At 44.7% G+C, this 118062-nt stretch overlaps 11 protein-coding genes and 1 pseudogene across 32 annotated transcripts; 6 read left to right on the top strand and 6 right to left on the bottom strand.

Moving 5' to 3' along the window:
• Positions 1 to 12955: 12955 nt before the first annotated feature.
• On the bottom strand, positions 12956 to 14327 carry LOC104584880. The gene is made up of 2 exons (XM_010240663.1): positions 13108 to 14327; positions 12956 to 13010 (listed from the first exon to the last, which is right to left on the bottom strand). Exons 1-2 carry the CDS (start codon positions 14325 to 14327, stop codon positions 12956 to 12958), a joined length of 1275 nt encoding a protein of 424 aa, XP_010238965.1.
• Positions 14328 to 20910: 6583 nt separating this feature from the next.
• LOC100824329 (DNA-directed RNA polymerase 1B, mitochondrial) lies at positions 20911 to 37729 on the bottom strand. Its single transcript, XM_003577113.4, has 19 exons — positions 36923 to 37729; positions 35730 to 35945; positions 35521 to 35654; positions 35371 to 35437; positions 35222 to 35280; positions 34812 to 34929; positions 34471 to 34584; positions 34235 to 34366; positions 33719 to 34135; positions 29329 to 29379; positions 29145 to 29215; positions 27380 to 27464; positions 25369 to 25521; positions 25200 to 25274; positions 24094 to 24183; positions 23655 to 23702; positions 22192 to 22306; positions 21979 to 22082; positions 20911 to 21585 (listed from the first exon to the last, which is right to left on the bottom strand). The coding sequence occupies exons 1-19, from the start codon at positions 37640 to 37642 to the stop codon at positions 21475 to 21477; spliced, it is 2880 nt and encodes a 959-aa protein (XP_003577161.2). The 5' UTR covers positions 37643 to 37729; the 3' UTR covers positions 20911 to 21474.
• A 7181-nt stretch (positions 37730 to 44910) lies between these two features.
• Positions 44911 to 59974, top strand: LOC100841571. 4 transcript variants are annotated; one of them, XM_003577092.4, is made up of 18 exons: positions 44912 to 45086; positions 46015 to 48926; positions 49176 to 49266; positions 49367 to 50927; positions 51126 to 51205; positions 52266 to 52350; positions 52437 to 52528; positions 52608 to 52676; positions 52776 to 52812; positions 52893 to 52975; positions 54000 to 54443; positions 54582 to 54618; positions 54700 to 54757; positions 54843 to 54982; positions 56268 to 56333; positions 56419 to 56533; positions 58698 to 58736; positions 59355 to 59974. In XM_003577092.4, the coding sequence occupies exons 2-18, from the start codon at positions 46133 to 46135 to the stop codon at positions 59486 to 59488; spliced, it is 5925 nt and encodes a 1974-aa protein (XP_003577140.1). In that variant the 5' UTR covers positions 44912 to 45086; positions 46015 to 46132; the 3' UTR covers positions 59489 to 59974. The 4 variants fall into 4 exon arrangements, 3 of the variants coding, with proteins under 3 accessions (XP_003577140.1, XP_024310980.1, XP_014758215.1); XM_014902729.2 differs by lacking the exon at positions 44912 to 45086 and adding an exon at positions 45142 to 45326; XM_024455212.1 differs by lacking the exon at positions 54000 to 54443.
• Positions 59975 to 60491: 517 nt separating this feature from the next.
• On the bottom strand, positions 60492 to 63620 carry LOC100843705 (probable L-type lectin-domain containing receptor kinase S.7). The gene is made up of 2 exons (XM_003577096.4): positions 61495 to 63620; positions 60492 to 60812 (listed from the first exon to the last, which is right to left on the bottom strand). The coding sequence occupies exon 1, from the start codon at positions 63469 to 63471 to the stop codon at positions 61495 to 61497; it is 1977 nt and encodes a 658-aa protein (XP_003577144.1). The 5' UTR covers positions 63472 to 63620; the 3' UTR covers positions 60492 to 60812.
• A 1738-nt stretch (positions 63621 to 65358) lies between these two features.
• LOC112268625 lies at positions 65359 to 66851 on the top strand (annotated as a pseudogene).
• A 2156-nt stretch (positions 66852 to 69007) lies between these two features.
• Positions 69008 to 72966, top strand: LOC100846143 (ribosome quality control complex subunit 2). Of its 2 annotated transcripts, none has more exons than XM_003577102.4 (6): positions 69008 to 69355; positions 69785 to 69838; positions 71192 to 71436; positions 71599 to 71727; positions 71841 to 71900; positions 72590 to 72966. In XM_003577102.4, the coding sequence occupies exons 1-6, from the start codon at positions 69151 to 69153 to the stop codon at positions 72734 to 72736; spliced, it is 840 nt and encodes a 279-aa protein (XP_003577150.1). In that variant the 5' UTR covers positions 69008 to 69150; the 3' UTR covers positions 72737 to 72966. The 2 variants fall into 2 exon arrangements, with proteins under 2 accessions (XP_003577150.1, XP_010237340.1); XM_010239038.3 differs by having other exon boundaries at positions 69013 to 69355; positions 71204 to 71436.
• Positions 72967 to 75026: 2060 nt separating this feature from the next.
• On the top strand, positions 75027 to 79071 carry LOC100839441 (indole-3-glycerol phosphate synthase). Its single transcript, XM_003577085.4, has 9 exons — positions 75027 to 75293; positions 75390 to 75614; positions 75711 to 75887; positions 76014 to 76088; positions 76192 to 76401; positions 78195 to 78273; positions 78403 to 78482; positions 78568 to 78636; positions 78740 to 79071. Exons 1-9 carry the CDS (start codon positions 75042 to 75044, stop codon positions 78821 to 78823), a joined length of 1251 nt encoding a protein of 416 aa, XP_003577133.2. The 5' UTR covers positions 75027 to 75041; the 3' UTR covers positions 78824 to 79071.
• Positions 79072 to 84062: 4991 nt separating this feature from the next.
• Positions 84063 to 84683, bottom strand: LOC104584879 (60 kDa jasmonate-induced protein). The gene has a single exon (XM_010240662.1). The coding sequence runs from the start codon at positions 84681 to 84683 to the stop codon at positions 84063 to 84065; it is 621 nt and encodes a 206-aa protein (XP_010238964.1).
• Positions 84684 to 92612: 7929 nt separating this feature from the next.
• Positions 92613 to 99611, top strand: LOC104584413 (ribosomal protein L11 methyltransferase). Of its 17 annotated transcripts, none has more exons than XR_002960441.1 (10): positions 92613 to 92767; positions 93648 to 93732; positions 93887 to 94018; positions 94450 to 94686; positions 94949 to 95080; positions 95184 to 95458; positions 95542 to 95633; positions 95743 to 98172; positions 98312 to 98431; positions 99093 to 99611. XR_002960441.1 is itself a non-coding variant. In XM_010239037.3 (5 exons), the coding sequence occupies exons 2-5, from the start codon at positions 93931 to 93933 to the stop codon at positions 95031 to 95033; spliced, it is 324 nt and encodes a 107-aa protein (XP_010237339.1). In that variant the 5' UTR covers positions 92633 to 93732; positions 93887 to 93930; the 3' UTR covers positions 95034 to 95145. The 17 variants fall into 17 exon arrangements, 1 of the variants encoding a protein (XP_010237339.1); XR_002960433.1 differs by having other exon boundaries at positions 92614 to 92767; positions 94450 to 94568; XR_732124.3 differs by having other exon boundaries at positions 92630 to 93732; positions 94450 to 94568; positions 95184 to 95225; positions 95399 to 95458.
• Positions 99612 to 99907: 296 nt separating this feature from the next.
• Positions 99908 to 109910, bottom strand: LOC100828025 (long chain acyl-CoA synthetase 8). The gene is made up of 12 exons (XM_010239036.3): positions 109700 to 109910; positions 107129 to 107717; positions 106973 to 107053; positions 106185 to 106451; positions 103346 to 103477; positions 103091 to 103264; positions 102692 to 102921; positions 102190 to 102307; positions 101541 to 101672; positions 101328 to 101462; positions 101046 to 101252; positions 99908 to 100443 (listed from the first exon to the last, which is right to left on the bottom strand). Exons 2-12 carry the CDS (start codon positions 107666 to 107668, stop codon positions 100279 to 100281), a joined length of 2181 nt encoding a protein of 726 aa, XP_010237338.1. The 5' UTR covers positions 107669 to 107717; positions 109700 to 109910; the 3' UTR covers positions 99908 to 100278.
• A 2404-nt stretch (positions 109911 to 112314) lies between these two features.
• On the bottom strand, positions 112315 to 112698 carry LOC104584878. Its single transcript, XM_010240661.1, has one exon. It carries the CDS (start codon positions 112696 to 112698, stop codon positions 112315 to 112317), a length of 384 nt encoding a protein of 127 aa, XP_010238963.1.
• A 444-nt stretch (positions 112699 to 113142) lies between these two features.
• LOC104584412 (PRA1 family protein H) lies at positions 113143 to 117836 on the top strand. 2 transcript variants are annotated; one of them, XM_024463350.1, is made up of 5 exons: positions 113143 to 113728; positions 114712 to 114851; positions 115536 to 115602; positions 116890 to 116961; positions 117211 to 117836. In XM_024463350.1, exons 1-5 carry the CDS (start codon positions 113277 to 113279, stop codon positions 117260 to 117262), a joined length of 783 nt encoding a protein of 260 aa, XP_024319118.1. In that variant the 5' UTR covers positions 113143 to 113276; the 3' UTR covers positions 117263 to 117836. The 2 variants fall into 2 exon arrangements, with proteins under 2 accessions (XP_024319118.1, XP_010237337.1); XM_010239035.3 differs by lacking the exon at positions 115536 to 115602 and having other exon boundaries at positions 113149 to 113728.
• The last annotated feature ends 226 nt before the right edge of the window (positions 117837 to 118062 follow it).

Genomic DNA, 118062 nt, shown 5'->3' with positions numbered 1-118062 from the left:
CGGGAAAGAGCGTCGGCCAAGGAGAGCTCAGACGAGGAGAGCATAGGAGAATAATAGAGGCAGAGGTCGAGTGGGAGGGAGAGAACCAGAGGGGAAATCCAAGAAGAGAGAGCCAGGGAAAGAGGAACATGGAGAGGAAGAAGGTGATCGGCTAGGGGAGAAGTCGAAACAAGCGGGGGAGGTTTTACCCTGAGGGTGCGACGAGCCAGCATGAGCTACTAAAAGCGGGCCATGGTCGCGAGCAGGCGCACATTCTTCGCTGCCAAACCACACGGTGCCACCTCAACTATCTACCTCCATGATGGGTACCAATCACGTGTCCCGCGGTATTCTCTCTCTTTGCTTCTTAATCTTGATTAGCAGATGATCGTGGGTCCCAGCGGTACCCGCTCGTTAGAAGCCCATGCTCCTTCTCTCGTTTTCTCTCTCGTCCTCTCTCAGACCTGAGCGGTCGAGGCCGTGCTCTTCTCCTCCCCGCGGGGCGGCCTCTTCTCCTCCTGTGAGGCTGTCCTGGCCGCCGACCCAGCCCGCGCCGGCTTCAACCTCCCCCGCCGCCCCAGCCCGCGCCGGTCGCTGTCCCGGGCTCCGCCAACGCGCCGGCCGCCGTCCCTGGCTCCGCCGCCGCCCCAACCCGCGCGTGCGTGCCTCGCCGTCTCCCCAGCCGTGCCCATGTGCGCCGCCTCCCAAGCCCCTCCTGTGTCCGCCGCCACGGCCTGGGACGTGGAAGCCCCCGCGCGCCGTGGAGGTGACGGAGAGATTTGTTTTTGATTCCTTTTTTTCTCCTAGTTTGAGGTTTGAGGATTGACCAAGTACTACTTGATTTTTGAAGATCGACATGGACGTTGAATTTGTACTTGATTTGAGGTTTGAGGATCGAATTCGTACTTGTTGGTACCGTGATTTTGTCCCGGTACATGATGTACCTCGCTTCAATTCCTTTTTTCTATGTTAGATTCATGAGGTACCGTGTTTTTTTTTGCGGGGATGAGGTACTGTGTTTTGATGACTGTTCGTACTGTGATTTTGTCTTGGTACATGATGTACTCCTCTTTGATTTTTTTTCCATGTTAGATGATTGGTACCGTGTTTCGATTATTGTTTGTACTATGATTTAGTACACGATGTACTGTTATGAATTGATGTACAAAGTCTTCATATGACGAAGTACTTAGATTGTTTCTTCTTCTTTTTTCTATCTCCATTGAAAATTGAGGAGGTACTTATCATGTAATGTGATGTAATTTATCGTTGATGAGGTACTTATTAATTGTATGAGTTGAGAACTATCATGTACCTTGATGTATCTGTGATGTATCTTCATGTACTTGTCATATACCTTGATGTATCTGTCATGTGCCTGAGGTACTTCAAAAACTGTTAAAATGCATGTAATATACCATACGATGTACTTGTATCATAAGTTCATGTACATGGGATATTTAAAAACTGATATGGTACAGTTCATATAACCTAATGTACTAAATATGTACTTAAAAATATTTCATGTACCACAATGTACTTAAAAGTGGGGAGAGAGAAAGAAAGAAAGAAATAGAAAGTTGTCAGGTGGTAATACTGTTAATCCTGCACTCTAGTTTAAAGTGTCAGAAATTAACTAAGAGAGAGAAAGGGAAGAAGGCCAAACATGTGGCTACGAAGGGGGGTGCAAATACTTGGGATGGCACAACCACCGAGTCATTCTTCGCTGCTTAATGGTTTCGATTACCATTGAGTTTGATCATGGCTTCAATGAGGTATATTCACGGTTGCTTCGGAGCTTCTTGTCTTGCTATGATGTGGTTAGGCTTGCTCAGCTTACACGGATTTTTTATGATGATTTCTCTAATTAGGAGCGTGAACATATAGTTGATAGCCTTTATCCAATCATTATTCATATGAGGAGAGTTGAAGACTTCAAAGATTACCTAGCTAAAATGATGTTTGAACTTTAAAGGCACATCATGTTTCCTACAATTTACGGTCTTACTAAGTTGGCACTGATTTTCCCGGTAGCAATAGCAACGGTTGAAAGGGCCTTCCCAGCTGTGGAGATCATCGACTGAGTTGCGTAACAAGATGTCTGATGGCTGGCTTAATCATTTGATTGTATGCTACATTGAGCGAGAGGGGCTACCTCGGCAATACCCTGACTCAAAGGTTTTCGACTGAAGGAGAGCATGGGGTGCACCAGCGATCTCGTCGACCAACAAAGACTAGGGGAGTCACAAGGTTTACCCAGGTTCAGGACCCTCGGAAGGTAAAACCCCTACGTCCTGCTTCTGGTGTATTGTATTGATTGAGATTACAGAGAAGCTATAAAGCTATGATGCGTAGATGGATCTGGCGTGTGTGTAGAAGTTCCCCCTTCCCGACTTCCCCTCCTGGCCTTATATACTGGCGGCTAGGTCTCGGGCGTGATAATCGGGAAGGTTACAATCAAATCAGTTTATTCTGGTACAAAAAGATTATGCTCCTTGGCTTGAGCCGCACTTTGAGAGACTCGACCTGCATATACTTGATGGGCCTTTGAGTGGACCCCCTGTTGGGCTGTGTCGGGTATATGAAGGTTGAGGACTTGAAGGGTCATTCCCTCGTCAGTTAGCCCCCGAGTCCCTGTTCGAGGCGCAGGCTCGGGTAGGGACTCAAGAATTCTTTATTTCAGTTACTCGACTATATGTCAAGACACATATAGTCTTCTTGCTTTGACTGTTCATCAGTCAATTGATTCGAATGTTTGTTAGACCCGAATTTAGGGAATTCCTGACCTGTGATTTAGAAATCACAGAGCGTTTCTACGAATTGTACTGATATTGTGTGGGATGGTTGCGTAACGTGCCTGGAATACTCGATCGGTCGAGTCCAGTTAATTGCACTGGGGCAAAAACTCTGTTAGCATACATCAGCACTCGAGTCCCCAGGCTCGAGCCTGGATAACTGGCGGTATTCGAGTCAGACCTGCCGGAGGCTTTACAGACTCGAAATCCAGTACTGTGAGGCGATCAACCAGCGCGTCCGTTGGGATCTTTTCTTCACGCAAGCGCATGGATAATCTGGAATCGCCTGATGATGCTGATTTCCAGGCCCAATGAAAAAAACAATCATGTCTTACCTTCACATTATGAACATGGCTTCGGGTCGCAGTCTGTGTGACCCGGATATTGTTGTCGAGTGCCCTTGAATAGGGTACACCTCGAGTTCCTGTGCCGTCGAGTGACAGCCCCGAGTTTCCTAGAGCTTGATATGACGTCTCTGCTAACATTTTGATTAAAGAAATGGTCTGGGCAGTCGATGGGACGTACCTTATGCTTTATGCACGGACTGAATTGGATGTGGTCAGTTTGATTTGACCATACGACGTGCGCGAGATTTTAGGTGCAATAATAGCTGTCGTGGGTTCCTGAACCGCTGGAAGAAGAAACGGCTCGTTACTGTTAGGGCCACGCGTCATACATGGATGCGAAACGCGTGGCATCATTCTGAATCGTGCGGCGGTGATTCCGCTCCTTCCTGTCGTTAATCGTCTTCTTCCTGTCTCATTTCGTCCCCTTGTCTTCCACACTTCATTGCATCTTCCTTCTGCGCTTTGCTCCTTTGCTCAAACCTAGCCTCCTCTCCACCGCTCTTGCTCCCCAGTTCATCCACCACTGCCGTCGCGTGATTGCCACCATGGGCAGGAAGAAAATCTCCACCGCCGCCGGTGCCAGCGCCGTTGCTGATGGCAAGATGGCATCTCGCGAGAAATCGAAGAAGATGGCTGACGTCGCGCCCGGCGGTGACAGGAAGACCGGGGAGTGGAATCGCTCTGGGATCCTGGCGCGCCACTTCTCTGTGATGTGGAAGCACGTGCTCATTCCTAGCGAGGACTCCGGCAAGGTTCGCGTCCCGAGAAATGAGGTAACTCCCCGTCCCAGGCCTGGGGAGCGAGTTGTTTTCTATGATTTCATTATCGGCGGCCTTTCTCTCCCCGTCCATTTCTTCTTCCACGCGTTGCTGCTGGCGTACGGGCTTCAGATGCACGATCTGACGCCCAATAGCTACCTGCACATTGCGTGTTTCATCTCGCTCTGTGAGTGCTACCTGGGCGTGAAACCCCACTGGGGTTTGTGGAAGAAGCTGTTCATCATCAAGTGGCAGGCAAAGACGACTGGATCTACTAGACCGGCGGCGCCAACATCCAAGTCCGTGGAGATGTCCAATACTTCTCTCTTCATCAGATCAAGTCGGTGCAGCAGTGGAGGAGTCGATGGTTTTACCTCCAAGATGAGCCAGTCGACGGCAAGGACTTCAGCCTGCCCGAGTTCTCCGCCTCTGCTCAAGTGAAGCGATCCCCCCCCCTTCACCAAGGGTTCGATCTCTGTGCTTACTGTGCTAGTCCCTGGATCGACTCACTAGCACACACAGTTTCATGATGAAATATACAGAAACAAAGGTCAAAGTACTTTATTACATCGTATCAACCAGAATTTAATAGTACTTACAACCTCGCATGACCTCTGGGGCCATCATAAAACAAATACTGTTTCAACATCATAAAACAATATTTCAAAATACTGTAGCGGAAAAGGGTAGAACATAAGGGCCACACTACTCCAAGGTGAGAGCATGTTGGAATGTAAGCACATGACCCATGACAAAACGACGAACCTCACTCATCGTCGGATCCACCTGCATTGTTAATTGCAGCCACTACGTGGTCAATACATTTGAATGTATTGGCAAGCTCACTAGAGTTATAAAGGTCCTACCAAGTACATGCATAGTTTGGCTAGGTGGGGTTTGGCTATTTTGCATAAAAGCATCATTATTCAAATCCTATCATTTTTAGACAAATAGTTTTGAATTCTATTGGACACGGGGTAGAAACACCCATGCTCCTATTAACCTAGGCACATTGAGTAGAAACATCAATGCTCCTACCCAGTTCAAACCATTCATTTTATTAGGAAATTTGAATGAGTGAGACTTTCCTTACAGCTTCAATATCTAGTTGCTCATAATCGTCCGTAACCGGGGACACGGCTAAGTACTTAGTTTGACACTCTCGAGAGGTGGTACACTTTACCCACAAGAAATCGACGTGTTAATCCCTTGCTGTCCTCCAGATGGAGTAGCAACGGCATCGATTACAGGAATTTTCAGAACATATTTCCCCAAACCACCTGAGGGACGCGTTCCAACCTACACTGCTACATACCGATGTCACCTCGGATCCAGGTTCATATTTCTTACATCCATCCTGGCAGAGCCCATAATACCATGTGGTTGTACTGGAAGCTACTAAACAGGAAACTAGTCCAGTCTCTGGTTATCCCGGGTGGCATCCCACATTGTGACGTAGGCGCTCCCCGAATCGCACGAGGCGACCATGGACGCTCCCGAATCACACGGAGAGACGACTCAGCGGGCCCCATAGAAATGGACCTAACGTCACGACATTCGAAAGCTCAAAGCAGCCCACCCAGGACGGTTCATTGAATTACTTGTTTTGCCATACACTAGGAAAACTATATTTGTAATTCAATAGTATCACATTGTAATAATACCACCCTCGTATATTATCATAGCATAGCATTTTACTACTACGATGGCAATTGGTGGTGAAGTCATGGCAAAGGTATCCTATGCTAGTAGGATAGATCATAGCTAGCATAGATACAATAATAATCCTGCCAATGCAACTAATAAAATCTAGTGCATAATAAAATAATAGGGTAGATGATCAAAGTGAACTTGCCTTGATAGTAGTTGGAGTTCAAACACTCGTCACAATCGCAAGGTTCGCTCTCCGAGAATACTATACCATCAACAAACATATACACACACATAAACACACAATACAAACATGACAAAAGAATATGTATGCCCTGATGCGATGCAAAACATGTGACATGAGTTTGATTTATTTTATTTGGGTGATCTGCTGATCCAATGCCTTGAGATTTAAACACATGTAATTAGGGTTTTTAAGAAAAAGCAAAAGCTAGGGTTTAAAACCTAAAATGAGGTTTTATTTGCATCTGCAAAACAATTTAATTCATAATATTTATTTCTCTGCCCCATTGGACAGAGGACATTAAAACAAAATTTTGGGCACTGGTTTCATTCAAAAAGGACTTCTAAATAATTAGTTATGATTTAAATGGCATAAAACCCTAATCTGTACTTTGAATGTGATTCAAATATTCAAATTTGAATTTGGACAGTGCCAAAATATTCTACATTTCCTAAGGATTCCAAAAAGGTGTGGATCACTAAATTTGGCCAAACAGATTTAAAGTTGTGATCATTTGAAGTTACAGGGGCCTATCTGCAAAAATGCCTTTAATTAATCCGGGGAAATAAAATTACATTTTTATTTTATAACTCGGGTGCCACGTGGCGCATTCCTATTCGTTGGTACCGGTTCGGTTTAAATGAATTAGGACGATCTAATCTACACCGTTGGAGACGGATGGACGGACGAGATCGATCGGGGGAAGCTCACCGGCGGGTTAGGGTTCCGGCGACGGAAACCGGCGGTGGCGCGGCGCGGGCGGGGCGGCGCGGGGGTGCTCCGGCGTCGGGGCGTGACGGGGAAATGGCGGGCGATGACGGCGCGGCAAGGCGGAGACGGGGCCGCGGTCGGCGTGGGCTCGGGCGGCGCGGGTCGGCGCCTAGGACGGGACGAGCGGGCGGCGCGGTCGGCGGACGGCGGCGCGGGCACGGGCGCGGCGGCGCGGGGACGCTCCGGCGACGTGGGCGCGACGGGGAAGACACGGGGAGGCGCGGCGCGGCCCGGCGGAGACGGGGCGCGGTCGGGGACGGCGGGGTCGGCGCCGAGGACGAAGATGGGCGGCGGCGCGGGCACGGCTCCGGCGAGAAATCGGGGCAACCCGGCGGCGCGATTGGATGGGGAAACAAGGGGGAAAGAGAGAGGAGGTCGCGGGGGTTATAAAGGAGTGATCGGGCATGAAAATGGAAGGCCGGAGGAGGAGATTGCGGCGGCGGGCGCGCGGGGACGGCGACCGGAATTCGCGCGCGTGACCGGCGGCGCTTTCCTTCGGGGAAGACGCAGCTGACAGGTGGACCCCACGTGTCAGCGACTGCAGGCGCGCGCGCGCGGACCGGGCGGTCTGGGCCGGTCGGGCGCGGTCGGACTGGGCCGGTTCGGCCCATTTTGGCCGGGCCGGTCCGGTTTACCCTTTTTTTTTTCTTAGGCCTTTTCTTTTTCTGTTTTTCTCATTTCTTTGATATCTTTTGTGTTTGAACTCCAAATTGGTCCAAATAAATTCCAGAAAATTTGTAAAATCATGTTCTACCATGATACAACTTTTGGAAGTAGTTTCTCTTCAAAATAAAATATATAAAAATACATTTTCCCTATAAATGACTTTAGGGCTATATATCTGTTTGAATAAAATACCTTTTCAACTCCAATTAGTTAACCAAAAATTATGGGATAGCTTATATATGCATTAAACCCTTCTTATACATCAACCCTATTGGTTTGAAAATCCAAAGGTTACAGGGATGTAAACAAAATCTCTTAAAGCCTTTTGTGATTCAAAATTTGAATTCAAACATGCAATTGTGGCATGATGCTCATGGATGCAATGCACATGTAAATGTTTGAAATTTTGGGATGTTACATCAAGTGAGAAAATTGAAGTCTTGGAACCATGAGCTGACAACTGAAGAGGATGCAGAGGCTACTGTTTTGCTGAAGCAAGTGGTCGAGCTTCAATAGACTCCCGAGAAGGAGGTGAGTGGTTTGCAGCTCATCGCTCTTTTCATGAAGAGGCGGATTAGCCGATTCAGGCTTGAGTCCACTCCATGTGGGAGTACTCAGGGCCGTCAGACTCCACTCGAGTCTGTGAGCAGGAGCTGTCGGACGAGGACCTTCTGACCCGAGTAAGGGTGGTCACTCAAAAAGAGATCACCTTGGAAGATCTGGAGTCGCCTCTGCCACCTTACGGACCCGATCGATCGCGTGAAGAGGTGATTTTTACTTGCTCACTCACCATTTACTTACTCTGCAACTTCCAAGTTAGTCTTTACTGAAAAGTGTTGTTGCAGGGCCATCAAGAGCTTGTGAGCCAGCCTCCATTGGACGAAGGGGTGCCAGTCGACGACGACGAACCGGTCGACTGCTCCAACTCCGACGCCCTTTACGAGGATGACGTGGATGAGGACGAAGATGACCATTAATCACGCAAGCATGGTCGGTCGAGTGAGGTGGAGCAGTCGACCGTAGACTCTTATCAGCACGAGGTGCCTGAGGAGACAATTCCGTCAAGTGCCACAGCCGCCTCCGACGAACCGAGGCCCCGGTCGCCGTCTCCGTCGGCTCCCCTGACCAAGAAGGCCAAGGTCAATGCCAAGCCGAAGGGACGTCTTCGCATATTCGATATGTCATCGAGTGGCTCCTCCAGGTACGTTTCGTTTAAAAAACCAGTTCCTTTGTCGGTTGGGAGCTCTTCTTTCCGAGTTAAAGAGTAGCCGAATCCACAGTGATGTTGATGCCGGGGCCAAGAATTCTCGTGCCGTTTCTCCAGCCTGGAGTCCTCAAAAACTGAGTGCTTCTTTGGCTCGGTGCGAGGTGCGAGATTCTTCGCTGGCGAGGAACTCGCCTGCAAGGCTTCCCGAGACGGCTCCGACTCCAACTATTGGGCAACCGTCGACTTCGGCGTCTCAGCTTTGTATTGGGGCTTTTGCTTTGAAAAACCATGTGAGTGTTCTCCCCATGGGAGTGCTGAGTGAAAAATTATTTTGTGCTAATGGCTTTCACTCATGCTTCTGTCAATTGCAGCCTTTCGTTGAAAAGTTTGTGGATCTTGGCGACCGCTACCTGATACTGGAGGAAGAGAACCAGCAGCTACGCCTGGAGCTGAACCAAGCGAAAGAGGCCGCTGCTCACGCCAATGGTATGAGCTTTAACTATATTTAATCCCTGTCCATACTGTCTGCACGGACTTGGTGCCTGTTAACCTTGCTTGTATTTGCAGGCTTGACTGAACAAGCCAACCGACTACGCGACGTGGCGGTTGGTAATAGTCAAGAATGGCGGTCGAAGTACGAGCAACTGGTTGCTCGTTCCGCCAAGGAGTTGGCGGCTGCGCGTGCCGAGGTGGACGCGGCTGTCAAGCAGGCCAAGCTGGAGGCGCAGGAGAGCTTTGCACTCGAGAGGAAGGAGATTGCCTCTCGAGATAAGGAGTTGAAGATGCAACTTTCGGCTGCCGTCGACGCGCTCAACGGTGAATTTAATCATAAATGAAGATATTTCCTTTCCCCTTTGATTTCTTCGACTGATGTGATTTTGGCACAGATTCCCTCGGCTCATTGTCCTCTCTTCGTGGCAAACACAAAGTCACTAAATGGAGTGGCGTGGTGGGCTTCGTTGGGGAGTTGTGCAATCATGCGGGTGACATGCTCGCGAAGGTGAATTCCTTGCCGAGGACATTATTTGCGAGCATGTATCCAGACGTCGAGGCGCAGAGCTCACTCGACGGCTTGCTGAGCTTCTTCGACAGAGAAGATGCGCTCGAAGACTTCACTCGGGCGCAGATGCAGGCGGGTGCTGAGGCTGCCTTCATCCTCTCGCTTGCGCATGGACTCGACCAGGCGCTACTGCAGATGGTCGTTGATGGTGCTCCAATGACTCCGGACGGGCAAGTCGTCGAGTTGAAGCGCTTTGTCAAGCGGGGACGCAAGCTGGCGAAAAAGTTCACCGCCGTCATCGAGCAACTGAACGCGGCGACTGTTCGGACCACGCAAGAGGCTACGGATGAGGTGGGAGCTGGTCCTTCGTCGTGAAGTTCATCCTTGTCTTACTGTAATAGTTCGTAGTAGTGACTCCGCCATGATTTTGTTTAAGATGAACCCGTACTATGGTGCCTGAAATTTCTTCTTTTGATGCAGTATGAATGTCTCTTGGCTGTCTTTTGAAGATATATTTTCTTTTCTGTCTTGTTTGGCGCTGTAGAGCGATGATGATGAAACTCACGAAACACCGCATGTCGAGGCCGTTCCCGCGCAGCCGCAGCCAATGCCTGCTACTGTGGCGACTCCGGCGCCTTCCCCTGCCTCTCTTCTGGACCCGACGATCATGAGGGACCGACTGAAGGGTCTGGAGCAAAAACTTCGGGTGGTCACGAGGGAGGTGGCTGTGCAACGGACGAAGCCAAAGCCGCCACTGACCGCGAGGAATTTCTGATGAGGGAGTTGTCGACGATGTGCGAGAAACTGGCGGATAACTGAATTTCTTTCCTTCGACTATTCTGACAAATTGCCTGTACTGATTTTGATGCTTCAGGCCTTCAACTTGACCCCCAATCGGAGGCTGAGAGGGTGAACTCCCGACTGAGCAGGCTGAACACGTCGAACATATCATCCTTTTGGTATGACAGAGACAGGGGCCGAGCCTTGGCATTGATGCAAGAACGTGTTGACCAGATAGGGGGTTTTGCCGACTCTTGCCGATCGACATTGGAGCATGTATACCAAGCCCTGTTTCCTCTGCGTCGACCACCTGCTGGATTTTGCTCGGAGGTTGATGATCAGGGGCGCTCAGCACGCTTTGGCGTTTTCCCTGGTGAAGCATCCCAGTTTGGATCTTGATCATATCCACGAGCTGCCTATGATACCCGGGGAGACGATTGATATTTGACCCCAGATGGATCGAACTCTGCAACCGGCTCGATGGATCATCTTCCTTCGTGAAGAGGCGGAGCAAGCGCAGCTTGAGGCATACCGGGTCGCAAGTCAAGTCGCACCGTAGGCACCTAGGGGAAAAGATATCGGGTGCGTGATCAGCGCTCTCGATGGGAGTAGCCCCCGAGTGCGTGTCCAACTGCTTGTAGTTGGGGACGGACTCGAAAGAAAAAAAAATCAACTTGTATGTGGCCACTGTAATGGACCTGTTATATAAATCGATGTTCAAATGCTGTGCATCTTGCCCATATTCGCTGCGTGGGTTACCGTCGAGTACGCGGAGAGCATCCCTGATGGCAATAGCCCCCGAGTGCGTGGCCAACTGCGTAGAGTTAGAAAAAGAACTCGAACGGATCTTGAGTTTGGAAGATTTCGTCGGGTGCGCGGACAGCGCTCCCGATGGGAGTAGCCCTCGAGTGCGTGGCTAAATGTGTGGAGTTAGGCACGGACTCGAACAGATCTTGTATTAGTAAAATTTCGTCGGGTGCGCGATCAGCGCTCCCGATGGCAGTAGCCCCCGAGTCCATGGTCGACTATTTATAGTCGGGTTTGGACTCATTGATTGGCATATCCCACGAGATCAGCTGCTTCATTGCTTTCTCTGAGATGAGTCGCTCTGATGAGATCGTGTATCTTCGCGATCGTGTGAGGGACGCTGAATGTCAGCTCTTGGTGCTTCACGGGGAGGTTGCTGTGTGGAAGTCGAAGGCTCGTGCCGCTGCCACCCGAGAAGAATTTCTCTTGGGGGAGCTTGTTTCGATAAGTTCTGATCTGCGCTGTAAGCATTGTCCGTGGCGACTGCACATTCTGTATTGCCTTCCATCTTGAACAAACTGTCTTGTGTTTGCAGAAATTATCCCCGAGTCCCACGAGGAGGCTGAGCGCGTTCGTCATCGCCTGAACACGCTTCAACGGGCAGGGCCGACGGTTCCTTCCTTCTGGTTTGATTCCGATAGGGGGTATGTATTGGCGCTTCTGCAGGATCGAGCTGCCCGAGCCAAGGCTTGCTTGAGCTCGTGCCGCCAGATTATGACTGACATTCACCGAGCGCTGTTCCCGAATATGCCGGTTCTTGACGGTCTTCGGGGTTTGGTTAGTTTGTTCACGGATTCGGCTGTCATCAAGGGTTATATACATGAGCAGCTTGTAACCGGCGCCACCGTTGGCCTGGCTTTTGTTAGGCTTCGATATCCCGGCCTCGATCTGGGGGGACTGCATGTGGTGCCGTTTTTTGAAGATGGCGAGATTAACATGGAGTATTACTATGACGCCGTCGAGTGGGATGCTCGAGAACTGGTCAACCTTGTCGAGATGATATAGACTTCCACTGTGTTGCTGAGTTTTAGCACTTGTTTTTTTTTTGGGAAAACAGCCCCCGAGTCTTTTCTTGTCATTAGGTGTCGAACAGCTTGTGTTTCCTCTTCTTTTGTCGTCTCCTGCAACCAAAACTTTGTTAGTTAAAATATTTTGAATACGTACCTTTATCCACTGATCTCGTTTGCCGATGTTGAATATCTTGTGTCGTGACGAAGTGTGACAGACTTGCGCTTGAGTGCCGGCCATTGATGAGGGTGTCGAGCCGATGGTTTGGAGTCCTCGTCTGGATGAGGGTAATCATGATTTCTACGATGCGTGTTTTCACGGGTGTTTCGCGCAGCCCCCGAGTCCTGATTGACTATCAGGTGAGTGCCACCCGAGTTTTAACTGCGACGCTGGAGTTGTCGCACCCGAGCGATATTATATAGATACATCCCTAGGGTCTTTGAAGAGATGGAGGTGTTTAATGTAGTAATTCAGCTCATGTACGTGGGAAAACTAATCTTTATTCAATGGCGTACTGACGAAAATAATATGACTGAATAGAAACTGAAGACGATAAAAAGATAAACTGAATCTATTTGTAGAAAAAACTAAGCGTAGAAGCGCCGTAGCTGTGCGGCGTTCCACGGCATGCCGAAGTCAATGCTGGTGGCTGGATCATTCAGGATGTAGGCACTGCCTGGGATTACTTTGGATATGATGTAGGGTCCTTCCCAAGGTGATGCCAATTTGTGATGACCTTTCTGTTTCAGCCGAAGGACTAGGTCGCCTTCAACGAATGAACGACGGCGTACTCGACGGTCGTGATAATTGCGGAGACTCTGTTGGTAGACTGCTGACCGAGCAAGGGAGATGTCGCGTGCCTCATCTGCTGCGTCGAGTGCATCTTCCATACCTTATGTGCAATCTGGTCCAACGTATGTTGCGACCCAAGGTGCGTTATACCTTACTTCGGATGGCAGTACTGCTTCTGCTCCATACACCATGAAGAAATGGGTGAACTGCGTTGAAGAGTTGGGTGTAGTCCTCAGGCTGCAGAGTACCGAAAGGAGTTCTTCGACCCATGCGCCAGCTGCTCTCTGCAAGGGTGTCATTAACCTTTCCCGCATGCCTTCGGTGTGTAGACCGTTGGCCTTTTCGACTTGGCCATTTGTCTGCGGGTGCACGACTGCAGCATAGTTGATTCGGATCCCCATCTGCTCGCAGAAGTCTTGAAAGTCGGCTGCTTTGAAGTTGCTTCCATTGTCTGTGATGATACTGTGAGGAACGCCAAAATGGAAAACGATAGACCTGAAGAATTGAATAGCCGTTGCGGATGTGGCACTTCCAATTGGCATGGCTTCGATCCACTTTGAAAATTTGTCAATCGCGACTAGCAGAAAGCGGTGTCCTCCATGACGCGACTTCCTCAGCGGGCCTACCATATCGAGTCCCCATTGCGCAAAAGGCCAAACGATGGGAATTGTCTTGAGTTCGGATGCTGGGGCATGCGGCTTCGTGGCGAACATCTCACATGCCTCGCATTTGTTGACGATAGCCTGGGCATCGAGTAGGGCCGTGGGCCAGTAGAATCCAGCTCTGAAGGCTTTGGCGGTGATTGTCTTGCTTCCGACATAATGCCCGCACGTGCCCTGATGGATATCTAGGAGGATATCATGTCCTTCTTCTGGTGAGATACATCTCTGAAAAATACCGGAGACGTTGTGCTTGTACAACTCGTTGTTGATTACTGTGAAAGCTTTCGATCGCCGCATAATCCTTCTAGCTTCGGTTGTATCCTCTAGCAACTCCTGCCGGAGCATGTATACGAGTAAAGGTTTGATCCATGTTGGTTCAATTGCCAGGACTTCGACTACGCCGGCTGCTGCTTGCTCATTTGCGGGGTTGTCAGGTGAAATTGCTGAATCGGCTGTGGGATCTGAGTTGGGCGACTTTTTGACTGAAATTGTCGCGCTCTTATCTTTAATGCTTCGCTGATGGATGGTCTCCAGAAAAACGCCAGGCGTAACTGCTGCCCGTGTGGAACCCAGGTTGGCCAGATGATTAGCCTCTTCATTACTGGCTCGGCTGACATGCACGAGCTCACAACCATCAAAATTACCCTCCAATGTGTTGTACATATCACGGTAGGCGATCATGGTGTCTGATATTGCGTCACAGGTCTTCATTGTTTGCTTCACAACCAAGTTGGAGTCACCATAGATCATTAGGCGAGTGGCGCCGCACGCTTTTGCCATCCGCATGCCATGCAACAGAGCTTCGTACTCGACTTCATTCTTGGAGGCATTGCGGAAGTGCATCTGAAAAACATCGCGCATCCTGTCTCCTTTTGGTGAGATCAATATTTCTCCTGCCCCCGGCACCTTCTGCTCGTATGGATCCATCAAAATGCATGGTCCAGGCACTCGACAAAGCGGGTGGGCTTGGAGTCTGCATCTCGGTCCACTCGGCGATGAAATCTGGTAGCACCTGCGACTTAATTGCTTTCCAGCGCTCGCATGTGATATTCCTAGGCGAAAGCTCGATTCCCCATTGGGCGACCCGTCCTGTTGCCTCTGGGTTATTGAGAATGTTGGCGAGTGGAGCTTCACTTACTATGACGATCGGGTGTTGCTGAAAATAATGTTCCAGCTTCCGAGCCGTCATGAATACTCCGTATGCCAGCTTCTGATGATGTGGATAACGCTACTTCGTGAGAGACAATACTTCACTCACATAGTATATTGGCCTCTGGACTGGCTGCGCTTTCCCTTCTTCTGCTCTTTCTACTACCAAGGCCGTGCTGACCACTTGATTTGTGGCGGCGAGGTATAGCAAGAGAGGCTCATTCTCGAGTGGGGCTACAAGGACCGGTGGAGTTGATAGCATGGGTTTTAGATCGGCGAATGCACTGCTGGCTTCGAGTGTCCACGTGAATTTGTCCCCCTTCTTGAGTAGCTGGTAGAATGGTAAAGCTTTTTCTCCCAATCTACTAATGAAATGGCTGAGGGCTGCCACTCGTCCTGTAAACTGCTGTACTGCATGGATGTTTGTTGGTTCCTTCATTGTTACTATTGCTCTGATCTTGTCTAAATTGGCTTCGATTCCCCTTGCAGAAAGAAAATAGCAAAGAAGCAAGCCCTGCAGGTACTCCGAAAACGCATTTCGTCGGGTTAAGCTTGATCCGATACTTATCAAGATTCTGGAATGTCTCTCGAATATCCTCTAATAGAGTATCTTCAGTCTTTGTCTTGATAACAATATCGTCGATGTAGACTTGAACATTTCTGCCAAGCTGCGCCCCAAGAAACGCCTGCATGCAGCGTTGATAAGTAGCGCCTGCATTTTTCAGTCCGAAAGGCATAGTTGTGTAGCAGAAAACTCCATAAGGTGTTATGAATGCTGTCTTGTCTTCGTCCTCCTTCTTCAATCGAATCTGATTGTATCCAGAATATGCATCAAGGAATGACAACTGGGCACATCCCGCAATCGAATCGATGATCTGGTCAATTCGAGGCAGTGCAAAATGGTCTTTCGGGCAATGCTTGTTCAACGAGGTGAAGTCGACGCACATGCGCAAAACTTTCGTGTTCTTCTTCGGGACAAGCACGGGGTTCGCCACCCAGGTAGCTTGTTTTATTTCTCGAATAAACTTTGCATCGAGCAAACGATTGACCTCCTCACCAGTGGCCTTCCGCTTTGGTTCGGCATCGGTTGCCTGATGGGTTTGGCATGCTCGTCCACATGCAAAGAGTGCTCGGCGAGTTCCCTGGGAATACCCGGCATATTGGATGGTACCCAAGCAAAAAAATTCCAATTCTCGTGCAGGAACTCGACGAGCGCGCTTTCCTATGCGGGAGGAAGGCTCGAGGACACCAGCACTGTTTTACTGGGATCCGTCGGGTGTACCTGATGCTTCGTCGTGTCGCTCTTCGTGCTGAACTCTATCTGCTGTGGCGCTTTCTTCGTCATGGGAAGTATGTCGTTGTCCGTCGTTGCCTTCAAAGAGGCGAGTTCTGTCTGCATGCCAAATGATTCGGCAAGTTTATGGAATTCTCTATCACAATTGTCCGATCTTGTAAAGCTTCCTCGGACGGTGATTATGCCGTAGGGTCCAGGCATTTTCATCATGAGATATGCATAGTGGGGGATGGCCATAAACCTGGCGAGTGCCGGCCGGCCCAGAAGCACATGGTATTGCGATTTCCAGTCAAGCACTTCAAAATCGATCCGTTCCTTGCGAAAGTTAGCGGGGTTGCCAAAGACGACGTTGAGGCTAACCCGGCCCAATGGCACTGCTGGTTTTCCCAGAACAATTCTGTGCAAAGATGTGTCTGTAGCTTGGAGAGTTGTTAAAGATCTGTTCATCGCCCTTAGTGTATCCGCAAATATGATATTAATGCCACTGCCTCCATCTATGAATACCTTGCTCATCTTATAGCCTCCCACCTGAGCTTCGAGGACTAGTGCTGATTGTCCTGGCCTCGGAATCTGAGGTGGTGATCTGCCCGCGAGAATGAAATGGCGACCTCAGACCAGTCGAGGTATTCTGGGGTGGCAGGTTGTGCGGCTACAGCCAGATGAACTTGCCGAGTGATAACTTTTTGATGTCGGTTGGATGGCCTTCCTTTCTGTATCATACAGATATTTCCTAGAGGCGCTGGATACGCGTCAGCTACGGCTGGTGTTTCTGATGGCCGTGACGCAGGCTTCATGTGTTGCACGGATCCAGCGAAATTTGGTGGCAATGCAGGGGGAGGTGGTGCATTGTGCGCGACCATCACAGCTCGAGTGGCGTGTGGCAGAGCCAAAGGATTGGGATTATTCCTCGTTGATTGCTGACCTGGCCCCCGAGGGTAATCCCTGCTTGCCGTTGAATTCTGAAACTGGCTGTATGTGTCCTGCAACTCGTGAAAACGGCGGCACTCGAATAGTGTGTGGCCGCACCTTATATTTCCATCAACATCCCTGGTACCATGGAAGGGGTAGGGAGATGACAACTGCTGCGTCAACGATAAAGCAGGTTGTCCATCTCGCCGCAACCTCCGAGGCTGCCACTGCTGATTCTTGCTGCTATCCCGGTAGTTGCCACGGTAGTTTCTATCCCGCTACCCTTCATGATTCCCTTCACCTCGTCCACTGCCGTTACGGTCAAACTCTGCCGCTACGAACTCAGGAGCGTTAGGCTCCCGCTGCTTTCGCTTCTTTCGTCGTTCGGTGTTAAGGCTGTGTCCTCTCTCGGCTTCTTCATCATCGGGTAGTGCATTGTGCTCATTTCGAATTGAATCTTCTCCATCTGCCCATTTATTTGCTATCTCCATCAGATCTGCCACTGTTTTTGGCCTGCTCCGTCCCAGTTCTTCCTTAAAAGTGACGCGTTTCAACCCACGTTTGAAGGCGTCGACTGCACTTTCGTCTGATATTTCTTCTGCTGCATTTTTTAGGGATGTCCATCGTGCATGCTCGGAGTTCCTCCAACAAAACTGGCCTTTTATATGTTGCCCGAAATGTGCGGGTGAAAACTTGATAGAGCTCGTCCCACGAGCCGATTTCGCCCTCTGGCAGACTAGCCAGCGATGTGCGAGCGTGCCCCTTGAGCTGCAACCGCAAGCATTGCATGGCTGTGTTCTTCGTTCCTCCCTTCAGTCGTACCATTGTGAGGTAATCTTCTAACCAAGCTCGCGGCTCCTAGGATCCGTCAAACTTGATTGCGCTTGACGAAACTGAAAAATTGTCGGGCATCTTCGAATTGCGAACGCGACGGCTAAAGCAGGCCGCGCCACAAGGTTCATCCTCTTCTTCTGTGATGCAGCCAGCACGGGCTCACCGTTCGCGATCGATTCTCTGCTGAGTAATGATATCATGAGCATCTCCTAGCGCAGGGGTGTTGCGGCGGCGATGAGGCTGTTCTTCTAGTCCTCGTCGTGGAGGAGTCGTGCGATTGTTTTGCCGTGGGGAACCGTCATCCCTATGTCACCGGGGCTCCATCTGGTTCGAGTTGGGGCCCATGAGGGCGTTCCCGATGAGGCCTAAGCCGGCCAAGACCTGCTTGTGAATTGCCGCCTTCGGGTCGTCATCCGGTACCATAGTGGACAGGAGATATGTATTTGCCACGACCACGGCTCCTTGTGGCGTCCGGGGAAGCAACTGTCCCTGGGTATTGACTGTCATCAATTCATCGTCCAGACTGCGTGTCATGCCGATGCGATCTCGCTCGAGAATATTGTTCAACTGAGATTGATAGCGCGGTGCTCTATATCTGGGGGTGCTCCGGGAGCAGGCACTGCGACTCTGCACTGAGAGCTGTCTGCGAGCACTCGAGGCGTCGGCGACCTCTCTCCGTCGCTGCAACTCTGCCTGCTCATCTCGCAGTCGAGCATGCGTAGTGTTTAGCGCATGATGATATGGCATCGTCTCGTTACGCGTGGCGTCTGCTGGTAAAGGGGTAGTGCTGTTAAGAGCGGCCCCGACCCGAACTTCCTCTTCCGGCGTGAGGATGATCGTTGGGCGATCATTGGTCGCGTCTCCTGCGCGCGCCTCGGCAAAGATGGTTCTGCTGGTGCGGTGTCCGTCTCCACTGCTCTCGCCTACTTCCGCCGCGAAGACTTGTGCTACGGTCATGCGAGGGATCGCGATTGCATCATTGGGGTTGATTGCTGCACTCGAACAGGTATTGACACTGAGTGGGATCTTCAGCGAACACCGAGTGATGTGAATCGCACTCGGTGCAAAAAAAATTGGCCAAAATTGGCCTCGTTTCACCCAACGTATGCATCGGGGGTGAAGGATCAGTCGGTGACTCCACCGGAGACTCGCAGATCTGCCTTGAGTGGTGACAGATCTGTGAAGCTGACAATTCCTTCGTGGCTGACTCGGAGGTTAAAGCCTCCGAACGACAGCTCCAGAGGACTGTAGAGGTCACGGAAAGCGGAGCGCAATGCCGGCGGGTGAGCTGAGAAGCTCAAGGACCCGAAGCGGATTAGCTCCTCCGTAGTTGATGCGTTGTGGATCGAGAACAACATGGTCGAGAAGATCGTATATCTGATGCACTTCTTCCCCACAGTCGGCGCCAATGACGAGGGGCTACCTCGGCAATACCCTGACTCAAGGGTTTTCGACTGAAGGAGAGCACGGGGTGCACCAGCGATCTCGTCAACTAACAAAGACTAGGGGAGTCGCAAGGTTTACCCAGGTTCAGGGCCCTCGGAAGGTAAAACCCCTACGTCCTGCTTCTAGTGTATTGTGTTGATCGAGATTACAGAGAAGCTATGATGCGCAGATGGATCTGGCGTGTGTGTAGAAGTTCCCCCTTCCCGACTCCCCCTCCTAGCCTTATATACTGGCGGCTAGGTCTCGAGCGTGATAATCTGAAAGGTTACAATCAAATCAGTTTATTCTGGTACAAAAAGATTACGCTCCTTGGCTTGAGCCGCACTTTGAGGGATTCGACCTGCATATACTTGATGGACCTTCGAGTGGACCCCCTGTTGGGCTGTATCGGGTATATGAAGGTTGAGAACTCGAAGGGTCATTCCCTCGTCAGATATTCAGCAGTCTGGATCTTGGTAAAATTAAAGAAAACCTTCAAAACTAGGTAGAGTTATGCCATTGCCTATATAGACGGCAGTGAAACTTCATCCGGCATGTTCAAAGTTTCACTTTTATTTAAATATGATCTATTTCGACTGTACTAAGTGAGTATGTATTTTACGATCATATACTCCCTCCGTCCAACAAAAGATGTCTCAAGTTTGTCAAAACTTGAATGTATCTAGACATGACTTAGTATATAGATGCATTCAAATTTAGTCAAAGTTGAAACATCCTTTGTTGGACGGAGAGAGTAGAATATTAATGTGATGGACTACTTTGAGTTTTCGCATCAAAATTTGTTTTATGCTCTAGAGTTCGCCCTATCTTAAATTTCTTCCGTCCTCCGTCCCTGGTGCTTATACTCTCGATCATTTTCTTATCTCGTTGTTAGGTTACACAGCTTGGGAAATATTCTGGTAGTGTGTCACCGTGGTAACTTGATAATGCAAGCACTAAAAGTGAGGACTCTTCTGTTTGGGCAGAAAGCTTGCGAAATGCCCTTGCGCTCACCATACACAATGGAAGGATGCCGCTGACAATTCCTTGACTCGTTTGGGAGGCCTATTTGGTTGAATTTGAAATCTGAATTCAACGATCATGTTTGTGTGCCACATGAAATTATAGAATGAGAGACAATTTAAAAAAATTGATGTCTTTTAGATAGAAATTGTGGTGATTTCAGAAATACTGTGCGAACTAAACAAGTTGGTTCCTAAAATCCAAAATGAATTTAAGTCCAAATGATGGGAGCCAAACTAGGTGTAAATATATTTGAAATCTTTACTTGTGTGCTTATGTCGAACAGGTGAGGTGGCACTGGCACATCCGTCCTCCAAACCCCTGACCGTTCGGACGAGTTGAAGAACTCAGACGGACACTCTGCTTGTGCCGACAGATGTGAAATGAAGTGCATAAATGGAAGCAAATACATCACTTGGGACACCTCTTTCCAGGAAAGTTAATGTACTTGTTCCATCCCGCGGTCATTTCACTCTCGTCATCGTTTCACTGCATACCACCAGTCGTAGGTAATCTCTCCGTCCCACGAGTGACTCAAATTTGTCTAAATACTCTCTCGTCCCACAAGTGACTCAAATTTGTCTAAATATGTGGATGTATCTATTCTTAAAAACGTCCAGATACGTGTAACAGGAAGTCACTTAATATGGAACGGAAGGAGTATATAAATGAAAGGAAGGAAGTCAATGACCAACAGTATTGACAAGTGCAAGGAAACACATCATCGAACGTATTCAGGAAACATTAACTTTGTGTAGTACCAGAAACTTGGAACTTCAACGCAATCACAATTCACAAAAGCACAGCCTCTGCAAAGAGAAAATCGATCTATACCAATTTGTTTTTATAGAGATTGTACAGCTACAATGAAAACCGTGTTTACGCCACCAAAACAAGAACAAAATGACAGGTTGTTGAAGAGGCCAAAAAAATTTACATATACAGGCATCAGAGGATGTGACCTTCGAGGAAGGAAAAACGAGGCCGAGGCAAAAGCTAAACTATAGCACAAACACAGCCAAAATAAAATAAAATCATAGAGCGCTTCTTGCTCATGGTTTCCACTTATTTGACTGTTGACTTTCTTCAATCTCCTCCTGGACCAGCTCTGTTCACTGCCAATTTCTAGGCAATAGTAATCCACCTTGCTTACGCCTGATGATGTTGAAGACACATGAAACTCTGCAGCAGAGCAAGAGCAACTTCTGTATACCTCTATCAATCCAGTGGGGTTATCGTCGTCACCTCAATCAGCACAAGGTTCGGCTGCATCATCCGAGTCAGACACTCATGTACTTTGACAGAACTCGGTTTGTGCAAGGTAACAGGTGGGCGGCACAGAGCGAAATAGGACACTGCGCCACTGTAATCATGCTAGTTGAAGAAATATGGGGACTGGAGGACATCATTCAGATCAAAATCTCCCCTTTCTGGCAATGGTGGAAATCTTAATGTAGGGAAAGATGTCTCAAAACTATCCAACAACTGCAACAAAAGCACTTTGTTATGAAACAGCATATGCAGTCTGTTACTAGACTCGGTATTGAACAATTAGACAAATGACACACACAAAGAAAGAAGATAAACATGGCTAAAACATGGAAAATAGCACTTCCACAACACACTTATGATATGTCCAACACATATGACGAGTCAAGTATCTGACCAACAACCCAAGGCCAGCCGAAAAATGGGCCATATATTAATCAAAATAAAAGAGAACATGAAACTAAGGATATTGTAAGAATAGTACAGTAAGAACAACATATCTTGCAATTTTCAGACAAAGATATTCTGGCATAGGAAATAGTGATGGTCTAATATCAATTATATTCCCAAAAATATTCATGTAGAAAAATGGGATGAGGAAATACATACATTTTCTAAAATAGGTGCATCATACAGTTCCACGAACTTTTCCCGAAGTATCTTGTTCATTGTATCAACATCACAAGCATGGGTCCAATATGAATCATGAACCCCTGCATTGATTTTAAATATATACACAAATGTCAATAGTAATGCACTTCTTTCATCACGTGATTCAAGCAAGAGTCCCTCAAACAGAATGGTAAAAAGTAAAATACCAACCTGCAAAATATAGGCCTTGCTTGTTGCAAGCAACAGCAGTCATCATCATATGAGAGCCATCAAGTGAGTGTACAAAGTTTGGAGGGAAAGCTGTCCGCTGCCGCTTTACCATAACCTGGTTGAACGGAACACATGTAAGTATCAAGTACTCAAAAAAGCTATCTAATATATCAAATACTCAAAAAAGCTATCATAACACCGCAACGAAAAGGAAATAAAATGTCAATCCTATGGCTCCAATAATTTGATGCATGAACAAATCAATAGCTGCTTCCTGCCAAATTACCAAACAAGTGGCCGGTGGCAGTAAATCAGAGACAAATGTTCTAAATAGAGCATGTGGTTATTTTACTAAATTGTTGATCCAATGGCTTGATACAAACCAGTGAGCAGAGGCAGTTGATCAGCGACAAATGTGTAAATATAGCGTGCCATTGTTTTTACCAAATATCGCCGGCAGGGATTTCTGGCAAAGTCCCATAGGATATGGCCTAATTAATCTTCAAATCAGAACCCATGATAAACATAGCTGGAAGGTAAAAACTGAATGGTTTTCAATACATCGCAAAACCACAAGTTATCAAATCTAGAAACATACGATTTCTTTCTAATTTTGTGAACTTGATAAAGATATAACACTTCTCCAGGAGCTTCAAAATCAGTTGGAATCATCTCAGATACAACTCATCAGGATTGGTGGCTAGGCACAGGCAAGCTCCAAAGCCCTAGCAGAAGGACCTGTACTAGCTTGTATGATCATCCTAACAATTTGGTACATATGGCATGGCGAAACAGCATGGCTTCCAAGGAGAAAACCACGACCTTCAGACGGTGAGCTCTGGTAACAAAGGAGAGGCAGATACATGGTGGAATGCTCATCACAACCAGCTGATACACCCCCCATGAGAAATCAGTACATTCGGCGAGGCTGATGGCACTGGTTGCCCTAGACCACATAAACTCTTGTATGAATGTTTGTTCAATATTTAATGAAAAGTGCTGCAAATACTGTTTGCAACTTCTCTACAACAAGAATCACATACCCGCTAGGCCAAAGTAACTCCTTAGAGGGTAAATCTGAACAGGGAAACATTTATCAGCAGCGCCATTTGCCCTAATTGACGACATGATCAAAAATGTCAAAAAGAAGTAGAAACCAGTGACAAGATTGCTTTTGAGGAATTGTTGGTCCTAGAACATCATATCCTAACGTCAACCCATCCTAGAATGAGACCATGACGAAAAGAAGAAGAGTTGGACTGAGAGGTTGCCTTCAAGGAACGGGTAGGTCCTAGATCACTCCAACGCACCTAGAACGAGACCATTCCTAAACCAAAGAAGGCTGCTAACTTCGATTGTGCCATTACACAGGAAAATTCGGCCAGCAACAAGCAGTAGCATATAACAATCGGCTACTAGCAATAAGATGCACAGAACACATCCATGCAAAGAGGGGGGCATACCTTATCCGTTTCGCGTTGAAGTGTCAGCACTTGTAATGATGTTTTAATCTACAAGGAAAACATCAAGAATCTCATTTTGTTATTACTTCCTCCTTCTCGGTTTATAAGATGGGATGCATTTCAAGATTCAACTTTGACCATCAATGTGACCAATAAAGTATGGGTCATGTGCCACAAAAATTATACTCCCTCTGATCCATAATAAGTGTCGTTGATTTAGTACAACTTTGTACTAATGGTATAATTTTTATGGCAAATAACTCGTTGATTAACTGATTAATTGACGATCAAAATTAAATCTCAGAATGTGTAGGCACCCTATATACTAGGACAGAGGGAGTACTAGTTGATAAGCAGCATGCACATGTTTATTTCCCTGAAAGGCATGCAGTAAAATAATCAAAAGAAGATGAGGAAACAATTATACTGAAACACCTACAAGATGCCTCCCTAGTTTGCGATATGGTTGAACAACTGGAAGTCCAAGAGGGGTCATCCATCTTACGGGTTCATTTTCACAAGCAATCACCTGTCATGCAAAGCATAGCCACAGTTCAAAAACATGGTTACAAAAAACCAATCTATTTAGAAACAAAAACTAAGACAATGCATGAGGGCTCCACTATCAAGGAAGCATGTTAACTGAAAAGATGGCTGTAGCAGTTTGCCACGACAAACAGCTTAATCATTAGATTTAGAATCTTAAAAGGTAGATTGTTCTCATTCTTCTCATAGTCATAACAGTATTTCAGGTTTAGTTTACTTTGTTTTTCCTAATTTTGCCTCTCTTAGCGCCGTTGTGCACTGATATGGCTTTTGATCAGAAGGTTCTATTTAGATAAAACAGTATAATCTTCCAAGAGTTGGTGAAGACGCCCCTAGCTAACTAAGGGTGTGTTTGGTACTTTGGTTTGTGCCCCATTTTGTCCTACCAATTAAGGCAAGAAATTGGCTTGCCAATTATTTGGCCAAGGATTCCTCAACCCTCACTTTGCTAATTATTTGGCAAGAATGTGCAAGAGAGATGAGGTGATTCATGTTGGCAACCAAAATTTTGCAACAAAGCAAACAAGAACCAATAAATCTTGCTTGCCAATTATTTGGCTTGGCTAGTGTTGGCTCCCAACCAAACACACCCTAAATTCCACAGCACGGAACAGCACAGCACCACGACCATAAACTTGCCCTTTTTAAAAAGGATAGGCACCTCTGCTTGTTAGTACCGAAAGAAAAATGAACATTGTATCTGTATCAGTATCTGCCATGACACAAATGATATCAATGCAAATAAAAAAATCAAAGCCAAAATACTCAACCAATGATTGTTTTTGCAGCATGTCTTAATTGTAATTAAGTAATAAACCACTTCAGCATAAAAACATTCACCCATAAGGCAACAGACAGCTTGAACCAATTGTGATTGCCAAATAAAAATGTCAGTACCTAGAGTATATAATATAAGCAGAAAAAAAAGATATTGAAGTGCATTTTCTTGATGCAAACATTATTTGATATTCAGACAACACACATCATTGTGCATGATACCTTAGCACAATCTCCAAGCCAGTTCATGATACTACGGGCAGCTTCAAACATCTCACCAAGTGCTGTTAGCGTAACCTAACCAGAATTTAACACAAACAGTAATTTCAGTCAATTAGATGAACATGTTAGATAAAGCGACACAAAAGTTTCAATCACTACGGTGTTCCACCTTAGCAGCATAGCATGATGCAGCAAAAAGTTCTGAGTCATCACCAATGACCCCCCTCTCCTTTAATCTTCTCTTTATTTGTTCACGTGCTCCAACATAAGTGACACCATAGACAGATGTCATCACTGTTTGTTTTACCAATTTCCTATCCACCTGCATTTGATAAACAAGCAGGTGAAACCAACAAGACAACACTAATCACATAACGTCAAGTATTCTTTCTGGGCGAGGCAGCAAGGATTCATACCAGCTAGAAATAAGATAATTTTTTCATGTTCGTATCATCTAAAAGCAATACAAATATCCATATATTCATAAAATATACTAAAAATTATGGGCCAACTTGCAATAGTATATGAGCATATTAAAAATGATACAGTATCACCTATACAACCACATGATAGTATATTACAATGTGAAAATTGTATTCCAATTTGCTTTCAATTAGTGAACTTGAAAACATGGTGCCTGGCACCATGGAGACCATGCTAATTATACTATATGTACAACGAAAAAGTTTACAACACCTACTCAAGTTTTGCGCTTCGTCTAGTTTACCCCCTCAACTATGAAACAAGGTGACCAACCAACTCAACTATTGGAAACTAATTAAATGGTCCCAAAAATTGGTTCCACAGGTGGATTTTCACACTGGCAGCGTGACCAGGCAGAAATCTGGGAACCAACACAGCACCGATACTCGTCTGGATTAGCATATCCGATAGACCGATACTGATGTTCGCCTGACGCGCCCGATATGTATTTATGAAATATTGGAAGATATAACAATAAAAATACATCACAATCAGTTCTCATCGTGCCTAGTCCAACAAGAGCCCAATAAGGCTTATCTAACCCTGTCTCTCCCATTCTTCAACCTCTGTCCTGACCCTCTGCCTCAGCAGCACCTAGTCTGGAAGAAGGCAGAAAGAGGTGCAACCTCAAGTGATCTACCCACCAACCTCAAGGCTCCACTGTACCGCTATTATTTTATAAAAATTGTGAAGCGTATCCCTGTATTAGAATTTTTGAAAGATCATGTATCGGTATGTTTGAAAGATCATATATCAATATTTTTGAAAGATCATGTATCCTTGTCCATATTGCCCTGATATGGATACGTGTATCCGTATTAGTCTCTTGCTCTTCCTTGGTCTCTGTCCGAGCTCCAATGCACCAGCAATGGCGTTCTCCTCCTGGCATAAGGAGAAAGCAGCTAACAGCCTTCTGCGCTAGACCCAGCAAGGTAGTGGAGGGAGAAGAAGTGAAAATAATAGTAAAGTATGTAGCTAAAATGCAACGTGGGTCTCAGCAAAGTCACTGCCCTTGTCCATGTCACATGCCACGCTGACAAGACCACCTCCAAAACAGCCCCAAGGGGCTATTTGAACTATTTTTAATAGTTGAGGGGGCTGGTTACCGAGCTTCATACTTGAGGGAGCAAACTAAAAGAGGCAACAAACTTGAGGGGGTGATATAGACCTTTTGCTACGTATAACTAGAAGGTAGAAAGTGGTCTGAAGAATTAAATTCTTAAACTTTGATTATCTTCCTCTTATCTGTCTTATGAAGCCAAATCTTCTATATCTAAACAGGAGCACCTCACTAGATGATTTCTCTCAACATGCAAGTATGCCACCTCATCAAGCCCACCACATTATTTTTCCCATCTCATCAAGTCATGCCACATCATTAATTCAATCATGTTTCAGTCTTTTTTTTCATATATTCATTTACGTTTTTTCATTAATCAATCAATTCAAATCATGCCACATCATTAATTCAATCATGTTTCATTTTTTGGAAAAAGTTTCTCTTTTTATACATTATGTTTTACATAATTCTTAGGTCTTATTGTTATTAATGTAAAACAAAACACTTGGATATTTTCCCATTAGATTTAGTTCATTTAAAATATCTATTTATGCATTTGCTTTAACACGGTTACGCAGCAACGCGTGGGGCATCATCTAGTATAGTAAAAGTCTAAAGACGAGAGAAGAAGCAACACCTGATCAACTAATAGACGAGCACGTGCTGCATCAGGATCTAATGCAGGATCCTTTTGTGCATCTCTCCTCATAATTTCCACCACCCTGGATCACAAGTATGAAAAATGTAACTCCAAATAATTGTCACAATTTGAAGAAGAAACTAACCCAGTTGCATGTCAAGACAAGATTCAAATAGTTAGTTCACTTGTAGACCATGGGACAGTCACAAGGATACTAAGCAGCAATAAGTAAATGAACATCATGGCTTAAATTGTATGATCCTTCAAGATATGACTTCAACAAGCATAGTTCATTAAGTTCAAAGGTTAAAAGGATTGTTCTATTTGTTACACAGTACTCCCTCCGTTCCATAATTTTTGTCTAAATATTACATGTATCTAGACGCTTTTTAGGAATAGATGCATCCATTTTGGGGCAAATTTGAGACAAGAATTATGGGCCGGAGGGAGTAGTACATAAGGACATGAGCTTGTATCAATGAGTCAATCATCTAACCAAGGGCTCATGCTCAAGTCCACAAAAAGTTTCGCAACTGCATATATATCCCGAAACATGGTCATATATCGTCCTTACAAACACCTCATGTCTCAGACATATGCTTTTTGAAGAATAAATACAATAAGTATGACAGCTGCATCCAAGTAAAACCTATATGAAAAATGTATGACATGACAAACAGCCTTGTTTGTAAACACTGAGAATTTAATATATCTTGGCTAAACAAAACTAACACAGCACAGTTACAGCAAGTTGAAGGAAACAGGAAATACCTTTAATTTCTGACATAAAGGTTAGTTATATTCGTATCCAATCTCTTGCCTATCCAAAAAGATTTCAGGGTCGTATTATAAATTAAAAATATATAGTACTCCCTCCATTGCTAAATGTAGTGCATATTTTGACTGTCGATTTTGAATTCACCATAAATTCTCATACTCCCTCCGACCCATATTACTTGTCTCAAATTTGCCCAAATATAGATGTATCTATGTTTAAAAGCGTCGAGATACATGTAATATTTCAACAAGTAATATGGATCGGAGGGAGTACAATATTCTATTGATAGTTATAAAACCACGCTCACAAGAAAGTGCTTTTGAATACGAATCCAATGATATCAAGTTTATACAACATAATACATGTATTGCTCGATTAATTGTTGGTCAAAGCATGGATTTGGACAGTCAAAATATGTTTTTGCAATGGAAGGGGTACTTTTCTTTTTTGACAAAAAGCAAAAGCATTGTACAGAAGGTGTACTTTGAATCCAAGTTTTTTTTATGGTAGTAGGGTTGTTCTTGACTGGTTATTTTTATGGCGAACTCTGAATTCAATTTGGTGCAATTACGGTGCCAAGGACAGAAAACAACTGGTTCCAGAACCCCACAGGCCACACAAAATGGCAGAAATGCTACAGATCAAGCTAATCTGGGATAACTTTGCAGCTAGAAAGTACAACCAGTACATACTTGGTGTCTTCCGGATAAACACAGATTATCTGGAAAATAGAATTAAAGAGTAGGAAGAAAATAACAAATCAAATGAATTTTCTCTATAGGAGTAACTGAAGACATTGGATCCATCAGCATGATAGCTGTGAACTCTCAAACGATGGTATATAAGATCACATAGTACAAATAGACTAATAGGGTATGTCATACAGGGACGTACAGCATACAGACAGGTACATGCTAAAATGGAATGGGAGTCCAACCATCAACAAGGTGCAGTGTGAAGCATAATGACCTCTAGAAAGCGTACCTGGTAGCTATTCCAGAGTAAACATCTGCAGGTTTTTCCCCAGAAACTAAGTTGACAGCAATGGCACCCAGCTGCATGCAATTGGTGAAAGAAATATTACTAACTCCACTAGCCAAAAAACTATCCTCCATGCCAAACAAAACAATCTTTAATAAGCAACATATGAATAAAAATATGAACTGACCTTGTCCCTTCCAAGTGCTGCATAGTGCTGCAGGCCATTACAAGAACCATCCTGGTAAAATTGAATTGTGTCACATGGTAGAGATTTTATTGGATACATAAAAAATATCGAAAGACAAACAGATATTGACAATCACTTGACTATCATATTTCTGCTTCAGGAAATCAACTCAGTAAATATGGAAACCATCATCTTCAGTATAACTGCATAACAACTCCAAACTGCGGACACAGCCCCCACTCGCTCCCAGCAGGGCGACTCCACGGCGAACCTCAACCTAGCCGCAGCCATCCACTCTTCCCTGCTCCCTGCCCCTCGCCGTTGCAACGGATAGTCAAAGGGCAAGCTCGTGAGGCTCATAGGGACAGTGGCACGGTGGTGGCCAGGTGTCCAGATCCAGATTTGTGCCCGAGTAGGTCGCGGCCGGAGCGCACAATGACGCCACGGGAGGCTTCCTGCATGTCTCCGGCATTGGGGCGGTGGCTAGCCTAAGGTACCGGTTGCCGCAGTGGTGGTGGTGGTGGTGCCGGCCGTTGGCAAGGGTGGAGTTCCATGGTGGTGGTGGCGGTGGCGGTCTCCTCACATCTGGTTTGGTGTTGCAGGTTTACAGCAGCTAGGAAACACCGATACTGTGACGTGCTGATCTCATATTTATAAAGCCACAAAGGGCCTGATTACATGCTACACTAAGAGCATTATCAGAAGTGAACTGACGAACAGAAACTAACTTTTTTACGATACGAGGAGCAACTAAGACATTGTTCAAATGAAGACGACGATTAGAAAAATGTGAAGGAAGAGAGGTGTGGCCGGTTGTGGTGACAGTAAGAGAGGAACCGTCGCCCACAATGACATGCCGAAATTTAGGATGGGGACAAGGGAGTTAAGTATACCAGCATCGGCAGACATATGTGCCGTTTCACCCGTATCCATGTACTAATCAGTGGATGTTGACTGAAGGTTCATGGTGTTGAAGTGGTTGACGAGAGTCAACGAGTCCCAAGATGGGGCGGAGGGTGGGCTGGGCGGAGGAGTGCCGTAGCCATGCGCCATGTCAGGGTAGAAAGCAGGCTGGTATGTCAGTGATTGGGACATCGCCATGTAGCCATGCACTTGAGGACGAGGGAAGCCGGGGTGTGGACCGAGGATGCTAGGGGTGTCGCCCCCTTGCATTGGCCACATATGGATGGCGGCGGTCCAAGGGTTGTGAGGTTGTCCTGGACATTGTTGCCGGCAGGCATGGTAGTGCAGTGGCGGCAGTGATAGTGCAGAGGGAAGGAAGGGACAGGAGGAGAGATGCAGAAGGGGATCGATTTCAGTCTGACACCATGTAAGTTTGGGAAAAGATACCACAAACTGTGACCTGCTCATATCTCAAATTTATGCAGCCACAAAGGGCTCGATTATGGCCCGATTACATGCTGCACTAAGAGCACTAATGCCCTGAATATATGCTGTATTTAATGCACTAACTATAGGGGGGGAAACAGCTATGTGCATTCTGCATCTGGTTGCCTAACAACGGGAGACCATCAGGCCCAATGAGCCGCCGTCAAATCTTCCAGAGCCCCAGCGCTCCTTCTAGTGGCAAGCAAGCTCAAGCAAGGTACCTCGCCCTCATTTCTCCCCTCCAGCTCACAATTGCTGGCTCTCCTGCGGACACCCCTGCTTCTTGCCACTTGCTAAGTTGTCGCCATTCTTCACTTGTGGTTGTGTAGGAAGCATGGCTTCTAGTGGCACTAGCATGGAGGAAATTGAGGATCTGATGTATTTTGCAAGTTGCAAAGTCCAGTGTGAGCATTGAGGATTCAATCAGTGAGGCTTCAAAAGGAGACATGGAGGCAACAAATGGGGCACTATTTAAATCTCATCTCACATCTTATAATTATCTTCATCTCTTTTTTACATGGGATTTTTTCTAATTATTCATTATTTATACATACTCGCCATATCCCCGTGTGTCTGTTTTTGGAAAATCCCATACCCTGGGTCCTCGTATCCTTATCCCTGTGTCTGTATCCCTGTATCGGTGCTTCATAGTTCATAGGACAGCAGTTAGGCTCCCAGGAGGAGCTCGGATAGGTGGAGGGGCGCAAGGATCTGGGCAAAAGCTTAAGTCTTCAAGGGCCGTTGAGATGTCGCTGTTGCTGTTTATTGAACGGGGCTCCTATCCTACTTTACGTAGGTGGCTCGTCTCATTATCAAGGTTTAGCTCAGTTGGTCTTTAATCAACCAAGATCTGTATTTTTTTCGGCGTATTTTCCTCATAAACCTTGACGAGATATTATTTTCAGCATAGTTTTTCTCAAAAACCTTGATGAGATATTATTTTCAGCATAGTTTTTCTCAAAAACCTTGACGAGATATTCTTTTCGGCGTAGTTTTCCTCATAAACCTCCGTGCAGCCTTTTCGGCGTAGTTCTCATAATCAACTAGGATATTCATCTATATAAATGTGCAGGAGCTCCATGCAGCCTTGACGATGTTTCATGAAAAAAATGAAAAATATCCTATGTGAGGCTGACAAGTGGTAGTGAGTGACACGTGAACTCTCAGCCGCTTGTGAGTGACACAGAGATGTTATTTCTAGGTTTTATAATGTGGTCCAATGAACACCTATAACTGATGTTAATGTTAACACTGCAAACTACCATGCAAAATGCCATAAGCTACCAGTGTTACTTTCAAATGTCACTAGAATATGCACTCATTTACGGACAATGGGACATCATCCCCATATATGAATGGCGCATACGTAATCAAATGAAAACATCTTTTTATAGGCCATGATAATATGAATGTGCAACAGGGACAAGGATTTTGTGACCCAAAAAAGAATCAAAATAGCATTTGAAAATTCTAAACAATAAAATAAACATAGGTTTACATGTTCCGAACACTATACTTGCTTTTTGGTGAAAAACAATTTCATTTCTGTCCTGTGCCCAAAAAAAGGACAAGCGATGAAGGGCTAATATACTGTGTTCCATTTCTTCAGTTAGATACTTTTTGTACAAACTATGCAAACAGTATTCACACATGAACATGTGTGTCCTTTCAGTTTTTTTTTTGAAATATTAACTCGTGCATCACAATATATTGGCCAATATATTTCAGTGTTCCATTTTATGTTGTAACTTGTAAGTAGAACATTCAAGATTTATACAAGAGAAGTCCAGATATTTTCTCAAGTTGCTAGACCTACTGATTGCAACCTAACCTTGTCGGCTAGGTGTTTGGTTATGTGCTCAAATTGGGAGAGGGTAGTTGAGGTAGAGCCATAGAGAGAGCAATTGGCAGGTGGGATCATGGTAAACAGCAAAAGATAGAAACTGATGTCGTGAGAGAGAGAGGATAATTTCTTTTATCTGTGCTTGCTTTTAAAGATATTAGCGTCGCTCTTTTACAGAGAGAAAGTCCCTACGAAAATCACATAACGAAATCCTAACAGATTAGAACTTCAATTAAATCACCCCTTAACAAAACCGAACTCTTAACAAGTGTATCCATCATGAAATTAATGTGTCCTTCCTGAAGTCATGCGTCTGCAGCTATCCCTTGACATGTTTGGTAGAACTCAAAAACCTTTATATTGCCAAGAAAACAGACACATGAGCAAGAAAATCCTTGCCCTCAAGCAAAACCATGTGATCAGCATTTTTGCACTTAATTTTGTCAGGCCGTGGTTCAGAAAATAGTACAAAATACATAATTATACGATATTTTGAGCATTAGTTATACTCTTTAAGAAAGCATCAAAGTGCAGCCTTGTTTAGGCTACCTATATATGTATCTATATCTATACTACTATTAAAAGCACAAGTCATGGCAGATCCGAAAGATCTCAGCCATCCAACTGGCTAAATCCAACGATATAGAAGATGTTTGAATCACCACCAATGCCACTGGTATACCAGCCACCCTGGCCCATCAATTATGGAAAACCCAATTAGTTACAAATCAATCCCATTAGTTTCATGCCATGACTAATTTGGAAATCATTCGATCAATTACAAAAAACCTCAATTATACAAATCAATCCCAACAACTTAAAATTACTCCGGTCATTTGGACAATTTCTCTCATCAACGTTTTTCCATATATTAGTTGACACGTGCACTAGTCAAGGAAAGAGAAACAAATGCCTAGCTTTGCTTCCTTCCTCTATTGCTAACTTGAGCTAATTTTTCCTTGCCTATAAAATTAAGGTGTACTACCTCCGTTCCATAATTCTTGTCGAAATATTACATGTATCTAGACGCCTTTTAGGAATAGATACATTCATTTTTGGACAAATTTGAGACAAGAATTATGGAACGGAGGGAGTACAAATTATCCAAACAGGCCCATAATTGCTGCAAAATAAATGAGAAGCAGAAAATATCAGTACCTGGTGCACAGGAATATGTGAAATCATTGCTTCTGGAGAGGAGCTTCTTAAAGCTTCAGTAAGATCCATGCATACTGCCAAGCATTGGAATGGATCCTCAGCCCCAAGCCACCATCGCTTGCCTTCAAGAGGTCTGTTAGCCGAGTCAAATATGTCCTCCAGGTGATTCTCGGTAAATGCAATTCGACCATCATATGATAACTTATCGACACCGCCAGCATATAAATTTGCTAGGTGTATCTTCAACCAGCACAAGCCTGAATCACCAAGTGGTCGACCTTCAGAGAACTCCAAAACTCCACGACAAAGATCTGAGCCTAAGTGATTCAGATAAGGGTGCATTGGGTAAGCACGGCCTCTAAAATCAAGGTTGTGTGGATAGTAGAACCCCACTTCATCTTTCATTTTCCGAGCAACCTGTTACCAAATAAGTGTACACTAGATAAGCAGTAGAAGTTGAATGAATAATGTCCAGCTAAATGGTTAACAATAGCAAGACTCCTTATAGTCGCTTACGGCGAGTTTGAGCTCAACATCACATCTCTGAGAATGTCTTTCACTATTTTCCTTCTTGACCGACCTCAAGTTCCACCTCCACTTCTTCAGCTCAGTTTCATCTTCAGTGTCAGGCTTCTCTGGTAGAGCAACCTACAATACATGGAACCATTAAGTTGGCATGTCTAGAATGCTTCGAAACCCGAGATGAAATATAGTCACCAAATCTTCATGAGACAAAGAAAATGGCAACTCACATCAGTACGATCAACCAAGTCAGCAAGTCGGCCACCACTCGACCATATTCTATCAACAATACTAAGAACTTTTTTGTTGATCCTCCACTTGGTGCTCCCAAGAGTATCCAAGGCCTGGAGCCAAAAAGGCATCAAATGATGAAATCACATCGACCAATATGTTCAGCAAAAATGACCAAACACATGTCAACATGCAAGACCATATAACAACAGAATCAGCTGCTGTACAACATCAAGTGTGCTCAAAAGGGGGTCCCCATGCAAGTAATCTTAAGAAGTACTTCAATCATACATATTCATCTGATCTGAAGAGAAAATAGAAACAGGAGGCAGATGAATACCTCAAAAATTAATTGCATTTGTTCCTTTGGAGCCTTTTTTACAGCCTCCCTTTGTTGCCTAGCTCCATGGGTGCGCATCACATAGGATGGCAAAAATAAATGTGCACCCTTGTCATATCTGTATAACTTCCGTTAGTTCCGCAAACATATGATAACTTTGCTACTCATTCAGACATGTCAGTGTTATTACAGTAATACAATAATCTAAGATAACAGTATTCACTATTATGAACCACTCACTGAACATCGCTAAGGGGATTGTTCTAATTGCTGATTACACTCAGCAACAATCTTGTGTACCCAAATACACTTGAAAAACAGAACTATCACGCAATATAACTACATTTAAATATGTATGCCCATATGTATATCCAAAATAATCATGACAAACATGGATAAGCAGTACCAACCCGGTCCAACTGATTGGGGGAATCAACATAGGCATGTAAGGTATGACCATATGCTTTGCCTGTTACAGAATACATTTCCATAAAGCGATCAAGGGATGCGACAATTGGAAATAGTTTTCTGATAAAGAAAATCAATATGGATAACTCACTGTTCTATCCAGGCCTTGTCGAATCAATGGATCACACTTGATCACACCATATCGCCGAGAACTCTTCCTATTAAAGAACAAAGCATAGGTTAGAACACAGCAGCATAGCTTTTGGGACAAGAAGGTGTAAATAAGAGTTAACATGATTACTGTTGTTCTCTTGTCACAGTTCGCATTTCATGTGTGAAAGCAGGTCGAATGTCAGGTGTGCTATCTGCAGACTGGCTAACAGGTGGCTGTATATGGGCTGTTTCAATCAATAGCTCAATCAAACGGCTACCAACCTACAGAAGAGCAAAATATCATATAAAAATATATCATTTGAAGAAGTAAACCATCATATCTAGAAAAATGCATACTTTTGCATGAGCATCTTGACCCCACGGCCTGGTGCTATCTTGCTTCTTCACTATATTCCTTACTTGCCGTATCTTTTGCTTTTTCATAAGATCGGTGACTTTCTTTCTTAGACGCTGCTGTTCTTTGGCAATATCTGAATCCCCTGCTTCTACTACATTATCTACTTCTTTAGTGTTCTTTTTCTTTGTCTTCTCTAGAAATTTGTGGATTCGGACCTGGTCAAGGACAAAAGGGAAAAAAAAACATTGCAATTATTGGTTGGCAAATTATACTTTATCATATGATGTAAATTAATTTCACCTAATGATGCAATGACAGAAAAAAATCACCAGAATTGTTGCAATGACATAAACAAATAATAAGTTGACAACTACTGAATTACTGTGAACACGAAAGATACGTAAGGAATAGAAGCTAAATAAAACATTTCTTTATGGCACAACGTCAAAGATATGTATAAAAATGGTTGGGAATTCATACTTAGAATAGTCCGTTCGAAGGGAATACACCTAACTGTTAGATTATAGATGCTCCAGCAAAATACTAGATATCAGCAAACACAACACCACATTCCCGTTTACAGAGAAAAAATATGACTGTATTCGTCTGTTACAACATGAAGCCCTGAATCACTCCAAGTCTCATGAGAATGCATTTACATCGTCAATCAAGTCGAGTATATTTTCTGACACTTCATTCCACTAGATTTACCTAACCCTCTTTAAAGGGGACCTTATCGTCTGATGACTAGAAAGTACTATTCCAGGTGCTTATCAATTATTGATTAAGAACTTTCATTTGTAACCACAAAAAAATTACTCTAATCCTTTTGGCTCCTGGTGCACCTAAACTAGACTATTTCAATAAATAAGTGTCCATCAGGAGATTCTATCAGATCCCCACTACTTAGTGGTTCAGTATGACATATTTATCCGAAAGATAAATATATTGATAATTTCAATCATGTAATTCTTCTCTAATGAATAATGATGATTAGCATTAAATTAGTTATTAGAAATCTACAAGAAACTATTTCATTGAAAAAGAAATAACCTAAACACGGCGGGCAACCTAGCGGTCACTTGAGATTAACAACCATCACTGCCAATTCCTTCAGGTAACAACCATTTCGGAATGCAACTGAACAACGGGAGACAAACAAGAAGTACTGTGCCACCCACGAGTATTGCACCTCATGCTCAATTGCCTCGCCGATCTGGCATGCAGCCTGGATGACACGGACGCTTCCGTCGCCGCTGCCAGTCATGAGCAGCCCCATGAGCTTGTGCATGGTGATGACAGCCATCATGTCGGCCGGAAGCATGTTAAAATATGGGGCGTGGGAGGCCCGTGCCCCACGTTCGCCCACAAGCTCCTGTTCGGCGATGATCTGGTCTCTAAGTGGCTCGAACCAGCCAAGGAAGAGTGACTTCACATAGGGAAGGTTGGGCGCCAGCTTATGCTCGCACATGTCCGCGAGCAGCTCGCGGTACTCCTTGGCGGCCTGCTCCCATGCCTCGGTCTCGATCCGGACCTGCCGCTGGCGCAGCGCAGCATATTTGGAGGACCCCATACCGTGCGCCGCCGCCTCTGTCGCCTGCCTCCCCCTCCCGCTCCTGCTCCTCCCCTTCCGCTCCTTCCCCGCCACACCTGCAGGTAGGTTTGGCTTGGGGTCCACGGGGACGATCTCCTCGAGCGCGTGGTGCAGGTCGTCGACTTCCTCGGCGGCCGCGGCGGAGGACGAGACCAACCGCGGGGGCTGCAGCCCCCACAAGGAGCGCGGGGGAGGGAGGATGCCGGGGGCAGCAACGGTGACCGGATGGAGGAGGCGGTAGAGCGGAGGAGGAAGCTGCGGAGCGGAGGCGGAGAGAAGGGCGGAGGCGAGGCGGCGGGAGGGTAGGCGGCGCCACATGAGGGCTAGGGAATTCGGGGTGGGGAGAATGGGAGTTGGAGGGGGAGGCGGAGGCGGGGAGATGGCTACCTCGGCGATGGGAGTTGGGGCGGGGAGCATCAACTGGGAAGGACGGGGGGACGGGGGATGTGCCGCCGCCGCCAAAACGCAGCGGGGTCGGGGTTGGGGAGGGGGCACGCCGACCTTCGATTCAGACTTAAACCCTTAGCACCTGCGGGGTGGTTGATCTCGGGGTTTAGGGACCAGATCGTTTTCCCACGTCTCTCTCGCCACAAACTCAACACCTATCAAAAACAAAAACAAGTATTCGCTCCACAGTATTCCCTCCCATCCTAAATCAAAGAGGGAGTAAACAACTCTAGGGGAGGAAATTCGTCGCCGACGCTGGACCCTTTACCTTTCGCTCATGCAGTGGCGGATGGCCTTGCACAAGTCGATGGTGAACTCCTCTTGGCGGCACAACTCATCTTTTGTCGCCGTCTTCTCCGACCTTGTGAGGGCCTCGTTGACCTCCTCTTCGTCGTCCTCGAGGGCGACGATTAGCGAGCGGTGGACGGCCATCTCCACCCTGGCCTGCTCCTTCGTGTACCCACGAGCGTCGTCCTGCGACAGGGTCAACCAGGACGCCTCCTTGGCCCGCTTGATGGCCTGGTCCTCGTCCAGATCGAGTTCTCCTTCATCTTCAGATGAAGTGATGTCCCACGGTGATTCGTCGCCGTCGGGGTGCGGAATCATCTCCGCCGCACTAGAGTTTCCACGGGGAGAGGCAGCTGAGTGGGCGGAGGAGTCTTGGCAGAGCCGGGGTCGCCGGAGATGGTGGCCCCGACGGCGGTGTGGGTTGTGCGGCGGCAGATTTGGGTGGCACGGCAGCGGAGGGGATTCGGTTTTGGATCCGAAAAGCTCCCTCCGAGCCGTAGATATACTTGAGGTTGAGGTGCCTTTTCGGATCCCGAACTTTTTTTCCGAACCGCTTTACGGTAGCTGGTCTGGCCCTTTTTTTGCCCAAATCCGCAAAACTAGTTCGGGCCGGCTCTTTTCGGTAACTGCTATAGTTGCTCTAACAAGTGTCTATGATTTAGTACAAACTAGCAAGGTGCCCGTGCATTGCAGCGGAATTTCTACGGAAAACAAAAATGGGGGTAACAAAATATTTAAGAATGATGCGAAGGGAATGAGGGAATTTGATTCATATGTATTACATAAAAACAAAACTGCTTCTAGAAATTCTTGTTCGATATGAGCATCAAACTTAAATATTTCTGCTTAAAAACCACAGATCATTACCATGGAGTCAAACAGTAAAAAAAGTAGGATATTCCTTTCACAAATTCAGCACTTCCGACCAAAAGAGAATCGAGATCGAATTCCAACCCTTGATTATCAAATGTTTGCATGCCATCTCGAACCAATGTACTAAGCTTCGTCAACTTGTCAATTCGTTCAATACTAGGCATAAAGAGCTCAAAGTATATCATCCTAGCATAGAGCAAAATTATTATAACATCTAACAACAAATGAACAAGTACAAAAGTTAGTAGTTTTTAATAACCTACCAGAGATGGAGAGAGCAAAAGAAACAGCAATGCCCAAAAATTGATTAGTGGTTGTGCACTTCAAGTGTATCCTAAACTATGGATCTTGGCTGTCTTTTAATTGGAGGTACATTCCTCCTCATTTTCTTATTATTCTTTTCCACTCATTTTCTTGGTAACTTAAATTTTCTTCTCTCTGCTTTGAGATGGAACTATTTTGGCAGGCAATTCTTATACAGTCCTTTGAATCCTGCGAAATCGATTTCTGCTAACACCAATTAATTGATATACTATGGTAGAACATGATACAGTATTGTTTGTTCTGAATTAAATCCTCAAACGAGCATGTCAACTCAGGTTATCCACTTTAAACAGATGCTCCCATTTGCTCCCTTCTAAATCCTGATTTTATCTTACACCTGTTCTGCTAAAGAATTCCCTACATATTTCCTCAAACATGTATTCACGAGCTAGATCTCTGTAATTCTGACCATGCTCGCTATCGGTTTTTTATATAAATCTGTTAAGCATCCTTCTTGTTTCTACATGATGGCATCTCATCTTAGAATATACGTTCCTTGTAAACAAGAAAATTTGATAGGCAGAGAGACGAAGAACCATAAAAGTCTAAAACCAATTGACAATTAACTTAAAACTCAAGCTCCTTATCTCACCAATCAAAATTCTATTTTTTTCGGAACCAAACATCAAGCAACACAATAACAATCAAGCATTCAAGCTTCTAAATATCTACTTGAGCTGCCACCAAATATAAGTTTCTACCTCGATTGATTTAGAGATATATGAATCTGATTGTTGGAGGTGAATTGTGGTTCTCCGTTTCTCCCCCTCTTTAATCTGGTGTATAGGGGGCCAACGGGATGGCCCGGTCCCACACAGGACCGGCTCGAGATAAACGGGCCTGGCCTGGGTATGACCCGGTGAAGCCCGGCAACAGAGGGGCCAGGCCAGGCCGGCCCGAAATCTCCTACTCCAAGCCCAGGTGCGGCACCAAGCCTGGCCGGCCCGGGGCCGTTAAGGCCCGGCGGGGCTAGCAAAGCCCCTCAGCCCATATGTGCAAAAAAATAAAAACTTGGATCTGGGCCAAAACTGAGAAGTTGATGGGCAAAAACGTCTAACTGATATGGATCCTCTAATTAATCCTCCTACCTCCTAGATGTCTGGATCTGACGCCTGTAACACCAAATCGCATACTGTACTTCTCTTTCCCATGCATCCATTTCTCCCTGCTGCGACACCTTCTCACCTCCTTCCCCGGCTCCCGCTTCCTTCCTTGTTCAGTGTGTACGGCAGCACCTCGAAGATGGTCTCCTCGAGGACGTGCTTGATGGAGTGCGGATCTAAAGCCATGGGACCGGGGCCCGAGAGGGCCACCGCTGTCACTCCTCTCCTTCGGCCGCCCCGCGAACTCGTTCCCCTCCATACCTATTCATCATGATCCTTCACGAGTTCAGCGTTGGTCTCTTGCAGCACTCTGGCTGAGCCCCACGGCTGCAAGTCCGATTTCCTCCCCATCACCGTCTCAATTGGCGCCAGCGTGCACATTGCAGATCGCCGACGCGACCGTGTGGGGAGGGAACGTGGTTGGAGGTGGAGCGGGAAGAGGGGCACGCCAGATCTCATGGGGATGCTGGAGCAGTTGGTCGAGTGATCTGTGAGGGCCTCGATCAGTTAGACGTTTTGCTAACATGGCATGTTAATTAAAAATGAAAGAGAGTGTTATGATCTCCTACTAGAGATACCACTCTTTCATCTGGACATAGGTAAAAACATAAATTAGTCTGATCAAATTCAAGTATTGCTCATAATTTAATTAATACAAACATTTTAAGATACAACAACTAAGAGACCGTGCATTGTGAAGGTTGTCTCTTATGAATCATCATCACCTAAGATAACGCGTTAAGACACCATGCATTGAGAGTGGCCTAAGTCCACATAACCCTTGAACTATCATAAACCGGCTACTTCACCCTCTCAACTATAAAACCGGGCACTTAATCCCCCCAACTATAAAATACCAGGAAAATTACCCCCTTGGGCCAAATCGAGCTGTTTTCGCCAACAGTTTTGCATACGTGGCACAGGACGGTTAAAAAAAAGGCCAGGCGATGCCACGCTGGATAATCTCCACTTTGGCGCTGTTCTTTCTTTTCCCACTCACCTTTCATTCCCCCACCCGCAACTAGGGTTCATTCTCAACTGGCTAAAATGGAAGGCGACAGCTCATTAAGAGGGTCGACGACGAGGAGGGCACGTCGTGCTTGTGCCACTGAATCGAAGTACTTGATATACAATTGCAAATTCAAAACCGAAACCTTTCAGAGCCAAAATTGAACCATCTCTACCACTGAATAACCACCCCTACCGCAGCTAAATCATTGATATAGCGACCTGGGACCCACATGGAGTGCTTCTCACAAAATCCCATGACACATCATTATCCCGTCCGAGCCAAACGGGTATTTTCAGGCTAAGGTTTTACTTGGTCGGGATTAGATAGGTTAGGGGCCGAAACCTAGGATTAGAAGGTTACAGTTTGATTCAGACAAGTTCTACAAGTTCAGTGTTTAAAATGGACTTTTCTTTTTATAGTAATAGAGATTTAGTACAACTATACTAAATCTAAATTTCGGCCGGAGGGAGTACATTTATTATGAATTAGAGAAACTATTTGGTTTACTTTCGCACGTCTCTCTCACCACAAACCCAACTCTAGGCCTCTAGGGGAGAGCAACACTTATCCAAAAACCAAGTATTCACTCCGATCCATAATAAGTGTTTGAGATTTAGCTCAAAGTTGTACTAAATCTGATACATTTACTATGAACTGGAGAAAGTATTTGATTTACTTGAATACAAAATTTTGGTACTCCCTCCGGACGAATTACTTGTACAAATAATTCGGGCACAGATTTACTAAATCTGTGACAAGTAATTACGGCCGAAGGGAGTACCATTTTCCGTACGCAAATTTGAAAATAACAACACATAACAATTCACTTGTCGAAACGCATAGATAATATCCCTAAAACAAAATTTGCTCCTTGGACAAACGGGCTTCTCGTAGCCGCCGCCTACTCCTTGTCGGAATACCTGCATCTCGGTCTCCCTCTACCACTTGGCCTTCTTGTCTGCGTCCTCCTTGGAGCGGTTAATGGCGATGGCGACCCGGGTGGAGTATCTCTGTTGTTTTTGAGTTTTTGAAAACCCTATATTGAAAAGTTTCTCAGAATCTTTTGAAAACATTCCCAGATCATTTTTTTCTAAGAGTTTTGGTCAATTATATATGCTACTCCCTCCGTCCGTAAATAAGTGACGTCTATACAAATCCACATCACTTATTTCGGGACGGAGGGAGTCACTCCCGAACTCGGCGCGGGCGAGTGAGCGGCGGCGGAGGCCGACGCGAGGGAGCCCGCGACGGAATCGACGAACTATCTCCCGTCGCGGGCGAGAGGACCTTCTTCTCCGAGGCAGGCAAGCGAGAGGCGGCGGAGGCAATCAACGAATGATATTTCTATGATATATTTTGAACCGCTAGTCAGAATGATGCAAATGATACGGCGTTCGAAAGCTATGAACTAGGCTCAACCTTTTCATTTATAAAGGTTTTGCTAATTCTTTACGGTTTAAGAGCAGATTTCAAATTACCATCCGTTGGAATACGACCAAACAAAAAACAATGGACGGTATTTCTACGATATATTTTGAACCACTAGTCGGAATAATGCATATGATATGGCGTTGTAGAACTAGGCACAACGTTTTCGTTTATAAAGTTTTTGCTAATTCCTTACGGTTTAAGATCAGATTCAAATTACCGTCCGCTGTTCGAGGCCATCAGGAAATTAATAGGTTATAAATGAGGAAGATACAAGCGGCGGAGGTTCAGAGACCGCCAGAAAGTTCACAGTATTTAGGGAAGTTCAAAACGTTCACGCCCGTAGACGTCTTTCTTCTCCGGCGCGAGCAAAGATACAAGCGACGGAGATTCAGACACCGCCAGGAAGTTCACAGTCTATAAAAAAAGGAAGTTCACTTGTGTATCTAGGAAAGTTCAGTACATTCACGTCCGGATACCTCCTTCTTCTCCGGAGCGGGCAAATATTACAGTCGACAGAGATTCAGAGACCGTCAGGAAATTCACAGTCTATAAAACAGAAGTTCACTCGCGTATCAATGGAAGTTCAGGACGCTCACGCCCGTAGACCTCCTTCTTCTCTGATGCGGGCAAAAATTACAGGTGGCGGAAGTTCAGAAACCGTCAGGAAGTTCACCGTACATAAAACGGAAGTTCACTCGTGTATCGAGGGAAATTCAGAGCGTTCCTTGCAATCCCAATCCCAACCTCTGTCAGAAAGTTCATAATTTGTAAAAAAGAAGTTCAAACGTGTATCCAGGAAGTTTAGAACGCAAGAAATATGAGTAAAGGAATGACAGTTAAGACATCAATGATTAATCGTACATGGACATCAACACTAGATAGACAAAATAACTAAGAGTGCGGGAAGTTGCATTTCCTGAAGAGCCGGTCTTTGTCGGCCATATCACCGTCGATTGCGCAAAGGCACGTGGGAACGCACATGCACCGCCTCATGCGGGCGTCGCCATCGAAGTACGCGACAATTGACTTGTACGGTCTCCTACGACGTCTTTCTCGGACCCAGTCCAAATGCGTAGCTTGACAACTCATCGCCATCGCTGTCTCTATTGATCCAGAGTTAAATTAGTTGAAAGTTTGCAGATTTATTTTATACACAGACGCAGATACAAATTTTAAAGGCCCAAACAATTGTACATCTAACAAAGATTTAATAATTTGTCTTAGAATTAATCTGAATAGCCAACAATTTGATGCAACAGTTACGGTATCTAACACGAGTTTATCTTTTTCATCTATCATGTATTCTTAAACAATATCACTAATCCCAGTTTAATACGTTGTTCTTGCGTTTTACAAGTTTGTGAACCATGGTTCAAAAAAGCGCTAAACAAGCGGTAAGGGATTGCTGAGAGGAAGAAGCTTAAGCGTTCCGTACAGACTTTGTTTTTGAGAAGCGGCGGGATTCTTGGAGAAAATCAAGGGGAATTGGAGAATTTGAGAGACACTATTGCTCGCACAAGAGAAATTGGCGGGATCATTAGGGAAATCCTAGGGAATTGGAGAAATTGGCGGGATTTTGTTGCTCGCCCAGGGAAAACTGGCAGGATCCTTGGAGGAAAAAGCGAATTGGAAAAATTGGAAGAATCCTTAAAGGGAATCAGGCGGGAGAGAGAAGCCGCCCCTGTGGCAGAGAATTGTGCTAATGAGCCTTGTCGGTGCTTAAGTAGCCGCGTATGGCTTAAGGACCTATTTCGTTGGGCTTAAAACTGTTTTTTTTTTCTTTTGACTTATAAGACACAAATCACTTATTTAGATGTTTTTCTTATTTAGGTGCTTTTGACTTTGACTTCTTGCTTATAACATCATATACAAATATCAAGTCAAATGTCAAAACCAAAGCCGAAATCATCCAATGAGATGCTTTTGTGGCTTAAAAGTCAAAAGTCAAAAACGGTTTTAAACCCAACCAAACAGAACCAAAACAAAACATTTTCGCACCTATAAAAGTTTTTGCGGGCTAAACAAAGGCTGAAGCGATGCTTTTTTGAACACGTTGATGTTGTGAACTAAACTGCAAATATAATTTACTTCCATGTAAGCGAGCTCCTTTGCTACCTGGCACCCCTCGGCCTCGGTAGTTGGCTAACTGTACCCCTCGCTCCCTCTGCCGAGCGACCCAGCCCCCTCGCTGCCCGGATCTTCTTCCTTCTCGGCCGAGCGCCGCCACCCATCCCGCTGCCGAGCGCCCATCGTCTTCTTCCTCGCGCGAGCGCCTCCACCGCAGGTTGATCTCCCCTTCGATTCTCTCGCTCCCGACCGTTTCTCCTCCCATCACCCCACGAACGGATTCCGCCCTTTAGCTCCCCGTTTCATTATCTTCCCCAATCCGTAACTGAGGCAAAAATCAAGGCAGGGCGCCCTACCTTGCCCTACTGGGTCCTCCGCCCGTGCTCTGAAATGTCAAATTCGTTGGAGTGAGAGTTGTGATTCAGGGATTGAAACTTGGATGTTTGTGAGATAGAAGGTTTGTATTGTTTAAGTTCAAAGTTAAATGCTTGCGAATCATTTGTCTAGTTCAATAACGTGTAAGTTAGTTTTTTTTAACCCACAAAAAAAGTTAGTTTTTTTGTTAATTGGGCTTGGGAGTTGTGTTCACAGGGTTAAAAAGTTGAATTTCAGGGGTGGGCAATGGCCAAAACTGCCAGGCAGGGAGCAGTCGGAAAGTGCTGCTGTGACGAGTGCTCGTGAAACAACTTTTTCTCTTGTTTACGTGGATTTGGAAATTGTTGCTTACATGGGTTTAAGGAGACAAGTGATTTAGCCAGCCATTCAGGGGCACATGGGGTCCCATTCTTCTTATTTTTTTGCACGATGGCAGTTTGAGTACACCAATGCTTTTCCACAAAAGGACAAATCAGGCAGTGTGATTTTTAGAGAGTCTAAGTGGAGTACGCACACCACACAAGATGCTGATGAACTTTTCATGTGTACCTTAACAAAAAAAACCCCCCGAAAAAAACGAGTATGATTGTGCTACTCCATACTTCATTTCTGCTTTTTTTTTTGTCTTGATAAGTGTCCAAGGAGTTTCATGTTGGCCACTGAATTGGCTCATTTCCTTTTATATTAGTAGATTTTAGCTAAACATACTGTGTTGGTTATGTATATCTGAAAGTTGCTTCATTTGCTTTGTATGTTTGGGGTTGATGCAGTGTGCCTTGATATTTTGCTGGTGGAGATTGGGAGACCAAATAGGGGGCCCTGCCTGATCCAACATATGGCACGCAGGCTAGTTGTGTCTACCAGGGAGATGAAGTAGACAGAGGAAATATGCAGGATTTTGGACAATGGCTGCCTCAATCACAGAACACGGCCGATCTATATTTCTCAAGTATGGTGTCGTCTCAGTTGGACACTTCGATAGAGACACAGGTTAGAAATAGTGCAGTTGCACTTTTGGAGAAAGAGTCCACTCATTCATTTGACATTAGGGATGGTGCTGGGCATATTGAAGTCATTAGAAATGATGCTGGGGCAATCAAAGAAACTGAAAATGGCGCTGGACTTACTGATGGTATTGACTTGAACAAGACGCCACCACCGAAGACTAAGAGGAAAAAACACAGGCCAAAGGTATTGAAACCGTCGAAGACTCCTAAGTCTGCAACACCAAAGCCTTCCAAGGAAAAAGAGGAAAGACCATCTGGTAAAAGAAAGTATGTCCGTAAGAATACGCCAGCAGGCCAACCTCCCCCTGAACAGGCTGCGAATTCACACTGCAGTGCTAAGCTGAAACCAGCCATGCGATGTTTGAACTTCAATGGGGCAGTTCCCCAGGAGAACCCACATCCTGGATCCCAAGCTCAGGTGGTATCTACTAATCTCAAGGATTATCAACCATCCATATCTTCTACCAGTCAAGGAAATGTTCAAAGCCAGTTGGCATGTCATCTGGGTTATACGCCCACCAGCTCAATATACAGTTCAGCCAATCAGATGGCTGATGTGCATCTATTGCCTGCAGATAATAATAATATGACAGAAGCACTTTACAGTTCAGCCAAGCAGATGGCTAATGCACAGTTATTGCCTGCAGATAATATGCTAAAAGGAGTATCACTTGACCTCAATAGTTCTACAAATCAGATACAGAATGAGTATGCTAATTTTGTTGACAGGCCTACAGAATTTTTCCAGTCTGGAATAATGGAAACATTACGAACAGGTTCTTTGCTAGAGCTCTGTTCTGGCATGCCAGATAAGAACTTACCTGATCTCAACAGATCAATCGGTCTAATGCAGGGCATGTCAACTGATTGCACCGATTACTTTCTTTCATCTTCTCAAGCGTCCGTAAAAGAAACAAAAATGGCCAGACAGATGCTTAATTGTCATAGAGTGCCAGAAAATCCAATTACACATGCTCAGTGTTCTGAAGGGGTTGCAATGAGGGAAAATTCAAACAGTAATGTTTGTTCAAGAGAAGCAGGGGTAAATAATCCAATGTTCTATGGTTACAGATCGACACAAAATCCCATCTCACCTCCTGTGATGGAAAATTTGAATGAGCTTGCTACAATAAATGACTATGTAAAGTTTACTGCCAGTTCTTACAGGCCAACAGGTGGTGCATTTGGGCTTCATGGTCCTCGTGACTCCGCACTGGATAACAGAGGTGAACATAATGCTTCGGGTGGTGCTCATATTTCATTAGGTGTAAAGTTCGACCATCAAAGGAATGGACGGGCATCTGTAGGTGCTTCCCATGCTGCAACCTCTCAGGGGTCATATTTTCCTGCAACTTACAAAAGAATGAGAATGGATAATCAGAGTAACTGTCTGAATGTAGATGTGGCCAATTTTTCCGCCCCATCTGGGTATTTGTCGAATAATCGGAATACAAATGTGGTTTCAGCAATCAACTCTAATGTGTTTACCTTAGCTGATGCTCAAAGATTAATAGCCCGTGAGAAATTACGAGCTTCTCAAGGAATTATCAGGTTTGGAGCTTCAGGAAACGATATGGTTAAAAGGCCGGAAATGGTCCGACAGGACCACAGACCTGCTATGCATGGCACGACATACATGGATTCTGCTGAAGCATCCGGCAGACATTTCAGGTTCGGGACAGAGGAATTTACACAGTTGCCTAGTAATCCAAACAGCCTGCAAAGCCAAAACTATATACCAAGAATTGAAAGCCATCAACTTCAGCCTTTGGAAGGAAACACAGTTAAAGGGTCAGATTTGCCAGCTGAACTGCATAAGCAAAGCACTTCCCTTCAGAAGGATACTCGAAATATTGTGTGCGTTGATCCTTCTGACGAGCTTGGCAGAAGAGTCAACGGGGAAAGATCTAGGTTCTCTGTGCCTCCAACAACCCAGTCAACCAGTAATGATACTGCAAAAAAAAATAGTCCCCAACTTTCTGGAGAAGTAATTAGGCCTCTTATCAGTCCAATGAACCCATCACCATGCACTGATGTTCTCAGCACCGAGAGTTATCAAGTGGAGGTTTGTGGAGAAACCACTGCAGCTAAACCCAGTGAGAAGCGAAAAGTAGGACGCCCCAGGAAAGAGATAAAACCTGGCGTGAAGCCAAAACCTAGGGGTCGTCCAAGGAAGGAAAAGTTGCTTGGTACAGAACTCAAGTCTAGCCATACCGATCCATTACAAATTGGGGATATTTCTTTTGTTTCCGGACCTCATGTGAGAGAGTCTCTTGCTCCCAAAGGGGTTAATACGGAAAGAAGTGGAGAAAGCTTTCTCAGAAACATAGAATCCCTGGCAGATCCTTTGGATCTTATAATTCAAAAGATAAAAGTCTTAGACATAAACAAATCAGATGACACTGGGGCAGTTGAGCTGCATAGTGCTCTTGTCCCATACAAAGGAGAAGTTGGTGCAGTTGTTCCGTATGAGGGAAAAGTGAAAAGAAAACGTGCTCGGGCCAAAGTGAGCCTTGATCCCGTAACTGCTTTAATGTGGAAGTTATTAATGGAGCCAGATATGGTGGATGGTTCTGAAGAGATGGATAAGGATAAAGAGAAATGGCTAGATGAAGAAAGAAAAATATTCCAAGGACGTGTCGACTCATTCATTGCTCGCATGCATCTAGTTCAAGGTATTGCTACTATTTCAAAGCTGTACTCCTGACAGGCCCTTTTATATGCTATTTATATATAGTTAGAAGTCCATGTATAGGATCCTGAAATCTGATATGTTTTCATGTTATAACTTCTGGGTTCATGTTAGAACACACATCTTCAATAATTTACTCTGTTGCGTTGCACTGTGTTCGAAGATGTGGTGTGTGTTTCAGGATTTGCAGAAAGCCACCTTTAATTCTTGGATGACCCCTATCTGTTTGCAGGAGATCGCCGTTTCTCTCCATGGAAAGGATCAGTTGTGGATTCAGTAGTCGGGGTTTTTCTTACTCAGAATGTTTCAGATCATCTTTCCAGGTGAAATAAAGCTGACAGCCTTATTTGAATTAAAAACTGTCTGTGAGTAGCATTCTGTGGTTATTTTGTTTGTTTGACTGTTGTCTTCTACTTTTTTTAGCTCAGCATTTATGGCTCTTGCTGCTAAATTTCCTGCAAAGTCAGAAGTCTCTAAAATACCTTCAGACAGGATGTTTCATACACCGTCAGAAAAGAATGGTGGTTGTTCTGGATTGTTTGGTGATTCTGTCAAATTGCAGGGCAATATCCTTGTTGAAGAGGTAAGTAACACAACAGGCTCCTTAGTTACAACAGAAGAAAAGGAAGGAAGTAACAGTATTGGATTGTTTGGAAATTCTCCTGGAGGTGGAGTAGACTGTGCAGCAGGAGTTTATTATAATTCTTGTGGGATGCTACCAGTTAGACTGCCTGAGAGCAAGCCACCATCTGTTGGGACTGGAAGCTTCGTTGAAGTTGACGATGGGGCACTGGAGGATGTTGTTTCGTCACAAAACTCTACTATTTCATCTCAGAGTTCTCCTGATTATCTGCTTCATGTGACTGATCCTATGTTTCCTAGCAGATTACTAAATTTTACAGTAGAAGATTTTGTTGGCAGAAATATGGCCCATGGCACAAGCAATTCAACCACGTATACAGAACTTCTAAAGATGCAAGAGCTAAAGAGCAAGCCTAATGAAAACAGTGGATTATTGAAATATGGAGCTCAAATACAAGTTACAAACAAGAGGTCAGTGCTCAATGAAGTACGCAATCCCAGCCTCAAGCATCAGCCTCTTCATTCTTCTGTCTCTTATCACCAGAACGGCCAAGCTCATCTCCCAGATATAACATATGCGAATGATTTGGAGCACTCAGTATACCCTGGCATTAATAGAATAGATGATTCCAGTGGCACAGTAGCTCCGGCTAGATTTGATTGTCCTTTGCCTTCTCCTGGAACTGATAGTGAAAATAAAACCAAAATGACCGATTCTTTAACTGCCCTTTTATATTGTATCGATGAGTCTTTAAGTCACAACAAAATTTCTTTCCCTTATGGCACCACGCCAGGAGCTGACTTGAGTTCACCAATGATTGACAAATATTTTCAGCCAGCAAGTGCAGATACAGTGTCATTTACCAGGGAGCAGTCCTATGAAAAGAATCTTTCAAGAAATGGCATTGAAGCTGCACTTGTGGAACAGCATGATACACTGAATTTGCAAGAGGAATGTACTACCAGAGCAAACCAAATTGGAGGTGACAATCATCAGTCAGTATGCAGCCAACAGTATGGCAACGTTGGACTTCCAACAAACAAGGATGAGAGTCGTTATTCTTCAAACTTATGTCAAAACGAGAAAGCAAATTCTGAACCCCTACAGGGAGTTGCTTTAGATTCGATAGAGAAACTGAAAGATATTAGAAAGTCTTTTCCTGAAGTTCCTGCTGATGGATCATCAAAAGCAAAGAAGGCGAGAGTTGGGACTGGTAAAAAGAGAGCATATGATTGGGATATTTTACGAAAAGAAGTGCTTGTCAATCATGGAAATGAAGAAAGAGCTAATAATGCAAAAGACGCACTGGATTGGGAAACAATAAGGCAAATAGACGTGAAGGAAATATCTGACACAATAAGAGAAAGAGGAATGAATAACATGCTGGCAGAGCGGATAAAAGTAAGTACGTTATAGTATAGTTTATTTATTGAGGTATGATATAATGTTGTAAAGTAGTTTATTAGATGAAGTATGATATAACTAAAGATATAACTAAAGGTTATACAAACATGCATTCAGTTCAATCTAGATTTGCCTATTGGTTGGAATTTCCATCGTTTAGTCATGCATACTCATCCTTATCAATTTCTTTTGTAGGCGTTTCTAAACCGATTGGTGACAGACCATGGTAGCATTGATCTTGAATGGTTGCGCTATGTCGATCCAGACAAAGCAAAGTAAGCTAGATAAATGTATATTGAGCTAACATACATAATTTTACTTGTTGGTTCAATAAACTGTTCCTCTCTATTTTCTTATTTGGGCTTCGTTGCTAAATTTTTAGTGGTTCTGATTGAATGAAATTTAGTGTCTGTTATTTATTGCGTGACCATTTTACCACACGTTCATGTTCAATGAGGCTAATTTAACATATTTTTGTTGATGCGCTCTGTGGCTTGCTTTCCATACTGTTTTGTTCCATCAGGTTACTTCCACCCGTTTTTTTTGTTGATTTGACCCTTTTGCTGTTATACAACGAACAAATAAATTTTCTGCATTCTTGTTTCAACTATGGCAGCTGGCTTTAATGATCAATATACCTCCTTGTCGTATCAACTACTCAACACGGTTAGCAGGTTTAGCAAATCAGCCACATAGGAGTGAATGTCGCTGCATTTTATGTGTGAAGTGGCTTCTGTAGGTCAGAAGTAAATTGGTCAGCTCAAGCTGTTGGGGCTGGTTGGTTTATCATGTTCATCATGTCAACTTTTCCAGTTTTCATCTTTCCACTCCACTCGTGAATAGAGCCGCTAGTTGCTACAATTCAGTGATCACTGGTGGGTATATTTAGTTATTACTATGCCTCTATCTCTGTGGTTATGGGCTTTGGTCTATGCCCATGTGTCCTGAGCTTATTTATCGTGGTCACTAGTACACTTAGCATAGTGTTCTGAGTGATTACTGCCAGTCGGTGCCTCATTTAGTAGTGGAGACATGAAGTTATCATGTGAAGGGGTCTTGAGAAGGTGGGAGCTGTCAAAATAAGTTTTGAGCATGTTAGAGGGCTATTTTAAAAGTTATGGACCCATGTGACCTCGGCCTCAGATGAATGTAGCTCATTCAGTTCTCCTATATGACGGTTCACGTGGAAAGCTTGCATGATCGAACTGAAATGCATGTTTGCACTAAGTGCATCCCCATTTTTATATCATGAAACATTGTGGCAATGGGATAAATGCATGTGAAATTTTGTTGTTCAATGGTTGACACTTACATATATTTTTGTGTCTCTTTCAGGGAGTACCTCTTGAGCATCAGAGGTCTTGGACTCAAAAGTGTAGAGTGTGTGCGTCTTTTGACACTCCATCATATGGCTTTCCCTGTACGTTCTTCCTTTCCTATTTTTTTTAAGAAATATTATTCATTTGTCCAATTTAGGAGCTTTATTTATATCAATTGATTATGAAGGTGGACACAAACGTTGGTAGGATATGTGTGAGGCTTGGATGGGTGCCACTTCAACCCCTACCCGAGTCTCTTCAGTTGCATCTGTTGGAGCTGTAAGTGTCCTCAATCCTTATCGTTTGTTTGACTAGTACATATACACAGATGACTTAGTTTGACAATCTACTGGTGAAGGTATCCGATGCTGGAGAACATACAGAAATACCTCTGGCCACGATTATGCAAGCTTGATCAACGAACATTGTAATATTTATAAACCCAGTTCTTTTTATGGCAATTTTGAAACACGTGAGTCGCTTAATCTTTATCTTCTGGTATATAGTGACAATTTGCGATGTGCAGGTACGAGCTTCACTATCAAATGATAACATTTGGAAAGGTAAACATGAGATATAGAGAATTGAATAAAGCAACTTGTAACTGATTCACTGTGTCTTAATGATTTGTTTTCTTTCTTAGGTGTTTTGTACAAAAAGTAAGCCAAATTGCAACGCATGCCCAATGAGAGCTGAGTGCAAGCATTTTGCGAGTGCATTTGCAAGGTAATTTCTCAAGATGTATGTAGAATTAATGTACATTCTACTAATTAACTATGCATCCCACGCTCCGCTATTCAATCCTGTGCTCTAGCAAAAGTTCACTTCACAACCTTAAACTATAAAACCGTTTGAATACTACCGTAACTGTGAAAGTTGCAAAACTTCAGTTTACAACTCTCGGTTTTCTAGGTGGTTTTGGGCTTTTGGCTAACGTGTGCGCAAGCCTATGTGGATAGTTTTACTCGCTACTTAGTAATCTCGCAAATTTTAGAAAAAATAGGAAAGTGATAAAAAAATGAGAATTAGATTTTGTTTCTGGAATTCCAGGGAAACAAACAATTCATTACGAAATAGAAAATATGAAGAAAAAAGTCAGATAACACATGAAAAAAATCAGGCTAAAAAATTGGTAAAGCATATGGTAACACGCACATATTGTTTTCTTATACATGGTTAATTTGGTCTTTTATTGATTATATTATTTTTGCATTTTCTGAATCTCCCTGGTTATCTTGGAAATTTTAAATCTGAGTTTTCTTTTTCCTAATAAATCTAAATTTTCTGAGTTTACAACTTTACATGATTAGTAGGGGAGAAAATATTCTCCACATAGGGGCCACATTAGTAAAAAACATGCGATACATATGTCAGCCAAAGCCATCTGCACAACCAGTTGAGGGATGCAATGTGAAATGTATAGTTCAAGGGTGTATGTCAGAATGTTTTAGTGGTCAGTTTGAAAAGTGAATTCTTGCCGGAATAAAAGATTGAAAGGCAGAGCTGTTTTGCTGTCTATGTGTATATTCCCGTGTGTTAATTGGTAGCTAAAATAGTTCCCTTGTAGATTGTAATCTAACTATCTACTTCTAGATGGCACTGGCTGATAATATTTTCGCTGCAAAGGTTTGGGCTGTGGCAGAAGAATTCATCCCATTCCAATAGATTGGATGGCTACTAGCTCTTTCGGTAGAATAATTAGAGTGCTAATTGATGGCTGTCCGTCAGTAATAAGTTTGTTTTTATACAGTGCTAGGCTTGCTCTTCCTGGACCTGAAGAGAAGAGTTTGGTTACATCAGGAAACCCAATTGTAGCAGAGAGTTGCCAACAGCCATATATAAGTTCTAGGCCTCTAAATCAACTTGATTGGAATGCACATCCCCATGACCATGTTCTGGGTAATCGCCAACCAATCATTGAGGAGCCAGCAAGCCCTGAACCAGAACCAGAGACTGCAGAGTTAAAAGAGGGTGCTATAGAGGATATGTTCTTTGATGATCCTGAAGAAATTCCTACAATTAAGCTTAATTTCGAGGAGTTTGCACAAAATCTGAAGAACTACATGCAAGTAAATAACATTGATATCGAAGATGCTGATATGTCAAGTGCCTTGGTTGCGATAACTCCAGAAGCTGCATCTATCCCAACTCCTAGGCTCAAGAATGTTAGTCGTCTAAGAACAGAGCACCAAGTGTATGTCCCTGTCTTCCACAAAACCAGTACCATTGATAATAGTCCCTTCTTATATTGCTAGTACAAAAGAATTTCACATAGCATCAGTATTTTAAATGTTAATCACTATTTGACCTCTCTATTATCTACATGCTGCAGCTATGAGCTACCAGACTCGCATCCACTTCTGGAAGGAGTAGGTTCATAACTCCTTTTCGAAATTTACCGTTAATCATGAAATAAGATATAATGATGAATATTTCCTTATTTTCTGCAGTTTGACCAAAGAGAGCCTGATGATCCTTGCCCGTACCTACTCTCTATATGGACCCCAGGTAAGGAGCACATAATTGAAGTGTTATGGCTTTCAAACTTCTGTATGGTTGAGGGTTGCTGATGTTCATTTGAATCCTAAAACAGGTGAAACAGCTCAATCAGCTGATGCACCTATGACGTCTTGCAACTCTCATGAGAGTGGTAAACTATGTGACAGCAGTGCATGCTTTAGTTGCAACAGTATACGAGAAGTGCAGGCTCAGAAAGTTAGGGGAACACTTTTGGTACGTTACTATGTAATATTTGCTAACAATAGCAATCGTATTTGATAAGTGCAGGCCCAGGCATCCTGACAGGATCCAGGATTCAAAAAATCAGTGGAACTGGTGTGTGGCCAGTTTTGCTCTATTTCATCGAATTTATATGGTTGTTTAAAGGCCTCTTTGGATTGTAGGATTTTCATAGGAATTTTGAATTATTCAAGTCATTTGGATCATAGGTTTAGAATTGTCAAATTCCTATGGATTGCAGTCATATACCCCAGTTTCATAGGAAACTCAACATGCGCTCAATTCTCTCTGTTTTTTTTCCTTTGAGAAGTCCAATGCATGTTAAGCTTGCTTAGTGAGGCAGAAAATACTGGACAACCAGAGCTAGCCCATTGGAGCCAGGGCCCTTGTTTTGGTGGTGGGGATCGACAAAAGAATACGGGAGGGTCTTCTGCATCGCTCAAGGCTTGCCGTCAAAGGAGAGGCAATTCCGCTCTCCTATATTGGCATTGTTTTTCTTGCTCCTATCCCTCTCACCTAGCAAAGCTAGTTTTCTTATCGTGCTAAGTCTCTCCAGGCAAGGCTAGGAATACTATTGGTTTGGAACCAAACGCTTCCTTACTTTTCTATCCCAAAAGTTCTCCCATCATAATATGTCCATCTTCCCCACTAATGCTCTTGAAGCTATGTTATCTGGCCTTCCTGTAGTCGATAGTTATCCTGATGTGGCAAAAGGTTTATATTGGCTAGAAACTGCGAAATGGTTCCGAAGTGATCTTTAAAATACCTGATAGATGATGAGTGTTCCAATGTAGCCAAAATGGCTCGTGTTACCTTCTTCCTGTCTTAACTAATGGAGTGATGTACTAGTGGGTCTTGAATTGATGTTTGTGCATGGCATGGTGTGATTGATCGGTCTGATCCTTTGGAGTTTGGAGTATGCGAGAAGGTCACTGATGACTGCTTCCTCCAATTGTTACTTTGATTCTTGCATTGTGCCATTTGGGAGTCAAGAAACAGTGGCATTACTTGCACTGTGTTTGGTCGAACCTTAATATTTCATGTTCTGCATAACGTCCATACTGTATTATCAAAATTAATATTGAAGTTTTTTATTTATCTTAGTTGAATATGTGGCAGTAGGGAGGTATGTGGTCATGTATTATTACTCCGTGGAGTAGACTACTCACCATACAGAAAATTTAGTATGTCAATTATTAAACTATCCAGTGACGATATGTACTATTATCTGCAAATTTGTGATGTCTAACCAACTATGTTTGTTGATTAAACTCAACAGATACCATGCCGAACAGCTATGAGAGGAAGTTTTCCACTTAATGGGACGTATTTCCAAGTAAATGAGGTATTGGCTGAAAGTAGATACGATACGTAAATATAAAATCAAATGTTCCTTGTATCAAAATTCACTCCAAATGGTTATACTGCAGGTATTTGCTGATCATGACTCGAGCCGAAACCCAATCGATGTTCCAAGGAGTTGGATATGGAATCTCCCTAGGAGAACAGTTTACTTTGGAACTTCAGTTCCTACAATCTTCAAAGGTATTTCACTAATAAACAAGAACCAAGATTTGAGAATTTGGAGGCACCACAGTGTGCTGCTAACTGCTATCATCTTAAACTATAAAGATGGACAGATAAGGTTTGAGATAGGCAAACTTAAGTCCTGACAAATAAATCCAGTTCATGTCGCTGACTATTATTTTGTTCCCACTGCTAGTTTGATCGTTGGACAACCTTTGGTGATGTATGATACTTCCTCCTTCCCAATTTAAGTGTCGTTTTAGAAAAAAACCCTAATGCCAAGGAACAGTAAACACTAGAAAGCAGGAGTCCGTGGCTGGAATAACTGTCCGGGAAGTGCGTTTTCCTTTCCTCTCCTCCGCACGCATTTCTACTGGCTTCTTCAGCGCGCGTGCAAAGCAGCCACCACTGCCTTAATTAGCTGCATGCCCAACGAATTATTGTACTCCATACTTCATGCATGCAAAGGACCCAGCACTGCATTTCGTTTAATGTTGGGAAACCGATGAGTTTTTCCATCATAAACCCAGGACGACACTTAATTTGGGAAAAAATAAAAAAGCTAAAACGACACTTAAATTGGGAAGGAGGGAGTATGAGATAAGTTTGAAGGGTCTATCTAACGGTAGTTACAATAACTAGTGTCAACTGCGAAGTTATCTCATGGGAATCTAGAATGACGTGACTAGTCTATAATTCGCAAGAAAAATGCACTCATGGTCACTGAATTCGGTTTCGATTCTCAATTAGTCACTGTATTTTGGAAATCGAAAGTTACAGTCCGTAAACTGTACGAAATATCCGACATACGGTCACTGGTACCATATTTTGTACGTACGGGTCCGTAGCCTGTCCCAGCTCAGTTCAAAATTTTGCATTATGCCCCCTGAAAAATAATCCATGAGGACCGGAGCGCATTTTTAAAAAAAAATCAGGGGGCAAAATGCAAAAATCTGAGCTGAGCTGGCACAGGCTACGGACCTATACGTACAAAATACGGTACCCTGACCGTATGTGGGATATGTCGTCAAGTTCATAGACTGTAACTTTTGATTTTCCAAAATACAATGACTAAATTGAGAATCGAAACCAAGTTCAGTGACCGTGAGTGCATTTTCCTCAAGTCGCAAAAGCAATGTCGACTCGAACTGTCGTTTCGACTATTTCCCTGAGTCATACGACTAGTCCTGGACTAGTCCGCATGTTTGAGTTGATCGACTATATAGGTTTAGGTTTTGGGCTTTTGGCTGGATAAGGCACGGTCGGGAAGGGAACCCTCACCATTTCAGTCTCGCTCCCGAACGAGCCGCCTCACCTGAGATGCAGCCGCCACCATCCACTGGCCATCTGCCGCCGGCGGCCAGAAGCATTGCGACTCACCCCCCTCCCCCCCTCTCCCTCTTCCAATGGTTCTACCTCTCCCCTGACCTGGTGCTCTGCTGCTGTGTTCATCGCTTACTCCTCCCCTTGTCTTCCTCTTCCGCCGGCTGTACCAGGGCAGGTAACTTCTCTATGCTCTCCCTCACTCCCTCCCTTCTTTTGGGATTTGATTTCTCCCCTGCTCTCGATCCATGTCCACTTCCAGTGCCTTCAAATTTACTCCCTCCGATCCTAAATTCTTGTCTCAAATTTGCCCAAATATGGATGTATCTACTCTTAAAAGGCGTCTAGATACATGTACTGGGTGATGAACAATGTCATCTGAATGTCAGCTGTTGGTAGCACTTCAGATCGTTCTTTCGACTCCAAAGTGAACGAGCCATCACCACTAACCGGTTTCTTCTTAGTAGTAAGCTTTTTGGCATTCATGATGAATGCAAATGTCGAGATATTAGGCAGAGATGTTAGATGCAAAACCTAAATATTTTGGTCAAAAGAAAGGAGAGAGATGGGCTCTATGAGTTCATGAAATGAATACAAATGGAGTCACTTCGCAATTGTAGATAAAATCTTTAAAACCTTAAGTTTATCTGAAAATTGGCTAACTATGCGAACAGCATGGGAACTGGGAAGGCATTTGGCGTGTTGATGCCGGGGTGTTGAATTTTATGAGCTCTGCATAAATAATTAAGCAATTACCTTTTGCAGATTATCATATACTAGACAAATAGAAAAAAGGCTAGTGCTAATAATTGGATTACCACATATGTGGCTGATTATGCTTTACATGATCCTTTTGCAGGTTTAACAACTGAAGACATACAGCATTGCTTTTGGAGAGGTAATCTTCTTATTGCTTTAGTTACTGTTTGTGATATCCAAAGGCAGAAGCCTTATGTATCTTTCCTATTTTGGTAGTTATTAATATCGCAAACTGGTCATATTTCCATTTGTACTTCAGTGTTGAAGTGGCTGGGTTGCATACTCTGCTGCTGCAAATTGGCTTAAAATATGCTGTCGCATGATACTTGTCATGCATAATAGGGAGGGATGTGATCAAAACTAATTCCTCCATTTAAAAAGGCATGGTCACTTGTTTCTTGATTTTATGCAACAAATATAAATATTTTGAAAGGTTCACACCAAACAGATGAATATTAATGGACAGAGGCTTGAAGTACTCACAAAAGAATATATGTATCTTTGCAAAAAAATGGGAAATATTTGTCGTGGATGATTTTTGTATTGGAGGTAAACAAAATATGTTGGTGTAAATGGCCTTATTTATGCATGATGATAATTGGTGAAACCTTCACTTTTTTTTTATCCATGATAATAATTGAAGGAACCTACTCCCAAAAGTGTCTAATGCTATTGATGTTTTAGTTTTATTTGCACAATGCCAGTAACGCTTTCACTGAGGAAGTAGATGTTTATTATTTCTTCCGAACATGTGCAGGATTTGTGTGCGTGAGAGGTTTTGATAGAATATCTAGAGCACCAAGACCACTGTATGCAAGGCTTCACTTTCCAGCAAGCAAAATTACAAGGAATAAAAAACCTACAGCTTCTGCAGCTAGAGATGATGCATAGGCCTTTGGGGAAATAAAAAGGTACATAGAAGACCCTGCCAGAAGATCACTGACCAAAAGATGGATCGCTGACCAATAAGTTACTGTCAACAATTCAACCATTTTAGCCTTGTACATCCGTGAACATTATAAACGTCAGCCACTCACAAATTTGTGAAAAGATGACGATTATTGAGCAACATGATCCATACTGCAGATCTATGATTGTTTGGTACCACCATCACAGTAGTTCAATACAGCAGATGGGAAGAAAAGGAAGCCTGCTGTCTGGTCGTTCTGATTGTAATTTCATGTGATTCGGATTAACTGTTGTACCTGGGAAGAGTCATCTGTTGAAAGATTGTTATGTTGTTCAGTAATTCATTCATGTGAAGGATGTTAAATTATTCGTCAATTATTTGGTTGTTTCATTGATGAGGCCAACTCCTGTTGCGTGTTGAGACATATATGTACATATGTATTACTATGCTAAAAGTGGTTTTTGAAACATCGTACGCTCATCAATTTTGTTTGAAATAATAACATTTTCCGTTCACGTTGTTACAGCATGAAACAAGGGAACAAAATGCTTATAGTTGGAAATGCCCTTGTTTAAAAACTTGTTGGACATCAGCAAAAAGGACACGATCTGGATACCGAAGGGGTTTCCTTAAAAAATGGTGTACAATGTTTATGTAAAGGTGACTACTAGGAGCAATATTGCAATGTCAAATCCTGCACGGTTGAATCTACTTTAATTTATTTGATTACACCCAAGAGACAGATTGATATTCCCAATGTGTAAAGAGTCGTGAAATTTTTCCTACGAATGGTGAAAAAAAATTACACCCATAGCAAAGTCCTTAGATGTAAGGTTCGAGATTTATCTTAACGGAATAAGCAAACCACAGAAGTTCAGATTGTAGGCCTACCATCAAATGCATCGATTTTATTATACTAACAAACTGTTAAGCAAGATCAAGTACCAGTTGTGAAGTTTCTAAAAAAAAGTTGTGAAGTGATTATTCCAGAGAGAAACTATCAGCGAGTTGTTGTCTCACAAACATTCTGTATCCTGAATGGTGCTACAAACATCAAACATGCTTTCCACAAAAAAAATAGCAGAAAAAAAACATCAAACATGCGATCATTCCACTGAATTCAATGCAATCTTTTGAATTCAACATTTCTAGCATCTACAAGAACTCGACAGGAACTCATTCCTCTGTGAGAACATGACCATATTTCTTTCTGCACTGAGATTTACATATTGATAGTGTCAACATCGACAATCTACCACCAAAACTTCAGAGTTTACCGACATGATTTGTCTTCTCAGCAGCTACCTGTACAGCGAAAGTTCACTATGTTAATTATAGAGGCAGTGATTCTTCCAAAATATGATCGCACGAAAATAATAATTAATCCACTGCTTCACTGAAGTCTGATAATATGAACTTAGGCCACTTCAAATTAGTTACAGTAGAGTGTTTTTTTATATAGTTGTAGAGTGGTTTGTTTAACTTGCACAATATTGGTCTGTTGAATGTGACAGTCTTAGAAATAGTAGTTCAATTTGGCACACTCTTCAGATGGTGCTGGAAGCAAGGCAAAGGCAAAGCGCTAGCTAGTGTGCTTCCGCTATTACTCTGATGAAGCAAGCGGGGTATAAGTGCAAATTAGCATTCACTTCTATCAATAGGTTACAGTTCTGGTGCCAACACATATATGAGATGCTAGCAAAGACTTTCTGTTGCTTCAGAAATAAACTTTCTCAGAAATCATTGATCATAACTAACAAGCTAAACATGCATATTAACATTAATGGTTACTCACGACAGGGGGGCTTGCTGTGATCCTGCTTAACTCATTCTAGCACAATTTTCAATAGATTGAATGGATTATTTGTTGGCATAATTTGGACAACAACATAACTAAGCAACAACTTCACACACTAAAATAATGCACAATGTAAAGGTATATGGATCATATCTGCAAGAGAATATATTGCTACAAAAAACCTCTCACCTAGTTTATGTCGATTTTGAGCTCAAAGAGATCACTTGAAACTGTGCTCTGATTGCATTCAGAGACTATCCCCTCAAAATCAATAGGTGCATTTGAAACAAAAACAAGCAGCGGCTTCTTTCTCGGAACAGGCAGTGGCTCGTTCTTGCCCTCCAGTATACCTAAAACAGTCCTCATGACAGGTCTCTCTTCTGAAAACGGATTCACACAGCTCAAACCTAGAAGAAGCAGCCTCATTATTTGCTCTGTGTCATACTCCCCATTCAGGCTTTTATCAACAGCATCCAAAAGCTTGCCTTTAGAATGCAAATTCCAAACCCAATCGACAAGATTCAACATGTTCATACTATCAGGTGCTTCTCTCTCTATTGGCCGCCTTTGTGTGCAGATCTCCAGCAGCACAACCCCATAGCTATAGACATCGCTCTTTTCTGTTGCTCTCCCCATCTGGAGGTACTCAGGGGCAAGGTAGCCAACAGTCCCTGCTGCCAAGGTTGACCGAGGGCTAGTATTCGGATCCTTCAGCCTTGCAAGCCCAAAGTCCCCCAACTTAGGATTGAAATGTGAATCCAGAAGTATGTTACTGCACTTGATGTCCCTGTGGATCACTTGCTTGTCATGTTCTTCATGCAGGTAAGCAACCGCAGAGGCAATGCCCATGGCCACATTGTAGCGCTGAGCCCAGTTGAGAGTGACATGACGGTGCGCACCTGGACAAGAGTGGAGAGCCATGTCCAGGCTTCCATTTGACATGAACTCGTACACAAGCAGCAGCTCATCCTTCTCAGCGCACCACCCTTGCAGCTGAACCAGATTGGGGTGCATCAGGTCAGCAATTATTGTGAGTTCAGCGGTGAACTCATTGTGGCTGTCCCTGGATTGCTTGGAGCGCTTGACGGCATATGTGACCCCAGAGCGTGGGAACACCGCCCTGTATACAGTACCGAAACCACCACTGCCAACCACTAGAGAAGGATCAAATCCCTTTGTCGCCGAGAAGAGATCTTGGTACAAGAACTGCCTCGGCTGATCAGCTGCCTTTGCTCTAACACCCTTGTTAAACCCTGCAGTACCAAACCTCCAGTTCTTCAGATACATTATCACAAACAGCATGACTGCACCAAGAAACCCAATGGGCAAAGCAATGCCGAGACCCAGTGCGAGCCTTTTGCGGCGCCCATCCTCACGGCCGGCGACACTGCCCAACGCGGCGGGGGCGCTGTGGACATTGTCTGACACGTTGTGCGAGGGTCTTGACGCGGGGTCGACAGCTGGTAGCCCGCTGGTCTGGAAGCTCCAGCTGTGGATGACGAAGCCGCCATCGCTGCTCCTGTTGTTGTCGGACGAACACGAGACCTCGAAGCCGACGAACATGAGCTCCGCGAAGCTAGTGGAAAGGCCCGTGGAGTTGGCTACCAGCAGCGCGGGCGTCGGCGGCCGCAGACTCGCGTGGCTCAGGAACACCTCGAGACGAGAGCGGCGGGCGTCGTAGACGACCCACGAACGGACCTCGTTGCCATTCCGCAGGTCCACCGCTCCGGTGGAGTTCCCGGCGACGTCCTTGCCGGCGGACGAGGCGGACACGCGGTTTCTAGACGCGTCGAAAGCGACCTCGAGCGGGAGAGACCGGTTCGCGCGGCCCTCGGCGGCGGCGACCGGGTCGGGGAGGAGCACGAAGGAGAGACGGGAGGCGGGGCGCGCGGGAGCGGGGGAGGCGAAGAGGAATGAGGTGGCGAAGGAGGCGCTGGGAGGAAACGGGAGGGGCAGCGGGAAGAGGGCGTGGGAGGAGGGCGGCGGGAGGGAGACGGAGGCGGAGCGGAGCGAGGCCCCGCCGAGGAGCGTGAGGTTTCGGAGAGAGAAAGATGGGAAGGCGAAGGCGACGGTGGTGGTCGCCGCGTCGGCTGCGGGCGGTGGCTGGAGGGGCAGGAGGAAGAAGACGACGGCGAGGAGGTGAAAGGCAGGAGGTCTTGGAGCCATGAGATGAGAGAGGGTGGCGGTGGCCGGCGATCAAGCAGAGAAGAAGAGCGGCTCACATAGCCCAAATTAATCCTCCAGCTTGCAAATCGTCCCTGTAGTCCTGTACTGTATGGCTCCTCCGAATTTGAAAAGAAACACTAATTATTCGTCGCAAAGAAAAAGAAAAAACACTAATTAAATACGGCCGATGCAGCGGTGGCCGAAGAGCGGCTCACACACAAGCCCAAATAAGTCCTCGAGTTACCGGTGTTTTTCCAGTGATTCTAGACTTTTATTTCGATACCATCCAAAATCTTGTCAAAACCGTGAGCATCCAACTTTTTCATTGGACCTTCGACCCACTCCCTATACATCATCTCGTTCCTCTGATATGGCCGGAGCCGTCTCAGTATAACCCATCAATGAGGTCGAATCATGGCATGGCCGATGAACGCCACTTCTCTTTAGAACCCTCCTCTGTACCACCACCACCTCCTCGTCGAACCGTCTGTGCGTCAAATCCTCCAAGTCGAATTGAGAGTCAGTGTTGGCCGAGGGGATCCGAGTCAGGAGCTAATGCCGTCGACCACGAACTTCTCAATCAAGGTGGTATATCCCACCTCGGATTTGAGAGCAATGAAGCGGCGATCGACGCGGGTCGGTCGGCATGGAGACCGCTCAACCTTGGCTCGAGATGTACCACTCGTCGGTGACCATAGGCAGAATTTTACCCGGTATTAACCCGGTAAACAGGCACGGTTAACCCGATAAGTAGGCATAGTTCAACTGGTAAGTAGACAAAGTGAATCCAGTATGTAGGCGTGGATAAAATGACAAGTACGCAAAGTTAAACCGACAAGTTCACTTTGCAGGTAGTCGTGGATGGAATAATTTTTTTGGTGAAAGTGTCGCCCCTAGTCCGCTCTCCTTATTTTTTTTGTTGTTTTTGTTGGGCTTAAATTAGTCTCCGATGAGCTTTTCATGTAGGAGTAGTTTTTTTTAGTAAGAATTGTTTTTTTGAAAAAACTCAGACGGTTTTTAGCGATCGGCTCCGGTGAAACATGACGGCTAGACGCGGGACACGCGAGCCACACGGACAGAACACTACGAGCTACAGAAGACAACTAGGCTGGGATGGCAGCACTGCACTGAGCATGGAGGCCTACGTGCTGGACTGGCTGCACTGCACCCACGCGTGCGCCGTACGCTAAGGTCGGTGCGCACGGTGGCCCGGTAGTCTAGTCCATTATTCTTTTCGACAAAGTTGGTCAAAACTAAAAAAGTTTGACTTACGATAAAACCAAAAAATAAATTTATTTATGGACAGAGGAAATACATAGTAAGCGGTATCACGTCGCCAGAATAGGGACGGACCCAATTGGAACGGTATATGGGAGTATTTTTGTTCGATGATTAAGATGAGCAATTTTTGCAAGATACAAGAATTATAAAAAAAGGTACTTGTTTGGTATTTGTCACGTGGCTGTGGATGCAATTTATAAGAGCATCACCAGCAGACTACTCAAATGACCCCCTATAGTTATATTTGGGGGTTTTCAGCAAAAATGCCCCTCCAGCAGAACACCCATCCAACTACCTAAACCTAGCCGGTCCCCAAATCCCCATCGGGAGCCCCCAGGTTCGTCCGCCGGAACGGGAGTCCCTATCGCTGCTGCGCCAACGGAATCGGTCCTCTTCCCGCTACTCCCGCCAAGGTACGTTCCTCCCTTCCCTTCCCTTTCCCTTCTCCCTGCACGACGAGTGAAGAGGCGAGTGGCAGGTGCGGCGGCACTGTCGATCCACGCGAGGCAGAGGACGGGTGGGATGGGCGGCGGAGCTCGGGGCGGGCGGGATAGGCGGCGGGCGGGGGCCGGGGGATGCGTGCCAGCACGGCTGGGGGCGGGTGGGATGGGCGACGGGTGGGGGCGGGCAGGATGGGCGGCGGAGGTCGGGGCGGGTTGGATGGCCGGCAGTGTTGGGGAAAGGTCGGGGAAGGGTGGCGGCCAAGATGTAGCAGGGGATTCCCATTTTTTGCAGAGAGAAATAGCAGGAAGAATAATTGGTTGTAGATAGAAATAGCAGCAGATTTATACATATATGTAGATGCAAATTGTAGATCAATTTAGTTGTTGTTTTATGAGATCAGATCATACAATTGCTTATAATTCTTTAGTGTGTTTCAATTGAAAGCCAGAGTAGATCATTCTTTGTTGTTGTTTCATGAGATCGGATCATACAATTGTGACTCAATTGCTTATAATTTTTTAGGGTGTTTCAATGGACAGGCAGAGTCCTATGGGTCTCTACACAAATTTGTTGAGTGAAGGATACACCCAAGAAGCTCGGGACCAAAATTTGGGCAGTCCATTCGGAGAACAAGTAATGCAATCTCAAGTAACTCCTCCAGTAAAACAAAACACCAAGAGGACAAGAAACTTCAAGATGAAGTGTTGGTGGCTGCATGGTTGCATGCTAGTATGGATCCAATAATAGGTACTGAGCAAAAGCATGCAACTTATTAGAACAGGATTCATGAGGAGTAAGAATTGCACAGGCCACAAGGAAGTGAGCGCAATGTCAATTCCATATCACATCGTTGGTCCGTTGTGAAAGAACAAGTGGGTAGGTTTTGTGGATGTTACGAGCAAATAATGCATAGGCACGAAAGCGGGAAGACAGAGCAAGACAAGGTAGTTCATCAAGTTGTTTATTTTCAGCCTATATTCATATGTTTTAAGCAAATAAACTAAGACATATTCGCTTGTGCAGATTGTTGATGCTCTCAAATTGTTCAAGTCACAAGATAAGACCAATAAAGGGTTGTGCTCATGCATTGTTGGAACATGCTGCGTTTCGAACAAAAGTGGTTAGCTCAAGTTGACAGGTCATCTCAAAGTAATAAAAGGCAGAAGTCAAGCTCCAATGCAAGTCCAAGTATGTCTACTCCTGAAATCAACACGGTCCATATTGATGACTTTGAAACTACATCTCCGGTCAAAGCGGATCACATGAAGAGACCTATTGAGAAGAAGGCGGAGAAAGAACGACAACGTCAAGGTAAAAATGTTACCTCTTTAGAAGATAGTAATGTTGTGATGGCTTTGGATGTTGTGTTCTCAAAGAGGACAGAGTTGGAGAAGGCAAGAGAAAAGGCAAGACAAGAAAGAGAGATGGCAAGAGAAACGGCAAGACAAGCAAGAGAGGATGCAAGAGAGGCATCAAAGGAAAAGCGCTATGTTGGAGCACTTGCAATGGAGCAAAGGAAGTTTGAATTCGAGGAAAGGAAGATGGAAATGGAGATCATGAACAAGGATCTTAGTTCGCTGGATGATGACCAAAAAGAATACTACAAGATGGCAAGACGTGATATCATTGACCGACGATCTAAAAGATCAATTTGAATATGTTGTTGTATGCACTATTTGAGTATGTTGTTGTATGCACTATTTGAGTATGGACTATGTTGTTGTATTAACTATTTGAGTATGGACTATGTTGTGGTACTAACTAATTGAGTATGGCATAATTCGTTAAAGTAGTTGCATACATTACCATACATAATATATATTACACCCTTCCATAATGTAAAAATAGTACATGCTAAATAGATCAAGTCGGCAGGGTAACCTTCTTTGGGACAAAACCTTTCCGACTTAGATCCTAACTCTAACTACATACGACTAGGTATATTGCACACTACATTGCCCCATAAAGTTGCCATAGGTGCTCAACCAGGTCATACTTTAGTTGAGAGTGGACTTGTGCGTTGCGGATGTCAAGATGATTTTGAATGAAGTTCGAGAATTCAGCCGTCTGTGCATGAGAGGGAATAACCTTTTCTCCCATGTTGTCGTAATTGTAGTTTTGTGGACCTTCATCTCGCTCATCTTCAACTATCATGTTATGCATGATAACATAAGCTGTGATGATATCATGGATTACTTCTTGATCCCACAGTCTTGTTGGTCCACAAACAATTGCAAAACGAGCTTGAAGCACTCCAAATGCTCGTTCCACATCCTTCCTATGTGCTTCTTGACATTTTGCAAAATATTTATTCTTCTGCCCTAGTGGAGAGGGTATTGTCTTCACCAATGTTGCCCACTGCGGGTGTATGCCATCGGCAAGGAAGTACCCCATTGTATAATTGTTACCATTTACTGTAAAATTAACTTCTGGAGCTTGCCCTTCTGCTAGCCTTGCGAAGATCGGGGAACGGTGAAGAACATTGATGTCATTAAGAGAGCCAGGTAAACCAAAAAAGGCATGCCAAATCCAAAGATCTTGTGAAGCAACAGCTTCTAGAATGATTGTGGGCTCATGCACATGGCCAGTATACATACCTTGCCATGATGAAGGGCAATTTTTTCACCCCCAATGCATGCAGTCGATGCTCCCTAGCATTCCAGGGAACCCTCCGCTCTCTCCAATTGCAAGCAATCTAGCGGTATCGGCTTCATTTGGAGATCTAAGATACTCATCTCCGAAAACTTCAACAATAGCTCTAACAAATGCTTTCATACATTTCAAAGCAGTACTTCCTCCAATCCGAACGTACTCATCTGTAGCATCCGTTGCTACACCATAAGTCAACATTCGGAACACTGCGGTAGCCTTCTGAAGAGATGATAATCCAAGTTTTCCAGCAGCATTTCTTTTCTACACAAAATAGCTATTGTGTTCCCGCACAGCTTTCACTATGCGAAAAAACAACGGCCGAGACATTCGAAACCTGTGAAACAAAGGTAATTAGTTGAACACTAGAGGAACAATATAAATGCAAGTAAAAACCATATGTACGCATTGCTTACCTTCGGCGAAAATATGAGGGGCCATAGACAGGATGCTGCACGAAGTAGTCTTCGAATAATTTAGCATGCCCAGCTGACGTATCACGGTTAATTACCTGACAACCCAGCACTGAACCGCGATGGCGTCGAGCATTGAACCGCGTGTTCGCGTCGAGAACTATGGCCGCCGTAGCAACCATTAGTTCATGGCTCTCGTCTTCATGCTCCTCCTCCTCCTCCGAACTCACGTATTGCCAAAGTAAGCGACGACTCATTTTTGTGAGAGGAGGCTGAGAGATGTGCTAGAGAGTGAATGGACAATGGCTTCAGAGCTCCACATATATGTAGACCAAGAAATATATCCGTTGGAAATATAGTCGTCGGGAATATAGCCGTTTGGAAATATAGCCGTCGGAAATATAGCCGTTGAGAATATAGCCGTTTGATAATTAAATTATAATATTATCGTTTATTTACTTAAATGAATATTAAAATAAACTATTCGATTTAAATTATAAACGTTTCAAATATATAATTTCAAGTCAAATTGTTTGAAATATAGATTTTTTTAAAAACGGTCGAAGCATATGAATAAAATATTGATGAATAAATTATAGGGGGTGAGATTTGGATAGTCTGCTGGAGAGATGACAAATTTGGAGAGAAATCTATACTAGAAAGTCCCCGTGTGCTCACATTTACTTAGTCTGCTCGTGATGCCCTGAATTCTTCTCTCGGTCGGGGCCGAGTGAGCGCCTTCCCGCAGGCCATATTGACCTAGATCCGACGGCCGGCGCGCCTCTACGCCTACACGACCCTCCCTTTTCGGTCAGGCCGTGATTCCTCCAGCCTTAACACCCCAAAACTCTCCTCACTCAGCACGCGGCGGCGGCGGCGGCGGCGGGGCGAGATGATCAAGAGGCGCTACTTCAGGCAAGACCACGGAGATAGCGGCTCGTCGTCATCCTCCTCCTCTTCAGGATCGGACTCGGACCACGACCCCGCGGAAGAAGAGGTCGCTGATGACGAAGTAGAAGAGGAAGAAGATGAAGCGGCCACGGAAGAGTCGGGAGAGGAAGAGGAAGAGAAAGTGGAACGACAGGTCGAAGATGAAGGTGAGCTTTGCTTGCCATCTGGAATCATCTGAAAGTGGTTACATCAGTCGCCTTTGTTGCTCGATATGTTTCACGTGTAATCAATTTTTTTTGTATCAGTGGACTTGTTCATTTTGATTGTGGACATAATAGTATGCCATCATTTCTTGTTTTTAATCTGAGGTCATTTTGATTGTGGACATAACAGTATGCCATCATTTCTTACTGTTAATCTGAGTTGTCAGGCCTCTGTCTTGTTCTAACATTCTTATTTTCTTGTACATTGAACTTTTTGCTTAACATATAGGACTACATCTGCTGCATTTTGTTGTTTTAGATGGTTTCACTGACCACTATAAACATCCCTTATGATGCATAGCTTGAGCTTAAACCCATTAAAGTGCAAAAGTTGTTAATGCAGTTTTTCTTCTTTGGTTTCTCCTGTATCAGGTTTAGGATACCAAAGTGAGGACAGTTCTGGCCATGCTGTTGACGAACCTTCAGGTATTCATCCTTCTTGCTTTTATGTAGACTAAATCGTATTTGAAACCCATTTATATCTGCTTTTGAGACGGAACAGTTCAAAGAATATAAGCAACAACTTAGCCTGAGTTACGCTTTTGACTGTAGTAAAGTAGCTAGTACGGAGTACTACTTATGTTCACATGCCAGGACACTTTTTAGGGACCTTCATTTGTATTTGGAACTTAGAATAAATTTTAATGGCATCTCAGTAAATTCTGTCCATGTTTGCAAGAAGTGCACTTGTGTTGCGAGGCTGCCTTATGGCAAGTAGTACTTCTCTGTTACCTAATTAGATGCCCGCCTGTGTTACCCCTGAGATCTCAGTTTCCTAGTCAATATCTTGTGGGTGTACCATTTGATACACTGGTGGAGCCAGATTATTTTTTTTAGCCTGGACAAACCACAATCATAACTAAGATTTGTGGCATGTGGAGATTTCAATATTCTATAGCATTTGTAGGTCAATGCGCATAATTTTATAATAGAGATTTATTCTTTTGAGCAATTTCTTCTGGATTAATTGTTCTTGCACAGGAATGTAGTCACCAGATTCTGTTCGGTCATACACAAACCAACATATACGAGATTAAGTTTTAACCAAGAGAAAGAGACTAGAAGCGAATTTGTAGTAATTGGCAAGCAGCAGTTGACCGTGCAAAAAGAAATACTCCCTCTGACCCATATTACTTGTCTCAAATTTGCCCAAATATGGATATATCTATGTTTAAAAAGCGTCTAGATACATGTAATATTTCGACAAGTAATATGGGTCGGAGGGAGTATGAAAGATTGAGATCAGGGTAACAGTGAACACAGTTTGATGCTATCTCATCGCTCCGTAAAGAACACTGAAAACATACTGGGCAGGTTAGCGGGTGACAGCAGAGTACCTCCAATGCCGAACTACAGCTCAATAAGGAGCCCGGGCCTCTGCCCAGGTTTGCCATTGGCAATGTCTCCACCCTAGATTTTATAAAAATGTTAACCTCTGAGGCTTTTTGTTACCAATCTCCACCCATCCTGTCCTTAGATCTAGGCTTGTTTGAGTTTAAGTTATTTGTTTATTTGGTATCTATAGAAATACGGCCATGAAAGTCAATGTTGAGATTTATTACTTTGCAATAATTTAATCTTTTAGCTATATGTTGAACCATTTGATATTGATGATAAACCTGTTTGTTGGACCAATTTTTTTCTTGGAGTATGAGTAGCACATACAATTCATATCTCATTCCTCTTTAGCAGCTCATTAACTACTTCACCGTGAAGCATATTTATGTAGACATCACATGTAATGCTTGAACATGATGCAAGCAATTTTAATGTGGATAGGTTTACTTTCAGATGATGAGAACATCATTGCGACACATGAACAATACCACATGGGAAATTTGCCTGTTAAGAAAGCTTCAAGTTGTAATACTGATTGTGCCAAAGATGCTGCTAAGGAGGATGATGCTATTGAGGTTGATTTCAATAACTACATCCTGAAGTGCAAATCTGTGTATAAATGCAAGCTTTGTCCTAGAATCATGTGCTTAAGTGAGGAGATGGTCAGGGTACATCTTGAATCAAAGGTAGGTAATTCAGAAGAAACCTGATATTCCATCTTGTTTAACATTAAATGGTGAAGACTCGCTGTTCTACAAAAAGAAATGACCATAAGACAATTATAATAGTAATGTTGTACTTGTAAATGCTACCTTCGTCATGTCTTCAGTTTGGTTTCTCTGTTGTAGAGACATGCTCGATCTAAGAAGCTATTGGGAGAAGGCAGGCTTAAGCTGATGCTGAACAGTGATGGTGAGCTGCAGGAAGAGGAAGAGACACATGCTGAACGACATGCTCGGACTATAGCACTTGCTCAGGTGTTGGCACTTTTTATAAAAAGTTTCTAATTCGTGTGATCAATATTGTCCTCTCAAGTTGGATTGCTATTTAGTATGGAATTTAATTCTGTTCATACCTTCTAATGCTTCAGCAAGTACAAAAACCTAAGAAGGATTCAGGCAGGCAGCGACAAGATCGAAGAAGGAAGAAGGTATGGAATCACATCCTCCTGCGTTGTATTAAGCATCCAGGCAAAAGGAACATATCATGTGAAAGCAGCACAAGTGCTGAGAAATCTGAAAATGGTAATATGAGTCGTTGGATCGAGGTCACCAATGGTCAGATTTGCCCGAGTCACAGCAAAACGTGAATCCATCTCTCTTCTGATTCACTTTCAGTTTTCTCTCTTCTGTTCATTCCCCTCTCTTCACCCTTCTGCACTTCCCAAAAAAGGCAAGGCCAGGTCCACTGTCAGTTTTCTAGGAAACATGCTTTAAGTGATTGAGGGTGGGTCGATGACTACAGTATGTACGTTGGTACATGATCCAAGTGCTAAAAAAGCAGAAATTTTCATATCTGCAGAACCCTGATATGCTTCTTCCAGGCAACAACACGCCGAAGGCTTTTAGGCACCATATTGAAAGGCCTGTTCAGCTCAAAACTTGTGTAATAGGCTAATAGCATGTCGCTATCATCTGTATATCAAATTATCTTGAGTAGCATGTCACCATGGAGATCACAGTAGACAGTGGGTACATGAAATAATCTCGAGCAGCACGTTATTGCCATGTCACTCTGTCAGTAGGATGAATCCAATTTTTATCTGTGGTACTGCGTTGTAGTAGAAGTTGTTGGGTGCTTCAGCATTCTGATATTCTGTGCATTGTTTCTTTCTTACAGAAGAGGTCACAGAATCATCCTGAGCAGAAAGAAGAGAGCCAGAACTCTGATAAGAAACGCAGAAGGTTGAAAGACAAGAACTCTGAAAAGATAGGTGCAAGAGTGAATGCAAGTGCAGATAAGAAGAGACGCAAGACTACAAAATGAAGTGGGCGCTGCAGAAACGCTTTTCGTGTATTTGCTTTTTTCTTGTCCTTTTTTGGGCCTGTTGGCTGTTGCACCCTCAGCTGCTATATGTTTGCTAGCTTTTAGCAGGGAGGTAATTGCTCTTAATATATTTTTATGCCTGCTTTACCTTCCATTCCATCTAATAGAAAATCCCTATCTGGATGATTATTTTTATTTTCAATTGCAAGGGGCTCGCAGTAGTTTGACCATTTTTTAGCACATACGTAGATCGTACTGTTAAAGTTAAGATCAGTAAAAATGCTGCAAGAGGCTGCATTTAGGAGGAATTTAGAATTAGTCCGTTGTGTGTATCAAAAGTTATGCTGAAATAGCTAGATGCTCCATGCTTTGCTACTCAGTTTGATCCTAAATTTTTTATTCAAATTTGCCTAAATATGAAAGTATCTATTTTTTTAAAGCGTCTAGATACATGTAATATTTCGACAGCAATTTATGATCCTAAATTTTTTATTCAAATTTGTCTAAATATGGAAGTATCTATTTTTTAAAAGCTTCAAGATACATGTAATATTTCGACAGCAATTTAAGATCGGAGGGAGTATTTTCGAAGGGGGGGACATGCTGTGCTACGAAATAACGGAAGATATTAATAGAGATATTAAATTGAAAAGGTCGTTCTACTTTGTCGTCAGGCTGTTAGTGCTTGGTAACCTGCTGCAATATTATTATTGTTGGTGTTTCAGTTTTGGTAGTGGTTTTGTTACATAAAGCCTTCCCGATGAACAACCAATATCAAGGTCAACAGCGTGTAAAAAAAGCAGAAGATCAAGGTGAACAGTACGTACATATGTGTGCCCTCGGTAGCCAAGGATAATGCATGCCAACGCATCACCAGACCAAGACGGAATTTTCTTGTGATGTTCTAGTCAACAATACAACACTATAGTCTAGAGGTACAGCAGGAAGATAAGGCGGAAACAACATTATAAAATCCACATACGAACAGAAACAATTACCTACGTACCCTAAAGTTGCACGTGAGTGAGCCAGGAGCAATTGAATGGATACGGGTTCTCCACTAGCAATAAAAATAAAATTTTCTGAGTGGACACAACGAGATTAGCTTGCAGGCCTCTGGAACGTGCTGCAAAACAAAACAAAGGCGACGCCCGGTCAAATCAAACACCAAGGAAGCAAGAAGGAGATATCGCGAATTCGCAGCTCGCCAAAACGATGGTCGTGGCGGCCGGGGGTCGCGTTCCATGTCCATAGGCCCAGTTGAGCACGCACTTGTTAGATTGGTCTCCCATCGGCTGGACTCGATCGTGTGGTTATCCAAATCCCTTTTTTGTTTGGTGACGCCGAGTAAGATCTCGTGACGTGGACAGCTATCTATGTGCCCGTTACCTGGTAACTTCCTAGCGTGGAACGTTCTCAAGCTGTGCACGCCTCGCGGTGCGTTACGAACCGGCCTTTTCAATTTGACGGTTTCTCGTTATATACGTTTTAGTATTTTTTTTCCTCATAAGGAAATATATCTTTTAAAGAGTAAAATGCACAGTATGTTCTAAAACTATTCGGAGTGTGTCAAATGAGTCCTAATTCTATCGAAGTGTATATTTAGACTCTAATTCTTTGTAAGTTGTTCACGCGTGGTTCTAATCGAGCCCAAGCCACTGCTGATCGACCAGGTGGCAAGTTGACTTCCACGCTGACTAATTGCCAGGCTGCAGAAAATTACAAATAGGGCCAATCTTTCAATTTTACTCATCCCGAGGTCCTTTCCCTGATTCTCCCCACCCCGTTTGAAATTGCAAAATGGAAAGATTGGGCCTATTTGCATTTTCCAGCAACTCGACACAGTTATCCAGCGTGGCAATCAACTTGCCACCTGGCCGGTCAGCAACGGCTCGGGCTCGATTATAAAATTTGAATTTTAACCAAATTTAAATGCATCTATACACTAAGTCATGTCTACATACATCCAAATCTTGACAAACTTGAAACATCTTTTGTTGGACGGAGGAATACTAATGTAGTATGTTAGTAGTTTTTTTATAAAATTAATCAAACTTTAAATGCTTTGATTTGGATAACAATTTATATTAGGAAACGAAAGAAGTAATAGAATAGGTGCGTGCCATTTAGAAAAAGAGACCGCTAGATCTACAAATAGAAAAGGAAATTTAGCAACACTGGGAGTCCAAATCCTTCAAATGGAACGCCGAGTAAACTATTGCTTGACATTAAAACGTGGGCAAAGCGCCGGGCTGTCTCTGCCGCTGCGCTGCGATATTATACTCCTACTATATAAATCCCGTCGATGGGGGCGTCCATAACTAGATCGATCAAGGCAAGGCAGCGTGCACCTCACCGGCCGCCCCCGATTCTCCTCTTCTCGTTTGCCACCAACTCTCTCTTCTCTGTCAAAATGGATTCTCTCCTCGCCGCCTCGCAGCTCCATCCCGCACCCTTCTCCCCAGCGCCCTCCTCCGCCCGCCGGTCACCTCCGTCCGTCCTCGTCCGCGGTGCCAGCAGGGGTGGGCGCGCCGCCGTCCGATGCGCCGCCGTCACGGTGCGTTCTTCTACTGCGTTTAATTTCGGTTTTAGATTTTCTGGCCTTTTTTGGTTCCTTTCGTCTTACAAGTTGTAATTTGGGTGGATGGATTAGGACTCGATCCTCTACGCGCTGCAGCATGACGAGATGTTCAACTCCGAGGAGGTGATTCAGTGGGAGAGCGGCAAGTCGATCAACACCATCGCCGCCGCGCAGGGCATCCGCATCCGCCGCCGCTGCCGCCCCCGCTACCCCTCCGAGGGCTCCGGCGACGACAAGGCCGTACCCCGCAACATCCTCGAGCAGATCGTCTGGGACAAGGAGGTCGAAGTGTCCCAGGTATACATAGATCGTCACGTTGATTGATTCATGCCGGCCCGCCTTGCTGTTTCCTCTGTGATGTAATTAATGCCCTGTTAATTGTTGTCCATTTAGAGGAAGGCCAAGAAGCCTCTGAAGAAAGTGATGGAGTCCAGCGAGCATGCGCCGCCTGCGAGGGATTTTATAGGCGCTCTCACGGCGGCGTACAGTCGAAACGGCGTGCCCGCCCTCATCGCCGAGGTTAAGAAGGCGTCGCCCAGCAGGGGCGTGCTCAGGGACAACTTCCATCCGGTGAGTCGTCTTCTCAGAAGAATTCTCTATAATTATGTCATGTTCAATGTCGGTATTAACATTTCCTTTTAGGCTGTTGACGGCCATGATCATATTGTTAAACCGTTTTTAATCAACTTGTTACAGGTTGAGATCGCGCAGGCATACGAGCAGAATGGCGCGGCTTGCCTCAGCATCCTCACTGATGAGAAGCACTTTCAGGTTCGCTGTTCTTTTACCTTCTTAAAATGACAGTCAATTCTTGAGGCGATTAAATTGGTTTCAGATGTCTGACTTTTCTCAACCCCTTAATTTGCTTCTCTAGGGGAGCTTTGAGAACCTCGAGACGATCCGCAACTCCGGTGTGCAGTGCCCTCTTCTGTGCAAGGAGTTCGTCATTGATGTCTGGCAAATCTATTACGCTCGATCAAAAGGTGCCGATGCAATTCTGTTGATTGCTGCTGTGCTGCCCGATCTTGACATGAAGTACATGCTTCGCGTCTGCAGAAGTCTTGGAATGACAGCTCTTATTGAGGTACACGTTTTTCTTTTTTCTGAGACAACGATTGACGCGCACTTTTTTTTTTGGAAAACGATTGAGGCACGCGTTTTAAATGTTTAGGATCCCTGCTATTTCCATAGTTATTTGTTGTACAATTAGTTTTATCCAAGAATAAAGCCTCTCCTAGTGGCACTGTCTCTTGCCTTTGGCAGACAATTAATGAGGAGAAGGGATAAAACCACCTCTTATTTTAGATAGCGTCTTCTCTACACACAATCTTGTAGTACATACTAATAATCTCCTCCAATCATAATTATATAACCTTATTAGGTGGAGACAACTATAATACTAGTCATGGTACCGATTATGTAAAATACAGTTCATTGAAGTGCATTGAGGCACACCTGCATCTAAACATCTGAAGTACACTAAAAGACGTCGTCAAGAGATGATGCACTGGGAGTAGCCTCCCATCATAGCCAACCATTTTTTTTGAGGAGGCCTGGGCCTGGCCTAGACTGAAACGAATTTCAAATTTCCGTTTGCAACTAAACATGCACAAAAGTCAAAACTACAACATATTCAAGTATAACCAGAACATTTAATGAGGTATTGTCATAGTCATGAGAGAGAATATGCTGATATATTATTTCCTTTTCCATTTCACAAAAAGCTAGGTTGTCATAGTCATGAGACCGAGATATATATATATATATATATATAATTTCCCTTTCCATTTCACAAAAAGCTAAAAGGAGATTAAAAGTTAGACTCCCCAGGCACATGTCTGATGAAGATGGAGTGTATTTTATAAAAAGAAATAAGTCCATTTTACCCCTGAACTTATTGCAAAGTCGAAAAATACCTTGAACTCTAAAACCGGGTATTTAACCACCTTGAACTTTCAAAACCGTGCATTCGACCCCCCCCTGCCTGTTTGAGGCTGTTTTGCTGCGTTGAAGGTGGTTTTGACCTATTTGACCCAGCATCTTCTTCCTCTCCTTCCTATTCTCTCTCCTGAGCCACCCTCCCTTTCTCTCTCGCGCGCCGCCCCTCTGCGCCTCCCTCTCGCGCGCCGCTCTGCTCCTCCTCTGGCACCGCCACAGCTACTGCCTTTCGCGCAGCCCCCTCTGCTCCTCCTTCTCACTCGCCCTCTGCTCCCCCTCTAGAGGAAGATCTGCCACGAGCCGCTGGAGGTGGCGCCGGCCTGGAGTCGGGTCTTGACGGCGTGGATCGGGAGCAGCCCGTGTAGGTGAAAGCCCTTGCCGTGACGCCCGCGCAGGCCCTGATGGCCGCGCACGCGAGTGGGGTTGGCACTTGTGTGGAGCTGCAGGGATGGAGAGCGAGGAGGGGAAGACGGCGGCGTGGGAGTAGGAGGCAGGCATGTGGTGGAGGAGGAGCGAGGTCAGGTCTGCGAAAAGGGAGGGGAAGTCCTGGGAGCAGCCGCCGAAGGAAGGGAGCGCGAGGTCAGGTTGGACGACGGCATCTCCGCTGGTCGCCGGTGCCAACGATGCCACCCACGTGCTAAGAGCAAGAGAGGAATCAGCCTCAGGGAGGGGGTACAGAAACGACTTGTGCCAGCGTGGTAGTCAACGGGTCAAACCCACCTTTAACACAACAAAACAGCCAGACACAAGACAGAGGGGGCTTGGGTGACCGGTTTTAAAAGTTCAGGGAGCTAAAATGCCTGGTTTTAGAGTTCAGAGTGTTTTTTGGACTTCGCGATAAGTTTAGGGGCGGAGTAAAATGGACTTGTTTCTTATAAAAATGGGGGGGTTTGCTTCAAATGCCGTAAGTTGCGGCATGCTAAATATACTTTGTTTCAGGTTCATGACGAAAGAGAACTGGATCGCGTGCTGAAAATAGATGGCGTTGAGCTTATCGGCATCAACAACCGCAGTCTAGGTACGGTTCTCCTTTATTTATTTTCCCAAGAATGTTGTGTCAGATTTTGCACGCTTACAATCAGATTTCAAGCCCGAAGCTGTGTTTGGTATCGTTATTGATGGTGCCGAATCTTATTTCTCTTTGCAGAGACATTTGAAGTGGATACTTCAAACACGCGGATGTTGCTGGAGAAACGTGGTAATGTCATGAGGGAGAAGGGGATACTGGTAGGCTTACTATGACAACATAAATAAAATCTCTAAAAAGTCAGATTATTTATATTGGATTTTAATAAGTTTTTCTTTTCTTCAGGTTGTTGGCGAATCTGGGCTGTTCACTCCGGATGATGTTGCATATGTGCAGAGTGCAGGCGTTTCCGCGGTAAGTTTGCTGATTACTCCTGAGTTCCTCTTGCTCCAACAACAATTCCTTCCTCGAGAAACTTGAGCTAGCTAGCCCTTAAATCGTTTCGTTTCGTTTACAGGTATTGGTAGGAGAGTCCCTAATCACGGAAGAAGATCCTGGGCGAGCCATCGCTGAGCTGTTCGGGAAAGAGCTCTTGCGCTGAATGCTTCAAACTGTGTGTCATGTGGTTAAATAGTGCATATGTAGCGAAGCATAAAAACGGATGTGCTTCTCAATTGAGGCTTAGATGCACACCAGATGTAACTATGAAGAACAGTGTCTTACAGAAATAATTCCATTTTTTTCTTCTTTGGATGGCTATGTGAGCGGACACTAGCAAGGTGCCCGTGCGCTGGCACGGAACCACCTTACGTCGTTACGAAACCCATTGTTTCTGTTGTTTGATTTTTATCAGAACTGTTTACTTCGCTTTATTAAATCCCTGTGAGTTACATATGTACTCCCTCCGTCCATTATTCTTGTCGCTAGAGAGGGAGTACCATCAAATACCAATGCCTTAAAAAAAGCAAGTACCAACACACAAGAGTTTTAGTAAGAATAGTCTTAAGTAAAGGGAATAAATATTTATGCTCGAGTCAAATGTTCAATTTTTAAAAGTTTTTTTTATTTCCGTGCCTCTCATTTCTTAGCTGTACTCAGGAATACACATGCCTCATAACTGTGCTCGCATCTATACCTGCCCCTTTGGAGATTCCTCGCAAATGCCCTGATGGAGCACCTGCTAACGGTCAAGCCCCTTTCACCGTTCGTTTCCGACGGGTGGGCCGCGGGGAGTGCTGACAGGTGGGGCCGGAGCAGTGTTTCTGGCGTGTGGGGCTGCGAAGAGACAGTGCAAGCAGGCAGGGCTTAACGAGTCGACTGAGCTTATATGCGGGCCAACGCGCGTCCTGACAGGTCCGACGGTCATCATTAATGACAGGTGGGCCGAGGAAAGGCCGACCACTAGGGCCGAGCACAAAGGATGACGGGTGGGCCGAACCAAAGGATGACAGGTGGGCCGAGGAAAGGCCGGCCGCTGGGCCGAGCAAAAAGGCTGACGGGTGGGCCGAGCCATAGGACGACAGGTGGGACGAGACTTCAGATGATAGGCGGGGCCAGTGTCATCGGCACTTACGTGTGGAGCCTACTTGCTCTCCTTTACTCTCACCCCCAGCTCAACCAAATCCCGGCCAGAACCCTAAATTGATGGAGGACGGCGGCGGTGCTGCGGCTAGTAGGTGTGTAGATCCGAGCGGGAGGCGCTGATGGCGAGCACTAATCCACCTCCGTACCACAATGCCGGTAGCTGCCGCCGATTCGCGGAGGAGATATTTTGCCGCGGGGAGCCTGATATCCGGCCCGATGTGGCCGAGCTAGTGATCTCCCGCACCTCCAAGATGGAAGAGAAGGCGGGGAGGCTGCAAGGTAAAGCCATTGTTGCTACCATCCATACAGGATCAACGCTCAATCCGCCGACCACTTCGGCTGAAGAGGTCATGGCAGCTCTCAAGCAGCGCTCCAACTTCAAAAGGGGAGTCCGCGTCACGGTATGTCCTGGGCCGGCCAACTTTTTGATTCGCTTTGATTCGAGTGATGATTGCACGGCGACGGTGATGCAATCGATGCGCATCAGCTGCCCTGCCAGCCACATCTCGTTTCGCCGCTGGACCTCCATCTTCCGTGGAGAGGAGTCAAAACTGCCTTTTAGCTGCGTTATTAGCTTGGATGGACTGAGGAAGGATGTGCAAGAGCTGGAATTTGTGAAGAATTTGATTAATCACCTAGGCGCCAAGTTCATGGCAATTCTGCCTAGGACTGATCCGAGCTGCGTGAATCTCAGGGCATGGATGCGTGATCCTTGTGCCATCCCGAAGCGGTTGCTGATGAGAGTGCCTACTTCGGCCACATAACTAGCTCCTGAGTACGCCGATGTGGACATTGAGGATTCAATTGGAAGCTCCAGAAACCAGACGTGCAGTCTCGTTTGGGGTCATCGTCCACGTCCATGAAGTGGTCGATAGGTTTCATTTTCTGACTGATGGTTCGGAACAGAACAACAGGGACTACTCTGATTCTTCTTCAGATGATGAGGCTTAGGGAGTAGCCCGGCAACCGACCGAGAACAGCTTCCCCGGGAACAGCTTCGTTGTCGGCCCACGCCCGGGGGCTACCAGTGGCCCACGGGGTCCCCACTGCTGCTGGACGCGTGGGTCGCAATGGAGGTTCCCGGCAAGGCAGGCTATCCGGCAAGGGAGCAATCCCTTCGCAAGCTGTTTGATACAGGTGTCTCTACATGTGGCGCTTCTTCAGGAGGTGGTTGCTGCAGCTCCCTTTCATGTGCAACAATGGGTTGAGTCGGCTCCTGACGGACAGGCTTCGGACCTTCACTCATTGTTGCCATGTGTGGAGTTGCAACGGGCGTCGGCACCACAATCTCAGGGATTGTCGGTGTGGCAACAACAGGTAGTGAAAAGAATGGTTCCTGAGTCATCGGATTGGGTGCATGCACCCTCTTCTTCTGAAGATCAATTTTTCAAGCTACCGTGCTCCCCTTCATCATTTCGTCCTCTAAGAAGACGGCGTGTCTTGTTTCCACAAACTTTGTATATCTGTCTGGACAGTAGAAACGAAAACCTTTTTATCTTTCAGGGTAGCCAATGAAATGGCAACTTACTGTCTTGGTATCCAATTTTGCAATATTTGGGTTAAATACTTTGGCCTCAGCTGGGCTCCCCCACACCCACAGGTGTTGTAGAGAGGGCACTGTGTTTTGGACACCGACTTGCTTGGTACTCTATTGAGAATGTGAATGGCAGTTTTTAACGCCTCCATCCACAATCCCAATGCCAATGTGAAATAACTCATCACACTGCGCACCATATCCATAAGGGTACGGTTACGCCTTTCAGCTACTCCATTTTGCTGAGGCTCGCCCGGCATTGAATACTGGGCAACTATTCCAGGCTCTTATAGGAACCTTGCGAAAGGTCCAGGGACTTGACCGTATGGGTGTGCCGGACTGTAGTACCCCCCCCCCCCCCCCGGTCGGATCTTACTATCTTTACTCTTTTATCATGCTGATTTTCAACTTCAGCCTTGAATATTTTAAATTTATCCAACGCTTCTGACCTTTCTTTTATTGGATAAATATAACCATCACGGGAGTAGTCGTTTGTGAATGTTATGAACGAATCATAACCATCCACACTTTTCATGGCAACTATTCCAGGCTCCTATAGGAACCTTGCGAAAGGTCTAGGGACTTGACCGTATGGGTGTGCCGGACTGTAGTACCCCCCCCCCCCCCCCCGGTCGGATCTTACTATCTTTACTCTTTTATCATGCTGATTTTCAACTTCAGCCTTGAATATTTTAAATTTATCCAACGCTTCTGACCTTTCTTTTATTGGATAAATATAACCATCACGGGAGTAGTCGTTTGTGAATGTTATGAACGAATCATAACCATCCACACTTTTCACAGGAAATGGTTCACAAATGTCAGTGTGAATAATTTCTAGTGTGCTGGTGCTACGTATTGCACCCTTTTTTATTTGTTTTACATACTTTCCTTTTACACAATCTATGCATTTCTCTATTTCTGAGAACTCTAATGGAGGAAGAATTTCGGTTTTAACGAGTCTTTCTACTCCCCCCCTCGAAATATGGCCTAAACGACACTGCCATAATTTCAATGATTCATGAGTCCTCTTTTTTTTTCTTTTGTACTTTCTCCGACGCGGCAACATGTTCATTCACTTTACACACAAAATAAACTTTTTCACGCATGGATAATAAATAAAGCTCATTGTGAAAGAAGGCAACACCCACACAATCATTATTAAACCATATGGCACACTTGCCATGTCTAAAATTACATTCATAATCAAATTTGTCCAAACATGAAACACTAATCAAGATTCTGTGTAATGAAGGAACATAAAACACATCTCTAAGCAGAATCGTGAATCCATCGGGAAGCACCAAGGAGATGTCGCCGACAGTTTCAACGTCCGCTTGGACTCCATTTGCAACTTCAATGCATCTTTCGTTTCTTTGCGTAGTCCGCGTCGAAAGGAATCCCTGTAAAGAATTTGCAACATGAACAGTTGCACCAGAGTCAATCCACCAAGTAGATTTCGAAAACTGTGTATACAAGGATTCATTTACAAAAGAAGTGGAGTTCTATACCATTCTTTGTCATTATTGACTTTAGCGATGCCGGGCAATGTTTATTGTAATGCCCGGTCTTCTTGCAATGGAGGTATGTATCTTTGTCCACTGGAAAAGACTTTTGATGATGCTGATGTTGCATGTGAGCTTTACCATGTGGCTTTGAGGGGAAACTTTGATTGGCTTGATTGAAGTTTTTTTTCTTATTATCTTTCACACAGTTCAGGGAACCACCATATGAGGATTTAATTCTGTCCTCTTCTTGGACACACATGGCTATAGTCTTTTCAATATTCCATCGCTCTGGCTGCATATTGTAGTTGACAACAAAAATGTCAAACTTTTTTGGCAGTGAAGCCATAACCAGATGAACAAGCATTGCAGGCTTAATCTCTAGATCAGCATCCATGGGTTTCAGCTTAGAAGCCATGTTGCTCATCCTAAGGATATGCTCTCTTATGCCACGTCCTCCTCCTGTGTACTTTTCTGTCACCAGTTGCTTTAGCAGCTGAGTAGCATATATCTTTGAAGACCCAGTGAACCGGCTCTTTATCTTTTCAAGATACTCCCCTACGGAAGCACACTCTGCAATTCAGCCCACAATAGCATGCTCAATTGTGTTCTTTATAAAAGCCATGCACTATTTGTTGGCGGTGAGCCACTTTTTGTTCTCGAGGGTGTTTGACATTTCCAATGGAGCATACTCCCTCTTCTTTTTCTTCCAAGCAGCATCATCATCTTTCACATCCCTGACTGGCTCTGTAGGCTTTGGTGCTCTAATACCAATGTTAGATCCTAGAAATCGTCTAGGTGTAGATCTAGCCGGTAGAAACCTATTTCTGTGATTCAACTTGGGATTCGGGTAGGGGATTGAGAGAGAGAGAGAGGAGATGGGCGGCAGTACCTTCGCCTTGGCTAGATGACGAGCTCGACGGTGCGGCCATGTCGACGGCGTGGAGCGGCGGCGACGGCGAGGGAGAGACGGCGGGGAGCGACGACGGCGGTGGAGCTTCCCGTCGCTTCTACGCAAAACCCTAAATCGGACTTAGGGTTGTCGGTGGGGAGTTGGCTACGCAGACGAACCTCGTAAGGCGTGCCCCGGCCCCCCACCTTTTTATATTGCCTAGCGCGACAGGGGCCCGCCAACCATAGTGGGTTGGGCGCCCCCGATCTGGGCACGTTAGATCTAGGGCCCGGTGGGCCGTTGGGCCCACACGCTGGGGATCACCCTAACAGTCGCTCCAGCCAGTAATGTAGTATTTGATGTCCCCTGCCGTGATAGTGCCTCCAGCAGGTGTCTCCCATCCGTCGTTGACAGCGTTGTACATCGGAGCCATCCTTGCGGCCTCGGACAAGACCACGCAGATGGTCGCCAATGCCCTCTTAAGTTCGGCGTCGTCATAGGGCTTCTTCTTACCATGGTTCCAGAGGATCACTGCAGCGCTCGAGGTGCTGAACTTGCCAAACTTCAGGTTTGCCAGGTTGGCGGCACCGCCGACAAGTTTGTTGTAATTTCCCTCGAAGCCTAGTGGCAGGGCGTCCGGGAGGACATCCGTCTTGGCCTCTGTGAGCTTATACCAGTTGCCATCAGCGTTGCTGAAGGCGAATACGTAGACATTGTCTCTACGGATAGCGACCTTTGGCTTGGCGCCGCCCTTGCCAACCAGCTCAACCTCGATCCACTTTGGAGGTGGCTTGTCCTTTCCTGTCTGCTTGGTGAGGATGGACCGCTGCTTCACCTTCCCAACAGGATTTGCACCTATCAATTCCGCACGTAGATCCTTTATGAACTTCGCATATGAGTCGAACAAGATGTTCTTGGTGTTCTTGGTGAAGTCTCGGCTACCCATCGCCCTTCGTCGGCACAGTCAGCACACTACGCTTCGCACAGTTCTCGGGGTCGTCATGGTTCTTGAGCTCGCAGTCAGGGTTCGGGTTTGTGGTCTAGACTCGGTGTCGCGACGCCCTTCGATAGCCTTGTGGACCAGCTCGCAGTGATGGCATATTCTTCAGCCGGCGAGGATGTCTGCAGTGTTGTCTCGGTGTGTAACGCCCTTCGACTAGATGCACAGGGTAACAACACTCGTTGACTTGCTGGTGCTCGGATCCACTCGGCCGCCGACAAAGCGGGTGGAGATTGTGTAACTGGTTCTAACTAGGCTGTGGTTTGCCCTTCGACGACGTCGGAGGCACTCCTCTCGTGCATGTCGAAGATTGCTTCTTCGGTGGTAGTAGTCTATTCCTGTTGTGTTTGACTAGGTAGTTTTTATGAACTTTTGATTGTAATGCAATTTAAAAAATGGTATCCGTCGGCTTGTGACGTGTCTATGTTTCCCCCTATTGTAATACTCTAGTCCTTTGAAGTAATATATTCAGGTGGGGAATCTTTCCCCTCGGTGATTGCCTCAAAAAAAAAGTCGGACAAGATGTCGAACTTCACCGCTAAGATCGGATCAACATGGATCTTTGATGAACGTGATTCAACATGGCTGCAACTGCAAGTAATATAACAGTTGTGGAATTCGATCAGATCAATGTAAAACTACATGCATGCATGATTCGGTTGATTCAATTGACGTACTCGTCCTGGGTGCAGGGACGGAGCCAGGAATTTGATATGAGGGGGGCGAGTTGGGATTAGGGTGGGGGGGGGGGTTGAAATTAGAGTCTTCACCTATTTTAAAGTGATTTTTAATGAGCTGATTAGTATTCCTTCCGTCTCATAATTCTTGTCTCAAATTTGTCCAAAAATAGATGTATCTATTCCTAAAAAGCGTCTAGATACATGTAATATTTCGACAAGAATTATGAAACGGAGAGAATAAGTATTAACTAAAATGAAATTTCTTAGGGGGGCGGAGTCCCCCGGCGCACCCCCTTGGATCCGTCCCTGCCTGGGTGAAGTCCGGGGCGGGGCGGATGAACTTGGTTGAACGGCCGGGCTTGTGGTCCTTGGAGGCGCTGAGTGCTGGGCCGAGGAAGAAGAGGAAGGCAGCGATAAGTAGTGGACGGAGCATGTTGGTGTTGATCATAATGTTGTGTGTTGGTGAACTGGAAGTTGTGTGTTTGATCGCCTTTTGCAAGAAACTATGGGCGTGCTTAAATATAAGCTGCACGAGGATTTACTTAACACGAATCACATTGTTGATATTTTTTGTCAACTCGTAGTTATGCTACCTGAACTGTTGTGCCTTTTTTAATAAACTCAACTGACTGTGTCGTGCCTTTTTTAACAAACTCAACTGACTGCTGACTGTGTCGTGCCTTTTTTAATAAACACAAAAATGAACATGCAAAAAAGGAAGCAAAACTGATCATGCAAAAAAGGAAGTAAAACTGATTATGCAAAAAAGGAAGTAAATCTGCTTTCAGTGAGGATGGAAAGCTGGCTCACAAGCAAGCTTATGATGCGTTATAACACATTTCACTGAAGGATGGATGGACCAAACCTTGGAAACAAATTTATGGAAATCCATATTGTGAGTTAAAGATTTTATATTGCATTCGTGTCTGACGTCTCACCAGCCTTGGTATTGGTGCTAACCTGAAGATCCTTCTGTAGCTTTGTCAATCATTTTATTTGGTTATTCTTTGTTTGCGGAAAGACGACTGATTTAATTGAAACGAGGTGTAAATGGTTACCAAGAAGTCGGAGGCCCAATGGCCAAGGATATTATACATTTAGGTTTTTATTTCCGTTCTTAGTTTTGATTTACACAAGTGATATTGTCGAATCACTACTCCAGAAAACCCCTCCAGTGGCGGTCAAAAAATGGGGTTGGTGGCGGTGATCACGCCCGCCACCAACTCTGCGTCACTGGAGGTTTTAGCACCGGTGGCGGGTAAAATACCCGCCACTGCTGCTCGTAGATCACCAATAGCGGGTAAACTACCCGCTACCGAAGACCTACAAACCGTCACTGTAAATCCCTCCGGCACCACCCGAACAATGCGTGGAGTACAGCAGTGGCGGGCGCAGTACCTGCCAATGGATATTTCCAGTGGCGGTCTATGGCCACCGCCACTTGAACCGTTTCCAGTGGCGGTGGTGTCTAACCGCCACTGGTATATGTTCAGTAATAGCAGGAATACAGCATAGCAGGAATACAGCACAGAAAATAGCATGAATACAACAGCACCAAAGAAACAGAATAGCAGCAAATATTACAAAGTTCCACACGAGTTAAACATTCAAGTCACATGCATGTATACAAAGTGTTTGAAAGAATGAGCCCCAAATAAAAATGTTCCACACAAATTAACCACTTTTGGCGACAATCCCGCCGCCGTAGTAATCCCTGCTCGTTTTGAGGACCTCCTTGTTGAGGATTTCGCCGATGTCCTTTTGGATCTCGTACACGAGAATTTCTGAGTTGTGCCCTAACTCGATGTTGGCCAGAAAGAAATTCCTCACTTCTTCGAAGGTCTTCTTCCCCTTCGGCTGAAAGTCGTTGATGAACTGCTGAATAGTGTGCGCGCAGTAGTAACCACAGTAGACGGATCCTTCAGGCTGTTGCTCGCAGGGGAACCTGAAAGTGTGCCTGAGGGGAGCGTCAGGATTATGGCATCGCGTACCATTTCACCGCGTCGCGATAGGCTGAGTCGATGACATTTTTGATCGGGTCAAAGTCGCATTGTGGTTCATTCTCCTTGCGTCGTAGTGGATCAAAATATGTGACCCCTCCAAGATCGAGGTAGATGGCGATTGTCACCCAATGGCCGCTATTTCACAAAAGGACGCACATTTATTAGCCAAATAATATAACAAGCAAGTATTCTGACAGAAAAAGATGTATGTATTCACGCGAATCGAGAACAACTTACTGTAGATTGTACAATATCAATATAAAACGGCGGTCTTTGTGCTTCAACATGAATTGAGTGAGGTATTCAATCGCTAACCTTCCACTTTCGGCCAACAATGGGTCTGGACCAAGCAAAGTGGCGTTGAAGAGAAGGGGGTCGGCGACGGCCATCCCATATTGCTTCACCCTATAGGCCTCCCTCGTGTAGTGTACACACCACAGTCTTAATATGGCATTGTCGAGGCATTTGCGGTTGAAGAGGTGAAACAAGTCGAGGAAGTCAATGCCGAAGGTAATGTCGTTTTCCCTCTGGATTTTCCCCGTATTGGAGTCGAAGAAGCCATAATGCTTTGGCACTCGAACCCTAATTTCTAGATTTGTTAGGTCTGCGCCAGATGATGCCACATTCATGTATTTTTCATGGAGCTCTTGCATCTCCCGTGGCAGGAGATACAGGTCATCCTGGGACACCATCGGTTGTCCAAGGTGGAACAACAAAAATTGGGAGAATCGCCTGTCCACGAAATAAGATCCATCAGGCAATCTATCTCCAACACGGGGGTGGGTGGGCATCTTCAGAATGTCTGGTCGCTCTTCCCAAATCCCTTCTATCTGTGGCGCGGTCTTTGGTTTTCTTCCCGTAGAAGACGACTCTTTCCCCTCCTTGGAGGAGCCCTTGCTTGCCTTGCCGCATGTCCCCCTCTTGTTTTTTCTGCATCTCAGGAAATCGGAATTGTCCGGTCTATGGGGGACCTGCATCCCAGATGGGGCACTTGGACGGGGCTCCGACGAGGCCGATGCTGCTGCGGCTCTCTAAGGAACGGGTCTTGGTATCGATGGCTTTGGGGCTTCGGTCTGGGCGGCGACGGAGGATTTTGGCATGCATTGTCGTCGCTGCACTCCGCCGCAGGTGAGAAGGCCGGGGTCAGGGCCGGGGCCGGTGGAGGCGGCGGTGTCGAGGAGGCCCGACCGCGCCCCCAGTGATGCAGGCCGGGCAGCAGCAAGGCGGGGCGGCCGGATCCGGATCCGGCAGCCAGCGGTGCCTGCGGGGCGAGGAGCTTCCCACTCCTCGTCGTCCGTTGCGACCCCCCGCCGGAGCTGGGGTCCTGCGAGGACATGGCGGCGGCTAGGGTTACGGTTTCGGCGAGGAGCAGGAGGCGAGGAGAAGGGCGGCAGGGAGGGAGGCGCGAGGGAGGGGAGGCGAGGGAGCAGGGCAGCGGCGGCGGCACGAGATTTGGGCAGCGCTTCGCCGTCTGGGTGCTCGAGGAAGCGCTGCTAGTCGAGCAGCCGGCTGTGCATTCCCGGCCACGACTTTGAGGTCCCTGACAATTTCGTATACTTCGTGTCCAGTCAATTCCCTCGGTTTGTTCTGCCTCTTTGCCCTCCCGTTGAAGTTTTTCTTATCATCCCTCCACGGGTCTTTCATCTCCAGCCACTTACGGTGTCCCATGTACACAATCTTTTTTGATTCTTGCAGGAACAACCCTTCTGTCTCGTTCCCGCACTTTGTACACGCTTTGTACGCATGTGTTGACTGGCACGATGAGTTCCCGTTCACCGGATAGTCATGCACACATGTCAGGAGAGCTGCTCGAAGGGTGAACTCCTTTTGAGCGTCCCAAACCTTTCGACCCTTCTCTTGAGCTCATCCTTCAGCAGTTCCAGATACACGTTCAGATCAGCTCCAGGTTGCTTAGGGCCTTGTATGAACATTGATAGGTGGATGTACTTCCTCTTCATGACAAGACACGGGGTGAGGTTGTATATGAACAAGATCACCGGCCATGTGCTGTGTTTGCTGCTCAAGTTTCCGAACGGATTGATCACGTCCGTACTCATCCCGAACCTGATGTTCCTGGGCTCTGTGCCGATCTTGGGGAATTCGTCGTCCAGAGTCCTCCATTGAGCCGCATCTGCGGGGTGTCTGAGGACTCCATCGTCGTTGCGGTACACGCCCTCGGGATCGATATCCGCCTGAGTTGCGTCGTGGTAGATGAACCACCTGGCCTCTTTCTCGTTCTAGAACCAACGCTCCAGCCTGGTGCCACATGGGAGATACCAGACCGTTTTTGCCGCCGGACCACGCTTCACTACTTCCTCCTCGCCACCATCAGGATTGGGGTCTTTCTTCCTGTATCGGGATGTTTTGCATACTGGATAGCTGTGCATGTCTTTGTAGTCGCCCTTATATATGATGCAGTCTAGCGAACAAGCATGGTATCTGATGACCTCTAACCTGAGGGGGCATGTAACTTTCTTCGCCTCATACGTGCTCTTAGGCAACTTGTTGCCCGGAGGAAGTACCGTACATAGGTAACTCAGAATCTCCGTGAATCCTGAGTCCACGATGTTGTCTTTTGCTTGTATACGCAAAAGCTCGAGCGTTACTTCTAGCGCACTGTTATCCACGCCGGCATTTTCATATAACGGTGTCTCGGCATCCTCCCTCGGCTTCTCGAACTTACGGGACACCCTCTCATCCTCGAGGTCATCCAACTGATTCTACAGATACTGATCGTCCAGCATTTCAACCATCCTACCGGTTGGAACATCCTGTGGATCCTCACCGTGGTATGCTTCTTCACCAGGCTGGTCATCAGACTCCATGCTTTCCATCTCAATGCCGACATTGACTTCAATGCCATCCTCCTTGTGAGAAGTCCACCATGAATAACCAGGCACAAATCCCCGCATGAGCAAGTGCATCTCGACATCCTCTGGCTCGTACAGCTTGCTGTTCTGACATCTCACACAGGGACAACACATCTTATCACCCCTTTCCTATGCACATCTTCCACGCCGGCATCGACAAAAGTCTTCAGCCGCTCTATCCACTCAACACGTAACCTGTCCTTGTACATCCAAGCACGGCCCATCGAGCTACAGGACAATTAAAAAAATAAACGAATCAGCTTGATCGACAAAAATGAAAAATTTCGGCATGACCTTTGCTAAAAAGTAGCATTTTGCACTACGAAATTCGATGCCTGCATCAAAACAAATTAACCTCACCCACATGAAAACCAACCACATCGGTACGACGGCCGGCATCACATCACATAAGAAATACACGGCACGAAGACCGGTGTCAACACACATTTAATATGCTTGGAACATGCACGTACACCGGTCCCGAGGTTAAGCTTAACCCTAGGGTAACCCCCAGGGGCTAAGCTCCCCCATAAGCAGCAGCGGCCATGGACTCCAGAGAGAGAGAGAGAGAGAGAGCTGCAGAGAGAGAGCTAGAGAGAGAGAGCTAGGGAGAGAGCTCATGGGAACAAATTAAAGCCATAGAGAGGGCAATCTGGGGGGAGGGCAGAGCTATGCTGTGGGGGAGCCACGGATAGAGCGGGGGCAGACCGGGGGAGCCATTAATGGTGATTTTGCCAAATTGGAGAAGAATAGGAGGAGGAAGAAGGGAGAGGAAGAGGGAGGATAAGCGAGGGAGAGCTACCTGCCGGCTGCCGCCATCAATTTTGGCAGGGCTCCGCCGACGCCAGTGAGGAGAAAGCTGCAGCTGGTCCAGACAGACGCGCGAGCTCGACCAGCTGGGGCTCGCACACAGTAGTTATTTATAGGAAGGTCACCAGTGGCGGGTGTAAGGATAAAACGCCACTGGTGACCTCCAGCGGCAGGCAGAAAAATAAACCGCCACTGGAGGTCTCAGCAGTGGCGGGTAACTTGAGACCCGCCACTGGAGATCGCCCACCTGTTTTCCCCGCTTTAGTCCCACCTCGCTAGTTTACATGAGTTCCGACCAACATATAAAGGATTCCGCCACCCCACTTACCGGTGGTTACTACTCGGTGCTCAGTGCGTTCCCCGTTCCAGTTGAGTACTAAACTAATGATCGGGCGGTGCTTAAGGGGTTCAGGGAAGGTCACTGAGACTGAGTAGTACCATCATGTATCGGGTGGTCTACCAGTGGCGGTTCTTTTGTTCGCCCGCCACTGGTGCTCTTGCGGTATGCAATTTTGAGGTTTAATCCCACCTCGGTTCTTTACGTACGGCCTTCCCAGCATTAAAAGGCTTCAGCTGCACCTCTTATCGATCGTTGATACCGAGTCGTCAGTGCCTTCCCATTCCGTTGGAGCCGCAGCGGTTGACGGAATATACTGACTACTGGGTATTGTGATCACTTATGGTGCAATGTCTGTGGCGGTTCTTTTGGACGCCCGCCATTGGTAGCTGTTAGGGTTTCCATGGGCAGCGCTAGTGGCGGTGGTTATCACCGCCACTGATGATGGACCACCAGTGGCGGTGACTTGTTTCGGGACAATAATCACCGCCACTGGTGGCCCTCGTGGATGCCTCGAGAGGCCTCCAGTGGTGGTGTGTTTTTTGGTCTGTTTTAACCGCCACTAGAGGGGGATCATGAATGGGGTTTCTACAGTAGCGAATAAACATTATTTTTTTGTGTGGTGCCAACAACAGTATTCAACATTTATAGCATGTTCTGAATTTTCTAATTTGACCATATGTACCTTGCGTCTTACTCCCTCCGATACATAATAAGTATTTCGGATTTTGTAATAACTTATCATAATAGCCTTTCTGATTTTAAAATTAGATGCCGCATAAACCATGTTTGGACTAACATGGATGGCGTGTAACACATTTGGAGTTTTGGACTAGACTAACATAGATGACCGTACACTACAAATACGTTTGACTAACAGAGGTGGTGCGTGAAAACCATGTTTCTGATTTTAAAAATAGCCATGCTCCGATGGCCTTAAACGATGGCAGACTTCTGCAGTGATTCGATTTATTTGTGCTGATTACGTGTACATATTTTAAAATATAGTAAATTACACAAAGACACATGTCTAGGACGCCTGTAACAAAAAAGCCACGAACCAGGTAATTTTAACTGATAAATCAAACACTAATGAGTAACAAAAAATCCAAAAATCACATAGTTAGCCAAGTAAGTGACTCAGGCCCACATGTCATACTCACAATCCATTTTTCTTGCTCAAGTCTGTTGGCCATCGGCTTGAGCCATGATCTGAGCCGACCCTCATCTTCAACCTCCGGACACCAACCATCCCTGCTCCTCCCGCAAGAAGATCCACAAATCCATGGGTCTCAAAAAAATTCTCCAAATCCATGCCTCACAGCCTCAGGTAACCTCCGGCCTCATCCATCCCCAAGTCCGGAATTGCAGCGGCTGCTGGGCGTGGGCGGCCGGAATTGCGGCGGCCGCTGGACGCGGCGCGCGGCGGTCGGAATGGCGGACGCGTTCATCTCTCTCTCTCTCTCTCTCTCTCTCTCTCTCTCTACGCGAGGCGAAGCTTCCCCGCCTCAGCCTGCGGCCTGTCCCTGCCGCCTCCGCGGACGCGCGCAGCCCGAGCCGCCGCGGGCTGCCCTTGCCGCCGCCTCCGCTGCCCCTGCACCTACCGTCGCCGCGGCCGCCTCCCCCTCCCACAGCCGGCCCCTCAACCTCTTCTTCCCCAACTCCGGCACCGGCCTAACTCCCCGAGCACTTCGTCTTCCCCGAGACCCCAAGCCCCTCTCCCCAAGCTACTATTAGTCGGCGAGGTCGAGTTCGCGCTCTCGTGTATCTCATGCACTGGGAGCTAGTCTCACCCACGAGCTAGTCGGCGAGGTCGAGCCCGCCATGAACGTCGACGAAACTGCTCTAGGCCCGCCTTCATGGCTGGGCTCGCAGCTCGGCTAAAGCCGATCGGTTAGAAGAATAGATCAAAAAGTAGACTCCTGAGTATGACGCGTGGGTCTGAGTCATTAACTTGGTGAAAACCTGTGATTTTCGGGGTTTTTTGTTACTTATTATTAGTCTGGAACTGGGGTATTAGTTTCGAAGCTTTGGGTTCGTGGTTTTTTGTTACAAGAGCCGCTATACATGTGTCTTTGTGTAGTTTACTCTTTAAAGTAATATTTCATTTTCCTGCCAAGCTTACTAACGCATGATATGTGTTCACTAGAATATTTTCCGCTTCCACATTGATCTGCTTGTAGTGCACTGACTTTATAGCAATCATGAAGGTAATCATTAGCAAGGAAGATGACGGGGCTGAGATCGTGCTCATTGCGATCCAGATATGCACGTTGTTGTAAACATTTTGTTTTGGTATGTATTGTGCTTTCATGAGAGTGTGGATTATAACATGTTTTCCTGGACAAGAAACAACAATGAGGACACCACCCTTATTGCTAATATAATTGTTCAGTTTTCTCGTTTGTTCTATTAAAAAGTTAACTGATGTCAAAGAGCAATTCTGCAGGTCCAATTCATAATTTTTCGCATGCATAAAATCTTGCATCACAGATGATGGGACTTGACATATGCACTGACATGGTAGCGGAAGATGCCATCAGAGGTATATCGGCCAGTGGAAAGAGAAGACTAACCACATGTAAGTTTCCTGTATATAGGATTATTCCATGATGCTTTTGTATCCCCTCAACTTTAGTCCTGTCCTGGTAGTGATTAGTTCCTTCAGAGAAGATTTAAGATTCACCAATTATAGTCCTATAACAGTGTATTGGTAGCTCCACACCATCATTTTAATCTACATAAAACTACGTTTCTTTTGTTACCTATTTACAGATGCAAACTCCATAATGTTATCTTCTTATTGTGAAATGTATATTCAATCAGCCTGCCTTTTACTAATTTCCCATTTTGTTTCAATCATATATCTACCGTAGTTTTCTTATTTTGTCTTGAACTTTGGAGCAGGCACTGGGGTATTGGGTATTGCAGCTCTGAAGGTGTCATGTCTTGGTGTTCTTGTTGTTTATTGCCAGCAAATTTCATGTGCTCATCGTTGGCTTCTGAATGCAGATGGGTGCTGCTCTATTCACTGGGACAGACATAGACCCTCAAGCTATAACCACTGCTCATGAGAACATGTTGCTGTCTGCGCAAAAAAAAGAAAGAGATAGAGAACATGTTGCTGAATGGTATGGATCCCAACAAAATGCTATACTTGGTTGATCTCTGTTTCAAAGATTTTCAAAATGTGGAGAGAGAATGAAGTTGGACTCTTACGAAAGAAAGTTTATTGGACAAGACGTAAAGGTTCAACTCAACTTCTGGAGGATTAACTCGGTCTTCAGATAAATTTCTTCAGTTCACTGCACTGAGCCAACACCCTTTTGATCTTATTGCGACAGTTCTTTCAACCACTAAAATATATACTCATTAGATGACAGTTAAACCACCATGAGCGGCCCAGTATTAAGTAAACCAAAGCACATGGCAAGCAAATATCGGCCATATCTCATCTTGTTTCCATGGCTGGGAAACTTATTGTGTGTTTTCTGTGGGTTTAAACACGCAGGTTCAGGATTTTCTTGAGGCTACAAAGGTGCTTAAATGGTTCAAGGAGAACTACACGATCGAGTATATCAGAAGATGTGCCATGAGTGTGACGCTAGGTGGCCGGACTGCCAGTTTTCATAGATACAAGCGTGTAAACTCTGACATATCTTGGTTTTGCATACCGATGCAATAAAGTGTTTGTTTTGTTTTTAGCAAGCAGAAAAATATTGATTTTATGCATACCGGAATTGTAGGTGAATGGGAAGCTGTTGTACGTATTCATTCCCTAGATGGAGGTAATTCTTGTTGAGGACCAGTTTGATTCAAAGGATTTCAGCAGGAAGTTTCTAAGAGTTGAATCTTTGAAATTGTTTTATGGATTGATTTGCATAGTTGTATTCTGCAAAAATCAACGATACAGTTTTTTGGTTGATTTATTTATGTGGTCTCATCGATCGAGCCCTCTTAGATGGCACCTTTAGGTGATCCCTTCGAAGGAGAGGAGTTTGTTGTTGTCTATAGTGATAGAGTAAGAAGTGTAGAAAAACTTTTAGTACCTCTGACTTTGTAACAATGAATATAATTGCTTATCTGTGTTCTCCAATTCGACAGGGTTCATTTGAGATCAGTAAAGGGAAGCAAGCCCAGGAAATGTTGATATTGAGCTTCGTTTGCATCCTGGTTTTAAAAGCTTCTTCGAACAGGTGCCGGCCCCTTTTCCCCTCCTGTATTTTCAAGTCTCTTCTCTAAAAATGTATCCCGTAGAATTTCTTAAAGTAGGCATTACTGTAACATGATTTACTTCAAAAATAGATCTAGCCAACCCCGGACGGACGGCTCCTATGCACGCGTCCCGTGTGCAGAGCAAACCCGGGCAAACTCACAAGACAAAGGGGGTCTGCTCTACCCCGGATGCACGCCAATGGCGCTTGATCCCTGTCTCCCTGATGGTGAATCAAATTTGCAACAAAACGGAGCGTACAACACGTCCGCGTACCGGACCAGGGCGTCCTGTCCGGGCTCCGAATGGCTCCTCTCCCCGGACTAGCTTGCTGCGCCTGGACCGGGCCACGGACGAAACTACAGGCGTCTAGCCGTCAACCCCGGACGGGTCCACCAGCGCCACTCCGGACGAGAACGGCGTGCACACGTCCAGCCGGCCGATCGAGCTTTACGCGGAGCACGGATGAGAGCTGTGAACCTGGAAGAGTCTCACTCGGCCCCGGATGGCAACAAGTAATCCCCGAATAGCAGTCAAGTCAATTTGCTATATTTGGGCTTGACAATGAAAAAGATATAAAATAGAGAATGCATCTAGAGTTTGACTCTGGATGCCACAAATCTGACGCGAGCCGCCAACTTGAGCTGCAGGTCTATTTGGGAGAAAGATTACTATGTTTCTGATTTTGCTGCAGTGATGCATTCTGCTCTAGGAGATAGAAAGATTAATTATTCGGGATGCAAATGATGATTAACGTAGGTCAAATTTCACTGTTTTTCATTAACTATGGGCTACAAAATACCGTGACTATGTTCTTTGTATGAAGATTTTTATGTGGACCAGAAATATGCTTTCAAGAAGACATTATAACATTCACTCAAGCCTTGCCTATGTTCTTTGTCACACTGCTGCTGAGGAAACTTTGGATCAATCTCTTTCTACGCTGCTCCTTCAGTAAAAGATGATGGCAACATGTTAAAATCCAGTGGCCAGATAATATCTCTTGCATTGATGCACTTCCTGGAATCAGAAAGAAGTTTAATAATCCATTATTCTTTGAACTGCTTTCTCTTACGGCCTGGAACATCTGTAAAGTCAGAAACAAGCTTATTTTTTAAGGACAAGGAGCTAGCTTTCAAACCTGGCTTGAGAAGTTTAAATCTGATCTGCTTTTGCTTGGTTTTAGGGTGCCTCAATTCCTGAATAATTGTCATGCAATTTTGATAGACCTTTTCTATATTAACAGGAACATGTCCTTGTTTGTAAATATGTAAATTAATAATAATAATAATAATAATAATAATAATAATAATAATAATACCTCGAACCTCTCCTATTGTTTTTTGTCAAAAAAAACGTCTTCTCAAGAGCCACCTTCCTAGCTATATTCATCCAATGTAGCAAGCTTTCATTGAATGCAAAAGAACATTATATCCCAAGTAATCACTCCTTTTCCCTTAGCTCTTGGAATCAGCCAGCCTTCATGCTAAAAATAGATCTAGCCAAAGCATTTGATCGTCAGGAATGGAACTTCATTGCTCAAGCGCTTGCTCGTAAAGGGCTGCATGGTCATTTCATCCAGCTCATACACAATTGCATTTCCACCCCTGTCTTCTCTGTTATTATCAATGGACAGACTCATGCAAAATTTACAGGTTCGAGGGGGATAAGAAAAGGTTGTCAGCTATCGCCGTACCTTTTGTCCTTTCCATTGATGAACTCTCTCTCTCTCTGCGGCAGGCTCTCCAAGACAATCATCTAGCAGGAATATCTCTGGGGCCGGAGTGTCCCCCCATTCACACTCTCTTCTTTTTGCAGATGACCTTCTGGTTTGTGGCCAAGCAAGCTTAGCAGAAATCCATACGATGAAAAACTTGTTGGACGACTTTTGGCACGCTTCGGGTCAAACTCCAAATTGAGCCAAGTCAGCCATCCTCTTCACCAGAAACGTGGATCAGGTTACAAAACAGGCCATAAAACAAATCTTCCCTGTGCAGGATCTCAACAAGGACACTACTCATCTTGGCCATCCTCTTCTGCTCCCTTCAAAGGATCGTTCTTCTGGTTATTCTTTTATCTTGGACAAATTTAAAACTAAACTCTCTGGTCTCAAAGCTAACAAACTTTCACATGCAGGGAGACTTACTCTTATTAACTCTGTTTTTGCCTCGATTCCCATCTATTATATGTCTAACATCCTGTTTACCAAGAAATTCCTTGTCAATCTCACTGCTATTATTAGGAAATTTTGGTGGACAGGTGTACAGGAAGGGAGTAATACTAATTTTCTTTGTCTAAAATCTTGGGAAGAAATTTGTCTGCCGGGAAAGAAAGGAGATCTTCGGATCAAAAATATTCAAGCCACCAATACTAGCCTCATCTGCTCTGATGCTTGGAGGCTAGCCCAGGAACCGAACAGCATGCTTGCCTTAGTCCTAAAAGCAAAATACCATCGAGGTACCACTATTTGGAAAGCAAGCAAGGCTGTGCCTAAATCTACTTTTTGGGCATCCATCCTCAAGGTATGGCATTTCATTGAAAGCTCTTGCTTCTATCAGATTGTGGAAGGCAATATTTCTATTTGGAGCACACCTTGGTGTAACATATGGAAAAATATTTATGATAATCTTGTTATCCAAAATCATGATTTCATTTATCCAGCGACAGTGAAGGATCTTTGGATTCCAGGAACTAAGATTTGGAATGCCAACCTTGTCCAAAATCTTTTCTCCTCTCAAGCTGCTACCATCATTCTCAATACCCCTACCCTACAGGCCCAAGGTAATGACATTGTTTGCTGAAGACACAATCCTTCAGGTATTTGTACTTCAAAGAGTGCTTACAGATTAGCAATTCAGGACTTCAGATCCAACAACACCACTCCTCCCATCCCATCCAACAACTAGATCTCTCTCTTCTCAATAACATATGGGCCACCAAAACTTCTCATTCCAAGAGTCCAACTCTTTGCTTGGAGGCTAATCAGAAAAGCCCTACCTACAGGTAAGAGAGAAGGCACTTATTCCAGGCATATAAGCAAACAATGTTGCAGATGTAGAGCTGTTGAAGATGAGCTTCATCTGTTTTTCTTCTGCCCTTTCTCTAAAGCTGCGTGGTTTGCAGCTCCTTGGTTCCTAAGAACATAAATTGTTGTGAGCTCCAATCCAAGCGTGGCAGCTACCATTAACATCGTCTTAACTTCTGGTCACCCTCTTGCTCAAACATCTTTACCTTTCTTTGGTGCCTCTGGAAGCCAGAAATGATTGTCTTTCCAATAGGAAGCCTTCCAAGCCTCAACGGGTTTTTAAAGCTGCTCAAGCTCTCATTAGCTGCACAAGCTTTGAGCTTGGGGACCATGCCTTCTTGATCTTCAACGGGATACAGTGCCACTTCAGGATTCACAGCAGGATTCTAATGACTTGGCTTTGATTTTCCTCTCCAGGTACACATGTCTACTCTAATGCAGCCTGGCAGCCTGGAAGTTGCCTCGAGACAATCCAGTTCCTTCTGAAGGTACACATGTCTGCGCTAATGCAGCCTGGCAGCCTGGAAGTTGCCTCGAGACAATCCAGTTCCTTCTGAAGTCAGTGCAGGGCTTGGAGTCTACATGGAGCACTTCTCTCAAGCTAGCAGGTTGAAAGTGCAGCTCTCCTCTACAGGCAGAAGCTTGGGCACTTCTTCTAGGAGAAAACTTCAGGCTCCTTCAATTTGGAAGAGGCTCCTTACTCTTAGACAATATCACCCTAGCTCAGGCAGCCAACCGAAGAAGCATCCAACATTCTCCACGACACTGGTCTATTAGACCTTCGCTTGCTGAAATTCACGGAACCCCTCCTACTTTTACTGTTAGATATGTCCCTAGAGATTGCAATGTTGTGGCTCACAATTTAGCTTCTAGCGTTAAACTCTCGTACCCTTGTAGCCCAGCAAAATTTGCTTGCATCAACTCTTCTCCCAGAGATGCTGTCTGTGTGCTTCTAATGAATAAATCTTTTCGCTTTAAAAAAAATACTAAAAGTGTATATTTTAAGATGCCGTGGCAACACACGGACACTATACACACTATACTAGATCCTAGAGTTTGATCAAATTTACAGAAAAACTACCAAAAATTACAACTCTAAGTTAGTTTAATTAAATTCCTCATCTTATATATCTTCATAGTATAGTTGTTTGAATATTGTAGATGGTACTACCTCCGATCCATAAAAGGTGTCGTCACTTGTGTTAACTTAGTACAAATGGCGACACTTCTTATTGATCGGATGAATAGATTTTTCAATAAACTTGGTCACACTTTAAGAAGTATGAAACCTCTTATATGGAACGGTTATTTGGAACTAACTTAGACACTTTGTCAATAATAATAAGATTACATGGAGAGAGACTGGGAGAGAGATTGAAGTAATAACCGTACATCTGGCTGCCATTTGCTATGATTCCAGACGTGCTGATCCTCGACTAACACTCAGAACATTTTGCAAATTGAAGTCCAATGATTGCCAGCTAAAGAACTGTGTTTAGTTGTCTCAATAGCTTTAGACTTCAGATTAGCAAGCACTGTAGCATACGCAGATTATTTATCACGTGTGAACGAGTGTCGACACAAGAGTTTTAGAAATCGAAGGTCAGAGATAGAGCTTGTTCAGGTCATCTTTAAATTTGGTCTTTAGCTGCTCCCTCTTGAGCTTAAGCGCAGCCGTCACAAGCCCAGATTCTGGAGTCCAAGGTTCAGCCAGCAAAATAATCTTTGCTGGCATTTCAAATTTCTCGAGCCTTGCTGCTTTAGCGGCCTGCACAGTTGGAACACAATGCATTAGATGGGGATCAAGATCTACAAAAGGGACAGGTGATTTTTCAAGAGTGCTCTTATGATCATAAAAAGTGACACAGATAATTGCTGACGACAACAAAGATGGCAAGGACCATATGCAGTATCTTCTCTTTCAACTGTACTTGAGTTTTTTAGGTAATTACTGCAATTCTGCAAAACTTGTTAGCACCTGAGGTCTTATTAGTGGGTGTAAGTTTAGGAGAAAAGGCCACAAACAGTGACCTGCTCATATCTCATATTTATACAGCCACTAAGGGCCTGATTACATGCTGCACTAAGAGCACTAATGCCCTGATTACATGCTGCACTAAGAGCACTAATGCCCTGAATATATGCTGTACTTAATGCACCAACTATAGGGGGAAAAACTATGTGCACTCTGCGACTGGTTGCCTAACAGTGGGCAATAAAAACGAGGCCTGGAGATTCTAACAGGCAGAAAAATACAGTCATTCACACAATTGTGTGGTAGGCTGAAGAAGTTGTTGGCTCAAGTTGGAAACAAACCTAGTGTAGTCCTATGATAATGTATGAAATACTCTATTTGTAATCAAATCTAACCTTTGATAGAGATTGCTGGACCTCCTTAACTGCTTGTCCATTTTGGCACAGCTCCTCAAATCTTTTGTAATTAATCCCTGAATTTTGAGCCCACTTCTCCAAAGCCTGGTGTGGTGGCACTACTAGTGCAACACAGTAACTATGAAATGGATCAGCATAGACCATGATGTTATCCACATAATTGCTTGTCTGTAGAGCTGATTCGACCTGGAGAGAGAGAGAGAGAGACTTCATTACATTTTAACAGGATACTCATAAACGAGCCACAATTTATAAACAAACCTTGCCAAGAGATACATATTCTCCATGCTGAAGTTTCACTATGTCCTTTTTCCTGTCAATGATCTCAACGCACCCATCAGGATGGAACTGACCAATATCTCCAGTGTAAAACCAACGTAATCCCCTCTCATCCACCTGCAGGACACATGAAACAATCATGGAGTGATAATATATACATTCAGTGACTGCAGATGTGCAGATAATGGAACTCACCTTGTACACCTCATTTGTTTTTTCTTCATTATTGAAATAACCTTTTGTTACACTGTAGCCGCCAATCACAACCTCTCCTCGAGGCATTGGTGAATCAGAAATTCTATAACCACCTTCTTCCCATGAGATAAGCTGCACCAGTTTGATAAGAGAGGTAACCAGAGTTAAATGTCTAGATATTGGAATGTTACACATTAGCATTGTTACCGGTGCACACCATATCGAGGTTGAGGCAGCTAGAAGTTTCAATAGTTAGGGGAAAAACATGAATTGAGCGCATTCTATAACATGCGAACCTGGAATTTTTTATTGAAAAAGTATGACCAATTGCGGCTAGAAAGAAGACAACAAAGACCCAAGTGAATCGTATTGCAGATTAAAGAGTTTAGATCTTGTTCTTTTGTGCAGGCCAATGCTGTGATCATGTCAGCTTTGGTTGAAACAATTCAGGGGAATTGTATACATATCACTAAAAAAACGAAAAACCATTTGGAAGGGTCTCCCAGGGTGTATCCAGGTGAACCTTGTTCCAAGTGTCCCAGCGTTGGGTTCATTCAATTAACATTCTTTGCATGAACATAAACTATGTTTTTTAGTAGCTACTACTCAGGAATACATCACTAAATCTTTATCTGTGGAGAACACAAACCTTGACATAGCAACACGGGAGGGGTGGACCAACACGCCCCACGCTTGTATCGTCCCATTCAGAGAAAGCAGCTCCAGCACAAGTCTCAGTCAATCCATAGCCTTGACCTACTGGGACACTGCAGCACCAATTGAGCAATGATAAGCACAGAAAACAAATATGTCACGCACTATCAAATCGAGGTTGCCAGTCTTAAAGAGCAAGAAAAATTGAGTGTTACAACATTGTCTGAATAATGTGCTTCAGCTTCTAAGCTTTCAATTGACAAACCTAGAGATAAAACATACCGATACTAATGATTTGCTAAGCTTGCAAATTCATGCTCCAACTACTAACAAGGGAGCTGTTCTTTTGAGTAATATCTCGGGAAACCTTAAGATGTATTTGTATCAACAAGCAAGCCGAATTGTACATGCGGTACGAATGACAATAATTTTGTTACATCCATCACTAACTTAGCAAAATAATAAACTGAAGACAAGCCAAATAGGACAAAAATTACCCCAAACATATATTTATGAATCTTTGTGTGTCACTTGATAGAGGCGCACCACCACAAAGAATAAATCTTATGCGCCCTCCAAGCATCAAACGTATTGGCTTGAAGATAATGCTATCCCATATAAGCCTCTCTGGTGCCCATGATCCAAACCAACTCCCTTCAATTGCTCCAAGATTTCGTTTGTACGCAACATCAAACAGCTTTTTTTTCATGCCGCCCTTCTCAGCAACCTGTAAGGAGAAAAAATTGAGCTGAGGCTTTTTTTTGTCATGCCGCCCTTCGCAGAAACCTTCTCAGGTGTCTGGTTTTATAGTTAGGAGGGTTAAGTGAGCAGCACATGGCCAAGACAGATCACTTAAGATAGAAGCACATGAATTTACAGTCCTGAAAAGATTGAACCTTCTTGAACACGGCGTCTCTTATGCGATCCAAAATTGCAGGAACTGAAATCATAAGAGTAGGTTTCAGTACAGAAACATCTCCTTTTGTCCCCTTCTTTATCTTATTTGATGTATCAGTCATAGTCAGAGCTGAGCCATATCCAATAGCAACACCAGAAGCTAACATGACAGTCTGGACAAACAAAACAACACAATGTCACCCACGGTATTCATAATTATTACGAATGATGCCCCTGGATTCCAAAAATATCACCTCTGCTGCTAGTTCAAAAACATGAGCCAATGGAAGGTATGCCAGATAAACATCTCCCGTGCCAAGTTTAGGAATGATTGTCCTGACTGCAGCAGTTGTGGCCACCATGTTGCCATGCGTAATCATTACACCCTATGTTCAAAAGAGAACACACTTAATTTAGTTTCAAAAAGAAAAGGACAAAATAACTGGGTATACCAAATGCGCTCAATATTAACATGGAGTAGTCAGTCATCGATCAGAATTTGTACCCGCGAGCTAGCAATGGGCAAGTTTACATACTGCAATGAGCGAATTTTCTCATGTATACTGAAATGTTGGGTCAATAGTGTAAGCGTTCCAATACAGATGTTGTTGTGGACTTGCAGGTATCAGCCACTATAATCAAATATGTAAAACAAACATGAAAGGTGGGAAAAGTTCATGTTACACCCCATAACTGTTGTTAAAACAGGAAAAACAGAACCTCAACCATTTCACCCCAGGTTTTCTCTAACATGATTTAACTCCAGGTTTTCCCTAACGCAACACCTACATGTACGTATTTCTATAGGGTTTCATATCCATAGAAATATGTACATTTTTTTCTTTGTTTTTGTGTTTCCTATCATTTTCCACAAATTTCTGTTTGGGTTTCATATCTAGCCTACCCAAACTTGCTTGGGACAAAAGGGAAGGCTTTGAACAAACAAACGAAAAACACCTACATGTACATGTTTCGGACAAGAAACCTCATTTTGGAGAACATGGCAACTGATATGAAAAAAGGAATTGTGAAACACACAAATTATCTTTGTTCACTTTTCATCTCCATCCCCTCATCTTCTCCAGGTCTGACATATCCGCTGCCAACCGGCAGGCCAGTGGCGCAGGCTGAATGCATAAGGCAGACTGGATCCTCCTGCTCATGGTGGGTAGCCACAAAAGGCACATTAATTGTAGTTTTTGGTGTGAAGGCAGTTGTTAACAGTGGCAGCATCCACAACATTTTCAGCATAGCCACGGGGGCCTGATTACCATCTTCGCTCAATATAGGAGGCCCTTTGCGCAAAAAGGGCTTGCCTGTAATTTCTTATTTCTACAAGGTCTTAAAGTAACAGTTGCATTGTAATAACTTTTGATAGTACCAGCCTCAGAAAAGAACACAGACGATAAGGCAGAGCATGTCTTGGCAACTCCAAGTTGGTGTTTGCTTTACGCTCTGACCAAGGTAGGACAGCAAATTTGCTCTCGCCGAGTGTATTTTTTTTTTTCCTTTTGACAGATATGAGCAAACTTGCCTGGCACAGCTAGTTTTCTTAATTTTTACCAAAGCCTTTCCTATAAGTGGGTGTGCAATTTAGCTTGTGTAAGATCCAAACGCTCCCAAAGTAGTGGGTGTAGTTCATTCATTTACGACGCCAATGAAGTAACCCAAGATTCGTAACACAAAGAATGAAAAATAACACAAAAGCCAAAGGATGCAAAAGGACTTAATAGTCTAGAATTATGGTTCCTCACTGCCAACGCGCACGGTCCAGGCATAACTGTCGGCCTACATATCTCCACACACAAACACAACTGGCAAGTAGTACATGCTCCCCAATGAAACAGAGAAGTGAGAATGCAGAGGAGGAACAAGATGAGGAGGTAGACAGAGGGGGAAGAAGGTAAGAGAAGGACGAACATGTTGGCCTTGCATACCGTAAACAATAAAGTGGTGACTCATTGTGTGGCGGACAGTTGGCAGCACATTGCATTCAAGTCAGTCAAAACTTCTTTGTAGTATGCAGAGCAGAGAAAAGTGGACAGTTTTAACACATGACAGACCAGGTTTTGTAGTTGAGGATGGAAATCCAAACTTAGATGAATAATTGAGGCAGCGCAAAGTAGAATTTTCCACAATAAAACTGTACTAGAAATTCCAAACCTTTCACAGTGGTACGCAGCAGTGCAGTTGAGCTTGCACAAGTCTAACCAGCGGAATTAAGTTAATCAGTATGTCCAGTTTTAAGATATGGCACACAAGGAACAAAATAATATATTAATTGGTACTCCCTCCATTTCACAAAGGTTGGCGTATTTTGTTTCGTTAAGTCAAGGCTTTGACTAATGAAAACTCTATTGATATGTGTTTTTTCATACATGAAATTTATATCAATGAATTCGTCTTTAAAAGTTCTTGTTAATGATCATGGTTTCGTATCATATAACTTGCATATTAATAGAGTAATTTTTGGTCAAAGGTTTGTCTTAACGAAACAAAATACGCCAACCTTTGTGAAATGGAGGGAGTATCACATTAGCTCTTCATGGAACACAAACGGAAAAATCAGACATATTCTCAACCAACTTTCACTTGGATCATTTGGTCCTCTGACATTTAGAAAGGCCTAATTGGTCCATTGTTTTTGTTTCTTTCTGTCGATTTTAGTTGATTATTTGATGTGCATGAGCTAGATTAATTGTTCAGTATGACATCTCGATTTATAAGTCCTGCCTGATGTTCCAGAATAAGTGAGTGGCTGTGTGCGTGCGACTGAAAACATAATAAAACAACAATAACCAGATTTACGAAGAGAAAGTATAGCACAGCAGAATGAATCATTCTATAGGAGACACTCCGGTTTTGTTTCACCTCTTTGGAACAAAATGGAAATAACTGGCTGTAAGCATGGTTGTGAATGTTTTCCTTAAATGTGGAAAGCATCAAAGCAACAGTTGGAAAACCAAAAAAAGTAGATCTAACCTTTCTATTAGTATCATCATTTTATAGCACCCCAATCTATTTCTCTTTGGTCTCTATTCAATTGGCAAATGAATACACAAGAAAGTAAAATATCTTCAAGCAGAAATGTACCTTGGGCAGACCTGTACTCCCACTTGTATACATAATAACTGCAGTATCACTGCTTGATGGTAATCTTGGATCTGTATGAGATGTTTTGCCCAACTCCTCAACCGCATGGAAAGATAATGTTGTCAAGTGTTTCAGTTGGTTAAGTGTGTCAGCCTCAACAGGTTCATCCTCAATATAGATAACATGCCTAACACTCTGCAACTTCGAACTGACTGAAGGCAGCTTCTTAAGTTGCTTAGAATCACAAATCAGAGTTGAAACCTGTGTCTGAAATTCAACATAAGAAAACACCTCAGATGTAGAAGCACCAGTTGTACTAGTAATTGGTAACTGATACGGTAAACAGTTCTACCATGGATTTCATCAATAACTAGTAGGATAGTTTAGGATAAACATAAGTATTAAACGCGAAGAAAGGTAAACCGCAGTTGCTATGGACATCGAGATTGTATGGATTAGTGAGGATAATCTAGGCAGACAAAAGTGCTAAACAGGGACCAAGGTAACCCACAGTTGATATGTGCAGATACCACAAGTACGGAGTTTGAGTTCCGTCCACCAACTGATTCAGCTAAAGGTTAAGTATGGAGTTTGAGTTCCGGCCACCAACTCAACTAAAAGCTTAAGCTGTTAAGAAATGTGGCAACATTCTCATGCTTCAACGACAGACATATCTCAAGCTAACGATTTTAAGTTTAGAAAGTCAGAATAGGATTCATTCTTAAGAGGATACGCATACAACGATGATGACATAACAACTGCACAACAATGGACCCACGTCAACGTACCTCATTTAGTGAATGCACCAGTGCATCCTCGCCAAGAGATGCATAGATGGTTACAACAGTTAAATTTTGTCGAAAGCATCCCTGGCAAAAAAAAAATCAGTATTAAAATACATCTCCATTAACTTCTAGGACAATGCTACAACATAATATGATCACCTGGGCAGCAATGATCCACTCAGCTCTTGTATCAGAAAAGATAGCAGCTCGACTATCTGGTTGGTGGCCCATCTTGATGAGACCAGAGGCGAAGTTACATGCACGATTAAATGCTTCTGCATAGGAATTCCATTCATATTCACCTAGATGCAATTTCTCAAACTTCCTTCCATCATCAGCTTCTATAAATTCGCTGCTAACCAGATTCCTTGAACCAAGACAACGGTGCTGAGGGTACTTTTTGCTAGCCATCTCGAACAGAGCTGCTACTGTGGTTGCACCCTCCCATGGAACTTGAATTAAAGAGGAAAACCTACTATTTCGCATGGCAAGGCCTGCCTCACCACCCACATCAGCTTGCACTGCTCTCTTCTTCACCTTCTTGTTCAACATTGAAGAAAGCAAGATAGGAATAACCATGGCAAGTACAAGAGCACCAATAACTCCATGTATACCATATTCTTTCACCAGTGGCACATCACTTGTGGCCAATCTTTCTAGTATGGACATGTTTGTATTCTCTCCAGTAGTCTTTTTCATGACCTTATGCTATATCTGGAACATTGACTGTAGCGCTTCACAAATTTCACTACATAGAATCAAACATATCAACAAATCATGTTAATATGTTTGCAGAGAAGATACAATTTGATATACTCAACTGGATACATAGCTGCCTCGAGTAGAAGGAAAGAATACAAACAAACGTGACTGTAGAAAGGGAAAATGATCACAGAATAAAGTATCACAATAGCCTCTATGTATCATAATAGAAAGAAATTTTGAACAATGGGTAATGTTTTTGGAACAAGAAAATTGGCCTTCCTCTTATCAAACTAACCAGTGGTATACTTTAATCTGTCAAGAATCAGTGCAGCACATATATAACCAGTAAGAGATTAATTGGAACGCGCAGGGGAAACGAAAGGAGCTACAACTCCTTGCCTTACATATTGAATCCACAGTCCACACTGTCCGCATGTTGATATGTTCAGCTTTTAGTGCAGGCAATTAATATGTAAACACATCTAACGGCACATCCGCCCATCAAACCTTGGGTCAAATAAACTGTAGGACTATTCAGGGGTGGCTAGACGGTGAGCAGCGAGACTGTGGCAGCAATTTTTTTCTTATAATCTATTCCACTGTTATTATGACAAAGCAAGAACCATCCTTGTGAAATAATGTTATTAGCAATTTTGGATTCTTCAATCATTTTTTCATTTCTCATATGTTTGTCAGTTAAAAGTCCAACAGCAATATTATTCATCTCTCCGGCCGGAATTACTTGTCGAAATATTACATGTATCTAGACGCTTTTTAAACATAGATACATCCATATATGCGCAAATTTAAGACAAGTAATATGGGTCGGAGGGAGTACTTGTTGACATTTACAATGTGAAAAGATAATCTCACGTTATCTTTCAGAAAGTACAATAGTTCTTCTAAGATTTGTTCTGTAGTGGCACATTTCTCAAGAATCAACACATAAACATTACAAGCTGACTTGTATGAGTAACATCAAATAGAAGAACAAGTCAAAACAGACATGGAAGCTTTCCAGCTTGCTTCAAGACAAAGCAACCAAGTTTTCTCCTCAAAAAGAAAAAGCCAACCAAGTTGACCATATTACTGCAACAGGGAGGTAAGTGGATCATATCCAAAAATCTGTTTAACCTGTTAATGAAAAGATCAGTAAAATTGGTGGCAATAATGGTTTCGATAAATATACCATTTCGCTCTGATTTGTGTGAAGGCCCTTTAGAGATGCAATGGAATACGGAGTCATGGTTACCACGGCAAATGGTAACTGGAATGGGAGAACCATTTATATATTAAAAGGCATAAGTTGATGTCAACTAGGGACACAAGGTGAAAACCGATATCCACCTTCAGAAGATTAGAGCATTAACGTTCTAATTGTTCAATCTGTAGTTAGTCATGGCAATGGTGTCGGCTCGAATGGTTTGTTCGGAGCAGATCTTGAGGCAGGCTTGGTTGGCTTTGGTTCAGATGGATGAAAAAAACCGAGTTGGACTGACCGGTATTAGCACAATGAGGTTTGGAGCAGTGCGGTTTGGTTTCCGCCCACAGCAATTGAATTGGGCTTAACCCATGGGTTTCACCCCGTCGAAGGCACTGCCCCGTAACCTGCATGACCCTGACACACGACCCGGAACCTCGTCATCGCGACAGGGAGTCCTAGGTAGGGTTGCACTCGCCGCCACCTGCCTCCTCCAGCGCTCCGCCGCCAGCGTCCTCGGCTGCACGCGGATCTCCCGGACGCGCCTTCCTCTGCATATCTCACCGCCTCGTCGCCAACTGTGCCCAGCTCCCTGCCATCATGCCATCATCTTCCTCCTGATCTGCTCACCGCCGGTGTCCCCCCAGGTTCTCATCCGCCCACCAGACTCCACCACGATTTCCTCTTCCTCCATCTCAATCTGATGGCAGACGTCGCGGCGTGGTTGAATTGAACCCATGGAATGGAAGGAGAGGAGAGGGAGGTCGAGGAGGGGGGGGGGGGGGGGGGGGGGGGGGGGGGGGGGGGGGGGGCTCACGGCTCACCTGGGATGACGAATCGAGGAGCGAGGACGGCCGATTGCTTGTGCCGCCTGCCTGCGTCCGTCCGGATCTGCTGCGCCCGCTCGTTCCCTAGCTTCCACCGCAGCCCCTCTCCTCTCGCTGCAGCTTTCAGGAAGGAAGGAAGGAATGATCTCCTCGGTTTTTCAGCCTTTGGTTGGGTTGCTTCGCCGGCCGGCTTCTGGAAAGAAAGATCGAAAGCAGCCGGGGACAAATTGCCGAGGCGTGTGGGCCGTCGTGGTTGCTAGTGGGAACACGTGTGCATCTTCTTTGTGCAACGTGGCGTGACTCGCGAATTTACCGGGTGCTTAGCTGGTTGTGTAAATTAATTAAAAAACCGCGTTCTTATAATAATAAGTCCTAACTTTGTTTGGTTGGATTTATCCTGTCAAGTTAGACATCTACAACTTCAAATTAGCATGTCATTACATATATTTTGATAGCATATTTATTTGATAATGTAGATATTAGTAGTTTTTTTATAAACCTGGTTAAACTGTATAAAAATTGACTTACGACAAAGTTATGTATTCTTATAGTCTGGAATGTGAAAACGTTTTATAATTTTGGTGTTGAAATTTTTTAACCACTAATTTATTGAGCAATCAAATGTTTTTGAGGGTCCATGGCATTGGAGTGTACGTTGGAGCTCAGTACATTAGACAAAGAGTACTCTTAGACAAATAGTGTTTGGTATTCAGAAATATCAATTCTAGCCTCTAAAAGAAGTAAAATTTTGTGTGGGAAGCTCAACTACATGGTCCACGAAAGTTGAGCTATACCACCCATATTTTGGTCCCCCACTATTACAAAACGGTGGCTTCTTGTCTCAAACCCATTTTTTGCAAATTTGTCCCTCAAATCTTTTGTTTTGAATTTCATCACTCAACTATCAATATCAGGGTAAATACTGTCCACTCACAAGACATGTCAGATGAATTGTTCGCGTCATTGCCACGTCAGCGTATGATGTGGCTATTTTTCACAGACCTCACCATTTCATCCCGTGAAAATCCATGCCATCATCGAGTAGGTGCTACATCAAGTCAAATCTAATTTTGACTATCCTAAGTCAGCATATTAGCTAAATTGGTGCTAAGTTTTTTTTTTAAAAGTTAGATGATGATTAACTTTTTTTGGTGAGCCCATGTACATTCTTACCGGTTGTGTAGTTTATTTTTCTTATCAATATTGACCAAAGATTTCCAAGCAATAAAAATATCTGCTAGTTTTTCGCTCAAAGCAAACCTACAATATGGACTCGAATCATTTTATGTGTATTCTTCGGGTTTCGGTCGGCTTTCGTGTTTATTCGTGCGGTTTCAGCTCTGGTTCTCATCTTTGCCGATGGTTGTTGCTTTGGTGCGGTGGTTTTTTGGAGCGTTAACACAACGACTACCCCACCGTCTACTGCCACAATCTTTATTTTGACAAGCTCTGCACATCACAGGTGATAGAGGAGCAAGGACGGTGGTTTGTCTTTGGCTCGTTCTAGTGCTAGTTGCCATCGTTCGAAGGTATAAGAATCTATTTGTAATTTTTGCTACTTTCAGAGTTTTTTGTACTGGTGTGGATGATTATTAATAGATCGGTGTTGTTCTAAAAAAAATCGCAATCCCCTTGGCCGCTCCGGGCTTCGGCCCTCGCCATTCACGGATTCACCCAGATAGGGTAAAATGCACGTGTGGTCCCTTAACTTGAGAAGCATTTGCTATTTGGTCCTCGAACTTAGGTTTTGGACGTTTTCAGGAACTAAGGTACCTTAAGGCCCCATTTCAAACGCACGATAGGAAAAACACAGGAATAGAAAAAATGCAGGAATTGGCATGACATGCATGTGAAAACCCACAGGGATTGAAAACATAGGTTTGAAGTAGAAAAATTGTTTGGAACGCAAGAACATAAATTATAGAAATTGACAACATGGTCTAGAGTAAACACTAGTAATAGACAAATACTAGACAAGCGCCCCGTGCATTTGCGCAGCTAGACGAACTATAGATATAAGGATTAATCCACCACGATCAATATGTATGAACACGATAGCTTTTTTCCTCTTGTTTTAGTAATCGTGTGTATACTTGGTGCGTCGCTGGCGACAACACGGTGCGCGAAGGGTTATCTTCTAATCCGGACCGTCAATTAACTAAGGGCCGAGATCTGCCCGTGCTCTCTCTTCCCTCTCTCCCTCTGACAGATAGGGCCCACCTGTCAGGGTCGTCTTCCTTGCTGATACAGACGACACATCAATCGACCAGAAGCCCCCGCTCCGACCCCTGCCACAAAATCAAACCTTCGAACAAAAGAAGAACTCGCCGGATCTACGGAATGGACAACAAATCGCCATGTTGCTGCTAGTGCGCAACTTTCCCCCTCTCCTGACCTTGTTGGGACTTTATGCCCGCTTCGCTTGGCTTTCCCTCATTTGTTTACTGCTACTTGCCTCCGCACCGAATCATCTCCCTCCTCGCGCGCTGCCCCGCCAAGTAATCATCTCCCACGTCTGCTGCGCTTGTGCCTTGTGGTGTAGTCCAGGGGAGTGCCTACGCACCGGCCTTGATCAAGGCGCTATCATGACGGATTTGTTTGTGTTTAGTATTTCATACTAGCACGTAGCCCAGCTCTGCATGCCACGCGTCCTCCATCGGGGACATGGACAGCGCGCCCACTGGGCGGCCATCGCCGTCGCCGGAGACGAGGCAGATGGCGTGGAACCAGGGGTGCAGGAGCATGGTGTCCTTTAGGAAGGCGAGCAGGGGCTCCGTGGAGTTGTAGGGCTCCCAGCGACAGGGCGCGGTCACCATCGGGACCGACGCCCACGCCATCATCGCGTCCACGTCGGCCAGGGTGAACGGCCGGAGGGTCACCTCCGCGGCCGGCTTCGTGGGCTGCGCTCTTCCTCCTTGGGCTAGCTCCATTTTCTGGCTGCGGCCGTCGACCCCGTGCTCCCTGCGGCCCTCCTCTCGCTCCCCCCAAATCGCCATGGCTCCGTCTGCAGGATGTGGCCAACGAGGAGAAGAAGGTGCTCGCCATGGCCGCGAACGCTGGGGATACGGCCAGAGCAGCGGCGCCACCCTGTTTCTTAGCCGCTCCCTTTCCTAAACCCTAGCATGCCGGGTGGCTCATGGAGGGTTGAACCCAAGACTGTAAGGGGAATCTGAGCTTTGTGTGGTTTGAGGAGGAAGACGACCCTAACAGGTGGTCCTCATCTGTCAGAGGGAGAGAGGGAAGAGAGAGCGCGGGCAGATCTCAGCCGTTGGTTAATGAACCGTCCGGATTAGAAGATACCCCTTCGCGTGCGTATAGATGTATAAAGCCACTTAACGTACTTCCTCAGACCAGAATTAACAAGTAATATGGGTCGGAGGAGGGAGTACTTTAGTTCCGAAAACGTTCAAAACCTAAGTTTCTTGGACCAAATAGCAAATTCTCCGGGTGTGCATTTTGCTCCGGCGTTGTACGCCGCGCAGCAGCTGCAAGACGGACACCGCGAACTGAACTGAAGCAACCACGCCCTGACGCCCCCCGCCCTATCCTGCTAATCGCACGGCTCTTGGGCGCCATGTCACCGTCTTCTTCGTCGTCGTTCAAGCCCAACCCTCTGTCGCTGAGCGTGCCGGACCCCGCTCTCGACCGCTGGCTCCGCGACTCCGGCTACCTCGACGTCCTCGACTCCTCCGCGCCCGCACCCTCCTCCGCCGCCCCCGCCACCAGCAGAACCTCCTCGCCCTTCGCCGCCCCCGCCTCGGCCTCCTCAGGCGCCGCCGCCGACTTCCTCGCCTTCGCCCGGACCCTAGCCTCGCTCCTCGCGCTCAACCCCTTCGCGCGCCTCTCCACCGCCGACCTCGCCGTGCCCACCCCCTCCTGGTCCCTCGCCTTCCTCGGCCCTCCCGGTGCCGCCTCCTACTCCTGGCCCCCGACCCCCACCCAGGCCCGGCTCCGCGTCCAGGAGAACGTCCGCCGCTACGCCCGCAACTACGCCGCGCTCTCCATCGTCGTCTTCGCCTGCTGCCTGTATAATCCTCCTCCTTCGTTATTACTTCCCTATTTGTGTCTGTGTCCGTTGTGTTAAAAAGCGACTGCGAAACAATCTGCCCCATGTGCTAGCGACTGAACGAACCAAGATGGAGGCCATATTTTCCTGGGATGCAGACATGTGCGACCGCTATGGAGAAGGATGGGGTCATGGGGCTAGGAGATACCCGGGAATTTTATGGTTAGCTGCTATGGTCCTCTGAAGATCCTCTCAACAATTTTCAGGATGAAGGAACCGACTACATCTCTGTGCATTGCTTATCTGCTGGAATGCGTGAAATAAAAAACAAACACTGGGGAGAGAGGATTTGTGTGGATCATGTGGCGCAGCGAATTACATGGCAGGCCATGGGCTTCAGGAGGTTTTTTGGAAGTGATAAGAAAGAGAAGGAAGAGGTTGAGGTGAAGTGGGAGTGTCCGATGGACGATGTGCTGAAGATTAACGTTAATGCAATCATGCAAGCTTTGATGTGGCGACAAGAACAGGAGGTTGGGTTTTTGTGGTAAGAGACCGTCAGGGAGGGGTGCAGTAGGCTCGGGAGCATGGCGTCTAAACCACATGCAGGACCCATTGCATGGTGAGGCTGAGGCGTGTATTCAGGCCTTGATGATGGCACAGTGACGGGGCATGACAAAAGTTCAGGTCGAGACAGATTCTCTCCTCTTGGTTCAAGCTGTCAATAGCCATCATGGTATTTCTCCAAACAGCGTCCTTTTCAGGGAGATTAAAGCGTTGATGTTTTTAAACTTTTCATTTTCTAGTTTATTCTATTGTAAGTGTTCTTGTAATTGAGTTGTGGATGCCCTTGCGGCAGCTAATGTGAAAATGGAGCACGAGCCCCAAGCCGTATGGCAGGGTGGTGTCCCTACTTTCGCACAAGACCTTGTTGCGAGCGATCTTGCTTGGCACGTTCAGTATTGGAAGCTCCTTTCCATCTAAAAAACTGCTGCCATCTGTGCAGGTACCGGATGCCTATGGCACTCCTGGGGATGTTGGCAAGCCTCGCGGTGTGGGAGAGTGTGCGGTACTGCCGGGAGCGGTGGGGGCTCGCCACACGAGCACCTGGGGTTGGACAGGCTCTTCTGCACTGTGCTCAAATTGGTGAGTTTTGGGTTTAAAATGATGTTTCTGCAAAAACATTGCTGGTGGAATGTGGAAATGAACAACTAGTGGATTTTCATTGCAGCAGCCTTGCTGGTCCATAGTTTGAAAAAAGTTTGGCAGTGAAGAAATATGGAATCCATTTATCGATATTCTTTTGTCCCAATAAGTATATATCTTGAACAAAACAATGTAAATGTTCTGGAAGGTTCAGTGACTTAAATTGTTAAAAGGCTAGTTTTAGCATTAATAGCTAGACATAAAGCAAGTCAAGGTGATACCTGCCTCTGATCTTTGTTTTTAAGATGACAGAATTCATAGACTAACGCGCAGCTATTTTCTAATGATGTTTCTGACATGTTGTTTCTTTGTTAATTGTTCAGTAACTTCATTTTAGATGCTCTAAGCCAGAAAATAATGGGCATCTAAATGCTCTGAGCAAGAAAACTCTGAAGAAAGTTATTTTTTTCAATGAATTTTTCATATTCTTGAATGTGCCAGAACACACTTGCTCTTACTGTATATTTATTTCTTCTTTTGCACTGTTCATTCCATGGGCCATGTCTACGACTGAGCTTATACCTTCTTGAACAGCAGCAATCCGTAACAAAATTAACTACAAGGTTTACGATTTAGTACGATGAAACACACAGTATGATATGCTTGTAAACCCTATGATGGCAGGAATTGCAGGAAACAGCCCACAGCTTAATAAACAAGTTTTGCTTGATCTTGTATACTCGAACTCTAGGTGAGTAATTAATCTTTCTCCTAGCTCATCAAAGCACAAGGTGCATATCCATGGCTCCCTGTGAAGAACCAACTGAAAATAAATTCATCTTAAAAATTCCTTGTGCAACGGTACAATAACCAAGTTTTTACATAAGCCACATACACAAATCTTAAGGCCTACTCACACTAGAACTCAGACTAAATAATCTGTCCTTTCACACCTTGAGGAATCTAATGTGATATGATTTTTTCTAATTCAGCCTAGAAAGTTCCAAACCAAATTCATCATGAGGTTCGGATGTGATCCAAGTCATGTAGACATTTTTGTAATTAAGCCTCGAAGGTTCCAAACCAAATTCCATTTGTCCTCACTAACAGTTCCTTCTCATGTGTGCATGCGCATTCCTGACCTCAAGTACACATTGTTATACTCCCTCCATTCCATATTAATTGGCGCGGACGCCAATTAATATGGAACGGAGGGAGTATACTTTACGTGGATACAAAACTGCATGGTCTGTTTGATGTGGTCTTACCGTCTTAGGGAATGCACTTAAACTTGTTCAGATAGGCATCTTCTCTACATGCAATGCTTAAATCAAACAAGACGGACAACACATTGCAGATTGCCAAAGTTAACTTGAATGCTTTTGTTCTGTTTTGCTTCACTTGCATCCTTCATTTCTACTCATCCAATTTAATCATTGAAGTCGATGAGATTTTGCATCTTGCTCTGATCCCTCAATTTATCTCTTAGACATCTCTTCCTATGCATATGCTTTGTGAACTAACTAAAAATTATGTCAGTTGGAGTCTGATTGGAATAGGTTGATCTAGATGTTGATTCAATGCAGAAATGTTGCAAGAAACTACCTTGTTTTTCCTCTTGTGGATATTTAGTCCTAAACCATTTGTCATTTATGAATAACATAATAAAATAAGAGAGATTCATTTCTATAAGATTGACACAGTTACTTCTGGTGCAAGATTTCACAAACAAACAGCTTCAAGACTCATATTTTTTCTTGAGATTTCAGCACACTGAAACTAATTATCTCAAAAGCACATAATCCCTTGTTGACACATTCGGTTCGCCATGAATTATCCTTGTGCTAAATCAGGATTTGGATGAACTAAAAGTTAGCTACCTTGGTAGGACAGTGCCAAATTACCAATTTCCTTTTCATTTCGAATTTCTTACAAGTAGTTTGGTAATTATTACTGTCTTCTTTTTTTGTTTCGAATGGCATACCAGTTGTTCGGTACTTTGTCTCTTTAAGTATCTAATTGTTTTGTTCCTCTACAGCCACTGCAATACTGCTGTATGTATGCAACTTGCAGTTTACTCTTGTATATGCCATTGGCTTGAGTTACACAGGTGATAACCCTTATCCTCTTCCATTTGGTTTCTTCTGATACTTCTAGGTAGTGTTTGGTTGAGATCATGAAGTGGAATGTAATGGAATGTTTCCAAAAGCTAAGATGATTCTTGTGTTTGGTTCTTAAAACATGGAGAAGTGAAATGGAACCATATGGTTCCTCAAAAGAGAATATTCCCTCAATATGCCTAATCATCTCATTCCTCAAAATAGAACCATATAGTAATTCTGCGTTCTATGTTTTGCAGTCATGATGTTGCATGCTTCTCTTCGGAAGTTGACTCCCTCAAGCCTATCTGATCCAGTGAATAAGGATAGGAGGGCACAGCCAAGACGAAGCTAGTCGCTGTTGGAGGTAGGCTGGAAATTGCAGTTACATTGCAATGCCATAGGACAGACGAATCACTACTCGGAAAAGTACTTCTACACCCAAGATTATTATGCTCTGACCTACACCCTTCAATTGTAGCATTGGTTTTATGCCAAAAGAAATGGAGTACACCTATTTTGCAGATCACAAAAACAAGGCACCACAAGCAGAACGGAATGCCGGGATTATGTGTATGATGCTAGGTCTGTAATATTACTAATATCAAATTCTGGCACTGGCGCCACTGGAGGTTAAGAGAGCCTCATTAAAGAATTTTGGAGGTTGCTGAATATTCATGATGTTTAGCCATGCATCATGTTAAGTTTCCATCTGCTCAGCTTTTAGTCTGTACTCCCTCCGTTTCATATTAAGTGACTCAAATTTGTCCAAATATGGATGTATGTATGTCTAAAAAGCGTCTAGATACATGTAATAAAAAGTCACTTAATATGGGATGGAGTGAGTATGAAATTCTAATGCCATCAGAAATGGGATATTTATGGTTGTGTCTTTACAATTAAAGTAATTAGGGCATTCTCATGAAAGGATTCTCATGTGGCTGCCCGAATTTTCCAGCAGATCAGCAGATCATGTTTGCCACTTTGCGTTCACTCAGATGCTGGGGGTATAGCTGCTGCGGCCGGTACAGTCCATCCATACATTCATGAGAGGGACAGATATCACATATGCAAGTCGAAGCCACAGCCGCAGCCTTGACCACACATCTGCG

Source organism: Brachypodium distachyon, chromosome 4 (genome assembly GCF_000005505.3).
Source record: "Brachypodium distachyon strain Bd21 chromosome 4, Brachypodium_distachyon_v3.0, whole genome shotgun sequence".
Lineage (NCBI taxonomy): Eukaryota > Viridiplantae > Streptophyta > Magnoliopsida > Poales > Poaceae > Brachypodium > Brachypodium distachyon.
The sequence above is the reverse complement of the archived record's forward strand: the minus strand, read 5'-3'. Positions and strand labels throughout refer to the sequence as shown.

Bases quoted from the DNA above. Each gene is read 5' to 3' on its own strand.
- LOC104584880 (XM_010240663.1), bottom strand. From the start codon at position 14,327: ATGCGCGATGTTTTTCAGATGCACTTCCGCAATGCCTCCAAGAATGAA. The intron at 13,011-13,107 runs GTTAATGACACC...TCTTCAACGCAG, and splicing joins ACCGAAGGCATGCGGGAAAG to TTCACCCATTTCTTCATGGT.
- LOC100824329 (XM_003577113.4), bottom strand. From the start codon at position 37,642: ATGTGGCGCCGCCTACCCTCCCGCCGCCTCGCCTCCGCCCTTCTCTCC. The intron at 34,930-35,221 runs GTTGGTACTGCT...GAAGTTATACAG, and splicing joins CCCCCAATCAGTTGGACCGG to ATATGACAAGGGTGCACATT. The intron at 25,522-27,379 runs GTGTTGCTTCTT...TATCAAATGCAG, and splicing joins CTCGTCTATTAGTTGATCAG to GTGGATAGGAAATTGGTAAA.
- LOC100841571 (XM_003577092.4), top strand. From the start codon at position 46,133: ATGCAGGATTTTGGACAATGGCTGCCTCAATCACAGAACACGGCCGAT. The intron at 50,928-51,125 runs GTAAGTACGTTA...TTTCTTTTGTAG, and splicing joins TGCTGGCAGAGCGGATAAAA to GCGTTTCTAAACCGATTGGT. The intron at 56,534-58,697 runs GTATTTCACTAA...ATCCTTTTGCAG, and splicing joins AGTTCCTACAATCTTCAAAG to GTTTAACAACTGAAGACATA.
- LOC100843705 (XM_003577096.4), bottom strand. From the start codon at position 63,471: ATGGCTCCAAGACCTCCTGCCTTTCACCTCCTCGCCGTCGTCTTCTTC.
- LOC100846143 (XM_003577102.4), top strand. From the start codon at position 69,151: ATGATCAAGAGGCGCTACTTCAGGCAAGACCACGGAGATAGCGGCTCG. The intron at 71,728-71,840 runs GTGTTGGCACTT...CTAATGCTTCAG, and splicing joins GGACTATAGCACTTGCTCAG to CAAGTACAAAAACCTAAGAA. The intron at 71,901-72,589 runs GTATGGAATCAC...TCTTTCTTACAG, and splicing joins AAGATCGAAGAAGGAAGAAG to AAGAGGTCACAGAATCATCC.
- LOC100839441 (XM_003577085.4), top strand. From the start codon at position 75,042: ATGGGGGCGTCCATAACTAGATCGATCAAGGCAAGGCAGCGTGCACCT. The intron at 76,089-76,191 runs GTTCGCTGTTCT...TTGCTTCTCTAG, and splicing joins CTGATGAGAAGCACTTTCAG to GGGAGCTTTGAGAACCTCGA. The intron at 78,274-78,402 runs GTACGGTTCTCC...TTCTCTTTGCAG, and splicing joins CATCAACAACCGCAGTCTAG to AGACATTTGAAGTGGATACT.
- LOC104584879 (XM_010240662.1), bottom strand. From the start codon at position 84,683: ATGGGTAGCCGAGACTTCACCAAGAACACCAAGAACATCTTGTTCGAC.
- LOC104584413 (XM_010239037.3), top strand. From the start codon at position 93,931: ATGATGGGACTTGACATATGCACTGACATGGTAGCGGAAGATGCCATC. The intron at 94,019-94,344 runs GTAAGTTTCCTG...ACTTTGGAGCAG, and splicing joins AAAGAGAAGACTAACCACAT to GCACTGGGGTATTGGGTATT. The intron at 94,569-94,948 runs GTATGGATCCCA...TTAAACACGCAG, and splicing joins AGAGAACATGTTGCTGAATG to GTTCAGGATTTTCTTGAGGC.
- LOC100828025 (XM_010239036.3), bottom strand. From the start codon at position 107,668: ATGAAAAAGACTACTGGAGAGAATACAAACATGTCCATACTAGAAAGA. The intron at 101,673-102,189 runs GTTTGTGTTCTC...AAACTGGTGCAG, and splicing joins TCCCGTGTTGCTATGTCAAG to CTTATCTCATGGGAAGAAGG. The intron at 101,253-101,327 runs GTTTGTTTATAA...CTCTCTCTCCAG, and splicing joins AATATGTATCTCTTGGCAAG to GTCGAATCAGCTCTACAGAC.
- LOC104584878 (XM_010240661.1), bottom strand. From the start codon at position 112,698: ATGGCGATTTGGGGGGAGCGAGAGGAGGGCCGCAGGGAGCACGGGGTC.
- LOC104584412 (XM_024463350.1), top strand. From the start codon at position 113,277: ATGTCACCGTCTTCTTCGTCGTCGTTCAAGCCCAACCCTCTGTCGCTG. The intron at 114,852-115,535 runs GTGAGTTTTGGG...CTATGATGGCAG, and splicing joins TCTGCACTGTGCTCAAATTG to GAATTGCAGGAAACAGCCCA. The intron at 116,962-117,210 runs GTGATAACCCTT...TATGTTTTGCAG, and splicing joins CATTGGCTTGAGTTACACAG to TCATGATGTTGCATGCTTCT.